Source organism: Malus domestica, chromosome 08, assembly GCF_042453785.1.
Source record: "Malus domestica chromosome 08, GDT2T_hap1".
Taxonomy (NCBI): Eukaryota; Viridiplantae; Streptophyta; class Magnoliopsida; order Rosales; family Rosaceae; genus Malus; species Malus domestica.
The window spans coordinates 10,396,183-10,540,361 of NC_091668.1; the positions used below are offsets into that span (position 1 = coordinate 10,396,183).

Genomic DNA, 144,179 nt, shown 5'->3' on the forward strand with positions numbered 1-144,179 from the left:
ACTTTGAATGTCTCACCGAGCGCGCCAAAACTATGTTGGTTGCAAAGATTTCCAGTGAGGAAGGGTCCTCGACACCTTAACACAGCTCTCCAAGGGATTGGCACTTTGGATGTATAGTTGGGTTCTTGCTTGTCGATGTGCTACAAGAAAATGACAGAGTTAGTTCTGAAAAGTGCCTTTGTAGGGCCTTAGGTGTAGGCCTTGAGACTCGCAATCAAAACTAAGTGCTAGGCGTGCCACTGCTATCTTAGTATAGCAGATGTAGAACAAGTGTGTTTTAGTTGATTACTTGCGCCCCAAGTTATTTGGACTTCTTGTTATCAAAGGATTGTCGTGAATGGGTTAAGTCCACATTAAGTTCTTTTTCTTACCTTGTGACTAAGGACTTTTAGTTCATAGTCTTGTATATTCGTATGAAGATAGTCCAAAGTGCTTTAAGCCATTTACTTGGTTCTTAATTGGTTTTAAGGATGACATATCCATTAAATTAACCAGATCTAACTACAAATGGCATTCTCGAAGTAGGAAAAGTGATGGAAATAACTTGAATACATACTGGAGAATGCATTAAGTAATAAATCTACAAATGTAAGTAGAAACACAAGGAAGTTGGGCAAGATTTCACCTTGTCTATCAAGGTTGAACCTCTTGCAGTCGCTTCTCTTTAAGTTTACAGAGGTTTGTATGCTAGAAAAGGGATGGATGGTAAACAGGTTTACATGAGGGGATCGATACTACTCCACTGAGTTGGGCAAGATTTCACCTTGTCTATCAAGGTTGAACCTCTTGCAATCACTTCTCTTTGAATTTACAAAGGTTTGTATGCTGGAAAAAGGATGGATGGTAAACAGGTTTACATGAGGTGATCGATACTACTCCACCGAGGGAGGTAGCAGAGCTTTTAAACTAGAGAACTATAGCATTTCTAAGGAGATCTAAACAAGAGATAGCTTGTTACTAAAAAAATTCTGAGATCTGAGCTGATTATAGTTTTTTTATACAAATCTGGCTTGAGAGCAGAGTTTGTATGTTTGTTTGTTTGATTGGTTGAGTGTCATTGTCTCTGAGGCCTCTTCTTCCTTTTATAAACCAATTAGCCCGACTATTGTAGCTTTGCTCTTGCCCGAAAGCATCTGAAGGGTAGTGAGTCATCAGCTTTTTACTTAGAATGCCACTGAAAAGTGTTCTTTGACTGGTAGTAGATTAGTCTCCATCAATTGTCACTTCAATGGAAAGCAAGTGGCTTATATTTGGCTGAGAAGGCTTCAATTTGCCTTTAGGCTTGGTGCTGGGCTTCGGTTAAGTCTCCTTTAATTCAGCAAACTTGGACTTTTCTTCATCTAAGTCCAATATTCAAATATTAACCCAAACATAAACTACCCGTATGCTGTCTTCTACTGCCATGCATTTCAAAGTATTAGGGCTTGTATGGTGCATTTACCAGGATCAGACGGGATCACCGTGAAAGCAGTAGCTATCTGCCCTACAGATACATCTGAATGGAACCCAAAGATCTTTCAAGATTTGAAAGTTAACCATTCCCGTTTGCCATTTTCTTCCGGATGGCGATATTGCCAGGGTTTTAAAACAGAAACGTTAGCTACCTAGCATGATTACTTGCCAGAGAGCTTTCCCTGTAAAAAGAATTCAATAAGAGCATTCTAGTTGATTCCCGCTATTTATAAAAAAATAAAAATATAAAAAAATATAAAAAAAAATAAAAATATCCCATAGTTAATATTGGAGTAAACTGTCGATTTGCCCCCTAAACTTTCACCGAACTTTCGATTTCCCCCCTGAACTTTTCGATTGGAAAATTTCCCCCCTGAACTAATTTTTTTAGCCAATTTGCCCCCTACCGTTAGTTTTTCAAATATTCCATCCAAATTTCTGTTAAGTGAGACCATGTGCACAACATATGAGGGTAGTTAAGTCATTTCACTCTTAAAAATGATTAAAAAACTGAAAATAAATTTTAAAAAAAAATTCCCTCTATTTTTTACCTCTACCGCCGATCTCCTTGTACCCACCATTACCACCTCCTCCCACCCCTGAGACCCATCAACCACCATATCCGGTCCTCCCCCTTCCCACACACAGAGACTCCTCATTCCCCTCTCTATTTGTTATTCTACGAACAATGCAAGGAACGAAGAAAGTGGGAAGAGAGAGAGAGAGAGAGAGAGATATTTGTGATGCAGGAAGAGGGTTGGGTCATTGGGGTAGCAGAGGGTGGGGCCAAATCAGGGAGTGGGGTTACGGTTGAGGGAGATGAGGTAGGGGGAGGATGTCGTAGGGGTGGGTGATGGGGGTGCGGAAAGGAAGTGGTGGTGGCTGGGGTTTTTGTATTTTTTTTTTCTTTTCTTCGATCTGTTTTTGTTTAATCATTTTTTTTAATAATGTAAAATTACTAGAATGTTCATGCCATGAAGACAATAACACCGTATGTCATTTTTTATACATAGGAATGAGTGAAAAATAAAATTGAGGATATGAATTAGAGGGAAATTTTCAGTTTTTTAATCATTTTTAAGAGTGAAATGACTTAACTACCCTCATATGTTGTGCACATGGTCTCACTTAACAGAAATTTGGATGGAATGTTTGAAAAACTAACGGTAGGGGGCAAATTGGCTAAAAAAATTAGTTCAGGGGGGAAATTTTCCAATCGAAAAGTTCAGGGGGGAAATCGAAAGTTCGGTGAAAGTTTAGGGGGCAAATCGACAGTTTACTCTTAATATTGGGATGTTATGTTCATTAAAACAACTAGCAATTTGACTATTAACTTCAGTAACCAAGTACTCATTAGCAGCAAATTAAGACGTACGCAGAAGAAAACAATAGAGTAAAAAACAAATAAAATGATCTCTATGACAACTGCAAAATTCTTGCATAGTTGAGTCCATACTCCATACTGGCCTTCAACTAGGACTTAAGGGATGAAATTGGAGTTAGTAAATAGGGCCAAAATATGTTAAAAGAGTAGCGTACTTTGATATTGTAATTAATTTTTTCAGTCCAACAAGACTCATATCACCGATATTATTATCCTCAATTAACTACATATTAAACCTTAAAGTATGGGTTTTCATCACGAAAGACCAAAAGATCAGTGACTATTAGTGAACATCCCATATGTATAAATTATTTATTGCTTTGTTTTATACATCTCCAATGTAGAACTCCTGTATCTAACAGAAGGTGTTAATTGAAATATCGCTGAACACTAGACACACTATTTTAAATATAGTCTAGATTTCACTAATTAGTTATTTTTTCATGAGAGACTTTGGATACGGTTCTATTTATCAATGTTCTTTGACTAAAACCTTGTTGGTTTTCAATTTTTAATTGAAGTTCCTAAAAGTAATATAATAATGTATTTCTATGTAGGTTATTATAATTTTTAAATTAAAAATTGAAATTTTTAGTTGTTTCTATTAATGAGATTGTAAATAAAACTCATGATTTGTGAGAATGAAAATATTAAAAGATAAATTATACACTTCAATGTATTATAATATATATATATATATATATATATATATATAAAAGCATGGGTACATTTATCAAATTAATCAAAAAAACTATTGCACCGGTACATTCTTCAAAACCAAAATAATAGACATTGGGTAGCTAGGCTTGTAAGAATCTCACATCACATGTTTATTCACCGTTAGATTTACGTTAGATCATTTCCATCTACTTTGTTAGGAAAAAGGATCCGGCGCGGATCCTTTTCCTAGGGATCTTAGGAATTCTGCAATTATGTCCGTTCATCATATATATCATGCGATCAGAAATCATATAAAATTTAAAATTTAAAATTCAATTATAAATAGTATTTAACGAAAATTGACCGCATGATGTACCACAAACAAACACGATTTCTGAATCTATAGCATCCCTAGGAAAAAGATCTGGCAAGGACCCTTTTCCCTCTGTTAGATTCTTAATTTTTTCAGTTGCTTTTTAGATTCTTATCTTCCTGCTAGTTGTCTTTTTATGCTTGGTTCGTAAATGTTTAATTTTTTTACTTTATTAAATGTACCTCACTTAATGACACATAACAAAAAATTGTGTCCATATGGTCATTTGTCTAATCAACCATACAAGGGTGTGATGTGAAATCAGATAGGCAAATGACACAATTTGGAAAGAACTGCTCATTGAATATTAGTACATTATAAAATTCATAGGGCACAAATAGCACGCCTATATAGATTGCATGTGCAATTATAGTTGCTACATTATTGCTATTGTTACATAGGCACATTGGTGCCCTTTGGCCTTGTAGGGCACAAATATCTTATTATGCACAGTGGCCATATTTTTTTGTAGTGTATTGAAAAACAAGAGTTGGTAGTCACCGTTTTCTTGATTGCATGACAATAAAGACTACATACGCATGGGTCAGTTTGTTACAGACAATCAATTTGTTAGCCGGAAAGCTTCTTCACTACATTACAAAAAATATGGTCACTGCGCATAATAAATTATTTGTGCCTTATGAGGCCAAAGGGTACCAACATTGGTGCCTATGTAACAATAGCAACAATTGAGCTATTTGATCCTGGCTTAGCTTGTATACGAAAAATTGAGGAATATATAGGTGTATTGGTGTGTATTGGTGTGTAAGTTGAGAATGCAAACCGTACGTGCTATAACTGAGACAACTAAAAATCGAATGAAACAAAAGTGATTTGCATGTCAAGAAATATTTAAGCAGCGTCGACAGAGGTGGAAAAAGGAGCGTGGAGTGAAGATGAGCATAATTTCCAGTCATCTTTGAGAAATATTCAGGTGGGCAGGGAAGAGATTCGTCAACACAAGCCAACAAACTGCGGCTCTTCAAAACTGGAACGATCTGAGGAAGCCGTAGGTTGCAGTTATAGGTCGAGATTTGATAGTTATGGCTTGACTTGAGACAGAAGGGAAGACAGTCAGCGGCAGGAGGATTGGTAGAAATGGTTGACATGGTGAGAGAGAAGCAAGATCGGGAAAGAAAAAAAACAGACGGTGTGAAAGAGGCGGAGGCAGAGAAGAAGATGAAGTGAATGGCCTCGACAACTCATCAGAGGCATAAGGTATGTATTAAATAATCATTAATCATGCTGTCCGATGAATACATTTTGAGTTAATGAGACACATCTGTACAATCGAAGACTAAAAACATCTGAATGAATGATGATTCTATCGCTATCAGCTGGCAGGCAACGAAAGCTCGATTACAAGTACGCTGTCTTATCCAGTCATGCACCAGAAAAAATAAGTGCTTATATGGTGTCTTTGTAAAGTGATGACAACATGAACGATAAAGCAGTAGCAGTCTGCCATGTGCAGACACATTGACATGGAACCCAAAGCACGTTGCCTTCCAATTTCTCAAATTTCAGCCACGAACCTTTGCCATCTTCCATTTTCTTTTCGAGGACACTATTGTCTGGTTTAAGAAATCAGGAGCTTACGATCCTTGAACCCGTCAGTTCTACATGGTCAGTTAGCAGTGCGTTTCTATTCTAGGTGGTTCTTCTGTGATCTCCAACAGTTGCACCCGCTCCCATGAAAAGAATTCCCTGAGAATGCATACTAATGTCTGAGAAGTCCTAATTGAAAAATAGAAAGTAAATAAAAAGAAAACTAACAATTAGAATAGTGACAGAAAGAGGATCTCACAAGTTCATAAACCCCAAAGACAGCTCTGCAAATTTTCTTCAAGAATTTTGAATCACATGCAGTCCAGTCCAGCATCTTTCCAAGGAAAGCATTGCTTAGCCAGAATATATAGTGAATTTCCCTGTGTATTATGTATATCATCGGAACATATTTAAAAACAACTGCAACACAATTAGAAAACATGCCATAGAACATTTCTTTTGACAGCAAGTACATAGATTCGTTGTAAAGCCATCACTCACCACCATCCAATGCATGAATGTTCTACTTTTTCAGATCAACAGCAAGAACATACCTTGGTCAATCTATTGTTCAGGCACAACAGCTTTATCTTTATATTGGTCGGCCTGAAAAGGTTGCAAGGAACCCCACGATCTTCCGACTTTCACTTTGACATCCAATGGAACTGAACAACGAATAATTAAATTAGGTGCAGCAAACAAATGTCCTCAAATTATCCACTATTGAGCAATGTTCCAGAAACTTTAGAAATATACCACGAAGCGAAACAGCATTTTCCATGCTCGTCTGAAGCAGCAAAGCAGCTTCCTTTATCACAACAGGATCAACTTCTAGTACTAATTCATCATGTACCTGGTTAGAAACCACCAACAAGCATTGTTACATGAGTTGCCTTGTAAATGAAGCAAAATTATATTTAAATAGAAAAGCTAAAAAGATGCTAAATATCTTAGCTTATTAATATCTTCCTCTACACTTCAAATTGACCAAAGAACTTAACACAAACAGAATTTCCAAAACCGACCTGTAATAAAATTCGGCAGCGGCCCTTCAGTATGTGTAACTTTGTTGCAGGATGAGAAGAAGAATCAGGCCTTTCAACACCTTCAACTATCACGGAATATATATTTATCATTGCAATCTTAATTATGTCAGCAGCAGATCCCTGTAAAAGGAAGACATCAAAGAAAAATACTACAATTTAGTGATTAACGTTAAACCCCCACACTCCTTGTCCCCACAGAAGGGAGGGAAAAAGCCGTACCTGACATATAGAATTCACAGCTTGTCTCTGAGCCTTCGACTTTTCTTCACTGTTTCCTAGTTTTATTTTTGACAAAAAGCGCTTTCTTCCCTTAAGGGTTTCGATGTATCTGGGCACAATAATGCAGATAATCAACAGTTGGATATCTTCAAAATTTATGTATACCAGAGTGTATTACATTTTCTTTTTCTGGGAAAGAAAAAGAAGACGAAAAGAATGCTAAACTTATATCAACATTGACCCCTATTCTTTACGAAGAGATGCTTCTTCCAAAAACTTTATAACCAGCACTAGGAGAAGAACCAGTGAATTTTGAAAACAAGTCAAAACACAAGAAAAAAAATGCATAAACCTTCCCTCTCATGCCAAAAAATAAATAAAAATAGACTTAATAAATAAGAAACCTCAAACTGATCATATGATAACACAACTATTTAGAAGGAAAAGGCAACGTGATGAAAGAGTTGAGTAATTGGAGGAAGAAAAAAACAGAAAAAAGCCTATTCAATTGTAAGAAATATTAACCAAAATACTACATGGTTTTCAGATATGATAGCAACCTATTCCCAAGTGAGTTCAAAGACTTCTAGCAACCAGGAAAATAGTAAGATGTCCTCACCCTTTCGTGCGGCAATATGCAACTGCTTCATTAAGCCAAGAAGCAACTCCAGGAAAAGAACTTCTAAAGTTCTTTATTTTTTCGGAAGCTTCTTCTGGACTGCAGTCCAGTTGTTCTGCAAGGCTATTAGCACCCATTCCATAAAGAATGCCATACACCAACCTTTTGGTCTGATCTCGTACATGGGAACTAACAGACTCTTCTGAAATCCCAGTCCATCTAGCTGCTATCATGGTGAAGACATCACCATGGGGATTACTAAGGAGTTCAGTGAGTGCAGAGTCTTTAGAGAAATGTGCCATCAGACGCAATTCAATCTGAGAATAATCTGCAGTTAACAGTAACCAGTTGTCCTGCGAAAGAATAGCAACAATAAATCAACTAATGTAAACCATGAAATCATAAACCCCATCCCCTTCTCCTGTCCTCTATCTAAATATATGACATTACTGTATCAACCCTCCCCCGCATCCTCATTTACTCAAGAATTTTGACTTTTATGGTATAAATGTAACAATAACACACAAACGGCCTTCAAGGACATGAACAAGTTGATCATTACCTGAGTAGGAATGAAGTAGTCACGAGCATTGATGTTGAATTGATCGACATCAGTTTTGTTTCCATTTCCATCCTCATTCATTTTAAAGTCAACCATATGTTCAACACACTGCATAAATAAATCACGGTTAAACCTTGTTAACGACTGAAGGAGAGGGAGGAGAGAAAAAATCAACTCATGGGAAACCCAAACCTGGAGATTTGGTTCCTCCATTGAAAGCCGACCAGTTGCTGTTGATGTTTGGAGCCAATGACCATGTAATGTGTACTTTTGTGTCCTCACGGATAGCCTACCCAGTGAACAAATTGATCCCAATGTACAGTTTAAGAGTTTTGCCAATGTACGATGCTCTTTAATGACGGGAATTATAGGATGCTCATCCCTGAAATGAAATCGATTATAGGTTGCTCATCCATTAAATTTAAAACAATGAGAGGCTGATGCCACAAATGACAAAACCAAAAGATTCAAGTGTGCATGCAAGAATACTCAAAAACCATCTCCAAGTGTTCACTATTCAAACAAAACAATCTAAACGGGATGGAAACCTCTATGGAATCAAATAATTAAATAGCAATCCTATTCCCTTGAGTATTAATATTTCAACAGCTAATTCACACATCAGATGGGTGAGGTTACGTAGTACGATAGAAGAAAATAAGTCACAAAGTACAATAGAAGAAAATAAGTCTCGCTTAATACCTTAATAAATCCAAGCAATGCTTGTCCGTACTTGGATGTTGCTTCCCCTTATTGCGCCCCTCTGGTATGGGCAGCTTTAAGTGTCCATACAATACATTAGCAATTTCTGCTGCCGTAGATAACGAAAATTTCATGCCAGCTAGCTTGTAAGCTTCCTTCTCAAGCTGTCCTAGCTTTTTTCCTAACACCTTGCGTGCTTGTAAGCATCCCTCCATGTTAAGACCCACTCCCCATAGCTCCATGTCAGCAAGAATATTAACCTAGCATACAAATAAGCAATAAGCTAGCGTCAAAAGTGGTAGGGTTGGGTACTGGTTCTCAAGCACCTAACTAAACAGTGGTGATGCATTTATACATGCATTTAAATCCAAAACAAACAATAGCAATAATGTAAACCTCAAATAAAATGAAGTTCCTCAGAAAATTAAGTCAGATGCTATGAAAGTAACTTACCAATGGGATTTCAATATTTAGGAGGGCTTCAGTAAGGCCTTCAGCAACAAGTAACTTCCAAAGAACAGAACATAAGGCCCGTATTTGTGCAGCCCGACGGCAGCAACCGTTGTGTGCAGCTCTTCGCATCTGATTCTTCCACCTTCCATTCCGATTAGCAGCTGCCGCAGCTTCACTGGATAACCTTTTCTTAACTTCCTATAAATCATTCTAAAATCTTCAATGCAAATTCAATAACGATGAACATGTAAACAGTGAATGAAACAATTATAGTTAAATACTTTTTCCTTTAACAAATGCTTTGATTGAAATGATGTTCTTTTTTTATTTTACCTTTTCCAGGTTAGGATTAGAGCTTCTCTCCTCATCAGGCCAAAGAACCCAGGCCACGATGCACATGTCAATTCCATCTTTTATATGAACTGGAGGCAACAATAAAAATGAGCTGTCTATGATTTCAAAACAAGCACTTTTCCCTCCGAGATTCTGACAACCAAATCTCTGAGTATGAACTGCAGGACTTTTAAGTGCCTGAATCTGAACTTTCAACTTCCAAGTAATTTTTCTAACACCTCTTTTTCCCATTATTTTACCAATCCTGTTCCATCTACATTCAGCCATCTCCAACAAATCATCAAGAGGTAAGCCATTACTTCTATTGCCGGATCCATTCAAATTCAAGCATTCATTTTTACCGCTGTCTGAGCACAGTAGATCCCTAGGAATATTGACATAGTACACAGGAGAGTTTTCCCAACAGATGGCTATGCCATGTATTTCAAAGGGCGCAACAGAATTGAATTCTGATCTTTTGTTGTAGTGAATATCAAAATAGAACTCTGAGGTGGATTGCCAGAGATCCAAGAAGGAATCAAAACCACCAAGAGTATTAACTGCATGAATTGGGCCTTTCTCACAAGCATTGCCCTTATAGCCAGAGGACAAATTATCCCTTCTGCAGCGTTCCTGTTTTTCAAGATCGTGAGACTCATCAGATGCCCTAGTTCTATCAACTAAGCTTTGTAACTGAACCCGGTCAGGCAAATCAGTATTTTTGTTTTGATCAACCACAACAGTAAGCTCATCTACGGGGGTAGCAGACCCTCGAATATGTACTTTAGAATTTTCAGGACCAGACTTAATTTGCATGACACCAGTTGACCTTACTTCTGCAACCTTTTCAGAATGGACCCTACCTTCCAAAGATGGCTTAGCAGCATACTCTGTGCTGTGCTCTACATTAGGAAAGCTACTAGTGGAGTTATCACCAGAGGAATTTCCTGCTCCTTGCATACTGGGACTTCCACCGCCAGTTAAAAATACCGGTCGAGAAAATTGTGGGACATCTAATCCAAGAGCTTTGAAAGCTGAGAAGGCAGCAACTCTTGCCTCTTCAGCTTTTTCAAGAACTATTTTGTGTGCACCATTCTTGATCTTCTTTGCTACGCCTACTTGGATGCGCCTTTGAGCTGAACCTTCTGCAGTCATATTATCAACTTACCAATATTAGGAAAGAATACAGGAAAAATACACATTAAAATAAAAACAAAACTTTAAGAAATATTAAAATAAGTTAGAAAAGATAAAGGGACAAAAACTCTATCTTCGTAAAATAAAGTACATAAACAATAGAGGTAGAACCATTTACATGAACAAATATTATCACAACCCCGCTGGCACACAAGCACATGAAACAAATGCATCTGAGCAAACTTACATGCATGTAGAAAACTAATTGTTGTACAATACTTGACTGGAAAGAGTACCATTTGTGCAGTTCATTGAAAGACCAGAAAGAGTGTCGCATTCAGAAAAAGGTCTTGACATGAGTTATCACTTATCACATAGTAAAATTTGCCTTCTTAGAAAGAAGTCTTTTCTGTAGTTACTGGTTCGTAATATTACTCAAACTCATTTCCTTTTTTAACGGTCAACGAGAATGCATTCACCTGATAAATGAATGTCTCCAAAGCAAAGAAATGCTAAGAACTAAGCTAAGATTAATTATTTCTTAATAGTCCTGGTAACCATCACAAATCAAACATAGTTTAGAAGAATGTGATCTTATCAGGACATTTAGTTGATATTAAGATATCATTTCCAAGAAACTTATCATAGGAACCAGAGAAGCCATGTACTAAAATTAAAATCTTATATGCATCACCTTGTTCATTCCATGATGAAGATTCAAAAAGAGCTTTGACAATTTCAGGGATGGACGCTTCAGCAATTGCTAAAGAAGTACGCAAGCCAGCTTTATAGAGTGCCCTTGCTCGAGAACCCTACAGATCAACACATACCATTTACATATAATTATATAAAAACCACTGTTGAACATACTTAAGGTATGAAAAGGAGATTACAAATATAATTGTAGTTCACATACCTTGACATATGGAATTGTAGTAAGCTCTACAATCTCGGCTCTCACTCCAAATGAAACACGATTTTGGAACTTGCAAACCAAGCCCTCGAAATCATGCCATCCAAGCCTCTCACAAAACATGGTTACCATAGATGCAAACCTTCCAGCATTCTCTTGTAAGGCCTGCACCATACCTCTGGCCACTTTGAAAGCTTCACAAACCTCAATGATAGCAGCTTCCTTCACCACAGATGGAAGAGTACACATTTAGCAAGACAGAAATCAACAAATATCACAAATTATATACAAGCAATTGCAATTAATATCCCATAAATAAATAAATTTAAACTGATTGGTGCTCGAAAAAAGAAAAAGAACAAAAATTTGAATGACAAGACTAAAGGAACAAAATGCATGTCACCTCCCATGTTCGTGTGTAAAACCAGAGCAAGGGAAGCCATTTAAATAAACGTGAATGCATGCCAGAAACTCAGACAATGCCTCTGAGTATGTGTGCCTATCAATAAATGAGAATCACATGAAGGAAATCCTCAGCTGTCAGGCTGAGAAAGAAGAAAGACGATACCTGAACTAGTCTTGACAGGATGAGAGCAACATAGAACCGTTTACACACTCGAAGTATTTGATCATCCTGAAGTACAGTATCGTTGTTCATTCCAGGTCCACTTTCATATTTTCCATGCAGCGGTTTCAGATTTTCTCTGAACCTGTTTGATGAACGCACAGGTGCACCATGTGCCATGCGCATCAAAAATGGTTCTGTCACTCCAACACGACTGCCAACAGACTGCATTCCATGAAAAGAGAATGAAAAAGAAAATTATAAGAACCATAAATTTTGAAATCCATGAAATCAGTTGGCATGGAGTCATAAAGTCATACAATTTTGACTTAATGCTCACTGCTCAATTCACAGGCAAATATCAATTATTGAAAATATTTCAGTTTTATGTTTGAATATGGATGATGGACTGATATAGATAGGTTTGAAATAGTACAGGAGTTCAAAACCACTCAAAGTGTTTATAAATCCAATCAGGGTGGTGACCTCTCAGCAGATGGGGTCAGCTCTAGATAATCCCATAAATTGCTAGCATAAGACAAATTCATACTTTAAACATGATGTTTTCCATAATGTCTCCAATGAACTTATTTGTTCTCCAATAACATATAAAAAATATATTACATGCACAGGCACAAAATCATTAGCAATTAATTGCTTATTTGCTAAGAGGCAAATTACCTGGTCAAGAGCAGACAATTCCATGAACCGTTCATAATACAGTTCCCAATCAGGCTGAACATCAACATTTATTGGTGTTACTAGGTAAACTAAATGCAAATCAGATGCAAGCACAAACCCTTCTCTTGCTCTTGAAAGATCATCCAGCACAATCTAGAACATCAATAGAGAAAGCATGATCAATGTCGAATGCATTACCTAAATTCAAGTAGTAGGGGTCAGCTAACAGAAAAATATAATCCATCTCACGAGTTATTGTGCTGACAAGTTTAGGCTCAATGATGTGCAGATAACAAAGATATTTGGGCAATTAATTGGACAATAACAAGAATAAGTTAGAATCTTTACAAGCGATTCTTCAGGGCAGAGGGAACTGCCAAATGCTGCACGTCCAAGAGGTGTGATACTGTATAACTTAGTATCCTCATTCCATTCTAGAAATTTCCTGTGGCACAACCACCTCAAAGATTCCTGTGCTGATTTCACCACATCTTGAAATGGTTTAGTGGAGTTTAGAAGTGTGCACCTAACATATCGATGAATGTCATTAGCAGTTTGAACCATTCCCCCAGCTACAACTTCTAAGATAGCATGGGTCATTCCATTCATATCTTCAGATAGACAAGAACGCAATGGCAGACAGCTTTCAGTAAGAACTCCCATAATTCTTTTGATCTCTTCTGGCTTGCAAATAAGTACCTGGTCAAGTAAAAATATACATATTAATATAAATGAAATCGTTATACCAACTGACAAAGCAAATAAAAAAGAATGAACTAAAAATAAAAAGGAAATTACACAAAGATCACAGCATACACATATAACAAACTGATTATTTAAGAGAATCCTTGAAGAAGAAGAATAGACACTAAAACATACACTTTCTCCTTTTGTATCTATTCCAGTTCGACCAGCCCGACCAGCCATCTGTCTGTACCTTGTCCCATCAATAAAATCACGACCAATCTTGGGCTGACGAAAAATGACCCGCCTAGCTGGTAGATTAACCCCAGCTGCTAAGGTAGATGTAGCAGTTAAGACACGTACCAGGCCTCTACGGTAGCAATTTTCGACAATCTCTCTCTCCTCAACCTAAGAATAGACAAAAGCAGACAGATTCATTCAGGAGAAAAGCTCATCTACTATCTATTTGTGGAAACTAACCATCAAAATAAATAACAAATGGAAAACAGAAAAAATTATAGGGAAAGAATAGTAAAAACTTAGAAGAAGACAACCCAAAGCAAAAGAATACCGTGAGGCCAGCATGGTGATAGGCAACACCAGCAGGAAGAGTTTCTTCTAATACTGGATCCAAACCAGCAGGGCACCTTCGTAAGGCATCAATAGCCAAAGCAACATCATGAAATTCACTGTCATCACTGCGAATGTTAGGTGAAAATTTCTTGAGGAATCTTGAAACATGCCTTGCTGTTGATTCACATCCTTTTCGACTAGAGCAAAATATTAGCACGGAAAGACCCTCTTGAACAACCTGAGATACATTCCCTCAATTCATCATTGATCAACTTTCAAATTAGTGCCTCAAAACAACTTCAGTAAAAGATGGGATGTAAAAAGTCCCTACCTCATTGCACAGCTCCACAACATGATCAGGATCTTTACCACCAAGGTCAGCTGCTTTAGGAAATGTTCTAACAATATCCATTTTCTTGTTATAAAGGGTGTTACCAACTTTAATATATTCTTCTAATGGTACTGGTCGAAATTCTGTCTGGTATAGTGCAGCCTGCATGTATATTTGTGGAAAGTTAGGTATAGAATATGGCCAGCCACACCATGAAGCTGGAAAATTATGGAAAGATGTGTGTGCTAGCTAGTAGGGTACTTTGTACTCCCTCAACACAATATGTGAACAAATTCAAAATAAATTAGTAAAATTTTCAACAGAAAATACTCTTATTCAATTCATATAATATCAAAGGCACCCTTAAGCAATCTTAATCATAGATCAACAAATTAAATTAAGATGGTACTACATGCAACTCACTTCCAACCAACCCACTCTCAACTCGCATACCCCACTTCCTGTTGTAACATCCATCATACATCTTGTGTGTGTGATGCGTTTAGTTCGTAATTTGGGGTAACATAACCAAAAATTCTAACATGAAAGACATGAATAATGAAATGCTTTCTAAAAAGCCAACATTTAACCTGTCGACTGTATAATGCTTCAGGAATAACCAGTTCGTCCAATATCAAGTTGGCCCATAAGAATCTAAAATACGAAATTTTAAAAACATGGTAGTTCTCTTCAGTCACTAAAAAGGTTAAAATTTGTAATCAAGCTAGTTGATTGCCTAATTGGGTGATTGGTCAAAAAACATTCCGCTGGAAGATTCAGAACAAGACTAAACTATTTGATTTTCTTTCCCTCAGAAGATAGAGCTTATGAGAAGGTTTACTTATCATATATAGCAAAGTACTTCAAGAATGGAATTCAATCCCTCTTAGATAAAAATCCTTTAATCCAAGTAAAGATTATATATATCTATAATCTTAAATCAATGTTGAAAGACCCACAGCTACACGTATTATGAGACCTGCAGGTGTTAATGACAACTGCCTACAATGAAACATTTGTTCAAAAAGGATATAGTGGAGGATAATAGTTTGTTTTATAGTTCCACTTACCTGAAGCCAATCAGCAACGGCTGCCACATTTGGCATAGTTGCACTCATCCCAACAATTTGCAGACCATGAGCAGTGTCAGCCTTACCACTACTCATACCTGAACTTTCTCCACTACTTGATCCAGAATTGCCTTCACCAGCTGCATAACGAAGTTTGGTCAACAGAAGTTCCAGAAGATAACCCCTACTTGGATCTCCAACCTGTTAATGATTTATAAGCATGACAGGCATTTAAATAAGTCCACCCAATAGGCATACACCAAAAGAGATAACCAAATTGAGAAACGAAGGAAGAATAAATATGCATAGAAGAACAGGATGTTGATACATAAGTTAATAACCACAAAGATATGGCTTAAAGTACCATGTGCAATTCATCAATCACAATAATCCCAATTTCTGAAAGACGACCCTCTTCCAGCAGCCTGTTTATCAAAAAGTTTGCCTTTTCTATTGTGCAAACAGCTACAGAAGTATCTTTGGGAAGTGTTCCACCACCTTGGTTTCCGTAATAACTACGAACATGCTTACCAAGTGGTTCAAGAAGTACGTCCAAATGTTCTGCCTGCACCAGAAAGGAATTTGTAATTGATATTACATTTCAAAAGAAACAATAACCCAAACTTGCAAATCTTTGAGGGAAACAACAATATCACCTTTTCTGCACAAATTGATACATAAGGCAGTACAAGTAAAGCCATTGCTCCAGTTGATAAGACCCGCCGCAACATTAGAATTTCTGCAACAAAACTTTTGCCAGCACTGTGGCAGAGGAAGCAAGACTAAGAAACATATAGATGCCTTCCAGTGAAAGGAAAAGAAAAAAAGCATAAACTTTTTCTACAAAACAACTCCATCTTTTCATTGTGATAAAGAACATAAAAGTTAAAAGAGTTAAAATAATAAAATCTTCTGATACATAAGCTGGAAGCACAAATAGAATGATAAAGTAGAGAATTAATAAATGAAAAAAACAACAGTGGCTTAAAACTCTGAAATGTTAAAGGGTTAGTAGATGTTACATACACTGTACAACCCTATCAAATCACTAAGGAAGACTCAAAAGCACAAAAATGACAGAAAAAACTAAGATAAAAATAAATGGCATAAATACCTTGTTGATGCACAATATACGAGATTCCTTCTCTGCAATACACCATCCACCTGAAGGCAATCAACCTGAAAGATGGAGAATGCATATACATTATGCTTGAAAATTAGTTTTAATACAGATTCACAACAACCCAAGGTCCCAATCATAAATACGTTGAAAGGTACTTTTACCTAAAGCCCTTAAAACAATGAAATCCTAGTCTAACAGTAAAGAGAAGCATATTGTTGGTTCAAGGCCAAACCACGACACTGGATCATTTGTTATAATGAATATATATAATTTCAAAAATAATAATAGACAAAAGCTCAACCTGATAAAAAGTAATAAAGAGAAAGTGGAAGACCAGAGCGAGTGGTTCATGCATATACGTAAAAAAATAAAACTTCGGACACCATAATAAAGTCCTTTCTTAAACAAATTGAAAACCTTAATAAAGATTAGACATTGGGAAATCACAATTTTAACCATTTACTTGTGACAACACCATCAACCATGAGCACCAATTTTCTTGTTGTCCTTTCGTAGGAAGATTATGGGTTTGTCATTGACAATGCTTCCTCAAGGCAAACTTATCCCAATTCTATTTCCAAGTTTTCATCCCCAAATCACACAACAAACCTAACTGCATAGACAGTAGTTCATTTTAAGTGCAATGTAGATTATCATTGTCATTGAAAAAGTATCCTAAATGGAAAATGCTTAAGAACTGAACATCTCCCAACCTTTTTCCCAACTTGTGTGGCACGTGATATAAGCACTACATCATTGCATTCAAGAACACAGCCACATTGTGTAACTCAATGTGATGATGTCATGTAGGTCGGATAAAATTTTGGAAGAAAGTTCAGGTAGTAGCACTGTCCATCATAGTTAAACCAAATAGAAGCATCAAACCCCAACCCAGACCTAGTTCCATTTGACAAACAAGAAAAACCAAAACACACAATAACCTAATCACGTGTCAAAACAAACTAAGTAGATGGAAGATCCACCCAAATATCAAGAGAGCAGACCACCCAATTAACCTGCCCTCCGTCTGTTATCCTCCAGAACTAATGAATTGAGGCTATTGAGCACTGGCTTAACTCAGAATTTGAAAGATACCTGCCAAGGATACAGTTTTGAAATTCCTTTCTTTCTGTATATGCTGCATATTTCTGGTGGAAGCCAACTGTTCAGATCGAGGCGATCTTTGAGAGGCATAGAGCTTGAAGGAGTACTTGCTTCGCTAGATTCATGGTTACCAGTCAACTTCACAACTTCATCAACTGGTGAATAAGATGTCATGCTATCATTATCTTTGCCTGTCAAATCCACTTTCATGTTGGTCACTGCATTAACAGTATCTGTATCTGGTTCTCGAAATATGACTTGATTTTCCTGAGATTTGCTGCAACGGGTCATGATAGTATTTCTCAGACCTCTATGGTCTGCAAGGCTGGATTCAGATTGCTCACCACCTATAAGAGCTGCGCTTTTTAAATTGTATGCATCACAATGATGTGGTACAACTTCACCCAAATTTTTGTCTTCGCAAGAAAAATCAAAATGTTTAACCGGCAGTGGGGACACTTCTTTATCTAAATCCTTTCTATACTTCCCCTTTGGCCCTGAATTAGCACTGTTATCCATGCGCTCACCTTCATTCAGCATTTCCTTTGACTTGCCATCACAGGGTGCATTTCTCAAATTGCATGAACTTTTACTATGATATTGGATGTCTGCAGCACTAATTACTTCTGCTGCTTGTGCACACAGGCCATCAGCAAGTTGAATGGCATCATTCCAAAAAGCTTCTCCAGGTGAAAATGATGAGCTTCCACGTGACTTGGGGGTTTCACTAACAATAGATTTTCTAGTCATCGAACCTGGTGTATAGCATTTAAACATGTCTAAAAATTGTTTTGGTGTATTACTGCATGTTTTCAAGGTTGACTGGAGCTCGAGCAGTTCATTAACGATGGTAACCTGGCCATAGCATTAAAACAATATCATATCAAGTGTGATCCTACAACAACAACAACAACAACAAAGCCTTTTCTCACTAAGTGGGGTCGGCATATCAAGTGTGATCCTAATATAAGAAAATTTCTGGGTATAAATTTAACCAAGGTAACACATTTTCAGAAGTCTTGAAATCATATACCCTATTTTCATCAGGACGACCAGACTGCATGGCTTCAGAACTCTTCTCACTGCAGCAACTTGATTCATGTTCCATGTGTGACTGATTGGTAATGAGATGCCTCTTTTTAAATATCTTGTCCTCCCGGTCAAGCTGAGATGGGCTAGCTTGTCTCTTATGGTCATTTACTTTCATCTCTGGCAGAGTACTTTCATTTGGTTGAACATCACTAACACAAAACGAAATAGATTTAGGAGGAAACGAAAAGTATGTTGAATGCAGAATTTGAAATATGAGAGGTTAGGGAAAACAACAGGAGCAAGCTCAGAAATAAAAAAAGTATATATCATGGTGCCCAAATGTTTACAGTCCAGTACAATACCTGCAATACAAAGACAAAAAGTCTGCTGCAAACTCTTTAAGTTCTGCACTTTCCCCACCTTCTGTGAAAGCTAAGTAATCCTTCACCGTATCTCCAACTGCACCATCACCCACCTTGGTTAATCCCTCGAATGTTTCCTTCTGATTTTCTTTGGAGGCATTATTAGCTTGAGAGTGCAGTTGATAAGACAAGGGGAGCTGTTTAAATTCATCTTTCAAGGAACTATCCATCACTGATGTCAAATTCCTTTGAACTTGATCTTGCTGGGCTAATGAATCACAAACTCTGTGCGAAGGCTTTGGGGAGATACTATTGTCCTGTGAACCCAACAAATAATTCTCCAAAGTGCCTTTGGCATCGGGCGAACCCTCTACCATAGTTTTTACATCTTTTTCATTTCTCCCAGACTTCGATGCGGGTGATGAAGGCTTCCTTTTCTTTGAAGAAAAATACTGTACATCCACACAGATGAAAAACTGAGTTATGTAGAACTGTTTATACAAATTACTTCATTTTCATGACTCAAGATATATAGATTCAACTGAGGTTTTTCAGAGAAACCCAGTAAAAGCCAACACTTTTCACCAAGAATCACACCTGATTTCTAGTTCAGTTACTGTAAGAATGTAATACAAAATCTGTCCCTGAACCCCACAAAGAATACGCCTTTCATGCACAATTGGCAACAATAACGAAAACAATGTGTTTCTAAATCCATCAATTTCTACCCAATTATACTCCAATAACATAAACCCCGAAGAAAAAAATGAAATTACAAAACAAAACGTGCGTCAATGCAAAATTCAAACAAACTAATCACCAATTCTTCAAATAAACGCGTCAAGATTCAGAAAGATTTCAAATTTGAATGTGAAATGGCTCCTGTGAGTTCCTAGGGTTTTATTATAAGAATTTATTTGGAAACCAAACCTGATTGACGCGCGACCGAGGAGGCGACGCCATGGCTGAAAGCGGAGAGTTCCACTGCAATCGGAGAAACCCTAGAAACCAGTGGCTTTGCGCTCTGATCGAAATCTTAATTCCGACGCCGGAAAACGGCCGTTTAGCTCTCAGGTGGGTGCCCAGTAGGCATGGTTCAAACTTCCAAATCCGCAGGAAGACTACAGTACAGTGGTGCTCTTAAAATAAGCGGCCTCACCCGGGAATTGAAAATATTGGCTCTTTTTGCAGCTGTGCCCCTTTACTTTGTTCCATTTTTATAAATACCACTTAACCATTCGAAAATACGATCACTCGATAGAAAAAACAAATAAATGTAAAAGGATAAGTCAATAAATTTATACGATAATGGCGTATTTTTTTAGAGTGTTGTTATTCTCATCCAGTGTCTTATCTGTCTACCCATTTTTTAATAAAAATTTAAATTACTGTTTTGCTCTTTTGTAAAATTACTAATAAAAACCTTAAAAGATAGGTTCACAAACAATTTATCTTTCCTTAGACCCTAACTCACCCGATAAAATCCCAATACGACTCAGCTTGAAATCGTTCCAGTTCCACATTATTTTCTATATTTGCTACAAATGAATTCTCATAAAAATCTTGAAAACAAAGACAAACCCAAAAACCAGGCAACCAGAGTTTGTTTCTTCTTTGCTTTCTCCGGCCACTCTCTTGTTCAAATTTAATGTTTTTGTTTTGTTTGGATGCTTCAACAATGGATATCATGAATTGATATGCAATGTGGACTTGCTGCATATGTATAGTGCTGATATTTATATACACAAGTGTGGAAGAAGAACCGGGGAAGAGTAGTCTTTTATAAAGGGTATCGTGTTTGATCAATAGAAAACAAGGTTGCAAGTTTTGTCAGTGAGCGCTATAAAAATATTTCTCCACTGGTGCAATAATTTTAGAGACAAGCTCGGAGTTAAGCGAGGATGCTAATTGGGATATTTTAGGAATAAAAGTGGGTGGAAAAATAACATTTTAATTTTTGTTTTTTTATGGTGGTTGGGATTATAATGTAGATGGAGAAATAGGACAATGTGGTAGGTTTAGTAGCTTTGTTTTTTTAATACAATTCCTCATTTCAATGAAATTGGAATTTTTTTAAAGGTGTGCGAAAGAATAAAAGTTTTATTACTTTACCCATTATATAATTTCTAAAATTTCAAAACAATATACCATTAAAAAATATCAAAAATAAATATATGGTAATAAATAAAACTATTTTTATTGGGGTTTTTTTAAAATTTATTACTTTACCCATTATACCTTCATATAGTTTCTAAAATTTAAAACAATATATCACCAAAAAATTTATCAAACGATCAAAATACTAAGAATCCCATTTCTCAGTTTGATCGTTCAACTGGAAGATGATGTACTATGTTGAGGATGACAATAACCTAGTAAGTGCCTACCTCTAACATTTTCATACTAAGAATCCCCTTTCTTTGTACTCATCATCTTCTATTCTTTCCAACCTTCTCCAGCATAGAAACTCCATCAAACACCAATTTCCACTTTCAGGGAGCCCATAGTCCCTGAGATTCCTGTGGTTTCAGAGGTGACTAACCCGCAAGCCTCTCGGGCAGCTCCTACTGATGCACCTAAAGCCTCTAAAGTGTCTGCTCCTCAACCTCAGGTTCCCCCTCAGGTACATCATAACTTAGACCTTCTGCTTTTCTTCTTCATAAGTTAATTTTTGACTTTGGTCCCCACTTCTGCTATTTGTAGGCCTCTGTTGAAGGTTTGAGCACTGTCTCTCCTCCCTTAGTAAGCTATGACAATCACCCCCAGCAATCAAAGGAAGTAACTCCCCCTCCACCTGCTTCCAAGGCTCCGAGCTTAAATCAGGTAGATTTACCTTGTCTTCTTTTGACTTGTAAATTTTCCTTTTAACACGTCTGTCTTGGTTGCAACAAGGTTTTGGAGAAGGTTTGGGCAAATCTCCACCGCGCGTAGTGCACAAGAGAGATATTCCTTGTCCCTCTCCTGATTCTGGTATCATAGGAATCTATGTCCCTGAGCTTGTGAGTAAGCAAGCCAAGACTTCTACCACAACTACTTTCATTCCTACCCCTGCAATCCTTCCTACTTCTCTAGCTGAGGCTGCCCCTACTGTTACCGTTGAAGGTGCGAGAGGTGCACTTTTCCACTTCTTCAGCATCATCCTTGCCCGACGTAGTAAAGAAATTTGGGCAAATCAAAACTAAACTGCAGTCACCCCAAGCATCTCTAAATCTTCTTCTTTTCAAAATGCTCGTTAAACTTTCAAGGATTGGATGAAATGGGGCTTCACAACTTCTTTTAGTCTTAAGATTCTCCATGACGTAGAGAATGCCCTTATTGAGCTTTACCAAGCTCAGTTGTTGTCCCAGGCTCAATATAAGTATTTTCTAAATTTTTTTAAGAATTTGCAGGCATTAAGGGATCAGCATTAGAAGGCGGAGCAGGCGTCCAATAGAGTGAAGTGCTTTCAGGAAGAGTACAGCTACGCTCCGGCAATTGGTGGAAGAAGGGTCAGTGGTGGAAGAAAAAATTGCAGTGGTTGATTCTAAAATCCAGTGCTTAGAGGAACAGTTGTCTTTACTCAAGGCCAAGAAAGTGACCCTCACCAACCATCTCTCCCAAAAAGTAGAAGAGATGGAGAAGATTTCGCAAGAGGTTGAGGATTCCAAAACCCAACTTGTGAATAGCAACATGTATTTAGGAGAACCAGGCCCAATTTTTACCATCATGTAAACTTACTTTTCTAGAATAGTTGCTCTGGCCGAAGATGTAAAGTTGTTGGACTAAGATTTTTGTAATCCCTTCATGAAATGAAATCTTCTTCTATTTCACCTTCTGGATTTTTAATAGTAGAAATCTCTCTCCACACTTATCAACTTGCTTAGACCCCTTTGATAACAATTCTTGTTAAGAAAAACTTCTAAACATCTTGGACACACCCTTTAGTTGAAAATCCCCTCCCAACCTCTAGAGGACCTTCCCTAAGGTTTCTTTTTCCAACTGTCCACAAAACACTTATGTAGGCTTCTAGTTCTTCCTTCTTTCTTCTCTTCATCATTTTCTGATTAAAGATGACTCTTGATGTTGGTACTTCTAGCTCATACTTGTATTGGCATTAACTGTATAAAACTACCCCTCTATTATGGCTGCTTTGGATTTTTCGAGCCTCTTGAGAGTTTCCTATGTGGATCTTTCATTCTGCTTTTACCTCCCAAATGGCTCTCCCTTTCTCTTTCTTGGCCCATGTTAAGTTGATCATGTTTATTGGGGGTTCCGGGAAGGGATCCGTGTCAATCATCATGTTGGCTTGAGGTTTCTCTAATAGAAACTTCCCTTTAATGATGAGATCTTGCACCCAATCTCTAAACTGGACATAGTTGGTGATAGAGTGGTTAAATGTGTAGTGCAGCTTACAATACTTTTTCCCTCTTAATTCCTCGGGCTTAGGCAACTTTTTGGTGTTATCGGGCATAATTACTCTTGCCCATACCAATTCCTCATAGATTTATGTGGCCTTGGTTAAGTCAAAGGAATAGTTCTGGTATTTTGAGGGTTTTATGGGAACAAATCCTCCGTCGTTCATCACCACCTTTTGATCTTGGACTGGTTAGACTAATCCCTTCACTATCAAGGGTTTAAAGGGAGTGGTCATCTTTGTTTCACACATTTCTATCGCTTCTCTCCCATGACCATCTCGTCTTGTCCTTCTAAACCTCATAATGAAGTCTTCGGTAGATTCATGCTCGTATTGTTTTACCTCGACTAGATCATTGATGGTCATTTCTAGCTTCATCTTGTAAAACTGCTCGTGGAAAGCCATCTCCATTTGCCCCCAGTTAGCGATGAAATTTGGGGACAACAGAGAGTAACATTGAGATGTTAAGCCCACCAACGAGTTCCCAAATAACCTCAACTTATAGTTGGGATTGTCTTCAAATGCCACACAATGGTTGGAGAACTTGAAGATGTGATCTTTGGAGGACACATTGTTATCTTATCCGCTGAATGTTGGGAATGCGGGCATCTTGAAGTTAAAAGGAAAGAGATTATACTCATCAATGAACTCTGGGTAAGGCTTTTGATAGGCGATTCTAAACAGCGGGTGAGCTTGTGGCTGGGCAGTCCTCACCACCATCCTTCTTAACTCAGCCAACTCATCTCTAAGTTGTTGGTTGGCTGTATTATTAGGCGAGGTATGATGAAGTGGTTCCCACTTCAGGCTACGATTGTTGCCCAAGTTAATCTCATTTTTTGCCTCGGGCTTCCTCCACTTGACCTCTCCTCCTTTAATGGTCATTGGTGGTGGCCTATAAGGAGAATGTTTATCTACTTTGGTAGGCTCTCATTTCCCACTGGTTTCCCCGATCAACTGAGGCATCCCATATTTTGTTCTTTCTTTTCCACTCTGCCCCCTACTGTTTAGTGAAACTAGGGGGTCAAGCAACTCTTCTTCCAGGATTTCTTCCAACACTGGCTAATTGGTTCCGGATTCTTCTTTGTTCTTTCCTTTATTCCTCTTTTCCTCAAGCAAATGAAACAAAAGAATAACTAGCTCCTCCACAGGGCTGTCTTCTCTCATCATTTCTCTAACACGGTCATTTCAGGGGTAGAATATTCCAGATCTAGCCTTCTTTGCATATTTCCTGTCAAGGTACATAGTTTGCTTATTTCTTCTTTCGTTTCTAGAGAGTTTTTCTCCATGCTTTTTAAGACAGCTATCATGGTAGCCTGCAAGTCTTTTTTTGTGACTCTCCCTCTTGATTTCTTAGAAGTAGTCGGGCTTTCCATTAAGACAGGCCCTTGCAAGTCTTCGGGGAGATTTGCCAAGCTAGATCTTGGTGTATACTAGGTGGTTTCTACTCTGTTTTCCTCCTAAAAGTTTGTTATTTCCTTCGTCTTCTTGACATACAAGACTTGTGGTCCTACTAGGCATGCCAAAACTATGTTCGAGTAAGAAACTCACAGGGAGGGGTCCATGGATATAGCACATAGCTCCCTGAGGAGTTGGCACTTTGGTTGATTGTCGAGCTTCGGCTTGCCGATATACTGCAAGAGGAAGACAAAGTTAGTTCTGAAAGGTGCCTTTGTGGGGCCTTAGGTGTAGGTCTTGAGGCTTACAATCAAAACTAACTAAGTGCGAAAACGTGTCATTGCCATCTCTGTATGGCAGATGTAGAACAAGTGTATTTAAGTCGATTACTTACGCCCCAAGTTATTCTGACTTCTTGTTATCAAATGATTGTCGTAGATGGATTAAGTCTACATTAAATTCTTTTTTATGCCTTGAGATCAATGACTTTTAGTTCATTATCTTGCATGCTTAAAGGGTGGAGGTCCAGATATGATCAAGTCATCAGCTTTAATTCACTTTTAATCTTTTTATGACAATAAAACAACTAAGCGAACCAGATTTGAGAACTAATGGAACTATGGATAATTGAAAGACTGGAAATGACTTGAATATATATTGGGGAATACATTATAACACCAGATCTATTAATTGAAAGACAAAACGAAGAGAGGCAGGCAAGATTTCACTTGTCAGGCAAGGTTAAATGTCTTGTGATCTCTTATATGTTGTAGTTACAAAGGGTTGGGTACTAAAAGAGGGATGAGTGGTAAATGAGTTTACACAAGAGAATCAATACCACAACATTTAGATAAGGTAGCAGAGCTTTTACATAGACAAAAGATGTCTTTCTAAAGGAAGTCTAAGGCTAAAAGGTTGCAAAATATGGACAAAGCATAACTTTCTGGATATTTGCTTGACTAAGAGGCAAGTTGTATGTTTGTTTGTTTGATTGGTTGAGTGTCCTTGTTTCTGAGCCATTTTCCTCCTTTTATAGGCGAATTAACCTGATTGTACTGTTTCTGCTCTTGCCCGAAAGCAACTAAAGGGTAGTGAGACATCAATCTTTTTACATGTTCTACCATTTAGAAAGTGCTTTTGGGCCAAGAGTAGGTGGATTTCCATCGGTTGTCACTTCTCTTGTAAGCACCTAGCCTTTGGATTAAATGGGAAGCCGTCATATTGTCTCGAGATGGGTATCTGGGCTTGAATATGGGCCTTAGGCAAAATCTCTTTTATTGAGCTTTTTGGGCTTTCTTCTCTTGAAATCCAAAGTTAAATATTAACCCAAACACATACAACATGAGAGAGAATCTGTTTTGTTAAATTATAACCAAGTTGTGCTCAACCTAGTTTAACAAGATGATGAGTGGAGTTTTACACGAAGAGACACAACAGCTTGTTGCAACACTATACACACCATTCTCACATATATAGATACATATAGATATGCAGTAGCACACCGTCAGTTAATTAATCAATCCCCAATACAACTGTAGAAGGCATTTTATTCTCTTTTTACTCAAATGAACTGTGTAATCTCTTTTGTTTCACATTATAACACATCTCAATAGAAGTTGGTTTTACCTAACATTTGTAGTGTTTTGGGTGAGGGATTTGGTAGTGAGGTTTAGTGTTAGTTCTTTTGTGTTACTAATGCCTAGTTCTTCCAAAATGATAACATAAAGATCCCAAAAAGGTTAACCTTGGATTTAGTTCTTACAGTTTCTCATCTTCTTTCTTGCAGGATAGAAGAACATGGTTCAAGAGATTTGTGAGTTGTTCATTTTCACTTCTATTCTTGGGTGCAATTGTTTAATTTGCTTGTGAATCTCAAATTTTTGTTTTATTGTTGAATTTGATTCTACTAGCTTGCACATGTAAGACCATCTCCAAATGAGATGTCAAATATGCCAAATATGATTAAAAGACATTTAGGTGTTTTCCAATGGATATGTCATATATGATGTGGCATGTGAGTCATTTGACTATTTACTTTCTAGCTGCCTTTTTTGACAGCAAACAAATGAGTCAAATATATTTAATTAAATTTTTTAATACATGGGTACCATTAACAACCAATAGAAGAAAAACTACAATTAATTTTTATTATGTTTAATAGTTAATGTAACTCTAGGCCCAATAAAATAATAAAATAAATATTTGACACATCCATTGGAAAAGAAGAGAATTTAGCACTTGTATTCAATTTGCCACATCAACCATAAAATAAAATTTTGACATATTATATTTGACATCTCCTTTGAAGATGCTCTAAGGCCTAGAAACTGTCTTCCACTCTATTGCCAAGGGGCAGAGAAACAGAACCAGGTGTTCTCAATTTGACCTCAACTGGTAATTACTTTCATCAAAAATTAAAAGAAAAGTGCCTTTAAATGGGCATTTAGTGGATGTTTTAATGTGGGCAGTTGTGAGGGCCATGTTGGACTGATGAATTATCTTTTATCAATGTCAGCCTTGGGAAGATAGAATGCAGACTGCACATGAGCAAGGCACTCTTGTTCTGCTCCAGAATTTGGATCCAGCATACACTTCAGCGCAAGTGGAGGTAATAATCGCATTGGAGCTTTAGTTGCATATGCTGTTGTCACTTGGTGCACAGATTTTGAACTAAATGTACCAATGTAGTGTATTCAACTCTAGGCTGCCACTTATATGTTGGTTTTTCTACTTTACAGCAACATCTAATTTGATCTTATGTATTACATTTCAGGTAATAGTATGGCATGGTATTAAGGAAAGCTGCACGGCTAAGATGATTCAGCGGACCGCAAATTCTAGTCCTCACTATGGTATAGATAACGTATTTAAATGACTTATTTTTATTCTCTTATCTATTTTCTGGGAAAAATTGACTAAATCTTGCTTTCAGATGATATCATTTATTTGTAAACACAACATGGATGAAATTACGCTTACAGTATAATTGTAAATCTTTTGTTTGTTCATGTTGTGGGACAAGCTCTTGTGATTCTCAAAACTAGGGAAGCAGCACAAAAGATTGTTAGAGAATTGGATGAGGGCTGCCTATTGTTGTCAAATGGAAGGTTTGTAGTTGGATGATATTCTAGCACAGGCTCTATAGCGTACATCATTTTGCGATTTACTCTCATATATCTTGTTTTATTTCTCCTTGTTTATCTGTTCCACTCCCCATTAAATAACTTAGAACCCACCTTTTTTTGGTCATTTAACTATCGAGAAACCTCGGCACCAAAATGCACGGGAAATGGCACACACGCACCAACAAGGCAACAAGGCTCCTTACAAGCATCGATACGTATAAGAGAAATACAGGCGCATAAAGTTGTTATTGTTTGTTTCTGTTTAAATTTTCTTCTCATCTACATATTTTTATATTTTATTTTCGTATCCAGAGCAGAAAGAAGCCATATCAACTTCACATTGTTCCCAACCCAACATTATTGAATACGATATGACCATGGAATGGTGTCTACAACAAGAAGGATCAGATCTTTTTCGGAAGAACTTGTATAAGGTCTTTGAGATATTAAATCTCATTTTCAATTTATTGTATTGTGATGGATAATGCTATTAATGTTTCTTCGTGTTGTTTCCTTCGTCTACCTATCTTAAATGATTTTGTTTTTGCTTTTCAAAACTTTGGTTTTAGCAACAAGGAAAGGAGTTGAGACAACTCAAAGCTAAACTTAAACGCAAAGATGCACTTAAGGCGAAATAAGCATTGTGGCTGGGTGAACTTGCTCCCATTGGTAAGTTTTACAACAAAAAAAAAAAAGATCTCTACTTCCTCATTGAGTTACTTAATTCCGTTGCTCCTTGAATTTTTTCGGCCATCAATGATCGTTACGTCAGCTCTATGTACTGTGATTCAAATGAAGCTCTTCTCCTCTTTTGGAGCTTTGTGAAATTGTCAAGAATGATCTAGTTTCATATTTTTTTTTTATAGACTTGTGTGGAAGTGATTCATGAAAGTTCAATGCAAAGGTTTTAAAGGCTATGGGCCAGCATATGATGTGTATCTGTTCCTCTGTACAGTGTTTTGTAAAGTGTGTGCGATCTAGCACATTTAAGTTTCAGTTAAATACTTGCATCGTTCGTAGTCCTTTCCTTGAGTAAGAGAAACTCAAATCATGTATTTGCATGTTCTGTTTAGTCTACTCTCTCTCTCTCTCTCAGTTTAGTCTATTGACACAATCCTTTTTTCTTCCCCCAGTTTTATCATGGAAGAACTTATATGGCTGGGCCGTAATTCAGGGATTGGGCAATTTCATGGTTGCGCGGGTACAAGTATTTTGTTCAGGACTGGTTTCCAGGTGTTGTGAATCTCACCCGAGTCTTTGCCAGTAGGAAATAACTGGATGGTATGCTTCATATGAGCTCCATCACCGAAGAAAAATGTAAATTCCGTAGTATCATCTTCAGACAGGTGAATGACCATTTGTACAGTTATGATTTAGATTAAACAAGTGTTTTTTCATCTTAGTCGAAATTAACAGGCCGTGTTCAGTGTGTGTACAGTTATGATTTAGGTTAAACAAGTTTTTTTCATCTCAATCGAAATTAACAGGCCAAAATTCTCGTCGGCTCTTTCTAGTACACTATTTACCATTGAAAAGTTTTTCTTGGTGGGGTAACTGGTCAAATTCACTCTTTCTATGGGAGAAGGAACTTACATTTAAGGGGATGACAAGTATTTGTACTAAATTAATCACGTTACATCATATGAGAAAGTTAAAAGACATGATCACGAGATAGGTTTATGCATTGCCATTTTGCCATGCGGTTTTGTTGTTGATTTTGGTATTTATAAAAATTAAATAGGGAATTAGAGTGAAGGAATAAATCAAGGGAGTTTTAACGAAAAATCCATGGTACTGTTCACTTTAACGAAAAATCACATTTTTACACTAAAAAGTCGAACGTGGTACCATTCACTTTACCCTTTATTTTTTTTTTATCATTAAAACTCAAAATTTTTAAACCATTTTCATTAGTTTTCCTATAAACCAAGCCTTGCCTTTTGATTTAATTTATGATACTTTTCTATTGGATTTGACATTCCTCCCAGCCAAAGCAACAAGGCGTTGAACAGTTGAAACACGCAAAAAGTTGTCTACTTTCGCTGTTCCATGGCAAAAATATATTTAAAATTTTAGATTAATAACACCTGAATTTTTTCTACTTTTGCGCAATTCAAAATTTACGATTTTACAATTTAGCACTCTGGTTAGGGCTCGTCCGATAAACGTATATTCTTTATACAAGCGATAGTGGAAGGGAGAAATCGACCCTGGATATCGAGTGCAACACGACATGTTCTTGGCCATTGTGTTGCAAAAGACTTACAACCAGTGGCGAAGCCACAGCAGGACAAGGAGGTGTGGCTGCACCTGTCGTTGTCAGAAAATCCCTATGAAGAGCGAGGAATCTACCCCTTTGGACTTGCACGTTCAGCGAAATGCTTAAATGAACGGAGACGGCGAGTATGCCGTCAGGGAGCTCGGGAAAGTCAAGCTTCTCCCCGCCGTGAACGGTGATCAAATGGGGCAAGGATTGGGTGGTTCTTGTTCAGGAGACTAAGATGAGTTGAATGGGGTGGTTGCCGAGATAGTATTTGCCATAAAATTCACCTAGAAAATCTACAGAAAACTGGGTCGGTACTCAGGTAACCAAGTCATCGGGTTGGTCTTTCTAGAAATGGTAAGTTTGCTCCAGGTTTGTTGGAGCTCCTAGCTATATACTGAACGTCCAATTTGTCCCTATCTTTGCTCACTTATTTCTCTTTCGTTACAACTTCGTTTTGCAAACGGATTTACCTACACATGTGGAGTTGAGCTCTATTCGAAAATACTAAGAGTAACCTTGAAAGGTCTACAGATTTTTAATGATTAATTACAAAAAATTGAACTTCGTAACTTGCCAACTAAAATTCTAAAATTAACGTTAATAATAGTACTTTCCTGAAAATACGAATTTTAATAATGAAATCTGGAGACAAAATTTCACATTTAGCCTTTTAGTTTCGCCACTACTTGTAACACACACGTGTTTATGAGGCTCTTTTCCCTTAAAAAGCTTAGTCATTTCTTCTATTTGCTTTCAAACTCGTGTGAGTGTGTACCATTTTCGTTAAAAAAATGATGAGGATTCCCTTTAAAAGGGACTTGTGCATTAAGTGGATAGAGGTGCCGAATTGCAAAACTGTGAAAAACTGAAAACATTTGAACACAATGTATGAGTACAAACTCATTAGGCGCATGACATGAGTACAAACTCAAAAGTTTTTGTTGGAGGAGGCCACAGTAATACCACCTTTTACCTAATTCACCGGCCAACGTTTATTCCATTCACACCAAGTAATTTTTAATTTATTTTTTACATGAAGTAAGTAATTAGGTAGGTAATAATCTGTTTACCACTTAACTCACTTATCAACAAGTACGACGTCGTATCAACTGCCTCAAAATGTGTGACCGTTAGTTTTTAAAATCATAACTACGGACACCTCGTGTAGACGTTAATGGAGATGGACTGTCTACACTCCCTTTCCCATACCTCCTTCTTATGTCTTAAATCACGTTAATATTTTATATTAATTTTTTTTATAAAAATAATAAAATAAAAATTAAATATTAACATGACTTAATCGTGACCGTATAAAATAGAAAAATATAAAAAATGTATGAAGAGGGAAGGCAGACAATCCATCTCCGACGTTAATTCCTCCGTTCCGTCTTCTCTCTCCCTCCTCTCCCTCTCTCTCTCTCTCTCTCTGCTCACTCTGTACCAGTTTTGGTAGCACTCACTCTCTTTTCATTTCATTTCGTTGCCCTCCTCGTCCATTGGAACACTTTCTCTCTCAAAAGTGAAAACCCGAAACAAGCCCGTCTTCGCCTCAAATATCTCTGATCTACCAGAGCTCCCGAAACCCAGCTCCAACAAGCTTCACTCTGCGGTATCCATGGAAGCGGCGCCGTCTTAGCCGTACCCAGAAGCTCCAAACGCAAAGCCCACATGTTGTTTCTCGTATTTTTTCCAACCTTTTGCTCTTAAATGTCAAAAAGTCCAAAACTTTGAGCATTTTTTAGTCGTATTTTTCTCAAGACACCCACAAAAGAATGGGGTGCGCCCAATCGAGAATCGACAACGAGGAATCTGTGTCGCGATGCAAGGAACGGAGAAACCTGATGAAAGAGGCGGTGGTGGCCCGGAACGCCTTCGCTTCCGGTCATTCCGGCTACGCCGTGTCCTTGAAGAACGCCGGCGCTGCGTTGAGTGATTATGGCCATGGAGAAACCCAAGTGACCCAAGAGATGGAAATTCTTCACTGCCAACACCGGCCGATTGACCCTGCATCTGAGCCGCCGCCCCATTTGGAGAATTTGAACCTTCCACCGCCTCCGCCGCCTTTGCCCACTTTTACTCCGAGTCCGATCAAGCGGGCCATCAGCATGCCGGCGATGAGCGCTGAGGCTCGAAAAATGGGGGGGCGGAGAGTTGGGCTGGCCATTGCCGAGGAGGATGAGGAAGAAGAAGAAGACCATGAACATGGTGAGGATGAGAGCCATAAAGGATTTCAGAGGAGATCGAGAAATGGGGCTTCGGAGACGACGTCGTCGCCACCGCCGAGGACGCCGGAGATGAAGGCGGTGCCGCCAATGCCGGAGTCGAAGGGCATGGCTTGGGACTATTTCTTTATGGTGGATAACATGCCGGGACCTTCTTTGAGTGAGAATGAAGAAGCTGAGGAATTTGGTGAAGATGAGAATATGGGGATTGGTGGCGGCGGCGGCGGTGATGTGGATGATGGGGTTGAACCTAAGACTCCGGAAAAAGTGGAGGATATTGAGGAGAAGCCGGAGGAGGAGACTCCGGTGAAGGTGGCAATTGAGCATTCGAAGACTGCACCACCGGAGTTCAGTAGGAGAGTAGCTAATGTGATTCCTGGTGTGACTTTGATGGACATATTGAATAAGATTGATGATCATTTCTTGAAGGCCTCCGAGAGTGCTCAGGAGGTTTCCAAGATGCTCGAGGCCACTCGGTTGCATTATCACTCGAATTTCGCAGATAATCGAGGTATACGAGTCTTTGTATTTGCTTTAAGATCAAGTTCTTTGTATGATGTGCTTTTATTGTTCTGTTTCTTAGGTGTGATGCAATGGTTATGTTGCTCTTAAAAGTTTGAAAGAGACCTTTTTTTTTTCGCTCAAAAGCTTGGGCTTTAGCATTTAAATATCAAAATAAAAAATCTTTGGTATTCAAACTACCTTTTGGTAATCTGATGTCAACCAAAGATGTTTACACTTTCTGAAAGGTTGATGTCAACCAAAAAGCTTTAGTTGTCGGCATTTGTCCTTTTTTGTTTAAAGGTTGATGCTTTGAATCTTCCTGTTCCGGTACTTGAAAATTGTTGAACTAGCTTATGAGGCCAGAATTTGAATGGCTGTTGTACCAAGAACATCTTTTGGGCTTTTCTTAAAATTCTATTTGTGAGAGAGATCTGCTGAATCATTTGTTGGATGTGGTACTAATTCTCGTGATGTTATGCAGGACACATTGATCACTCTGCAAGGGTCATGCGTGTTATTACATGGAATAGGTCGTTCAGAGGCATACCAAATGGTGACGGGAAGGATGAAAACTCAGAAGATTATGAAACTCATGCCACTGTTTTGGATAAGATGTTGGCATGGGAAAAGAAACTTTATGATGAAGTGAAGGTATACTGCATTAGTTTGTTTCATTTTAATCTTTTGCATCATGTACACTGTTCGTTGTGGCGGTCCTCTTTCTAATTGGATAATTGATAACAGAAAAATGTACGGCTTCCTATATGTTTATTCTCTTACGCTGAAACATTTTTTTATCTTACTTCATGTTGATAGCAAGGGGAGCTTATGAAGGTTGAGTATCAGAGAAAGGTTGCTCTGCTGAATAAGCAGAAGAAACGCAGCGCTAGTGCTGAAACCTTAGAAAAAACAAAAGCAGCTGTAAGTCATTTGCATACAAGATACATTGTTGACATGCAGTCCATGGATTCTACGGTTTCGGAAGTAAATCAATTACGGGATGAGCAGCTGTACCCTAAGCTTGTTTCTCTAGCTGATGGGTAAGTTTGTGCATTGAGATATCTTGTTGCTTATTTACTTCGTTCTTGTTGCCCCGAGTGTCTTCTTGACTGATCAGATTATCGTTTCTGTCTTAAAATCATTTTGGTTATGCATCAAGAGCGTTTCATCATAAATAGACTAGCAACATTTAATGTTCTACAAAAGTACCATCTCTATTGCGGAAAATTGAACTGATGGATGATTTCCGTTTCTGTAATGTTATGTGTTGAATTTTGCCATCGTCTTTTGTAAGGTTATGTGCTCGCACACAATTATTGTACGTGATTTTTCATCTAAGTTATTTGCTTCCACCTTAATTGATGTGACCATATGCTTGCTGTATTACTGAGAAAAGGTTTCCACTGGAAACATATTAATCACATCTGCAACTCAGGATGGCAAGTATGTGGGAGAACATGTGCACACATTACGACAGCCAGCTGAAGATTGTTACAGACCTAAAGTCCCTCGACATTGGCCATACTCCAATGGAAACAACCAAGCACCACCATGCCCGCACTGTCCAACTTTGGAACGTTCTCCAAGAATGGCATTCTCACTTCGAAAATCTCGTGACTCATCAAAAACAATACATCCAAGCTCTTAATAGCTGGTTGAAGCTTAATCTCATTCCCATTGAAAGCAGCTTAAAAGAGAAAATCTCATCCCCGCCAAGAGTTCAGCATCCGCCAATCCAAGCTCTCCTCCATTCATGGCATGATTTTCTTGAAAAGCTTCCTGATGAACTCGCAAAATCTGCAATATCGTCCTTTTCGGCTGTGATAAAGACCATAATACTTCATCAGGAGGAGGAGATGAAGCTAAAGGAGAAGTTTGAGGAAACAAGGAAGGAGTATCTGCGTAAAAATCAGGCATTCGAGGACTGGTATCAAAAGTACTCGCAGAGACACGCGGAAATGGATGAGGAGAGAGGTGAAGATGCAGTTCCCAAGGATCCCGTCACAGAGAAGAAATTTATTGTTGATAGCTTGAAGAAGAGACTGGAAGAGGAATGTGAAGCTCACCAGAGACACTGTATACAGGTGAGGGAGAAGTCACTCGGGAGTCTCAAAACTCGCCTGCCTGAGATCTTCCGCGCCATGACAGACTACGCTCGTGCATGTTCCGAGGCTTATGGAAAACTGAGGTCCATTAGAGAGACACAAGTATGAAGATGGTGATGTCCTAATGCGTATGGTCTGTTTTGCTAGGAAGTAGGAGGATTGTGCACGTTTTTGTATTTGGAAAAATTGTTTCAGTTGGTTGGTGATCTTTATTCCTCTGAAAAAATTGCTCTGAAACATGCAATCATGCATAGGAGACAATGAAGTTGTGATTCTACGGGAAATTTCATTTAACTTATGCATTTTTTTTGCTTGTGGAATTGGTATTAGCAGTTCAAAATAATCGAATTACTCTCTTGCCCTTTTTTTATAAAAAAAAAAAAAATGTTAATATTTTTAGAGTGTCGATATCAGCTTCATATTTTTAATTACTGCCTTTTTTTTGTTCTTTCTTCTTGTCTTGGTTAATATGAGAGTGAGCTAGAAATTGCAGATGGTTCTCACATGCAGTTGAGATTCTCCTGTGCCACCATGGCACGACGATTATTGGACGGTAATGCTATCGGGATTAAAACTCATTTTCAAAAGTTTTAATCCTACTAACGTCATCATCATTCAATTAATACTTGTCATCTGTTTTAAAAATACATTATGATTCAAGTAAATGGTCATCATATAATAAAAGGAAAACTAATGAAAATGGCTTGAAAACTTTGAGTTTTAATAATAAGGACAAAATAAAGGGTAAAATGAATAGTACGAGGATTGACTTTTTAGTGTAAAAATATAATTTTTCGTTAAAGTAAACAATACCGAATGCTTTTCGTTAAAATTCCCTATAATAAATCGGTGACACAATAAAATCTCGTTTTTGTAAGAGATGGCTAGGGCAGCCCCACACACTCGTTGCTTGGTAAAACATGGAATCTATCAAAAACAATGTTAGTGGATGACTGACTGACATTGTCAGGTCAGGTAACGTGCGTGGCACAATAGAGAGATAAAGGTTATGAGAATATATGACAAAACAATCAAACATGCTAAATTCTCTGACTGACTGAGGATCTGAGGTGCCGTGGTGTAATTAATTAACACGAGAAGTCATGTGATACTTTTGAATGAGGATTTTGAAGAATCTTTTAATAGCGCGCATTTATTGTACATTGTGTGATTAGAAATTATTTTAAATTATTTTATTTAAAATTGAACATAAATTGTACTTGATGGAAACTGATCGCATGATATATGATAAACGAACACAATTAAAAGATCATTTAGATCCTTACAAAGACGAGAAAATGAAGAAAACATATTATTCTTTGTTCGTGATTAGTTTAATAGGAACTTTAACGAAAATCTTCTGGTACTGTTCACTTTAGTGAAAAACCATATTTTTACATTAAAAAGTCAATCCTGGTACTATTCACCATACTCTTTATTTTGTCCTCATCGTTAAAACTCGAAGTTTTCAAGCTTTTTCATTAGTTTTCCTTAGTTTAATCTCAACCTATGATATTCTTGTATTTATGTTTTTGTTTTGTTACACTACCTTTTAAGCAAATGCATATTTGGCAGTCCCATTCGATCACGAACTATGAACATTGCTTTTATCACGGGTGATGCCATAAGAGATTACATCTAATTAAATTATTCTTTTAATAAAAAATATAAATAGGTCTCACCTTTATTACAGAGATAATTTATATCTGGTTTACAAAATGTGATTACCCTAACATTTTCTTTCTAACCGTACAGTTGCCATTGCAATTCAACTCTTTCTTGGAGCTTCATGGAGAGCAGAGTTGTTTGTAATTAGGTAAGTCTTTCCTTTTCCAACAATTTGGAGTCCGTTTCGACCATATTATATTGACCTCGAAATCAGTGGCGAAGCCAGGAATTGACGGGGGGAGGGGCGAAGTTAAAAGAGTGCAAGGTTCAAAACGATAGCAATAACCAAATCATTTTCTATAATAATGTCTTCCATAATTTATCAATACAAACAAATTACAATTGTTGCCGACGAGGTTTCATATCATGAAAACGTCTCATAATAGGCTCATTATCAATAAAAGTAAATACATCTCTCTCAATATAAACAAGCATGCTATCACTCAACCATTGATCTCCCATTTTGTTACGCAATGGTGTTTTCACAATTTTTATAGGATTCATATTTATACGCAAAAATCAATTATCAATAACTATATTAGTGTGTTACTCTATGATTCTATATTAATAAACTAAAATTTCGTATTAATTAATCAATTAGGGTTAGGGATAATATAAATTAGAAAGTTAAAAAATTTACCCAAAATTGAGAGAGAAGTGAAAAACCAACCAATAGGTTAGCTGCTAGAGGCTGGCGGCTGGTTGGCTCGGCTTGAAGGAGAAATAAGGGACAATGGAACGGGACGGAGGGCACTGAAACTGAAACTATTGCTGGGATTTTGGGGGGGGGGGGGGAGGGACGGTTGTTCTGATTGGTTTTTAAAAGGGAGTTTTGTTTTGAAAAAGTGTTGGCTGCTTTAAAGGCACGGGACAATGTTCCCTTTAAGTTTTTATTTTATTTTTTAACCTATCAAACGAAACGGCACGTTTTAGTAAGGAGTTTGGTTTTTTTTAAAATGAAACGATGTCGTTTCATTTAAGGGATTTGAAAACAAAAACATAAGCTGCTGCACAGCAGCAGAAACTCAAACAGAAACCCAGATAGGAACTGATATGCAGTGCAGGTGTAGCCATTAATTCCGACAAGACCAGAGGGGCGGAACCACCCTCCTGGGCTTAATTTCCGGCGAGGGGAGGGGCGGACGCCCCTCCCAGTCCCTCTGTAGCTTCGCCACTGCTCGAAATCACAAGTACTTGTCAACTAGGAAGCTTAAGTAACCTTTCTAAGATCTCTGCCGAAGCACACGAGCCAACCTCAAACAAATGAGTTTTTCATTTCTCCACCATCTTTTGCGTTGACTCAATGTCCACCCGATTTTGTACATCAAGAAATACAATAAATTTTAGAAAAGTACCAAGTGCTTCTTCAAGAAGTATTTGAAAAGCAATAAAATGCGCTTTAAGAATCCATAAAATTGTTGATAAAAAAAAAAAAAAAGCGCCAGAAGCATTTTTAGTTAATTATGCAATGCTGTCATAAGAATTTTTAATTTATGTAAAAGCTCATGAAAAAATTTCAAGGGTGCTATATGATTTTCTTTCAAACACTTCACAACTTCCATATGTTGATAGTCTAATCCGGGTGAGTTAAGCTTTGGAAATTTCAACACAATCTAATCGGAATAATTAACAAATAATCTTTTTTTAATTACTTTTCAAAGGAGGGTAGGCGTGCGGCTATAAAATGATGACTCTTTCGGCGGTCACACTTTTGAAACCTTTAAACAAAGCTGCTTGCTGACACACCTCTCTCTCTTCTAGTAACCTTTGTTATCGTATGGCCTCTTCATCCAAGCTTTTTCAGCTCATGACCATTTCCAACTTTCAAATCTTACCAACTTTACCAAAGTTTCAAGTTTACATTTTTGTTTGTATTCAGAATACAAGTTTGGTGCATTACGTGTCATAATATAAATAAGTAAAACAATATATTTTTCAGTATCTCTTCATTTATAATTTATATTAGTGTACCACCTTATGTTCTACGGGCTATTGACAAATTGTCAATAACACATGAATTCCACCCAATATTAACAGTTAACATGTAATGAGTTTTTGTTTCCACAGTTTGATTTTGAAATGTTTTTCACTAACATTATCGTGTAACGATTAGAGGAACTGCACTAGTTAAATATATCTTTCAAATGGGTAAATTATTATTAGGAATACGACTTTAATTTACAATTTTTGTTTCTTGGTGCTAGAAGCCACCTTAACGAGCAGCCGAGTTGAGCCAAGTCAAAAGCTAGAGCCATCTATTTCCAAGAAGAGCCCTTACATTTAAAATATATATACATTATATAATATGTATATATATAATGTCACACTTAGAAAAAATGTCATATCTTTACATGTCTATATATATATACACATTGCTTAAGCTAATTGATTATCTAGATTCTACAGAGATAAATTAGGTGCACAAAACTCGGTCTTTGTCTTGGCAATGGGCATCAGAGAGTGGAGAAATTCACGCAGCCAAAGCATAAGGCTGGGACACAACTACGACATGCCAAGCAACTACAACAAGTCTCAACCAGGGTGGCAAAAATTCTGGAAAAGATTCAAGATCGAGAGGAAGAAAAATTTCGGTTCAAGTACTGTCACGCCGCAGGCGCAGACGTCTTATGATCCGGAAACATATTCGAAGAATTTCGATCAAGGGACGGGATGGATGGAGCCGGATAACTTGCCGCGGTCTTTCTCAGCTCGTTTTGCTGATCCTTCTAGGGTTTCGCATGGCAATAGGAATTTACTTGATTGATGCTTTGAATGCTGAAGAAACTTTGTGTATATAGTTCTTGACCTTGGTACGTTGGAATGGTTTTTTTCTGAATTTATTTGCTCTCTCTCTTTCTCTCTCTCTCTCTCCTCTTTCACATTCATCGTTCCATATATACGATAGTTAATTACTTTAAATTTTGTAAGCATCAATATTATTGACCACATAACCTATAGGAAATGATAAAACTCTCCATATGGAAAGAAAATCCATGTAAAATGATTGAGTTTGGCCAAGGTTTAGTCTTTGTACCTTAGCTTAATTTTTTTTATCTCAAACCAAGGATAAAGATCTTTCCTACAAATAGTATATATGTCACTGTTACCGCATTCTAAACAAATCGAACATTGTTATGTATTTTAACCTTTTTACGTAATAATACATAATTAACCTGAGATATCACCGCATGACAATTTGGTGCGTTTAAGTTTCTCTTAAATAGAAGGTAAAAACACAAGCTGAAGAACAACAAAATCTTAGTGGTCTCTGGAATAAAAAGACAAGAAGGCAAAAGATAAACATTAGATTGGTCCAACAAATCATGGCCGTTGATGAGATTCCTACGACTGAAAAACTTTGCCAACAAATTAAGCACACCGAAAAAAAAACCCTAGAAAATCAACTCCCAAGTTTCAACTTTCAATCCATCAAATCAGATCAGAAAACCAAACCAAATAATACCAAATAAAAAATACAAGATAATAATTCACACCAATCCACTGCTCTCAAAAATTGAATTTTAAAGCAGATTGCTTGTGACTTGTAGATAAAGTAATGAACAATAAAAAACCCAATATAATCCCAACGCAAAATCCGGTAGCCGGTGACTGAGACGATGGTTGCCGGTGATTCTGTGTTCACCATGAGGTTGAGAATTAAAAATTAAAAGTTTATTCAGGCTGCACGATTGGTGTGAACGATCATGATTGAATGATCCGGAAAAGATTTCCCACAGTGGCGGAACCAGAATTTTACAATAGTGGGGTCATGATTTCTATATAAAAAACAGTTCATTGCACCATTCCATCAAGCATCTAGAGGGCACCTATCAAAATTTACCAACATTCGCCGAAAGCTTGTATGGCATCTATGATAGCTGCTTGTTCTTCTAGCATCTTTCTAGCATCTACATCTGCCAAAGGCTAGTAGGGTGTCAAGACCTGCCTGCCAAGACTTTCTGAGCGAGCATTACATCATCATGTGGTGCGCACAACTGGGTTGCACACAAAAAAAGGAGAAGGAAGACACGAGAAAGAAAGAAGAAACTTGGAGAAGGAAGAAGTAACGCTAGGCTGTAATTCAACGTTATTCACTTTCTTTAGTTGGGATCAAAGGTAAATATAGCAACAAATATACATGGAGATAGTAGTTGTTGGGGTCATAAGCAACGTGAAACTACTTACCGGAAAATGTTCTCAAAGAAATGCTGCCTCCATCGGATTCTGGCTAGCTGCCATGCACGGTTTATATAGTTTGAGAGAGAGAGAGAGAGAGATCACCAATAATCGCCAAAAGAACACGAGTCGTCCTCAAACTTGTGAAACCTATTTGCATCTCTCATAAAAAACACCACCTTCAAAACCTTCAACAAGCCTTTGATAAATGCATGGCAATCCCCACACACTCTCAAGTTCTTGAAAAACCGAATAGTCTTGTTCCCCTTCTCCATCTCACCATGCACCAAAGCCAGCCCAATTGCCAACTTCTCAATGTGAAATCTCAAGCTCTCCTCCTTTAATTCCTCTTCCACATCGTGTAGCGCAAACCCCACCCTTGTGAACATAACCGAGCTCAGATTTTATTCTCTTCTCAATCTCCTTCAACACTTGATGAATCTTTTCTGTAAGCAGATGTGTCTCATGTCCGTTGTAGAAGAAGTAGACCTCCTTATTGATCTCCACCCAACTGCGTCCAACCTCTTTCTTTAACCCTTTCATCTTAAATAGTTTTCTTCTCTCGCACTCTTTCCAGTACCCGGCCTTAGCGTAGATGTTTGACAACATCACATAGTTGATAGGGTTATTGCCGTCCATTCTCAAAAGTGTCTCTCCTACTTGTCTACCTATTTCCAAGTCCCCATGTACTTTACAAGCACTCAGCAGAGTTTGTTGTATTCCAACATTTGGTTTTAAAGGCATGGTGTCTATGAGATTCTTAGCTTCTTTTACGCGCTCGGCTCTTTCAAGGAGATCAACCATGCAAGCATAATGCTCTACATTCTATTTAATTTGGTTTTCGCAGCACAATCTTGAGAAGTATTCTTGTCATTCTTCGACTAGTCCAAAATGGCTATAGGCTAAGAGCACGGCTAAGTAAGTCACTCAATCGGGTTCAATGTCATCCGATAGCATCTGGTTGAAAAGATAAATAGATTTCCTTCCAAGACCATGTTTTCCGTAGCCAGTGATCATAATCATCCAAGAAATTACATTCCTCATCGGAGTTTCAGAAAACAGTCTTTCTGCCTCATCTGTCAATCCACACTTGAGATACATATCCAGAATTGAATTAGTCACTAATATGTCTAAACCAGATGGGATTTCAATGGTGAAAGCATGCATTTGCTTACCTTGTTCTATAAGAGCAAAATCAGCAAACACACTCATAAAGCTTGATAGAACAAACCCATCTACTTTATGGTCGACACTAACCCTGAGCTGCCTAAACAAGTCCATAGCTTGTAGTAGATTGCGTTCTTAAGCATAACCAAGAATCAGGGAACTCCAGGACATTAAATTTTTTTTGATCGATTTGATCGAATACTCTTTGAGCTTCTGTTAAGTGCCCGCATTTGACATACAGATCAACAAGAGCACCGGCAACAGTAGTCTAAACTAAACGCAATAATCCTTTTGTGATTAAGAAGGAATGTATTTGGCTTCCTTGCCGAATTGCTCCAAGGCCACTACAAGCCTTGAGCATGCTTGTAATCGTATACTCATCGGGCACTTCCTTGAGCCTTTGCATTTTCCTAAACAAAACCAAAGCTCTCTCCCCATTTCCTTCAAGCATGAATCTAGCTATCATCGCGTTCCAACTGATAAGATTCTTAACTGGCATCACATCAAGCATTTGTGCTGTTTCGCGAAATTTTCCATATTTCGCATACATGTCGAGGATATAATTACTCACCACTGTCACCCATTCAAAACCAGATTTGATGCACATATTGTGAATCTGCATTCCATTCTTAGCAATTCCCACAAATCCAGACGCCTTGAGATTGAGCGAAAAAGTGAACTCGTTTGGTTTAATCCCCAAAACCCCCCATTTTGCAAAAATGAGACAGTGACCTTTTGGCATTGCCGTTCTGTAAGTAGCCACACATTAAAGCCATCCATGAAACCATATTTCTCTCAGGCATTCTATCAAGCAGTTCACAGGCAATCCCCATTCTACCACATTTGCCATACATATCTATAAGATCATTGTTTAACATCAAATCAAACCCAAATCCCATTCTCATCACCATCCCATGAGCCTACATTCCCTGATGAAGTACCAAATTCCTCGAACAGTTTCGAAGGAGATTCGCCAACCTCTGCCACTCATTCATCCTTCTGAGCAACTCCGTTATGCAAAGTCCCCAACGAGAATTAGCGCCTTAATTGGAAAATTCCTTCAAACCCTAGTTACTAAATTGCAAAAGCACAAAGGGATATAGAGCATCCACGCTCAGATTGTGAAGCTCTCGTTATCACAGAGTAATTTCCTGGTTACCAAAATGGTGGACGTGTGTGACTACATTGGGAATTTGCTCTACGCTGGTTCGTTATTCAAGCAAGTAACGGAGTCGAACTTGGTTCTATTCAACAAGATTAGAGCTTATACGCATAATCACATATATGATTTAGCAATCAATTTGTATAAGTAAATGCTCCTCAGAGAAGCAGAGAACCAATTTTTCCTGACAAATTCACGTTCTCGTTTGTCATAAAATCTTGTGCCGCGATTTTATATGAAGTTTTGGGGAGGCTGGTTCATGCCCAAGTGTGAATTTTGGCTTAAGTCGCATTTGCTGATAAAGATGCGTTGATGGATTGGTAAACGAAATGATAATTTAGAAGATGCACATAAGGTGTTTGATAGAATGTCTAAACGGGATATGATGTCTTGGAATAGTATCATTTTCTGGGTATGTTAGATTGGGGCAAATGACAATGGAAATATGGTGCCTTGGACAGATGGTTTCAGGGCATACAAGAATTGGGTGCTACCTGGATGCTTTGGATATTTTCTGACGAATGCAAATACTGGGTATTGAAACCGGATGAGATCAGTATTCTTTCCGTTTTGCCGGCATGCGCGCAGCTTGGAGCTATGGAGGTTGGGAAATGGATTCACATGTACTCGGATAAGAAGTGGCCATTGCAGTTAGGGTTTGTGTTTGCAATGCCCTATTTGAAATGTATGTGAAATGCGGCTGCATTGACCAGGCTTAGCAGTTAGTTGATAGCAGGGCTGGCGAATAATGTGTTCAAGAGATGCAAAGAGCAAAGGTTGAACCTAATGCATTACATTTTAGGTCTTTTATCAGCCTGCTCACACGCTGGTTTATGGAATGAGGTAGTCAAATATTTTTATTCTATGGGAGATAATCATAATATAGAGCCAGAAATCGAGCTTTATGGTTGTTTAGTTGATCTTCTGGGACGTGCACCTTGATCAGGCTCTTGACAGAAAAAAGAAGATGCCGATGAATCTAGGCTCAAAAGTTTAGGTTCGTTGTTAAGTTCCTGCACGACTCACTGCAACCTCGAGATTGCCATTACCGCGAGAGAGCACCTTTCGGAGCTTGAACCAGAGGATGCAGGGAACTATGTGTTGCTTTCCAATATCCACGCATACCTAAGGAAGTGGGAGGATGTGTCGAGGATAAGGAAACTCATAAGAAGCAAGCGCACAAAGAGAACCCTGGGTTACAGTTCAATCGAGGTTAACAATATGGTTATGGAATTTGTAGCAGGTGACGATTTAAAACCATTCGCAAAAGACATTTTCCATGCTAGAGCTGCTCGTTTCTGAGCAGAACATACAAGATGATAAGTTAGAACCTATACAAAATGACATGATAATAAAAATATCGGAAATTCGAAAGCAAATTTGATCAATTTGACTGATATAAACTAAATTTCCAAAGAAAAACATACAAGATGATAAGTTAGAACCTATACAAAATGACATGACAATAAAAATATCGCAAATTCGAAAGCAAAGTTGATCAATTTGACTGATATAAACTAAATTTCCAAAGAAAAACATACAAATCCTAATCCTAGTTGAAATGTTATGCAAAAGAAAGGCCACATACAACAATTATTGCATACACAGCATAATCCATAAACAGAGCATCAAGTACCTTCTTCCCCTTCAAGCCTATCCCCAAAGCCACGCCTAACCGCTCAGCCCACTCATATTCGGTGCCACTAAGATTTTGACAATCACCGAATCGGGCAGGCACTCTGGAGAGTCTTTGTGGACCAATGTCGAAAATCCATGCCAGCACAAGTGTGACATTGGTCACCAAAACCAGGTACACAGGCCTAAAACCCAGAAGGGTTTTAACCATTTTACTTCCAAGTAAAGGAAAACCAAAATGGGCAAAAACCACCAAGAGTGCAACCGCCATGGAAATGTAAATTCGGGTCCCTTCTGATGCTTCAATGGCGCTACTTATTCTATTTGCAGTGAAAAGTCTAGGCTTTTCAAACGACAATGATGACGGTGGTAATTCATTATGAACCATTGATGGTGATGATTCATTCTAAACCGTTGATGATGATGATCGTATTTTCTCAATCTCAGAAGTGAAAACTGCAATCCACAACTGCCATTAGCAAACACAACAACAACAACAACAACAACAACAACAACAACAACTAAAGATAGAGACTTTTGGATATAGAGTGAAATAGGGTACTTGGGATTTAATCAGGGACGTGGGTTCTAGTTTGGGACGTCGGTGATTCATTCTGAACTGTTGATGATGATGACCGCTTTTCCTCAATCTCAGGAGTGAAAACTACAGACCGACACGCCATTAGCAACTAAAGATTAAGGCTTTTGGAGATAGAAAGAAAAAGGGTACCTAGGATATGATCAAGGACGTGGGTTTTGGGAATCTGATCAGGGGAAATCGATAGCTGGGATGGCGGGTCTGTATCTTCACTGTGAGTTGTTGGGTGTGGCGGTGTTGAACAAGAAGAAGAAAAGGGTAGGGTTTGGATCCGACCCGTGATTAGGGCAAGGCAGTCGACCCCTCGCTCCATAATCTTCCTCTGTTAGGCTTCTCTGCTTTTTGTGACCATATTTTTCAATCAATCGATAACCGCTTTGTATTTTGCTTGTGGGCAAAAGCAGTTCATACTTCTTACGAGTCTGATATCAGTTCTGGTTCTGGGTCGGTTGGTTTTGGATACCGCCTTTGATTTGGATCTGAGTTCGATAGTTGTGAAATTCCCAACTTGACCTCATATATTAACTAGCCTTTTTTATTTTTTATTTTTTTTCAAAAATATATTTCGTGAGATTTGAACTCGAGACCAGTTTCAACAAAGTGGAGACTGAGTTTTAATGAGAACGGTTACCAGCTATTAATTATATCTAGGGATGGTATTGGTACCATTACCGTACAAAAACCCATGTACCAATTACCATACCAAACTTTTGGTATGACAAAATCTATTACCATTACTGTGCCAAACTTTCGGTATATGGAATTTTAGCATGCCAAATAGTTCGGTTGGTATGATATGGTAATGATAATTACCACTTTGTTTTGGACCATTCTTTTGGGCCAAAATTTGAATTTTTTTTTCAACCCAATTCAAGGCCCAAACGTGTTTTGGCCAATCTCTTTGGGTTTCTAATACAATTTCCTTCATTTTCTCATCATGATCCACAAGGAATTGCAAGAGCTCTAAATAATTCCCCCTATTATTCGAAGTGTCACTCTCATCGTGGCCACGAAAAGGAAGGCAACAAGAACTTAGTGCAATCTATTGATGCATTCAAGCAAAGACGATATTTCATACACTCTTCTTCTGACTGTTTGATCACAACTGCTTCAATATGTGTCTTTTGGTTCATTAGATAACTAGCCACTTCTCTAGCTTTATTGTGGAAACTACCAATAGGACCAACATGTTTGTCAAAACATTCTCTTGCATTCCTCCATTTCTTAAAGCCTACCCCAGTGAAGGCATCACTTCCTAATTGTGAAAAGTTGATTTTAAAGAGATACCAATGAAGATAAAATGCCGCATCTTTAGATATATTATACTCCAACCAATCATATTCTTCAAACCACAAAACAACAAATCGTCGCTTTTTTCTTTGCATGCAAAGTGTATGGGAAGTCATACTTTGTAGGCCTATAAGGTCCCATTTGCAAATATGTTATTCGGATCTCATCTTGAATATTAGAAGGATAGTCCTTCATTCGAATTCTTTTTCCCGGGTCTCTCTCAAGATTATTAAAATCAATGTCACACTCATTTTGTCTTGAGCTCGAACTACCTGAACAAATAGATGGTGCTATTGGCTTTGGCTTGAAAAATCTTTCGATATTTCTTATTTCCAAACTACACATTTAACCAAAAACACAAAACATATACCAATCAACCAATAAAAAAAAATTCCATCTAAATTTCAATGATAAAATGAGTATACAAATATAAAACATATCAACAATCATATCAATAATAGACTAAAAATCTCCACCAATATCTAATATAATTTAATTGAGATTAGATTAGAACACCAAATAGTGGTGGCTTGGAGAATTGAAACAAGTGGAGGTATGATATTGGAGTAATGTAATTATAATATGGGATTGGGTGGGATTAGAAATTTAGGGTTTTGCGGGAATATAAGAAAGATGGGGATTAGGGGGAAAAGTAGAGGTGCGGGGAAAGGAAAGGGGACTCTCGAGAAAGATGTGGCCCATGTGGGGCTAGGCTTTAAAAGAATATGGAACATCATGGATAAATGGCAACGTTTGTCTTTTTTGTTTTTTTGTTTTGTTTTTTTAAATTAAAACAATTGGCCAAAACACTGCCGTTTTTGACCAATTGTTAAAAAGGCCCTATTTTCTTTAGTCTCCCCTGTTGTCTTCTTATCCATTGCACCTGCAACCTACAGCATATACCTCGTGTTTGAGTACAAGGGGTCCCTCGAAAAATTTCAAGCAGCAATTTAGGATCGCCAAAGGGTCCTGGGACCTCCCAAGTCCCTCTGTAAATCCGCTACTAGACATCAGTGATTCATTCTGAACCGTTGATGATGATGACCGCTTTTCCTCAATCTCAGGAGTGAAAACTGCATACCAACACGCCATTAGTGTCACATCCAGGGCTCGACTCCGTCGTAGCACGATATTGTCTGCTTTAGGCCTCGACCACGCCCACACAGTTTTGTTTCTGGGAACTCACATGAGAACTTCCCAGTGTGTCACCCATCATGGGATTGCACTCGCGCGAACTCGTTAAACTTCAGAGTTCTGATTAAACCCGAAGCCAGTGAGCTCCCAAAATGCCTCATGCTAGGAAAAAATGGGAATATACATATAAGGCTTAGATGATCCACTCCCCTGGGCGATGTGAGATGTCACAATCCATCCCTTCTTAGGGACCCGAAGTCCTTGTCGGCACACTTCCGGCCAGGGATTGACTCTGATACCAAATTGTCATATCCCGGCCCAGGCCCTCACCACATTTCGGGCTCAACTCTGTCGTAACATGATATTGTCCGCTTTGGGCCTCGACCACGCCTTCATGGTCTTGTTTCTGGGAACTCACACGAGAACTTCCCAGTGGGTCACCCATCTTGAGATTGCACTCGTGCGAACTCACTTAACTTCGAAGTTCAAATGCAACCCGAAGCCAGTGAGCTCTCAAAAGACCTCGTGCTAGGAAGAGATGGGAATATACATATAATGCTTAGAGGATCCACTTCCCTGGGCGATGTGGGATGTCACAATTAGCAATTACACCAACAGCAGTAACTAAATATTAAGGCCTTTGGAGATAGAGAGAAAAATGGCACCTAGGATATGATTAAGGACGTGGGTTTTGGGAATCTGATCAGGGGAAATCGACAGCTGGGATGGCGGGTCTGTATCTTCACTATGAGTTGCTGGGTGTGGCGGTGCTGAACAAGAAGAAGAAGAGGGTAGGTTTTGGATCCGACCCTTGATTAGGGCAAGGCGGTCGACCCCTCGCTCCATGATCTTCCTTCGTCATGTTTCTCTGCTATTTGTGACCATATTTTTCAATCAATCGATAACCTCTTCATATTTTGCTTTTGGGCAAAAGCAGTTCATACTTCTTACGAGTCTATCAGATATTAGTTCTGGTTCTGGGTTGATTGGTTTTGGATACCGCTTTTGATTCGGATCCGAGTCCGATAGTTGTGAAATTTCCAACTTGACCTCATACATTAACTAGCCTTTTTTAATATTTTTTTTTTCAAAAATATATTTCGTGAGATTTGAACTCGAAACTAGTTTCAACAAAGTGGAGACTGAGTTTCAATGAGAACGGTTACCAGCTATTAGTTATATCTAGGGGTGGTATTGGTACAATTACCGTACAAAAACTCATGTACCAATTACCATACCAAACTTTTGGTATGACAAAATCTATTACCATTATTGTGCTAAACTTTCGGTATATGGAATTTCAGCATGCCAAATAGTTCGTTTGGTATGGTATGGTAATGGTAATTACCACTTTGTTTTGGGCCAAAAATTAATTAATTTTTCAACCCAATTCAAGGCCCAAACATGTTTTGGCCACCCTCTTTGGGTTTCTAAAACTTTTTTATTTAATTATGAGAATTTTATAGAAATTCATTTAAGAAACAAGAAGTAAATAGATGGAAGAATTGCTGAAAGAACCCAACATCCCTAAAAACCATAGTACAAAGATTCCTAAATTCCATCTCTACATTCTTTAAAATTGTACAAAAATTAATTTGATAGATGAAGCCAGGGAGAAAGACATCTCAATTTGATGAAGAAGAAGATGAGATGGACTGCGAAGAGAGAGAGAGTTGCCGGAATGGGAGCAATATAGATGAAGCCAAAGGCTAGATGAGTGAAAAGATGAAGAGTCGTAGCGCAAGAAGGCTTAAATTTTTTTATTAGGAAAGCAGAGGTTAGAGGGTGAGATGATTGGATAAATGACTAGGAAAAAAAATATAAAGTGCATATATAATGATAATAATACCAAAGTATATATATAAACGAATAAATAAATGATATAATATTAATAGTAGTGGTACGGTACGGTATACCATTGGTAATGGTTTCAAATACTATTACCGTACCAAAAATGTATGGTACAATACAAATACCGTACCATTACCAATGGTACAAATTTTTTGGCACAACTTTGGTATAGTACGGTTGGTAATTTAGTTGGTATGGTAATTTGGCAAAAAATTACACCCCTTCAATTTCTATTTTGTGGTTCAATTATTTAATCAAAATCATTCATTGAAAGTGAGAAGCATGTATTTTGGCAAATTTTAAAAGACTTTTTGGCAAATTTATATGATTTTAAAAGACTTTTTAATAAGTGACAGATTTTAAAGAATTTTAATGGATTCTATAACTCTATATGGATTTTGGCAAATTTAGATGGATTTTTGTAATAGATTTCTATGGATTTGTATGAACTTCTTTTATGAATTAAGTAGGATTTTAAAGGATTTTATAACACTAGAAGAACATATAACAGTGGATATCGTACTAGTTCGGATTTCAACAACTCAACTCTCTCTAGCAAGTCTGAGATATGATGCTTCAATGTCTTGGAAAGATGGGAAATATATTAGAAATGAAATAATAGCCATGCCTGTCTTATTGTCAATAGATTCCTAGGCCTTAATGGAACAGAGCATTGATAGTTCTTCCCACGATAGAAACTAGATTGGTTAAGTAAAGCTGGTTATTATGACAAGCAAGGGAATTCACATGAAATCGAAGCTAAGGCTAGTAAAACAATTAGGAAGTTAATGTCAAAAGGCATGAACCCAAATTAGGCAGATTGGATTACACTTGGACTTGAACTTCTATAACCTATATAAAGAACAATTTGGCATGAACCCAAATTAGGGTTCCTCCTTAAGTAATTAAGCTTGGATTGACTAAACAATCATCACAAAGTCGTAAAGTCACAAAATCTGCGATTCGGCCTAAACAATTATCACAAATAAACCAGCTGTCATTACTTACACACCAACAACAATAACATCAATATGTGAAATAATAAAAATAAACCATACAAGAATTTGGAAGAGATGCAATACGTTAAGGGATGAGGGAATCAGGAATAAAAAAATCAGAGAAAATAAAACCAACAATCATTACTCTTCTATATCTAAGAGAAGAGGACTGCTCTTATTCTAGAGCATGAAAAGAAATCAGAAATCAGAGGAGGAGGGTTGGATTCTTGATGGCATTTGGTATTTATACCATCATCCTCAAATTCATCAAAATCCTTCACTTATTAAAATCCTAGAAAATCACTAGTATTTTGACTACACTTAGGAGGGTGTATTCAATTGGGATTTTAAGGGATTTTAATTCTTTAATGAATCTAGGGGTATTCAATCAGGATTTTAAGTGATTCTCTGAAATTCTAGGTGTATTCAATTAGAATTTTAAAATAGTTTATTAAAATCCTTAGAAATCCAGGTGTATTCAATTAAGATTTTAAAGAAGTTTATAACATTCCAGGTGTATTCAATTAGAAATTGATTTTAAAGAATTTGAGAAAGTTGAGGAATTAGAGGGAATTTGAGAGATTTCGTAGTGTATTTTAAGTATCCACAAATCTCACCTATTTCCATGAGATTTCGAGGGAATTGAATCAAAATTTTATATGGAATCTCTACAAATCAATTAAACTCCATAAAAATCCATGGATTTATAAATCCATTAAAATCTCTCACATTCTCAATTGAATACACCTCCCTTAGACATTTGTGAACGTTTTTAAAATCCTAATCGACTACCAGTGGATTTGGATGTATTCTTTAAATTCTTCTTAAATCCTAATTTAACTACACCATTTTAAAAATCCTCTTTAATAAGTCTTAATGGACTACACTTGGATTTTAGAATGTATTAAGATCCTATTAAATCCTAATTTGACGACACTCCTTTAAAATCATCTGAAATCCAAATTGACTACACCTCTAAAAAAAAATGTACACTGACTTTCTTTAACAACAATTATCCACTATTAATCCTGAATCAACGATAAATTTTTGGTTCAATTATTTAATCATAATCATTTATTCAAATTGTGAGAATAAGCGTGTAATACCAAACAAACTAATCATTGGTTATCAACCAGTTATTGATGACAAATGATCGATCAATAACCTATTCACCGTTTACAAAGAAGGGTGAGATATGGGCAATTTTTAGAAGTACAAGTACAACTAGTGCAATTTTCCTTGCCAATTACCAACTTTGATAAGTATTAACTATTAACTAAGAACTATGACTATAATCCGATAATACATATTAATATGGCTATACAAATGGCAAATATTGATACTGAATCATGCATGGTTATAAGCAAAATTAATAATCTCAAATATAAGTGATGGGGTGAGAAATAGCGTAACGTAAAAATCATGCATAGTTCAACAAAATTAGTAAATCAAAGATTTCAAAGACCAGATGATCTTCTCAAGAGTACTTAGAAAACTCAGCCAAAGGAAAGAATAATCCACTGCAATTTTTAAGTTAATCAACCCGTTTGTCGACTAAGATAAAACACCCGAAGTCATAGAGATGGTGCACTTCGTCTGTAAACCGCTCGGAAAGTCTGTCCTCCATTCCTGTCAACCTTCTGTCCTTCCTCGGTTGCAGAACTCAAGAGCTTCGTGACTGGATCTGCTTTGAGCTCTTTGTCTGTGAGAGCTTCAAACATGGGGTGATTCTCCAAGCAAGTCTTCATCCAGTCTCCAAGCTCCTCAACATCCGTAATTGTGTATATGATCCCACCAACTTCTAGAACGTAAGCATACTCATCCAGCAAGAATGGACTGATCACTCTACGACGATGATTTTTCTCTTTGAAGTGAGGATCCGGAAAGAGAAAAAACATCTTCGAAAGCTGTCCTTTCTCAAAGTAATTTGGAATGTATTTCATGGAATTAGTCCGAACCACTGAGATATTTTGGTATTGACCAGGATTTGTCACCCTTAAAGCCAAGATCCTTTCTTTGACATACTCTGTCACTTTGTCCCTAAGCTCCATCCCGATCATCAAAGTCTCGGGGAAAAGGGTTGACAGACTTATCAGAAGCCCCCCAAAACCACAACCGATATCTGCAAACTGGATCTTCTTACAGCTATCAACTTGATCGGACGAGGGGAAGTATTGTGGGTAATGAACAGAATAATCTACATGACGTGGGGAGACAGGCACTGGAAAGTGGGAGTCACTCAGAGGGTTGCTGTGTGCTCTTGCTCTGTAGAAACGCTTCCGAGGCAGGCCAGTTGACTTGCTAAACGTCGGGTTTGTTTCCTTTCCCGACATGACTTTTTTCAGCTAACTGCAGAATAGTAACAAGCAGGAATTTCAGGACATGATGCTAAATTATGAAGGGAATCATAAAATGCAAACTAAGTAAAAATTTCCCTCTTGTTGCTTAGGTAACTTAAACCCTCAACAAAGTGAGGTGTGCAGCGAAAGGCCCAACTCCACGACTGTCGATATACACTGCCGGTAAGGACCGAGTAAATTTCACTACGTGTCTTGTACAAAAGATATCAGGGAAAGCAAAATGCAATCACCATTGTAAATCTTAGAAAAGTATACCAATTGCAAACATTGCCTAACCCATTAACGAAATCCCTATTCATTGGATTCTAGCTAGACAAACCAAATCGTAAGAAAAGGGTTTTCCTTCGGATATTTAAATTCACACTCGTGTAACTCCCGAAAATAACTTCAAAGAGGCATTATCACAAACAGGTGGTGGGCATATCTAACATATATCAGTTTCAACAAACAGCAGTAGATGAACATTTACGACGTAAAAATTTAGCAAAGCTAAACAAATTAAATCCCATAAATTGTTCGAATGAAGCTGTAGAGCATTAATGGGCGTCGTTCAGAAGAAGCCTCAGATGGCCGTAAAACCACAAAAACAATGGAAAACCAGAGAGAGAAGGTTTAAAGAGAAGGAACACAGACCTGGGTATCTAATTGGAGGTGAAACCCAACAAAATTTTGAAGCTTTTTCGAAGATGGAGAAGCTCTACTACCAAGTCTCGGAGGCCGGTAGGGAAAGTGCCGAGCGACTGGAATTTATTTTACAGAGCCAGACGCAGTCTGAAGGGTCGGAACGAAACGAAAGAAGAGATTAAAGTTGGGCTCTCCTTCAGGTTTGGGCTCTGGTGTATTTCGAATTCACTCAAAGCCTAGCCCAATTTGTTTAGGGTTATATGATCCGGCCCATCTCGCTACAAGAAAAAAAAAAGTGCCATAAGGCCCACGGGCCACAACTTATCGACAATGACGGCGCTATTTTCAAACCACGCTCTTTTGACACACGAAATTTGCACATTTGTTGGCACATTCTATAATATATGTGAGTCTCACATATAGGTGTGTTAATTTTGCGTTTAAGAGCTCGTTTGTTATGAGAGGGCCAGAATCACTAATGGAAGAAGCACATGAGAAATGTTTTTCCATAAAATCACTAAGAAATTCGTTTCTTAATAAATCTCAAAAGTAATTTTCCAAGTGATTTTATTGTTATTTTAGTACAAGCTAATATGGGGTGTGCAGGAATCGAACACATGACAGGTGTGTGAGAATGTGAAGGTAAAAAGAATCCTACATCGGTGAAAGGAGGCACCTTGTAAAGGGCTTGTAAGTGTTTGGGCTACTTTTCATTTTGCCAATGATTTTACGGTAGAACCTCAACTTTCTTAATGGTATTAAAGCAAGTTGATCCACGTGTGAAGCTCAACAGCCACACATAATCCACATCATCCAATTTGTGTTGTCCACGTGTTTGGTTTAAAAATTCGACACACTTGAGGGGGCGCGTGAAGATGTGAAGATAAAGTGAAGCTCAATGGTCACACATGCTCCACGTCACCCAATTTGTGTTGTTCATGTGTTTAGCTTGAAAATTCGATACACTTAGGAAGCGTGTGAGGATGTGAAGGTAAAAGACTCTCACATCAGTGGAGGAAAAAATAAAAAATAAAACTTGCAAGGGCATATAAGAGGTTGAACTACTCTTCATATTGCCAATTAATTTTCTAGCATATAAGAGGTTGTGCTATTCTTGATATTGTCGACTAATTTTATGATGGAACATTAAATTTCTTCAAGGTGCAAGGGGTCAAACAAAGCATCACGGATGTAGAAGTATTGCACTTTAATCACTTAGCTGCAAACCCCACGTTAAAATTTTTTTAAAAAAAAATTAAACAAAAATTCAAGCCCCAAACTCCCAGCACTAAAACTGCCAAAATCCACCTAGTGCTCCTAAAATTGAAACTTCAAAATATGCTGTTGTGCTAAACAAACTACATATTACAATCCAATCCAATCCAATCCAAAAATAGTATAATCTAATACGTCGCGTGCTGAGACTTTAGTATATAAGTTATTACATAATGACAATACGTCTAATAATGATCAAATCATGTCTTGAACATACTCTGATCTGAGTTTTCTTTTTTCTTCTGTTCTGAATTAGACATCTACATACATAGTAGGAACCTACATGTATATATGCAGGCAGAAGCAATTAACTTCTCGTCCCTCTCACACACACATTAATGGAAAAGATGACCCAAAAATTCATGAGACGATAACAACATTCCAACGTATGTGTGCTTCTCAGAATTATATACATGTTAATATACTAGGATATATTTAAATTTAGTAAAACCTAATCTCAGTACTCAACAGAAATCCGGCAAAACGTGTCCTTTAATTGGTTTGAGTTTCTCTCCATGGTTTGCTAGTTGTGGAAGTACAAAGTGATTTGCAGGCATGCATGGCTCTAGCTTCTAATTAAGTTCTAATTAAGGTCTAATTTCTCACCTAACTTAACTAATAAGCATCCTGTGTTGATATGGTTTGGACAAGAAATTCCAATAAATCAACTACTATATATAAATTACGTACATATATACGGACATAGTCAGTTTATCAAGCACTGATTAAGTTTAGTACTAGTATTGCTCCACAAAACTATCTATTAACTCCAACAAGGACCAGATTTTTATAGACTTAATCTGCATATACAACATTGGCTAGGTGGCTTCATGAAATCTTTACATACAACTACTCTTTTGAAAATTTGCATCCCTTTTGGGAACAATATTATCTCAACCTCATGCTGCCTTCGTGATCTTTCTTGCACCCTTTCCATCCCCAACAACTTAAATATATACCTAATAGTTAATTTAAAATTTTGCTTGATTATTTTGTGTAGTGCAGGAAGGATGCAAACACATGCATGTGAGATTAACAGCAGCCTGGTATTTTATTGTGAAGTGTTTGACAAGTAGCATGTCTGACGAACATTGTGAGACTGGTTTAGGGGTTAGGGTTCTTCAATCATTCTAGAGAGTCTTCTTTGATATAAACCTATCAACTACTACTTCAAATGTTACGAAAGTCGACAAAGTCGTCCCAATTTTCAAAAGTGAATCGTTGAGCGTTAGAGAATGTGATCAAACACGTCTCCTTTCTAGTCATGTATCCTGAGTCACTCGATTTATAATTTTCTTTACGTTGTTTGTAGATGCACGCTAACTTAAATAAATTTTATAATTTTGTACATATAAAATACGATAAATTGGTTAAATAACTAGATGACTTGTTCCATGAATATATATCTATGTGAGTAACAGATTAACTCAGTCATAACAAACGCATAATCATTCATTCACATCCCAATTTATTGAATGAAACTGTGATATTAATCATGTTTGTGAAAGCTTCTCTGACAAGTAGCTTAATTAATGTAGTCAACCAAAACCCTAGCAAGCTAATATATACATAATCAATATATCTTTCAATTTTAATCTTTGAGAGGCAGATAAATTTGTTTGGATAAATATTGTTGTTACTGGAGGCTTAAATAATTAAATGTTAAACAAAATTACACACTTTAAAACATTTTTATAATCTTGAAAGGAGGATGACAGATGGTAATCGTTTCTGCTAATCAATTTGTCTCCTACTATAAATATTGATAGTTACACAGACAAACGTCTAACAACTACTTTGATCATCATCCTGGCTAATCTTCTTTGACACAGATTATGATAATTTGGTCCCAAAAATTGGACTTGGTTGAAAGTGCCCAAGTCCTTAATTGTTTTCCTTTGCAATGTGGAAAGTGTCCTAATCGTTTGAAGCATTTCACAATTGCAACTTTAACTCCTGTATTTTAGTGATGAGGTTAGTTATGATTATGGAAAGATTGAGAGGTTTAGAACAGAATTATTGAGCATTTCGGCCCACAGCTTTACGAGAATTTAATTAATTAAGCACAGTATGTATGTAGAAGTAATCCATCACAATCTCTCTCTAGATTACTTGATAGACACTTCAAATATGAAATTGGTATAGGGGTCTTGATCAAACTCACCCGTTCTTCATGACCATCCAATGCTCATAACTTGCTAATATTTCATAACGAAACTACGAGGATTATGCGCGATTGACCGAAATTTTGGGTCATTGGAAAGGGAAATCAAATAAATTTAAGTATTTGTTATATAGGATTGATTAAAAGGTGATAGTACACAGATTCATTTTCATGTATATACCACTGCAGAAGCATTTCTCTTGTTTTCTTCTCTTTCCTTTCTGCCAAAGACCTTCATCGGGCCACTCCACAAGCATATTGATTTGATGCATTAAGCACTTGAAGGACATGAAGGATATGTGTGTGTGTGTCTAGGGTTTTTTATAATGTGTGTATATATCTATATATATATATATTTATGTATGTATGTATAGCGTATAAAAGAATATCATATATACTCCTATCTTGGTGTTGAACAAATATATTAGTTGCTCTCTCTACGACTTCTCGTCTACAAGCAACCGCAAAACGGACCCTTCACTATTGTCAAACAAGAAAGTACCACCCTTGATAAATTGTCGAGCAAGAAGCCAAAACATAGAAAGAAACGGATCGAAGTTGTAATTATTACTGTTGGGTTTTCTGTAATGATAATACATATACATTCTAACGATCACTCTTGAGATCAATAATTATAGGGTAAATGTCAATTTTAGAAGAATTGTAATAGTCATCAATTCATATATTTCTGCATTGCAGAATGCATCATGGGAGTATTTACCTTGGTTCAGGCATTAACATCTGAACTACTTATGTGCAGATATGATTGTACATATTTGGTTGAGGATATTGAGCTTAATTAATATATATCATTCGGACGTATCCATTAATATATTTTGGACATAATCTATAGCTAGGCTTCTATCCCTAGGAATAAATATAAAGATTTCAGCTCGTCCAACCAATTTGCTATTAGACAAAATAAGGATGAGAACTTTTGGGGGTGGTGCCATGAAACTAGGGTTCCTGTTCTCCAAGATGACATATATATATGGATTAACACTAATTTCCTACTGAAGAATAAGCATAATGTATCAGTACTAATTATGGATATATATTAACATAAAAGAGCCAAAACACAAGGGAACCAACTACCAAGGGCAAGGGAATCCAGGGGGTTGTGTTTGGTTTGTGCCCTAAACTTTATTCCTCTCCTATTTTTCAGTACTCTTCAAGCATGTGACTCTCTCCGAGGCCTGCCAGTAGACGCCTTTGTTATTGTTTATGCTAATGGTAGGTGGACCAAAATTTTAAATTAAATTTGTAAACTAAATGATGTGTTATTAATAAAAAATAAGCATGTTATATCAACACTTAAGTAATAATTCAATCATCAACAACCACATCATTTGGTTTACAAAATTTGGTATAAAAATTTGGTCTCTCTAGCATTACCCTATGGTTTATACGTACATGTTAGCATCTTATATATGAGAAACAAATTAATGAGATAAAAGTTAATCTGAGAATTGAATAAATCATCGAATATAACATTAGTCTCAGCGTTTGATCAACAAAATTTAGCAAGTACATCTGAAGTCATATTTAGTCGTCGCTCTTGTAACATCCTACATTGTCCAGGGGAGTGGATCATGTAAGCCCTATATGTATATTCTCATCTCTACCTAGCACAAGGCATTTTGGGAGCTCACTGGATTCGGGTTCTATGGAAACTCCGAAGTTAAGCGAGTTCGCGCGAAAGCAAAACCGTGATGGCGTGGTCGGAATCTAAAGCGAACAATATCATGTTACGGTATAATCGAGTTCGGGATGTGGTGGGGGCCTGGGCCGGGATGTGATAATTTGGTATCAGAGCCAATCCTTGGCCGGAAGTGTGCCAACGAGGATTTAGGGCCCCTAAGGGGGGTTAAGGGGGGTGGATTGTAACATCCCACATCGCCCAGATGAGTGGATCATGTAAGTCTTATATGTATATTCTCATCTCTACCTAACACAAGGCATTTTGGGAGCTCACTGGATTCGGGTTCTATGGAAACTCCGAAGTTAAGCGAGTTCGCGCGAGAGCAAAACAGTGATGGCGTGGTCGGAATCTAAAGCGAACAATATCATGCTACGGTATAATCGAGTTCGGGATGTGGTGGGGGCCTGGGCCGGGATGTGACAGCACTGAATCACAGTTAGTCGTCGCGAGCCGATGTAATGACACATGTCATGCACTAATTGGTGAAACCATATTATGTCCAAGTATGACCTAGCTAGCACGCTGGCTGTTTCTATTTGACCTAGCTAGCACGTTGGCTGCTTCTATTTGAAGAAATTTTTAGTTATGACGGGAATATGGATGGTACATCACGTGTTTTTATGTAAGTGGTGAGAAATTTTATTTTTTAAGTTGTTAACTTTTTAACACACATATCTTACCATTTATATAACGACACATGATGTATCACTTCGTATGACGATTACACTAAAAAATCTCTCTTCTATCTTAATGTGAACGCGGTTTACGTGAAGCAGTGGATATATATACAGTGGTCGTCTGCACGTGATTTGTCTTATTTGAATGTAGCTAGTCTCTGTAACTAAGAATTATAATTTAATCTGTTATCATTTGCTTCTTTCAGCAGTACTTGTCTGAGCTTCCAGTCACAATTACAAAAATAACCCTTCAACCTTCACTAGCATTATAGCATATATAGTACATGTACGTACGTATTCGTGATATCACACTTTGAATTAATTTTTATTCCAAAAATATCTAAGAATATAGTTGTAAAATCAAATTCAAACTTCTCATATGTAAGTGGTCATTTACCATAGTGGTATAAAAGTATTATCATTGTATGACGGTATAGATTCAAATCTCATCTGTAACTAATCTAATATATAACTTATTAACGTTATCGTTTAAAACAAAAAAATCAAACTTCTCATATGTATATCCAAAGAGGAAGATCCCAGCTTCATTAACTGTAGGATATATCCTTGAAAACAAAATTGAATGTGTGCGTGGGCCTTATCAATTACAAAGGTCATTTCTGTCAATTCATACTTCATGAGTGCAGGTAGAAAATCATGCAATAATCCCAAAACAAGGATTTCGTCCATGATCTTTGATAATATTAAAACACTAAACCTGGCACCCTTGTATCTCAAGACCCATAGTAGGTGAGAACTTCACCATCACACACAGAGGCCCCCATTTACTTTTCTTCACACCAGCTACTAGAAAGTTTAAATTCCAAATGTTTTGTGCATGCTGAGCAAGAAAAGCCCTAGCTAGCCTCACCCTCTCTCTCTCCCTCTCTTGCACCTTCATTATTCATCCGTTGTACCGCTCGTGCATCGGATCTCTTGATATTTTATGCCCAAAACAAAAAGGTTTTGAAAAGTGTCAAGAAACCTAATCAACATGTATGTACAGATATAGCTTTCTCCATGCAAGGAAGATACCTAGTTGCTTTTTAATTTATTTTTTCCGTTTGGTTTTTAGCTACTTAATTACTAGCTCCTACAAGTCTCCAGTACCCACATAGGGTTTATGTTGTTGAGTATTTTTAGGACATGAAGAAAAATTAGATAGTTTTTTTTTTTCCACCTTAGCAAGTTTCAAAGTGAGCAATTCTCGGTAGTATTCTTGATCATCGATCTCATATAATTATCTTTGTGATATATGCAGAAGCCAAACAATCCGGCCGGAAGGGGAAAACCCTAAAAGGAAATTTGATTTATCTTCACATCATGACAGCAGAACCAAAGGAGGAATTGCCACCAGGATTCAGATTTCATCCTTCAGATGAAGAGCTTATCACCTTCTATCTCATGAACAAGATAAATGATGCCACTTTTACTGGAAGGGCGATTGCCGATGTTGATCTCAACAAATGCGAACCCTGGGAACTTCCTGGTACATATATATAGTTGTTCTAATCTAACCCTTGTTTTCAATTCATGCATCACATGCACAAATTTGATCTATTTCTATATATCCGAAGTTTTGAAGTTTTTGCTGCAGTCAGCTCTTTCTTAGTTTTGTACGTATATGTGATCTGAGGGGTCAGGAAGGGGGGATTCGGATTTGTGAAGAGAAATAGCAATAGAGCAGTAGCTAAATCTTGCTTACTTTTATCAGTTCTTTGTTGGATTTAATTTCTTTTACTTATTGATATTATTTATTAATTTTTAATTGGGACCAAATTTTTTATGAAACGTATTTAACTCGCGTGAACTTTGCATATGAACATTACATATTTCATAGTATGTACTCTTCTTCGATCAAAAGTTTACATTCTTTAAATTAGGTGTACTCACGAGATATTGTTGTGAAAACATTTCTTGTAACATTGATAATGGAAAACAATTAAACATTTTCCCATAAATATAATGGGTATTATATTTCTATCTTCTCACCAGCTTGCATAGACAAATTAGCTTCTTGTCCGATTTAGTAAAGTGATGATGAACTTGTAATTTCTTGGATCAACTATTGTAGCAAAAGCGAAAATGGGAGAAAAGGAGTGGTACTTCTTCAGCCTACGAGATCGGAAGTACCCAACAGGAGTGAGAACAAACCGAGCAACAAGTACAGGTTACTGGAAGACCACAGGGAAAGACAAAGAGATTTTCAACAGTGTCACATCTGAGCTGTTTGGGATGAAAAAGACCCTTGTTTTCTACAGAGGCCGAGCTCCTCGTGGTGAAAAATCCAACTGGGTCATGCATGAATATCGCATTCATTCTAAATCTGGCTTTAGAACATCAAAGGTACCTAATTAAATTGATTAATACCATTCAAGTATAAGTTGAATTAAGGATCTAAAACAACAAGTTTTAAGTTCCATTTTAACTAGTCTTATAATTAGTTGAAATCATCTTTGACATCAATAGAACTAGGGCTGATGAACTTGTGAAACTGAAATTCCAACCTCTCTCTAGCTCTCTCTCTCTCTCTCTCTCTCTCTCTCTCTCTCTCTCTCTCTCTATAGATGGAGCTATGGAGATAAACTTGTGAATACATGCACACATTGAGTTAAGCACAAGTTACATATTTATATATAGCATGATTCCATGCAAGATTTGTGAAACGTTGTTGATAGACGACAGTCCATATATATTCCACGTATATATAATACCTATATAATATCGGGTTTTACAACTAGCTAGTACTTGTACCTTGAACATAATAATATTCCGACCAACTTAGAAGACTAATACAGTAGGCAAGTCGACCCATTGCATGAAGTTAACGATAGAGTATAGTACATGAACCTTAAAACTATTATGTTTCAAGTTATAGTATCATGTTCATTACCGATATTTTGTTGATATTTTAAATAGATCAATCAAATTAATGTCAATAAGATATTCACAAAAACCTAAAGCATACCAAATTAACAAAATATCATACAATATAAAATTAGGGTTAGCTATCCACACATATCTTTTTATCTTTTACACACTCCTTCCAATTTTATTGTTGGATGGAATAAATTGGAGAAGATCAAAAGATAAAAATTAAAAGTTTGTGGTAACCACCACCCTAAAATTATGAATTGCTAATAAATGATATCCAAAAATATAGCGAAGAACAAAAAAAAAAAGAACAATAAATCATCTATATGAAAAGTAAAAGAACATAGATATGCATGCCCCCGTGATTTATGTCTTCCACTCCATATTATTCCTTACAACTAGATTTGATATTATGGATCAATTAATGATTAATTAACTGATCTGACTAGATTAATGTTGTATTAGCAGGATGAATGGGTGGTTTGCCGAGTCTTCCAGAAGAGCGCAGGCATAAAAAAGTACCCAACAAACCAATCAAGAGCGGCCAATCCCTACAACCTAGAAATAGGACCAAGTATGGTACCATCACCCCTAATGCAGCTAGGTGATCCAAACCACCATCAGTTCCCCTATGGCAGAAACTACATGACAAGTGCTGAGATGGCCGAGCTTTCAAGAGTCTTCAGAGGTGGCGGTGGTGGCGGTGGTGGATCATCAAGTAGCAATATCAACCTACCAATCCAACACCAATTCAATTACCCAATTGGTGGAGGAGGAGGTGGCGGTGGTGTTGGAGGAGGAGCAGGAGGGTTTACAATGTCTGGGTTGAACTTGAATCTTGGTGGGCCAGCATCACAGCCTATGTTGAGGACAATGCCACCACCACAGATGCATCATCATGGCCCTCCATCTATGAATCATCATCATCAAGTGCAAGATGTTACTATGATGAACGGTCCAGATCATCAAGCTGGATACGGAACAATAGACATGAACAACAGCAACAACGCAAACGGTGGGAGTGGAAACAGGTTTATGAACATGGATACTTGTGTTGATCTTGAGAACTACTGGCCTCCCTACTAGGGTACTTAAGAGTATCCACCAATTAATTCCCAAGGCCAATTAAGTTAGGGGTGTGCTATCCACACACCTCATTTTACTTCTCACACACCTTTTTAATTTTCAACCGTTGGATTGGATGAATTAAAGAAGATCAACGGACAGAAATTATTAAGAGGTGTGTGAGAAGTAAAATGGGGTGTGTGGATAGCACACCCCTTAAGTTAGAGACGAGCTTTCTTATTATTACTTACTGTTATGCTTTAGGTATAAAATCGATTTACTTTTCCTCCCCAGTTAGGGTAATCAAGAACTAAGAACCCAGCAACTAAGGTCAGATATATTATATATAGTCCTGTGAATTAGAGTCAAGTGACTACTCTCGTTCAGGAACGTTACATCTATGGTTATTCAATTTACTTCCATCATCTTAATGTCTTTCAACAATTATTAAGCTTATTTATAAAGTTGGTTTTGCCTTAACGCACATTTGCCATCCCTTTTGCATTTTTTGAGTTGCTTATTATTACATTTCAACATGATTCAAAATATCCAAACCGATGCTACGATTATCCACGTAGAAGGAGAAGTTGTGGCTATTGGGTCGTGGCCATGCTATACTGAAATAATGTAAAGTGGTGTAACCAGTATTTAAAATATTCACGAAATTGTAGAATATTTCCGTTGAAATATTCGAAAAATCAAGAATCAATATGGAAATGCAAACTTCACCCTATATCGGCGAGATATAGAAAAATTATTGATTCACTATAAAAAAATTTGCCAAAACTTATTGCAGATTTCAAACTTTTGATTTATTTTTTATTTTTAGAAACTTTTCTTTAATTCTCTGAAAGAGTTGATAAACTTATCCCATTGCAAATTTCTATAATTTCCTTCGAAAACAACCGATATTGAAAATACATATCGATGTTTTAAACAGTGGCTGTAACCAATCTATATATAATATTATATGGGAATACAATTAGTTTTGCTCTGGGGAATAGTTTGATGGACATGCTAGAACATACGATGTATTGTACTATGCATGTGTCCATATTACACAATATCTTGTATCTAATATATAAATCGCCTAATATGTATAGTTTAAGCACTCCACCTTTGTTACACCACCTCCAATCATTGGTCTAAAGACATGCATTGGGAAGTTTTTGTTGGCTAAAAATTCAAATTTTAAGACGAACTGCCAACTAGCGTGCGGAGGGAGGGATAACTCTTACGCTTGTACAAGGAATATCGACGGGTCAAAGAAAGAAAAATGGCAATATCGGCAAAGCGTTGAGGGCAGTTGGTCACAAACCAGCACCAGTTTCCCAAGAAATGCAGCCCAGCAAACCAAACGGGCTTAATGAGGCCTAACGATTGAAAACAGTCTTCCATTTTATGCAAAGTTCAATTCGTGCAGCAACATCACCATTTCGATTATTAGTCTCCGTCACAACCAATGCACGCATCGGCCATCCTGTAAGGCTAGCCGACCCGTGCCATTGGTGTTGAAAGGAGTACCGGTAAAGAAACCATTAACCACCATCACGTATGCTAAAAGGAGCTCACACAAATTAACCACCATCATTAACATTCCATAGCCTTGATAACCACATAAATCGGTCTTCACTAAAATATTGATTCTCCACAGTGCTTCAAAGTCCGAAAGAAAAAACGAAGCGCAATATGAAGAAAAAGAAAAGAAAAAAAGAGGAAGAACAAATGTTAGTTTAAAAAACAAGAAAGAGTAGGCACGACAATCCTTTCGGCTGTGACTTTGTAAGAATAAAGACGAAACTAAAATACACCTTTCAACAACATGAGTAAAAACTGCCCACTCTACACACCAACTCCTAGACTTAACTAAACATCAAACTTGCGTATCACAGTTTCTAAAATTTTACGCAGGCGATTCAACCTCCATGAAGAAAGGACATGTAAACAAAGCCAGTAGTCGCTTACTTCTCTGGATGGCCCCTTTTAGCCTTACGTCGTGTATGGTTGGTACCTCGAACGGGTTTTTTAGTCTTTGTGCTGCATAATGACGCACAAAGTCGTAATGAGCAAACAGAAATATGTTAGGATTACTTTTCATTAGAGAATGGGGTGTTCATGCATAAGCACGTATAAGTAACTAACCCGAAAAGTGAGGAGAAAATTCTGAACAGAATTATGATGGGCAGGGCCAACAAAGCCGAGGCCTGCAACATTTTAATTGTGATTAAATAAGGTGATCAAACCTAAATTTCAAAGAAAGAAAACAGAACAAAGAAAGAAATGCAAGAAGATTGATTTCATTATACGTACCGCAAACCACTCCAACTCCTTTGTAGCAAGAGGTCTTGTCAGTTCATGCCTCTTCAGCAAATCTTTTACTGTCCCTTGAACCTTGAAGAAATATTGATCACAAAATTAAATAACACCATAGCTGGTTCAGTGAATGGCTTAGGCTACGGGTGCATCCACCACGGCAAGAACATCCAAAGAAATAAAATAACACACAATTCATTCACAACATGCAGTCAGTCTTCAACAGAATATAACATATGAACTGAAGACCATTCAACGCGGTCACTATAAGATAGTAGACAAAACATATATGTCATCTTATGTCATGATGAAGTGATTGGTCAAAGCAGTTGATAATTATATGTTAATTATCGTCATCAAATGGAAAAGAAAAAGAAAATAGAAAAACAAGGAATAATAAATGAACTTGCAATCAGCCTTTAAATAATTTGTATCTAACTAACAGCAGCATATTGAATGGAGGTTATTTCGAATTGATGTTGATACCTGATGATGGTATGTTGTTGCAAATTTGAGAAACTTCTCGTAGGCAATAACTGCCTTCTTTGTATAAGGCTTCAATACCACTCGAACCTTATCAACATGAGGTTTTGCCACAGTGGCCACCTGATCAACATACGGCTTGCTGAACCTTTTTGCTTCCTGTCACCCAAAAATACAGCTGTAGGATGCATGTAGGCAACATGAATGGACCAAATTCCTTGTCTAAAGAAATGTATATGTGAAAATATAGATACCTGAAAATAAGGATCAACAACTTCCTGCGCTTTTAGAACATGCGGAGCTAGTGTAGTCTTTGAAACTTCATAAACTTCAATAGTTTTTGCACTTAACGATTTCACATGAGGTTCAACAGTATCCTTCACCACCACCCATTGTTCCTTGATTGCCGGGACCCATTTCTTTAATAGGACAGACATGAAAAGGGGGGAAAATAAAGTTTAGTGAGAAAGGCAAACCATTTCATATAAACAAGGCATAAACCACAACTGAATAGGAGAACATACTAGCATTCATACATGCATACAAGCATACTAACATAAATGTAAACATACTAGCATGCATATGCGTGTGTGTGTGTATCCTGTAACATTATTAACGCCATGGAACGATTTTTTAGCTAGAGTCAGTGGAAACAGCAATACCATCAATCTCAGGTTCTCATTTAGTGTTATGAATCAAAGCTCTACATTGTTACACAAAAGTGGAAATAGAAAATAAAATAAATTAGCTTACGGTTTTTAATGTTGCCACATGGGGCCCAGCCCACTTTTCAGCCTGGGCTTTTTTCTCCAGAGCCTGAACAAATTTGAAGGACCTTGTCAGTTGTTGAAGGATAATACTACTCAGTAAATTAAGCATAAACTTGTAAAAGAGAAAATTGTAGGAGTGACGTATCAGATTCTTCAAGTGACCATACAGCAATTAATTGTAATACCTTCTGAATTGCAATATCCACTGCCGGTTTTCCATGAACTTTCCAGTGTGTCTCTAGAAAGGACTGCAAGTTGATAATAATGTCAATTCCTTGAAAAAAACTTTTCTTTACTACTGTAAAATGCACTCAGTTTACCTGGCACTGCATAAAATGTACAGCAAGCCATGGTGGAATCCATGCTCCATGCACCTGATTCAAAAAAACAAAATATCCTTTAGGGCTCGCAATCAAAACCTAATCACCATATGATATATAACATAAGGGGAAAGATGTGTGAAATCATATGATATATGGAGACCAGAGAAAGAAAAAAAAGGGGGGGGGGGGGGGGGGGGGGGCATATGTGCGACTGCAAATTGAAAGAAAATAAGCAAACTAAACTTTCGTTTCACTTTCAGATTCCAACTGAGCCATTGACGGATGAGTTATATAAATTACTGAAAAAAATTGAGAAATGAACTTTAAAGAACCTTAGTTCTATGACAAGCTTAAACAAAACTTTCAAATTCTATTTCTTAAGAAACTCACTTGACTGATTTTTTCTTAATTTACAACTAGCTCAGAAAGAATATAGACAAACATTGAGAGACAGTTAAAATGACAGAGAGAATTCATGCAACTTAATACCTCATTTAACTCTTTTGCTTTTTTAGTAGCTTCAAACTTTGCCCTTAACATTTCCTCCTGAAGACAAATTTAGAAACATAGACTGAGCATTAGCACCAACCCCCACCTAGAAAAATGCACTTCCGCAGAGACTTAAAAATTACCTCAGCCACTTTAAGAGCACGCTCAGTATTACGGATTTTGGTCTTCTGCTCATCATTAGTCTTTTCAATCTGTAAAAAGATCATCAAACATCATTCTACTATCCCCACGGGATAACATTAAGCAAATCTCGAGTAGCATTACACCTAGTATAAAATGATATGAAGGAAAAAGAAAATAAGAAGTAGAATTTTTTGTTCATCATTGTATAGAAGTCAAGAAAGTAACACAAAAAACACCACAGCATCCCAAATTGTGTCTACATTGGTTCTAAAGAAGGATGTAAACTAACAATATTGTTTTGCCCACCAACAGCTTACATTCTAATATTCTATACAAAAGACATTCACATTAACAAACTCATTTCTGTGGGAATAAACAGAGGACTCATCACAAAAAGGACACAAAACGTATTGACAATATCTACAGAGTCAAAAAATTCAAACCAAAACAAAACGGTGATCAATTGACAGAGTTAGTTAAAAATAAGACAACTTTTGGTATCCTTTATGTTACTATCATTCTTTACTTAACACTAAAATCCAATGCGAAACAATATTCTTATAATCAGAATCACTAAGGATTTTCACTATGAGCACATTCAGCTACAAAATAACTTATATCCCAAATGAGAAAAAAATAACTCACCTTCCCTATTTTTAAAAGCAAAACATCGATCTTCTTCTCAGCTTCATTTGCCCGGGCTTCCAAGCCCTCTTTCTCCTTACGTTGCGATTGTAATTCCTTTTTAAGTTCATTAACCTGCATAGGAGAATGAATGAATTGGCAATTCAGTGGTATTCTCTCTTTTCGCCAACAAGAATGTAGTGGTTTCCAGAGAGTAAAACAGTCCACTTCACCATATCTAACCTTTTTCTCCAGTTCACCGGCACGTGCATGAGCCTTCCCAACCAGCTGCTCAGCATCTAATGACCCTTTTTTCTAAAAATACAGAAACATAGACAGAAATCAATATGTAGATAAACAAACTGTTACTCGAAAAACAGATTGGGTATTTGGTTTTCTGGCATTTCATGGAAAAACGCCTAACCTGGAGAGACTCGATTTCACTCTGCAACGAAGAAATGCTATCCGAGTTCTCTTGAATGACTTTCTCCTTCTCTTCTATAAGCTCATTCTTCCCTTTTAGTTCCTTAATCTTCTCACCGACCTCGAATTCTTCAACATTCAACAAACACAAACCCGTCAGCCAGGGAAACCCCAAACAGCACTCAAAGCACTTAAAAATGCTCGAAATCGAAATTCAACTAATATCAATGTTGTTTCTACTCACAACGTAACTACAAAATTAAGCATTTTTACTGCTCTGATTAAAATTATAACAGATTGAAAATCCAAAGCTGTAACTTAGATTCCAAAACACAAACACAAAATTATGAATGGAAAGAAATTAAAACACTTCCCAATTGAAAAACAAAGGATCTCTAATTTTAGTAACATTGGATGGCGAGAAAACCGTGGGAAACAATCGAAATCTGCAAACACTTGAAAACTCAAAAATTTCATCCCATAAACCCTAGAATTCGCAGAAGATGATAGAAACGAACCTAGGGAGTGGATCTTAGCCCTGAGCTGATCCAACTCGATCTTCAGAGCGGACGAATCAGGGCCATCCGATCGGAGGAGCTTCACTGGCTCGTCTTCCTCCGCCGGGACTGAAGCGTCGGCCCTAATCTGGGAGCAAATTAGGGCAAGAAAGATTGAGAGAATCGCGAGCTTGGAGGCCGCCATGGGAGCATGCAATCACAGCCAACCAAACTCTCAACAGCGACGGTTTATTCGATTTTTTGAGTTCGAGTTCGATTTCTTCCGACTACAAATAGTAAATCTCCCTTTTTCTTTTTTCTTTTTTTGGGATATACACACATTAAATCTTGTTTCGGTACGCCTTGAGGGAAAAATTGGAAACTGAAATTTACATGACACGTGTCGGTTGATAAAGGGCATGTGGACGTGTGGGGATGCGTGGATTTTTGACTCGTGGCAGTTGAGGTACTTGTCAATGAAGGTGGGCGGTTTGGTGCACGTAGCCGGGTGGGTGAGGTTGGTGATGGTATAAATTGGAAAGTCTCATATTATTTCAAACATAAGAGTATCCGTCCACAAACGCAAGTAAGGGCATTCAATCCACGAACACATGGCATTCGTGCATCCATATAAGTAAGTATATCCGTCCGCATACACAAACAAATGACATCCATCCACGAAAATAAGTAAGGGGATCCATCTACAAACACTGTGTGTGCATGCCTCCACAAACATAAGTATGTATACAATGCGGCTCGCTTAAGGTCTTCATTTTGAGAACACGCAAAGTTTTTTTTTTTTTTTTTTAATGAGCTATCAGATTAATCTTGCAATAGATTAAACTATAAACTTAATTAATCTTTGTTATACCGAAACACAATAATTCTGTAAAGTGATTAAATAAAAAATAATAGTTCTTGCTTGAAACCTTCCATTTTCTTCCCCTTCCGCCTCTCTTCCACATCCCCTTCCTCTCTCCATCTCTCTCCCAATCGCTCACCCACCTTCTCTCCTCCTAAGTTTCTTATCTTTCCCTTTTGTGTATGAAAAAGGGAGAGGGACGTGTTTCAAAATTTCATCGTCGGAAAATTTCATATGAAAAAAAAAAGTTCACACGTTTAATAAGAATAGGTTCCTAATTTTCAAATCCACACAATCCCATTTTTTTTTTTTTTTTGCTTTATAACTAACTGGGTTTGAATATTATGACAAAAGATTAGATGAAATTGGTTGTGTAAAATTATTAGGGTTTTATGCAATTGGATTTGATAGGTTTAAATATTCAATGAGAAGATTAAGTTTTGCACATGGACAGGATTCATATGACCTTAAACCTTCTTTTCATAGCGTCCAGAACGGTGGACTACCATGGCTTGGCCACCAGCTAGTACCTCTTTTTGAAGGAAAAGAAAAAGAAGGAAACTCACTTCTCTTTACTTATTTTGTTCTTGTTTCTTCTAGTTTTTGGTTTTATCAATTAGTATTTTGTTTCGGTGTAACATAGATTATTTAAGTTGCTAACTTCATCTACCGTAAGATTAAACTGAAGGATCATATGAAAATTATATTAATGAATGTAGAAAGTTAAACAACGTCATTTTTAAAAAGTAATAAGTGTGTTATAAGCAAGATCTAAAATATCGATATTATCGGCGATATTTCGCCGATAATATCTTTTTTTTTTTTTAGAGGGTGATATTTTCACACTTATCCACTTAATTATCGTCAATATATCGATATTTTTGTCGATATTATCGCGATAATATCGGAGACGATATTTTCAGCATTTTAATGCATTATTTGGGCAATATATCGTGATATTATCGATAATATCGCAAGCAGTGTTCTAAAAATCGACCTGGGCGCTGGACGATGGGCTTCCGTGGTGATTTTGGGCAAAACGTTCAATAAAACGGAGAGGGTTTAAGCGGTCGACTAGGCGGCGCTAGGCGGCATGGTAGGCGGTTCCTTGTTTCTCCGCTTTATGTTTGTGCAAATTGCAAACCCAGAACATCTAGATGTTTCTCGTCATGCTGCATCTAAGATTTGACCAGTATTGCAAACCCAAGACTTTTGTGAATGAAAACGGAGAAGTGTGGTGGTGGATAAGAGATGTGCGGTGGAGAGATGAAGGGATTGAGGGGGTTGTTTTAATTTGGAGGGATAGAGGGAGATATTTTCGATGTTTAATTTGTGGGTTTTCAGGAAAGAAGAAAATGGAAGGATAGAAACTGAGAAGAGGTAAAAGAGAAAATCTGAAAAGATGAAGAAGAAGAAGAAAAGTTTGAAAAGTCAGAAGAAGAAGAAAAGTGAAAAGATGAAGAAGAAGAAGGAAAGTTTGAAAAGTTTGAAAAGTCAGACGAAGAAGAAAAGTGAAAAGATGAAGAAGAAGATGGAGCAAAGAGATAAAAGAGAAAAGTTTGAAAAGATGAAGAAGAAGATGTAGAAGGAGAAAAGTTCGAAAAGATGTGAACGGGCAGCAGGGAACTTGGGAAAGTGAAAAAGTCTATGAAAAGAAGAAATTTACCTAAATCCGTCTAGATCCCGCCTAGGCGCTAGCCCTTTTAGAACCTTGATCGCAAGATGAAACCCAAAAATACTTGAAAAATGCTGAAAAGTCTCAATCTTGCGCATAAAGGGATTCGAACCCCTCCCTTTGTCAACCACACACCTGGGCCTTCTCCAACTCACTACAGATGTGTTTGTGATTACATATTCAACATGTAATATTTATATGGTCGTTAAGATGTCTGCAAGGCTTGCAAGCTAATATTTATTATCTAGGACAAATTTCTATATTTAAAAAAACACCAGGAATTGGTGCCATAGGGAATGACTATACTCGTAGAGAAAGAGGCAAGGGGACTTTGTCAAGTCAAGAAGATGACTCCTTATCTATAACTTCAGACTCTGTTGGAGTGGGAAGTAGTAACTATGGTTATACTCATAACCAACCATTTCCCTACCCTTCATATCCCATTCCTGTTGGGATGGAATCGAGCGACTCATGGAAAGGATCTGAGACTCAATCTTCAAATGATTTTGCTTATGGACAACGTCAACCAATCTTGGATCCATATGGATGACATGTTAACAATTACATGCAAAACTATTTTGGGGATTTATCATTTGATGACTACTCTTCAGAATACACTTACTCTACACATAGAGATGATGAAGATAGTGAAAATTTTGAACCTTATAGGAACTCTATGTGGTACTAAGTCACTCATGTATCTTACCATGCAATGTATAAAGTGTAAAATATTGTACTAATTCATTATATATAAATGATTATGGTGTGTTTAAACTTCTTACATTAATTACTACATATTTTCTATACTCACAATGTTTGCCAGCTCGCTATATAATCAACTTAAATTAGTTAAATCCATCATGCAATGCATTTCCTTCCATTTTTTTTGTAATAAACTAATAGATAATTGACTAAATAAGCATCTTGCAAAGTTTCAATAAAAATTTCCAAGTTTTTCTTACAATTTTTATGGTTTTTATTCAATTTTTATTGATATCGATAATATCCTGATATTTCTATCGAAATTTTCATGTTTTTTGACTACTGATATTTCCGATATCACTGATATTTTAGACCTTGATTATAAGAATTAAAAATATTCATTAAATAGTCAAATATATTTTTTAATAAAGCAGCTTTTTGCTTTTAAACGGGCCTCAATCTTTAATGATATGTAATTGAGACCACGAGTTTGAGTTGACGTTCTTTTGTGTTGAGGTTGTAGAAAGGAGAAGGAATCAAGCAAGAAAGGAAAGTCATAGTTTCAATTTGCAATTTGGGCTTTCGAAGTCCCAGCTAAAGATCCATACTGAAGTGCCGAAGAACAAAGACATGAGAATTTGCCCATGCGCGGTTTGAGCTGGCTATAACTTACAATTTGGACTTGCAATTTGGGCTAACTATGTCACAACTTGACGAATTCATACAATCATTCAAAGCATAGAAATACAAACTGATACATATTTCAATATGTGAGGGTACAAAATGGCTATAACTGATCTCCAATCGAAAAGACTAAATATAACATTGTCTAGAATTATAGTCCCGCAAAAAATATCGCTAAATGAACAGTGTCAGACCATATTCATATATCATCTCCGACCGAATTGGCTAAATATAGCCCCCTCAATAATTTATTAGTTTTAAGTTCATACTTTAAATTTATTGATTAATTTAATTATATTGTTGGATATTTTCAAATCTAGGCATTAAATTTAAATAAGTTATTGGACCTAGGCCGAAAAAAAAAAAAAGCTAAGAGGAGGGTTACATTTGACCAACCTGATGCTCATTTGACCGGACTCCATAGAATTATAGTCCAGTCATCGGTTATAGATGAGTTTTTGAGCAAATTAGGCAATTTTTTGGTTTTTGGACTTTTAACCCTCTTCATCGGAGATATCTTAATATCCATGAGGTAAGTGCTTCAGTTTTGGTTGGGTTTACTTATGTATGCTTTAATTCTATTTGTTATACTGGTTTTTTTAATTTTTTATTATTATGCTACTCCGTACTTGGAAGGAGGTTATGCTGGTCCTCTATGTATCTTGAGTTTGATTACAATCAAGCAAGATGTGGATAAAATTAGAACTATCTGAAATCCACTTGCAGAAATTTTATCTTATTTTACTTTTTCTTAGGTTTTCTTGTGTCGTGATATGTTCACAATCGACTGCCTTGAATTAATTCACATGCAACAATTATTAAATCAAAACTTCATGAAACAGTGAACTCATTTTATGTAACTTAAAACGCTTCAATAACATACCAAAAACGCTTTCATTTCTCCAAAGAAAACTTTCCAACCTTAGAATTTAAAATCATTTTTATATGCAGCATTGGTTTTTTGAATTTTTGTTACTTTGTTTCCGTGCCCACTGCGGGACCGCAGTGCAGTCTGCAACCTCTCCACATAAGGCTTCTTTACACTTGACTGGCTGCAACAAGTTCTGCAGTCTTTATTCGTATCTCTATCTTAATAATTTATGTCCTTTTTTGTTCCTACCAAATTATACCAGATTTTAAGTTCCTAAGTTGACATACAGATACTTTGTGATACGTGAATTCTAACATGCACTTTAGAATTGTCATTTTCTTACATTAATTTTATAGGTTTTTTTTTTTTAGCTACACCTCCGAAATTCATATCTAATCTCATTTTGCTCTCTATAACTCAAAAGTCGTCATTTTACTCTCTAAAACTCAAAGTTTGCTTAACTTTGTGCATTGAAACTCGATTTTAATTTCATTTTGCCCCATGAAACTTGAAAGTCGTCTCTATAAAACTCAAAATTCATTTCACATTGTCTTTAGATATGTTAACTTCTTATGTGGGATTGATTCAGGTGCACCAGGCTAATCAATTTCTTTTTTTATTTTTTTTGTCTCTTCAATTTTTTTTTTAAAACTTAATATTATCTGATTGTTGAATGTTAACGCATAATGAAGATTTATAATTAAATTTGTTGCACATGTAGCATAGTCTTATTGGGTATTGGGTCTCACTTATGTTTTAGGAGGCTGCCTATAAGTTTCAAGAGAAGAGAGAGTCAACAAATTAAAGTGAAACGTTTTTTGTGTTTCAGGAAGTAAAGTGATGACTTTTAAGTTACAGGGGCAAAGTAATCGAAATGAAGTTCCAAAGAGCGTAACTAAAAATAAGCCTAACTTATAATACAAATTTAGGTTGTAGTGTTAATATTTTTCATGTAATTTCTTACACTTTTGTTATCTAACATTTTCAACATTTTATGCATTGTAGACATGACATGTGCTTACAACAAAACTAGTTGCCACACTGCTTATGACTTGTAATAACCCAAGCAACTTCATGTAATTTCTTACACTTTAGTGACCAAGTAATAAATGTGTGTATAGTACACATCTGTTCATATTTGAAAATTGCACAACTTCATCACTCAAATAAACATTCATCTACTAGTAGCATTATATGATACCATTTTTACAGAAGTGTTATTGATTATATTCGGTATCGTGCTTGCAAACGTACTTTTTGTAACAAAAAAAAAAGTGAAGAAGTTGAGGTTTTACCATAAAATTAATTGGCAATATGAAGATTAACCCAACAAAGTTTTGCATTGGCTTCTCCCTCATTGATGTGGGACAAATTGTCCTCACATCATCAACTCTCAACACATCCTTGCATGTGTGACGAATTTTTAAGTCTATACGTAGACAACAAATTGGGTTATGTGTGAGCACGTGTGGCCGTTGGGCTTTAACACGACACTTGAGACAATCTGACTCTGATACCATGAAAGATTTAAGTTTCTACTATAAAATTAATTGAAAATATCGAGAGTATCCTAACATTTTATAAGTACTTACATTGACTTGCTCCTCACCCACACATTATCAACTCTCAACAAAAGAACTTGTACACACTATCTAAAAAAAAAAATTTTGCTATAAAAATTGAAGCGGGCTTTTGAAACATTTTTTGAGAGAGAAAAAAACGTGTTGCTCTCTCGCCATCTTAATTAGAGCATCTCCAATACAAACACACTAACATTCTCACAATAAGAAAGTTTAAATTTCGTATGTGATTAATTCAATTATTTGCAATTTTTTTTATGTATTCGCAGCTCTTTATGAGTTAAATTTTGTCAATGTTATTCTTTATTTATTTTAAAAAGATTTACACCTGAAACTCTTTAAATTCTGAAAAGAGGAAAAAATATGGATGAGGTCAAGACTCAAATTTAGAATGAGGAGTAAGGTAGTACTAGGGAGACTAAAATTTTAGGACCTGGCTTCTCTGCCCTCCAACTTCTCATACACTCTCATCCTCTCCTATTTGTGCGGTCACGGTTAAGCCACGTCAACATTTTATATTACTATTGCTTTTTGTCTTATTATCTCTATAAAAAAATCAATAGAAAATGTTGACGTGGCTTAACCATGACCGCACAAAATAGGAGAGGATGAGAGTGTATGGGAAGTGGGAGGGCAGAGAAGCCGGGTCCAAAATTTTAACCTAATTTGGAAACCAAATTATGTAGTTGTTGATGATTTGATTGTTGCTTAAGTGTCGATTTAAGGTGCTTATTTCCTATTGATGATATATCATTTGGTTTGCAAATTTAATTTAAAGATTTGGTCTCCCTAGCATTATTCTAAAGAGTACGTACGCGTTATTTCATAGTCGTTGCCTGCCACTTGCATGTACAGCTAACACCCTTTTTAGCACTATTTTTGCCAGGGGTCCCACTGAATTGGGTCTTTTTTTTGGATTGTATCTTTTATCGCTACCTTGAGGGGGTGATAATGCTCACCAACCTACTTATTATCATTGGATGTGATTAAATTTTGATATTTATATCTATCCACTATATATATATATATATATATATATATATATCGAATCTAAACTCATCTAACGGTGATAAATAATGTGGTAAATATCACCATCACTTGATAGTGGTGAGAAAAATATTCCCTCATGTGCATGTATGACTCTCTGAAAATTTTGATAATTCAACACACTGCAACATAATTTTTGATATGGTACCTGACATAACGACTTTTGATTGGTGGATATTGAAGTTTGGTTTATGTGTGTATTGGAGTTGGTTGGTTATTTGTATATTGAAGTTTGGTTGGTGTGTGTATATTGAAGTTGTTTGGTTGGTGTGTGTATATTGAAGTTTGGTTGGTGCATTTATTGAAATTTGGTTGGTTGGTGTGTGTATATTGAAGTTGTTTGGTTGGTGTGTGTATATTGAAGTTTGGTTGGTGCATTTATTGAAATTTGGTTGGTTGGTGTGTTTATAAAAATTTGGTTGGTTGTTTGTATATTGAAGTTTGGTTGGTGTGTTTATAAAAATTTGGTTGGTTGTTTGTATATTGAAGTTTTGGTTGGTTGTTTGTATATTGAAGTTTGGTTGCTGCTTGCATTGAAGTTTGGTTGTTGTGTTTATTGAAATTTGGTTGGTTGGTGTGTTCATAAAAATTTGGTTGGTTGTTTGTATATTGAAGTTTGGTTGGTGCGTGCATTGAAGTTTGGTTGGTGCGTTTATTGAAATTTGGTTGGTTGGTATGTTTATAAAAATTTGGTTGGTTGTTTGTATATTGAAGTTTGGTTGGTGTGTTTATAAAAATTTGGTTGGTTGTTTGTATATTGAAGTTTGATGTGTTTTATTCGGTCTTGAAAATTTTGTCAAAATTTAATTTTTAGGTCAAAATTTTGTAAAATTAAATTAATATAACCTAATTCAAAGTAAAAAAAAAAAAAAAAAAAATCCTTACTGAAAAAATTAGGGTTAAAATCACTGTACGACAATTAATACATTTAGGTCTAAAATTTAGGTTCGGATGATTGGATGATGTTCACTGTTTAAAAGACTTAAATATTTGAATTGAGTCCAAACTGATGGAGTTGGTCATAGTTGTTTGCTACCTGTCATCCAACAGATGCTTTTTAGAGAGAAAGAGATAATGCATGTGTAGGACTTTCTTGTATGCATGCATATCACTTTTGACTGTTTTCTCTAACAGGCAAAGTACCTCATCCTTTCAATTTGAACAATTATAATTAAGTTACATTAATATTTTAAATTAATTTTTTTATAAAGAAAAAAAAGATAAAAAACAAAGTCTTTCAATTTGAAATATTATAATTAAATCACGTTAATATTTTAAGTTCATTTTTCTATAAAGAAAAGAAAGATAAAAAACAAAGTATGAGAGAAGATGAGGAAAATAAAATGAGTGAGAATTCTATTTCTTTTCCGCATGCTTTTAAAATGCACTGACATTACAGTACATCAGTAAAATCTTTGACTGATAAGGCCAAAGGATTTTCTTAAGAAAGGCAACGGGCTCAATGTTCGTAGTTGAAACCATGGCAAACACTGAGGATTAATTATGATAGGGGATTAATGCGAGAGCAGGATTCCCATATAAATAGGCTTCACCTTCTTCATGTTCTCCACCCACATTCCTTCCTCCGCATTTTAGTCACCAAAGTCCGAAGGTTCTGTGCCGGTTAATGGAGGTTTTTTTTCCGCCACTAAATTTCCTCTTGATTCATCAACAACCACCCAGCCCTGTGAGTTTTGTTCCCCTCTCTTTCTTCATATTGTCTTTGAGTTTAGTTACTCTCTTTTTCTTCATATTGCACTAATTTATCTACATTTAAATTAATTTACCTATTCCTAAAAAATTAGTTTCAAGGGGTTATGACAAAGAAAGCTACTACAAAATATATTAGAAATGGTGCAAACAAAAATAGAGAATACCGATCTCATCGTCGTATGTGGTTGTACTGCTCGTCGTTGTCGTCATCCTTGTCAGTATATGGAGGGAAATATGGTGGAAGTGGTGGATGAGTCTGTGCCTATTGATGGAGCTTTTTTCCGCCACGATATTTCCTCTTGATTCATTTACAACCACCCAGCCCTTTGAGTTTTGTTCTTGCACCATATTGCTCTCCATTCTTCCACCATATGTCCCTCCATATACTGATGATGACAACGAGGAGCAGTACGGCTACGTATGGCTACGTATGACAACGAGGTCGGTGTTCTCTATTTTTGTTTGCACCATTTCTAATATATTTTGTAGTAGTTTTCATTGTCATTACCCCTTGAAGCTAATTTTTTTTGAAATAGGTAAATTAATTTAAATGTATGTAAATTAGTACAATATTTTATATCAGTAGGCTCTTGAAATTGGGGTGGGTTGAGATGAGCAACAAAACCAAACCATGCTTAACGATGGATGGACTATAGTAAAAAGTAAAAAAAAACGGATGGATGGATCGGAGCGACCAGTGATGGAAAAAAGATTAAATTACCCAATGTTGTCTCTTAATTTTTATCCAATGTCTTTTTTTGTTTTTCTCAACTTTTTATGTTCTTCTTTCCAAAAGATTATGAATTACACAATACATCTAAATTGACCTATGTATTAGTTACATGATATATATCACAAACACAAAATTAATTTATCAAGAAGAAATTACCAGTTGATGGAGGTTTTTTCCGCCACCATTTTACAGATCACCCGCAAACTTGCGCTATAAAACGCGCATTCAACCCAAAAAAATACAAGTAAGAAATTGCGCTCACACCCAAAAGCCCAACCTTAACTATCGTTCTGTCGCGCGAGCTCTCTGTCTGTCTGTCTGTCTCTCTCTCACAGACAAAGCCATGTCCAAGATCATATCCCAATCTGAAACCACAGCCTCCAGGTACGACGCAGGAGCAAGTTCCATGGAGTGGCGTCCGTTGATAGCTATCGATGCGAACGTCCAGATGCAGAACCCTAAAGGTATGATTTGTGTTTATCTAGACTTTTTCCTTTTTTATAATTGTTAGTTTACGATCTAACACCCTAATGTCGAACCCTAACTTGATTTCTATCACTCTCCTGCCTATCTCCTCTATTCTCCCTCAGACGAAGCCATGTTCGACGAAACAACCATGGTCGATGATGGTATGCTTTTATTCTCCATTTGGCTAATTTTCAATTCAGTATTATAACCTTTGGTTAGATATGTTAATGTTATAGCAACCACGCTAACAAAGCGTATGGGGTATACAGCAAGCAAGGGACGATGCGTGTGACAAAATCAGTTTTAGGGAGGGGGAGACTGATAGAGTAATACATTTGTTTTTTTTCTGTTCGATATGTTGAGCATCTCCAAGAGGTTTTTAGTTTTTTTGTTAAACTAGATAGTGAATAGCATCGAAAACCTATTTTTGTTGGTCTTTAACTTAGTATCTCCAACAATACTCTTTATTTTAAAGAACCCATAATATTTTAAATTGTTTAGCTTTGGTGAAATTCTCTCTTTATCTATAGAGTTACTATTCATTAAGTTAAACTACCAAGCATTTTATAGAGTGTATATTCATTGGAGCAAGGTTTTGTTGGGATTTTGCTAAAATAATTAGCTAATGTTCTTTTAAGGAGTCTCATGGAGATGCTTGACATTTGAAAAGAGTGATTTAAATTTCCGAAACCCAATGTCGGTTTTCTCTCGCTTATATGAATCACAATTATGCTCTACCATTCACCCACCCCAACTCTTATAAATTGCTCTCTCTCTCACACAGATGAAGTAATGGCCAAATCTAAAGCTACAGTCCAACCAAAACCAAGCTGGTTCGATGATGATGACTACATTGTCCAAATTCTCAATGGTATGCTTTTGATTTTTGTTTTGGTATTAAATCCTCAATTTCTCCCTAATGAATATGAATGCATCTATTATCCTTAATAGTCCTTCATTTAGTGTATTCCCTTTTGTAGTGCTTAAGTAGTTAATGTGTGTCTTGTTCTAGTGTATTCATTCCTAGTAATCGAGTCTAAAGTTCCTTGGCACTTTGAAAGTGGTCCCTTGTCCGAACGTAAGGTAATGAACAGTAAACAGCTAGTAGAGATGGTGCACACTTCAAGTCCTACTTGTAGTTATAGGTGGAAGGCATGATGGATGCATTTCAAACAAACATATATATATATATATATATATATATAGGGAATTATTATTGGCACTCGAAAAATCTCATTTTGCATTCCAAACTCTATAATTAAAAAGAAAAATACACTTGTAAAGAGTGTAGAATAAGATTTTTGAAGTGCTAATAACAATTATATATATATAAACTCATGGAAAAAGCAAAATCCACGAAGTGCAAGCATACCAAGAGAAAATTACAACAATGACACTTTCATTTGCAGTGAAAGTTTCGATCATTGTTGTAATTCTCTTAGCTTTGGATATGCCTACACTTCGTTGATTTTGCTTTTCAAGTTAGGTGGCATGGCTTTGCAATATCCTAACGTGTTTCTAATGGACGTTCATGTAGAAGAAGCATTTATGAGCCGAAGTGCTCTTTAGAAAAGTTGTCCCATAAGGGTCTGATGTTTTAACACTGGATTTAGTTTATACGTGTATTCATGTTTTTGTAGCAAGAAAAAGTCTTACGGGCCTTGAGATGATATTTTACTATTGTTATTAATATTTTGTATTATAATTATGAAACTTTAAACAAACAAATGAAGAGAAATTATACAAAAGGCGATTAGAGACCAATGGCTTGACTCCAACTGCGAAAAAAGAGCAATTACTGTGAAGTTTGTTGTAAGGAAGTTGAGGACCACAAGAGTCACAATTGACCGTACTTTGTTTTGGTCCCAAAGGGCGCTCGTGTTGGCGAACACTATGATATAGTTTGCACAGAATGTGGCAAACACTGTGATACATGTCTAAGCTCACCACATTCTATGCAAACTATATCACAGTGTTCGCCAACACGAGCGCCATTTGGGACCAAAATAAAGTACGGACAATTATGACTCTTGTGGTCCTCAACTTCCTCACAACAAAATTCACAGTAACTGGACTTTTTTCGTAGTTGAAGTCGAGCTATTAGGTCTCCAATCGCCTTTTGTATACCTTCCTCTTCATCTGCTTGTTTAAAGCTTCATTGTTAGAATACAAAATAAGAATATTAATAACATATTATCTCAAGGCCCGTAAGACCTTTCCTTGCTACAAAAACATGAATACATGTCTATACTAAATTGAGTTGTAAAACATTAGACCCTTATGGGGACAACTTTCTAAGGAGCACTTGAGCTCATAAGCGCTTTTCGTACAAGTATGTCCCCTAGAAACACGGTAGGAGAGCGAATTCTACCCAATTAACCAACTATTAACTACTAAAGCATACAAAAATAATGCAAATACACTAGAACAATACTACTCATTAACTAGAAAAGTAGTGCGAATACACTAAACAAAGGACTATAACCCCTTTAATTCAGTTTAGACTAAAGCAACAAACATTGGCATTGAAGAACTGAAACAATAACTTCACAGGGCCATAACCCCTTTAATTCAGTTTAGACTAAAGCAACAAACTAAGTTCATCTTAAACTTTAGCTTCAACAGCAACATAAGGAACAATATTACATGACCTTGGAGCAGAAGCGATTAATGCTCTGCTAACAATCCCTTTCACCCTAGCATCCAATTGGAAGTGGATGGTCAACATGCTCGGGTAACTTGTAGCAAGAGCTTCATTCATCGAGAACAATTAAATTTTTTTAAAAAAGTTCCCGAATATCTTGCAACATAAATCTTGTACACTTCATAGCCAATTTGCCGTGATAGATACTTGAGTCTACGCTCTTTCGAAAATCGAACACGAGTTTGTTCACTGTCGACTTCTGTCTTTTGAATTAGTTTAGTAACAGATGATTCTTCTTGGAAAACAACTCTTTGAATGTAATAATTGCCACGCAATTTGGCCAAAGGAGTCAATAACATTTGCCCAGATTATGGGACTGTAGCATTTGAAGGTCATCCTTTGGCCAAATTGCGTGACAATTATTACATTCAAAAAGTTGTTTTCCAAGAATAATCATCTGTTACTAAACTAATTCAAAAGGCAGAAGTCGACAATGAACGAACTCGTGTTCGATTTTCGAATGAGCGTAGATTCAAGTATCTATCACGGCAAATTGGCTATGAAGTGTACAAGATTTATGTTGCAAGATGTTCAGGAACTTTTTAAAAAAATTTAATTGTTCTCGATAAATGAAGCTCTTGCTACAAGTTACTCGAGCATGTTGACCGTCCACTTCCAATTGGATGCTAGGGTGAAAGGGATTGCTAGCAGAGCATTGATCGCTTCTACTCCAAGGTCATCTAATATTGTTTCTTCTGTGCTGTTGAAGTTAAAGTTTAAGATGAACTTAGTTTGTTCAATCTAAATTGAATTAAAGGGGTTATGGGACTACTAGAATTTTGGCTAAAAAACACCTTTTTCATTGGTGTCTATTGTCAATTGTGGACACTCACATTGTTAGTAAACCTTAATTGCCACCAAGCAACAACTAAATTAGAGAACATGTCCTATGTAGAGGACTCTATTGACACAAATATCCACTTTGGTTGGATCAATAATTCGAACATCCATTACATCTTCATAGTTTCCATCGTCAACCAAATTTGCAATCACTTAAAAGTTATAAATTCTTTATAAAGTATGATGGCTTACCGTAACTTCAGTGTCTTGAAAACTTTATTTGGTATGCAGACTTGCATGACCAATAACTTGAACAAAAACATTTGATTATCAGTAGTAGTGACAGATATAAGGAAGGGAAAAACAAACGATGGAAGACAGAGTTTTGGATAGCAGAAGATTAGCAAATGTGATTAACATGTGAAAAAAAAAATTATAAGCAATTGAGAGCGAGATTGAGATAGAAAGACACAGATGTTACACTTTTATCGTATGAAATACAACTTCATATGTATACTCTTAACTGGAAGATTGAAAACCATGCTATGACCAAAACTAAAGAGAACAGTAATGTCATAGCATGGGGAGAAAAAGAAGAAAAAGAACATACTTTCCAGCTTCACCAAGTATACTCTTAAGGTCTGAATGATCCTCAGGTAGGTTCTCTACCAAAACAGTGCACCATAATGCACAAATTAGATGCTTGAAGTTTCCGAAAAATAATACATAAAAAAATTAAGAACAAAAACTTAAAAAATTAAAATCAAGTTCGAAAGGATACCTTTGCTATCAACTTTTTTGTGACCGGTCGTCGTACCCAGTGCACAAGGCTCCCGCTTTACGCAGGGTCTGGGAGAGGTGAATGTCGGCTAGCCTTACCCCCATTTATGGAGAGGCTGCTCCCAAGTCTCGAACCCGAGACCTACCGCTCATGAGCGAAGGCACTTGCCATCGCACCAAGTGCGACCTCTTTTGTGACCGGTAACAACAAAATTTAATTAAGACTGCAGTTTATGTAAAAGCTCCAAATTTATTTCACAAATCAACGAAAAGAGCTTTAGAGAATGAAAGATTACCAAAACCAAAAGAGAAACTAAGAATTGGAGTTAGCTTTATGAAGAGATTACATGTAACATAAAAATGAAATAAGACCAACCAAAACACAATAAATAAAAATAAATTCCATGATAATACTACCAGACTAATTATGGAGTAGTAGCAAGTAACGATGATAAGAAATTACCAGAACTTGGCTCCAAAACAGGGCACTCTATTCTTATAGTTGTCATGATCCCTCAATCAGCTTTCTCTAACCTTGAAACATATTAAAAAAAACAGCAAATCAAAATTGAAGCATATTTCAAGCATAAAACAAACACTAAAAACAAATAGTTTTCCAGTTTCTAGACTACAAACATAGAGTACAAGAAGAGCTATCAGACATTACAGAGTAATCACATATGTTAAATAGTATTTCACAACAATGTATATATGTTAAATAGTATTTCACAACAATGTATATATGTATATTTCAATAATAATTACAGCTACTAGAACAAGTAACAAATTAAGAAGTGGAACATTAACAACTTACTTCTTCACCGGGTATTACACCCACACTCAAATTAATAAATAAACATACTTCCACAATTCAACTTTTTATCAAACTTTAATCAGATAAATAAAATTATTGCCAAAGAACTTGCTAACTCACCTTCAAACCATTCGCAATTTCCGTCTTCTCCTCCATAGTTAATTCTTTCCACCCCTTGACTGTCAATGGAGTGCTACTTGATCTTTAATTACATCAAGCAAAGAAAAATCATTAGTATTAAAATAAAAAAAACTGTTTCAATCACTTAACCCTTGCATGTAAACTCATGGTTAACCAATCCTTAACAAGTTCTCATCAAAATTTCTCCAAGTTTCAATTTTTGAACCAACAAAAGCTAAACATTAACAGAAAAGTATCAACAACCAAATAATATCAACCCAATCAAAAACCATAAAACCCAGAATTCCAATTACCATATTACGCATCAAAATCGCCCACCCAGGCTCCAATTAGTCCTTATCGACAAAGGAAAACATCCCAACGTGGTACTCAAGACCGTCGGAGGTCCAACTCCGGCAGGCTTGGCCGGAAGACCCGCGGTCACCGTTTATTAGATCTGAAATTAAGGAAATTCGGCCACGAATTTGTAGAAACTAACTTGGGGATTGGAAAGAGGACGGGAAGAGGATTATGTAGGTATAGGCCTGGCAAACGGGTCGTGTCTGTCGTGTTCGTGTCGTTTTCGTGTAACACCTGTTATCTTAACGGGTCGTGTCGTGTCACACCTGTTATCTTAACGGGTCCTAACAGGTCGGGTCACTTTACCCAACGGGTAAAGTGACCCGACCCGTTATGACCCGTTATGACCCGTTAAGAAAATATATATTTTTCTTAAATTTGCACATTCCACTCATTACCACATAAATATTACTTCAAAACATTAAAACATATTTGTCATTTAAGTACTACATCTGCACTCGAAAATAAGAGCCTAATAAAAAAAATATTCATACACTAGTATATTACAAAATATTAAATGTGCAAGGATATGCAAAATGAAAGAGTTTTTGTTTTCAAGGTTGTGAAGCCTTTCTCAAAAGTTTAAACCTTGTCAATGGAACTCAAAGTTTGCATGTTATTTCTTTTACAAAATCCTCAATTTTCATCAATCATCATGGGGAAATTGTATTGGAACTTTGGCTTGATCTATTGTCTTCAAGAGTTATGTTGATGATGTTTTCGGTAAGGTTTTCCACGTCAGAACTCTCTTCCGCATAAACTAAGTATAGAAAAACCAAACATTAAAAACCATTCAAATTATGAGAAGTTTACCAAAATAATTATGAAAAGAAATAAAACAATAGTATTATACCATATAAAAATATATTACCTCCTTTTCCAAATAGCCAATCTCGTGTGCACAACAAAGCTTGAACTGTTTCTGGTAACAATGAACTACGATACTGATCTAGTACTCTACCCCCAATACTAAATGCAGATTCTGATGCAACAGTTGAAATGGGAATTGTTAACACATCTCGTGCTAACTGAGAAAGTATCGGATAATGAAAACGCTCCTTTTGCCACCAAGAAAGGACATCTATGTCTACTTTTCTATCTATTCTTTTATCCTCCAAATACTTTTGCAACTCATTTTTTTCAATCGAACTTGAACCATCGTAATTATTATCAAAATCCTACATCATAAAAAACAAAAACGAAAAACGTAATAAGAATCATGCATCATAGTACTACTACTACAAATATATAAAGTAAATAAAAACAAACTTATGTTACCTCAAAGAGAACATCTCCATATTTTGTTTGACGATTAGGCATTGAATTCACTGGAGTATTTGAATTATCAAGATGCGAAAGTTTTTCCAAGTACACACCAAAAAGAACATTCAATTTGTCATTAACCTTTGTAAATTCGACCGAATTCACACCATGAAGCTTTGTGTAAGCCCAATCCACAAAATGCAATTTATAACGAGGGTCTAAGATGATTGCAATTGCCAAAATCAAGCTGTACTCTGACCAATACTTCTCAAACTTCATGTACATGCAAGTCCCCATCTTATTCATGAAACTTTCAGAGTCATTCATGGCTGTTTTAATTTGAAGTTGGATTACGAACACCTTAGGGAAGAACAAATTTGATGTGGGGTACTTTGTCCCAGAGAATAAGCATGTAACCTCATAAAAGTACCCCTAATACTTGGAAATCTTCACTATTTTATCCCACTCTTCAGAAGAAGGACAACTACTAAAATTGGAATCACTCAACCCTAAATGAATCAAAGCATATCGATAGAAAATTGCACTATCTAGCATAATATAGGTTGAGTTCCATCTAGTAGGGACATCTTGTCTCAAACCTCTCCTACTATCCAATATTCCCACTTGTCTAACACATTCATAAAACTTTAGTTTCCTAGCCTCAGAGCCCTTTATATACTTGATGCATTCACGAATCTTTATCACCGAAGAATCAATTTCTTTAAGTCCATCTTGGACTATCAAATTCAAAACATGAGCACAACAACGCACATGAAAGAACTCACCATTCATCACAAGAAGACTTCTAAGATTCAATTGATTCTTCAAAATGCTAACAAAAGAAATATTTGAAGAAGCATTATCCAAAGTAATAGAAAATAACTTCTTCTCAATCCCCCACCCAGTCACCAATGCATTAATTTTCTCAGATATTGCAACACCAGTATGCGGAGGAGGCATGTGACAAAAACTTAAAATTCTTTTATGCAATTTCCAATCTTTGTCTACAAAATGAGCAGTAAGAGCAAGATACCCATCAGTGCATTGTGAGGTCCATAAGTCTGATGTCAAACAAATTCTACCTTCAACTGAGCCTAACAAATTATGAAGCTTTTGTTTTTCATTTTTGAACATCCTCAACACACAAGCTTTAATTGTATTTCTACACGGTAACTTGATATCAGGAGATATATATGCAAACAAAGCCCTAATTCCCTCATATTCTGAAAAACTAAACGGAAGATTATGCTTGATGATGGCCTCTACCAATAAGCTTCGGAATACCACAGGATCAAAGTTTTGGGGACATAATTCAGACATCGACAATAATCCACCAGTCGGTCCAGGGCATGTTTTCAAATGTCTATTCATATTACCCGTCCCATGATGACTATCATCTATTACCAATTTCTTACAATCTTTACATTGAGCACGACTTTTACCATCTTCAAAAATAGTAGTCAATTTGTTGAAAGTTTTCCAAACAGGAGACCTGAGTGTTCGCTTACCTAATTTGATCACTCTAGCCTTTTTCTTTGCCGGACTTGTATTTGTATCTTCTGTATTCTCACTTTCATGATCAGGTTGTATTCCCATTGTAACTTCCACCGACCCTCCATCACTAAGGTTTGTAAAATCTTGGTCTACAACATCCATTGCTTTAAGAAAGAAAAACAAAACTAAGATTATCAATTCTAGATAAACATAACTGCAAATTACCAAACAATACTAAGCAATTTGCATGAAAATTACAATCACTAACCAACCCCTACTTAACCAACCAATAAGATAACAAATTCATCTTCAAAAAAGGGATCCCAGAACAAACACATAAAAATCAACAAACGCATACAAACACAGATCAAGGCAACAAGAAATATAAAAAAGAAACATCAGCATCTACTTCAAACTTTTGGTATATTATATATACCATCAGCATCTAAAACAGCACCAAGTTTATGGCACCCTAGGGCTTTATTTATATTTTTTATATTCACCACACTATTTGTTCAATTCAATATTAATCTTTATGACAATGACATTGACTACAACATGTATAATATTAATATCCCCTAACATACTGTTTGGACCCAAATTTATATCATCGGCCCATGTAATCAAGGCCGTTGAGTAAACGTAGTTCTCAACCGTCGGATGGAAAAGTGGAGATAATTTTTATTGTTAAAGGATAATATTATGATTTTTATCATAATATTTATCGTTTAAAAAATTATCTTGATTTTTTCTTGTACAAGATGAGGTGCAAATTATATCTTCAAATTGAGCAGTACAGTTCTATTTAATTTGGGGTTCTTGGGATTTAAACGTGAGGTAGATTAGAGCATCGGAGTATTTTATTGTTATTATCCATTTAAAAGTGGGTGATAAATGGTGGATAAATGTTGTTGAGCACGTAGCTTGGAATCGATCAAGATGGTTTGTTGAGATGCATGCATGATGCATGGATGGGATGAAATTATGAGATAAAATGAATTTAATATTCATTTAAAGGAAGCCTAGGAACGTAGGTCTTTTTGGTGATGTGATGATAAGGTAGGCTAGGTTTTTAATGCTTATTTCTTGGGTTGGTTCCGTGAAGATGGATGGAGGAAAGCAAGTGGTGAAGCCACGTCACCAAAGATCAAATCCTTTAAAGATCAAGTCACGTCAGATATGGGAATTTGAAATAAGAGTCTGATCCACGTCAAGAAATTCTCACGCAATACTCGGCAGCACATCCCTATAAATACAGAGGCAGTAGCAACGAAGAGGAGACCCCTGCAAATCAACACAAAAATTGCCCTGCGCAAACTCTCACAACTTGAGATCTTTTTCTTTTCCTTTTTCGCTGACACATCTTCCGTTGGCATCAACAGCACTGTGGAAGCAACCGGTGATATCTTAAGTCGGCATAGATAGCTCTGTCACCGTAGAGTCGGTCGGTCTCGCAGTATCTTCCGTTGGCATCAACAGCACTGCGGCGAGAACGGTCGATTGCCTATCCAAGTCTCGGTCGAGAAGGGTTTTCGAATCCTTGTTGGTCGAGGTCATCTCATTAGCCTTCTCGGCGAGGTGAGGTGTTACAGTTATTACATTCGGCACATTGTAAGCCGAATTCGGTTCGTGAACTTTGTAAGAAATAGCAGCCTTGTCTTCAGGCTCGAGAACCCAAGAGGCCGAGACGCGTTCCTTTCTCGGCCGCAATCGCAAGACGCAGAAGTCAGTAGCGCGACCCAACGCAGCATCATCAAATTTACTCCTCGGCCGAGCCTCGGTCGACGAGTTGGCACGCCCCGCAATCACCGAAGGACGTAGTTAGCTTAGAATATATTCGGCCTGCGCGCCACGTAGGCTTGTAATTTCTAGGGTCAACACATACAAAATACAATATTGGGCAGATGAGAAGTTCAGAGAAAGAACTTACACGGAAGAGGATGAAGTTCAGAGAGAGAACCAGGGGAGGGCCGAGAGAAGCAGGGGTCTGTCTGCGGCAGTGAAGAGAAAAGCAGAAGAGGATAGTCTCCAAAGTCCAACCTAAATACCTAATGCATAATGGACAGCTGAGATTAAATCTCAGCCAATCTAATGGCCACCAATTTTTTAAATTTAATTTAATATATAGATTCACTAACGCTTAATAAGATTTTGTGGTATCCACTTGTGTAAATATTTTAAATTGACGATCGAATTCATCCATTGTATTCGTATAGGGTCAACAAGTGTGGTTGTAAAAAATCATCAAAATCGAAGTTAAAATAACCGTTAAATCGTGATTTTTTGTTTTATAACCGTCGAAAAGTTTTGTCACATTACTTGATCTCTGAATGTTTTTTTTTTGTGATTTTTGGCGTATGCGATCTCGAAGCATATACAAACAAGTTTGACGGTTTGATCATTGAAATTAGTTTCATAGAATTTGTATCTCATCAAAACGATAGATTCATTAACACTTAGAGTTTATTTATACCTTCATTAAGTATAAAATAAGATTTTGTGGTATCCACTTGTGTAAATATTTTAAATTGACGATCGAATTCATCCATTGTATTCGTATAGGGTCAACAAGTGTGGTTGTAAAAAATCATCAAAATCGAAGTTAAAATAACCGTTAAATTGTGATTTTTTGTTTTATAACCGTCGAAAAGTTTTGTCACATTACTTGATCTCTGAATGTTTTTTTTTTGTGATTTTTGGCGTATGCGATCTCGAAGCATATACAAACAAGTTTGACGGTTTGATCATTGAAATTAGTTTCATAGAATTTGTATCTCATCAAAACGATAGATTCATTAACACTTAGAGTTTATTTATACCTTCATTAAGTATAAAATAAGATTTTGTGGTATCCACTTGTGTAAATATTTTAAATTGACGATCGAATTCATTCATTGTATTCGTATAGGGTCAACAAGTGTAGTTGTAAAAAATCATCAAAATCGAAGTTAAAATAACCGTTAAATCGTGATTTTTTGTTTTATAACCGTCGAAAAGTTTTGTCTCATTACTTGATCTCTGAATGTTTTTTTTTTGTGATTTTTGGCGTATGCGATCTCGAAACATATACAAACAAGTTTGACGGTTTGATCATTGAAATTAGTTTCATAGAATTTGTATCTCATCAAAACGATAGATTCATTAACACTTAGAGTTTATTTATACCTTCATTAAGTATAAAATAAGATTTTGTGGTATCCACTTGTGTAAATATTTTAAATTAACGATCGAATTCATTCATTGTATTCGTATAGGGTCAACAAGTGTAGTTGTAAAAAATTATCAAAATCGAAGTTAAAATAACCGTTAAATTGTGATTTTTTGTTTTATAACCGTCGAAAAGTTTTGTCTTGTTACTTGATCTCTGAATGTTTGTTTTTTGTGATTTTTGGCGTATGCGATCTCGAAGCATATACAAACAAGATTGACGGTTGGATCATTGAAATTAGTTTCATAGAGTTCGTATCCCATCAAAACGATAGATTCACTAACACTTAGAGTTTATTTATACTTTTCATTAAGTATAACATAAGATTTTGTGGTATCCACTTGTGTAAATATTTTAAATTGACGATCGAATTCATTCATTGTATTCGTATAGGGTCAACAAGTGTAGTTGTAAAAAATCATCAAAATCGAAGTTAAAATAACCGTTAAATCGTGATTTTTTGTTTTATAACCGTCGAAAAGTTTTGTCTCATTACTTGATCTGTGAATGTTTGTTTTTTGTGATTTTTGGCATATGCGATCTCGAAGCATATACAAACAAGTTTGACGGTTTGATCGTTGAAGTTAGTTTCGTGTATCCCATCAAGTTCAATGGTGTGTATATTATATATATATATATATATATATATATATATATTTTCTTATATATATATATATATTTATTTATTATGTAAATTTAAATCTATTTATTTTGTAAGTATAATTATTATAGTTTTTTTAGGGGTATAAAATTTAATTTAAAATTTAATATATATATATATATATATATAATTATTATAGTTTTAAACTTTTTAGGGGTATAAAATTGTTAAATTAATATATATAATTATTATAGTATTTTTTAGGGTTATAAAATTATTAAATTAATATTCTGCTTATCGTGTATCGTGTTACCCACGTGTATACCCGAACCAACCCGTTATCTTAACAGGTGCTTATCGGGTTACCCGATAATACCCGATTCGTTATCGTGTCGACTCAAACACCTGTTAATTTCCGGTCGTGTCGTGTCGGGTTATCGGGTCGTGTCAGGAATTGCCAGGCCTATGTAGGTATAATATGACGGTCATTGGCGACCGGTGGACGGCGGCGCTGTCTCGTGAGAAGAGGGGGAGAGAGGATACGGGAGGGAGGAGAGACTGAATGGGGAAGGGAGGAGAGACAGAATGATGGGGGAAGAGAGGAGAGAGAATGTAGGAGAGGAGTTTGTCGTTTGTTAAAGGGGAGAGAACATTAATAGCCTTTTATTTTCAGTTTATTTTTTTAATTTTTTTTTTAAATTTAAAATTTTAATTGTATTTTGCACGAAAGGGTTAGCTTAGCACCGATCAACGGTGGCTCTCAACTTAAAAGCCACCAACCTCAGCTTAAAAGACACCAAAAATAAACAACAGCGGTATTCTTTTTTACATCGACACGGATAGCAAATGGTGTCTTTACAATGGTGTCCTATAGCCCTTTTTCTAGTAGTGTGGCCCTGTGAAGTACTTGTTTCAGGTCTTCAATGCCACTGTTTGTTACAGATGGTAGTATTAAAAGTGGAACCTCTGTTGATTACTTGAAGTTCTTGTTACGAATTGAATTTCTTGTTTCAATTCTTCAATGCCAATGCTTGTTGCTTCCTATGTTGATTACTTGAATTTCTTGTTCCTTTCGTTACGTATGATTTGCTGTGTATCCATGTTCCTTGTACAAGACCATGAAAATGTCCGACAATCTCTTGAGTCCCATGGATGAAGAAACAACTCTCACATTGCCAGCCTTTCATATTCTCTGTTGGAGTTCATGAAAAGTTGGCAGCCAACAGTAACAGCCTTGTTTAACTAACTCTATGAGATTATGATACAGTAGTACATTAATTTGTCATAGCATCCCCCTCCATCCCAAGCATGAGATTGGCAAAACATTAGAGGAGAAAAACTAATCAAGCATTGGACTTGGCATAATCAGAGCAGCAGCAGCAGCAGCAGCAGTAGTAGATTTGCCATACAAGAATCAATCAATGTTAGAGAGAAATGATGCCAATGCCAGTCATTGTGAAACTACCTCCAAGATTAATGCTTCTGAGGGCAAACTCGGCGCCTTCGCCTTTGCCAGTCATTCGCATATGGATGCCCCGTCAAGCATGCATTCCTATGGCTTTAATTCACAACACTTTCAGTTGGATGCATGATTTCCAGGAGGCCAATGAAGAACTAGTGGAGTGAGTAAAACTAAACAATCATGATGGATGCCTCCTAATGAACACCTATAATTCTTCATTGAAATATGCAGCATTCATGGGCGATATGCAATCATCATGTTTGACGTTACCGCTAGGTCGACATACAAGAATGTCCCTACATGGCACCGTGATCTCTGCAGGTGAAATTAACGGGCAAGGCGTGCTGAAAATTACGGGCCAAGTCTCTAATTAGACGTTAAAATTGACGAATAAGTTAAATTGATGCAATTTAAAAGTCTGGTGGTATAATATGCAAAAATTGAAACTTGTGGATCGTTTTACAAATCACCCCGAAACCTTGTGCTATAAAATGCATTCAACCCAGAAAACAAAAATTGTAAGTCAGAAATTGCCGAACCCCAATATCGTTCGCTAAAGTTCTCTCTCCCTCTCCCACAGCCTCCAGTTACGACGCTGGAGCAAGATCCATGGAGTGGCGATCGATGCGAACGTCCAGATGCAGAACCCTAATGGTATCATTTGTGATTATCTAGAATTTTTCCATTTTTTATAGTTGTTAATTTACGCTCTAACACCCTAATGCAGAACCCTAACTCGATTTCTATCGCTCTCCTGTCTATCTCCTCTATTCTCTCTCAGACGAAGCCATGTTCGACGAAGCAACCATGGTCGATGATGGTATGCTTTTGATTCTTCATTTGGCTAATTTTCAATTCAGTGTTATAATCTTTGGTTAGATATGTTATTGTGTTATAGAAACCACTGGGGGTATACGACGATATGTGTGAGAAAATCAGTTTCAGATCAAGGTTTGGTTTTGTTGGGGTTATGCTAAAATAATTAGCTAATCTGTTTTTAAAGAGTCTCTTGGAGATGCTTTATATTTGAAAAGAGTTATTTAAATTTCCAAAACCCAGTGTTGGCTATCTCTCGCCTATAGCTATAAGAATCACAATTACGCTCTGCCTCTCACCACCCCACCTCTTATATATCGCTCTCTCTCTCTCTCTCACAGATGAAGTAATGGGCAAATCTAAAGCTACCCTCAAACCAAAACCAAGTTGGTTCGATGATGATGATGACTACATTGGCCAGAATTGTGGTGGTATGCTTTTGATTTTTGTTTTAGTATTAAATCCTCATTTTCTCCCTAATGAAGAATATGAATGCATCTATGTACGGGTGGGTTCAAAAAACCAAAAACCGAAAAAAATCAAAAACCAAACCGAACCGAACGAAAAAACCGAACCGAATTGAAAAAACCGAACCAAACCGAATTAATTAAATTAATTTTTTTATTTAATTATTTGTTTTGGGTATTATTTTCTAAACCCAATTTTTAAGTTAAAATGTGCTAAACCCAATGTGTTGCCAAACTTTAAGCTCAAAATATTAAAAAAAAAAAGCCTGTAAAAACTCTAAACCCTAACCTATTATTTATCCCCCATATAAGGTTTCGGAACCAAACCTCCTCCTAAAGTACCTACATCCATCTCCATAGCACTGTCTACTTTTGCCTCAGCTTTCTTTTCCAAATTTACTCTCATATAACATGTAACAAAATCCATAAACATTTATTTCGGGTAGATTACTTGGGTAATTTGTGATGGAAAAGAATCCAATACATACTAAATAAATCCACCCACGCATTACTTTTTTACTAATCAAGTTGTCAACATCCAGTTACAAGCAAACAACCTTGATCTTTGAACAACATCATACAATTTAACTTTTCTAAGTCATTTGTACGATTTTTGTGTTGTGAGGTTGTTAGTTTGGACTTTGGAAGACTTGATTGATGATTTTAGTTCAACTTTAAATGTTTATTTTCATTGTCTTTGATTCTAGTTATAATGCTTATGTTATGATTGTGTTGGATATGTTAAAATTTAAAATTTCAAGGTTAACCGAACTAAAATTTCGGTTTGGTTTCGGTTTTGGCAAAAAACCGAACCGAACCGAACTGAAATTTCGGTTTGGTTTCGGTTTTGGCAAAAAACCGAATCGATTTAAACCGAACCCACCCTTACATCTATGATCCTGAATAGTCCTTTGTTTAGTGTCTTTGTAGTGTAGTCGCACTACTTTTCTAGTGCTTGAGTAGTTAATGTGTAGTCTTGTTCTAGTGTATTTCTAGTGTATTTCTAGTGTATTCACACTATTTTTGTGTGCTTCAGTAGTTAATAGTTGGTTAATTGAGTAGAATTCGCTGCGAAAGTGTCTGTCATTCTTGTAATTTTCTCTTAGCTTTTGGTTATGCCTGCACTTCTTTAGTTTTGCTTTCAAGTTAGGTGGCATGGCTTTGCAATCTCCTAACGTGTTTCTAGGGGATGTACTTGTAGCAAAAGCGTTTATGAGCCCAAGTGCTCATTAGAAAAGTTAGCAAAAACGTGTATGAGCCCAAGTGCTCATTATAAAAGTTGTCCCCATAAGGATATGATGTTTTACAACTCAATTTAGTTTAGACATGCATTCATGTTTTTGTAGCAAAAAGTGTTACTAATTGTTATTAATATTCTTATTTTGTATTCTAAAAATGAAACTTTAAACAAGTAGATGAAGAGGAAGGTATACAAGAGGCGATTGGAGACGCAATGGCTCGACTCCAACTGCGAAAAAAGCGTAACTACTGTGAAGTTTGTTGTGAGGAAGTTGAGGACCACAAAGTCACAATTGCCCATACTTTGTTTTGGTCCCAAAGGGCGCTCATGTTGGGGAACACTGTGATATAGTTTGCACAGAATGTGGTGAGCAAGTTTCTGAGCACGAAGGTGAGCTTAATGTAGACTATGAAGGACGTGCTATTTTGAAGTACTGTGATTGGTGTGAGGATTACTGTAGCCACTAGACTGAAGAATGCGAGTCCATGCCAAAATAGTGAATTGGTCCAGACCTTTTCTTGGTGAGTAACTAGTGGTAAGTTTGTTGGGACTGAGGTGCTGCTGGATGAAGATGATTGGTTCTCATAGTAGGAGGAAGATCGAGTCCCTGTAGTTGTTATGTTTACAAGTCTTGTAAGCGCATCATTTTGGGTGTAATGAATCTAATGATACGGTGTTATTTGCAGTAGATGGTTCTGTATATATAAAGAAGGGAACCTTACCTTTTTTTAACTTGTTTCATTGCCCTTATCATTGCTTATGAATTTTTGTGCTAGTAAATTAAATGGTTGGTATGATGACATTATGATGCTCTCAAACTCAATTACTAATTAACTGATCATGACGCTTTAGTTTTTGTGGCATTTCTTGGCAATTCATGGGTAAATCGGATGTGTCATGTAAGTTTTGCCTGTTTCATTGGAGCGACGAACTTTTTTTATGAGACAATTGAGTAGGCAACATTTTACGTTAGCATTTATAGTACGATTTTGCCCACTTTAATTTTCATAATACCATTAAAGGTGCTTTGAGCCATTGCAAAATATTGGTTCTCCTATACCCGACGACTAAAGCATTGCTTGTCGAAAACAGATTGTCGAACAAATGCCCTTGCACAAACCAAGGCGTGGACTGTTTTGTCCCAACAAATGTTTGCATTCCGTTGGGTAAAGGTTATTTGCCCAACGAAATACTGTTTGTCGAACAAATGGTCATTGCTGGTAGTGCAAGAGAACATGAAACATGTCTCTTTTCTCTCATCCACTACTTCCATAGGTGTCGAACATTAGAGGGTTCCTAAGTTGGAACCTTGGAGAACACATGCAAGGAAGATCAAGGGGAAGAAACTTGGAGCATGGAGCTTGTAGGACGGAGCTTGGAGAAGTACCAACAAGGGCTTAAAGCATGCTACAAAGGTAAGCGTCGAAACAAAATATAGTTAGAAACTTAATTTTTTTTTCACTCGAGTAGTATACAGTATTCAAAAGCTTATAAAATATATGAAATTCTGAATTACGTTTCATAATTTCAGATATGCCTAAAAGTTCAAATTTGAAAATTGTGATCCAATCCAATTTTGAAATCACAACACGCATGCCTCAAAGTTCTTTTGAATCTTGAAAAAAAAAAGTGAGAAATTTAGGTTGGAATTTGGATGTTTATATATGTGTTGTAAATCGATGATAAAACCTCATGAACAAAATGAAATGAGGTGCGTTCGGCCTTGGTTGACTAAACTCCTCCCTTTGCATGCATTTCTTATGGTCCGAATGTTAATGTAGTTGTTCAGTGAATGACTCCTGAATGTATCTTATGTTGTTTGTTTGGTGGACGACGCAAACAGGTGTTTAGAATATTTAGACATGGTTCCCCGAGCACGTCGTGATAAGCTTCTTATGTGAAATTGTAATGGAAAAAACTCAATTTTTTCTCGTACCTCGCTTCAAGACTGCCAAACAACCATTTGTGACCAAAATCTTTTTTTTTTTAATCACCAATGTATCATGAAGCATGTGAACTGAAAGGATTGAATTGGAACTATATGAGCCGGCCCAAGCCGCTGCCCTAGCAGGGCAGGCCCAACGCGCATGGCAGGCCCAAGCTGCGCCACAATCCCCTCGGGCTAGATCTAACGTGCTCCCAACGCCGCACCGCACCCACGCGCCTTGCAAATGGCACGGCCCACTTTTGCAGCCCAACCCGCTTCTACGACCCATTTGGCGATCCAAACTGGTCCAAGAATAGTTCAACCGTCTCGGCTTTAGATTTCTGGACCGACAATTGAACTGGAGGTATTTTCACCCTATTTTTTTTTGCAGATTTGACATATCCCAACTCAAATCTCACATCCAAAGTCCATTACACTTCCACCACTCAAGGAGACGCATACCGTCCAAGCTCTTCCAACCCACATGGTGAACAACACTTGTCTCGACAAGTCATAGAGTTGACTAGTGCTCTTGCGTGGCAGGCGACCATGGTGAATCATCCTTTGCAGCATATCGAGATACCGCGTGCCCTGACGAGGTGTCCCGAAGTAGGAGAAAGGTAGACAACGAACCTCTCCAGCAGCGTCTTGGCAAGCAGCCCCTCGACCAGCCACAAATCAAGCGTTCCGGCAATGTACACTCCCAATTGGGTGATAGGTTAAATAGCTAAAGGGTGAATATGGGTAATGAAAGAAAAGGCTAAGTGATTGGCTTCAAAAGGGTAACTATGGATTATATAACATAAAAGGTTTGTTAGAAAGGCTCAAACGCTCTAAACATGGCCAAAATCATCTCCCTAATGTTGCATGACTTAGGATTTCGCCTTGAGAGATATTGAAGCAAGTTCTAGTGAATGATAATACTATCATGAAACTCACAAGAAAGAATATGCAAGAGACTCAAAATCTCACAAGGGTTCACTAAGTTTTCACTTAAAATCCACATATAATTCTCTAAGTTAAGAGCTAGTCATACTAACATTGGTTATTTGTATAAAATAAACTTAAGAATGATCATGTAAGAATTTGATTAACCATATAAAACAATTAAAATTTCACATATAAAGAACCAACTCAAATAAGTTTGTGACCTAGAAGAAAGCGAATTATTATCATTGACTTATAGAAGATCTAACTAAAATAAAACGACTCAAGAAAAAGAAAATCTTTTTGAAGTTTTGACATTTTTTTTTTTGCTTTTATAAAATTTTATGACATTAAATTTTAATTAAATGAGACATTAAAAACTAACAACACAAAGTAAGACCTAAAAAGTATGTAAACGACCAAATCAAAATAACTAACTTTCAGCAAAATCAACTCCTAGCACACTATAATCGGACAAACTATAATCAAACAATGCTTTTGAAAACCATAAATTTTTCGATATTTTTTTACACACCATGACCGAGATCAAGGCACGCTGGCTGTCACGTGAGGGTGACGTAGCCATGTGCACAGTGCGGAAGCGATAAAGATAGCAAATATACTAATAATTAAAGACCAGATTACTAGAGTGCACTACTAAACGAAAGTGATAGGAGTTAGTTACAACAGTGAACACTCCTAATCAAAGCATAAAGTCTAGGTGCAGTCCAGTAGGACAAGTACTAGTTACACAGTACCAGGAATGTCATACTATTATTCAAATAGGTCAGAACGGCCGACGATCCCGAGCCACCGACAATAAGCTTACTTAAAACCTGGAGGGGCGCAAAACAGAAAACGTGAGTGGGCAAAAACAAATGTTTTACAAAATCATTTCATTTATCAATATACTAACCCTTTGCTGTAAAACATGTATAATTTTCCCAGAATCAAGATATAAGTATATACAATATATATATGAAATCATATCAATTCAATTCATGCTTCACATAATCATATTCATATGTATGCCATGCCAAAATATAACAAAGTAAACAATCCATGTAAGAATGATTTCGTAGTAATATGATATGTTAGCCGGAACCCCTGAGGTAGTCTGTACGGATGAATTCATAGCTCAAAGTTACTCTAGCCGGAGTCACTACAATGACCTATACGGCAACATACTGCACATAAATTGGAACCACTAAAAAGGGGTTTGTACGACAAGATTGGGTGTAATATAGTTATGCTTAATTTTACTTTCTCATAATAGCCGGGCAATGAATCGCTAGTTACCTATGAGTCGGAACCATGAATAAGGTCTGTACGACAAGACTGTGCACTTAAGTTGGATCCAATATGAGCATATAGTGCGGGTGGTGACGTAAATAAACAGGCCTGTACCTCATATCTCTGGCTAATTCACAATCACCCTAGGTGCAGCTTTATGAGCTCAACATTACTTAATCACATATCACATCATCAATGATTCACACAACCAAACATAACTTACCTGAACTCACCTGTGCCTCCACATCACCACATTTATATATATATATATATATATATATATATATATATATGCAACCATGCAATGCATATTCAAAATATAGAAGCATTTGGCATATTATTTCAAAGCATACTTTCCTTAAAAATGCATTTCTGGGAAATATATCAAGTATATAAATATATACTGAAAACAAAAGCCCACTCACTGATATGTCGAAGGGTCGTAGCCCTCGAGTTGCCCGTGGATACGCTCGTCCTCGGGATAAGGTTCACCTATATGCGAATGAACTATAAAACGTTATTTTTAAAGCACATAGGCAAAACTAGCTAATAACTTCTCATACATTGCACAAAATAGGTATATGAATATACCACAGTGATCTACACAACCTTAGGATCATCCCCAAATTTTTAGAAATATTTTTGAACCTCCCATGCGCCGCCACACGCCGGCGGGTGCACGGCAAGACGCTCTACCACGCGCAGGGAATCCGTCAGGATTCCCTAACTGCCGTTAGGAATATTCCGTTAAAACCAACGGAAACCGTCCAACTAACTAACACCGTGAGAATATTCCGTCAAACTTGACAAAATATTCTTCCATCTCCTACCTCCAGCTCCGGCAACCGTCGCTGGCACGGAAAACTGGGCAAATTTTCCAACTTCTTATTCTAGCTCATTTCTGCACCATTTTTTATGCAATTACCATCAAAATGAAGTTTAGGAGGTAGAGAATTGCGTTATACCTCTTTCACGCCTTGATTCACGTGAAATTACGTTGGAGAAGTCCTCGAACTCTGGCGACCTCTGCAAAGCTCCGTTTTCGAGCTTCCCGTGGTCCAAATCCTACCAACGATGCACTCCGAGCATCGTGAGGACCTCATTAAGCTCACTGTGGTCCTAAAATTCACAAAAACTTAAGGGTTTAAAAGTTGATGAATAGTGCCCAAGTCGAAGATCCACTTTCCGGGGTTTTCTGATGTCCAAAATCATTCCAATTTATGCCAAAACAAGCAAGAGGACTACAAGATTACCTTTTGAGCCTTAGAACGTCTTGAAACCTCCACGAACTGGTTTGGTATATTGTACACCCACGGCTCTCTTTCAAACTAGGGTTTCTCGAAGGTTTCCTTGCTGAAAATGGGTACCACTCAACTCGTAAGGATCCTAGGAACACACTGGAGACCTCAGAACCTTCGATCCGTGCAGATTTTGGGTTTGTTTGAGTGTGTCCGTACGAGTTTGAAGAGAGAGAGAGTGAATCGAGAGGGAGAGAGAGAAGTCCACGGGATAGAGAGAGAGAGAAGGTATGTGTGTGGTCCAAAAGCCACCAATCAAAACCAACAATTCCCTTACTTCCAATTGGGTCCAAAAACTTAGGGAAAATAATAAATGGATCCAAATCCAACTTAAATCACACCATACACTTAACATCCAAGGGTAAAATTGTCATTTCATGTCATTGAAAATTAGTTATTCGGGACAGACTATGACATTTTTCTTCTGCTTTCAATGCTTATAAAACTTAAATCCAATCGCTACCCCCAAACTTAAATTAAAAATTGTCCTCAATGGTTAAAACATAGAAAACATAACAAATAACACATGTAAAGAGAGGGTTTTGAAAACTTCCCCGAATTTTTCATTGGATCATGAATGGACAATGCTAAAGTGTGATGCGAATCGTCATATAACGAATTCTCCCAAACTTAAATCTTGGATAACCCATGTTCTGCAAAACAAGAAAGAAATTAAAAACTTACTAAAAAAAAAAAACAAAATGAAAACTACAAAAATAAAGGAAAGATTTAGAAAACTTGGGTTGCCTTCCAAGAAGCGCTTTTTATAGTCATAAGCTAGACTATGCCGAAATTAAGTGGAGGATGGTGGATCATTCAAATGAGGAACCACTCCGTGACTCTTCTTTTTTTCCCTTTCTTCCACCTTTTTAGCTTTGAAATTTGGTGTCGATAAAAGGCAATGAGGCATTGCATATTTTTGCTTCTTCAATTTCAAAGCTTGAGACTTCTTTCTCTTCTTCATTTTTTTTCGTTGTCTCTTCCACCATATCTTGGCCATTCGAATGGAATTGAGTTGAGCATGCATAACTTCAATTTTGGTTCAATTCCAAACTCTCTTCCATAATTCGAGCAGTGGACTTCAAAAGGATTTTGAATTTATGTAGAATCAATGGATTCAAAGATGTAAGACTCGAATTTTTTTTGGTGGAGATGGATTTTCTTCAAACACTTTAAAATTCGGCATCCTGTCAACAATTTGAATTTCTTCAGGAATTGATTTCTTGTTGGTAGTGATTTGACTAGTCATATAATGCAGATGGCCTTCCAACATTGAATACTCTTTCTTTTCTTCATCTACAACTAGTTCACTCAATTCGTTGTTGAAGTCCTTCTCACTTCTCAATGTGGTGTAGGCATTATTTTCTTCATGGAACACATCTCGCTCAATCGGATTAGATTTGGATTCACTTGGAAATATTTCTCCGTCTCTTTCACTCAATATCGCTGCAATTTGACCAACTTGCTTCTCCAAATCTGTGATTGCTTGGGCATTTTCTTGCAGCCCATGTTGGAGAATTTGATGTCCTTGAGTGAGAACTTGCAAAAGTTGAGTTGTTGTTTGTTGATATTACATATTAGCTTGAACCATAAATGTAAAAGCTTCTTCCCATGAAGGTTTCTTGGGTTCCACGGGTATGGCTTCTGGTATAAACTCTAAGAATTGAGCACTAGAAGACCAATTTTCTGTTGGAAATTGTTGATAAGCCATCTCCTTCCTCCTACAGGAAACAAGTCAAAAAGTAAAATGACTAATAACTTAAAAAGAAAACAAAAAAATAAAAATAAAAACTGCCGTAAAAAAAAAAATATTAAAGAGGAATGGAAAGTAAACCTAATGACTAACAGGAAACTATGAAGAAAGGAATCCCACAAACGTAAGGAATTTCAAAACTAAACACTTGCGGCAATTTTTTTTTAATTTCTATTTTCTATTTTAAAATTTTTTTTTTCTTTCTGAAACTAAGAATTGAATAGGACATAAAAGAAGACTACCCGTTATTTATTTATTTATTTTTATGTAGAACAGAAAATGGAAAGAAAGAAAAATAAAATCACTGCACAAATAAAAATAGAAAACGAAAAATAAAATTTAGTAAAGTGCAATCAAAAAGCCAAATTGGGAATAAGGGGCAATCCCCGGCAACGGTGCCAAAAACTTGATGTATATTTAAACTAACCTAAATAATAGATTAATTTAAACCAAATTAAACTAGCAAGTGCACAAATCGATTGTAGTAATATATGCAAATACGAGGTCGATACCACATAGATTGCTTTAACACTAATTTAATTGATTAATCACGCTAAACTTAATTAAACAAATAAATGATAGATTGGAATGAATAATTGAGTAATTGATTAAGACTAAAATTAACAAGAAAAATAAAAGACAATTAATTAAAATAAACACACGACACAAGAAAACCTAAGTTATGAATTCACCAATAACAATCCTATTTACTTTTCCTAGAGGTATCCAATTACGATGCCAATGTTAAAGGTTGTTCTTTCTAAGGTATGAATTAATCCGTGGTCAGGCATCAACAATTGTATCTCTACATGATAATTACATCCTATTGGTTAGACATACAATTAAACACATAAAAACCCATGAAGTGTAGAAGAATCATGTCAACCAAGTAGGACTAGCTTGATATTGGTCATCCTCATAGATTTATCTAACTATCTAGAAGCAAAATTCCTAAAGGTGATCAGTCATTAGAAATCTGAATCTAGAATAAAATACCCACAAAGATTAAGAATATAACATGGCATATAATCGGATAATAATTAACAAAGTACTTTGCAAATATTCATATCATGACTTCATCATAAACCTTATAAAAAACTTAATTACACATAAAAATAAAAATAAAAGAAAGATAGAACCCGTAATCCATGGCAAAGCACGTCCCTAAGCTCTTCTTCACAAATTGCGGAGATGGTGAATGGTAGTATGATGTCGAGTGATATGGGTTATCTAGAGAGAGCTTAGGGCACCTTATTTATACTACAAAAACCATAAAAGGTCTGGGAGAAACTCACCTAAATAAAACAAACTCCTAAACAATTAATGACACAAACTAGGAAAGAATCCTTCTTGGCTTGGGAAACATGTCATTTGTATTTCATGCCAAGTTTAAGGTCAATTTCTCTTCTGGAAAAATCTTTAAAAATATAGGAAATGTAGTTTTATCTTTTATCTTTCTAAGAATATATTGCACACCACTAGGAAAAATCGGGAAAGCCTTCAAATCATCATTCTCCCACAGCTGCGCAATTCTAACACGAAAACAACTTTTGTAGGATTGATTTTGAAAACTGGAATGTTTAGCTTCATGGAAAATTATGAAATTCGGAAATAATAATCTTAAACCTCTTAGCTTCCTTCTCCAATTAGCCTTGCATCAAAACTCCTTCAGAAAGTTGAATTATCACAAAAAATGTTCTAAGTGTGTAGAATAGCTGAAACTGAGGAAAGGAAAGTAATAAGGCTCTTTTATAATCAATTCCTTAACAAAACCTAGGGATAATTAATATTAGAATATGATAAATAATGAACCTATCAATGGACCTCCGATATAGTGTATACTCTCGTCTTAGCGTGCGGAGGAGAGTGCACTCTCGGTTAGGCCTACGAACGAGCATACATTCACGGTTGGGGCCACACTCCGATTATCAACATGGACAACCTTCCAGGCAAAGTGTTCATTCGCGATTAGGCTGCAAGGAGCATCTTCCACCTCATATCAGAGCAGGTAGCACGACGGACGGAGAGAAGCAATCACTCAATCCGACACAAGTTCAATCGGTAGCTTGCAAGTAACCTGCTTGCCTGCCAGGAACGTACCACATGCACCACAACCGCGACATAGAGGAGTCGAGCATAGGGAAGAAGAACAGCCTAGACTAACATGTCAGGATCGGGGGCAGCTAAAAGCTCTGCTGCCCCAGCAGAGGCAAACTTAGGAAGAAGTTGAGAGGCTCCTGACTGAACGATTGTGCGATTTCCAATGCAATGAAGCTACTGACGAGGTGCTCCGACGAGACATGACCAACATAAGGAGGTAACTTTTCATTGATAAGATCGAGCAGACAGAACCATCCTACATACACTGGCGGATACAAAGACTACTTATGTTATGACAAATCAGCCTAAACCAGAAGGACACATTAGCCTAAACCAATGGCATGTCTTGTTCTTATCACTCTAGACGATTCAATACTAAAGCAGCACATCACCAGTAGTCGAGCATTCGGAACCTAGTGGTCCAATTCCTTATGCTGTGCACAACCTGGCCCAAACCGGCTATAGTCTTGCCTACCTGCTCCATGATTCTCGGCAGCCCTTGATCTATCACTATAGCTCATAACCGTGCCGAGCTTTCACCACGGCTTTTAGCCTTGCCGATCTTGCCATGTGGCTTCTAATTGCGCTGACCAAACCCAGACACTTTAAACTTCAAAGCATCAAATGACAGAGTGGAAGACAAGGCTTTATTAGCAGCCTTTACTAGTGAAAAACTTAGCGGTGAAGAAGCTTGCAATCTATTCAGATTCTCAACTCATCACCAACTGAGCCTTAGAAGGACACACGACGAAACATCTAACGATGTCGCAATACTTGAAAAAAGTTTAGGAGCAGCTTGCTGCGCTTTCCACTTACATCCTTATGCGTGTTCCACAAGTAGTTCAAATTTTCAAGTAAATCACCGAACAAGACCTTACAACTGAGGATTATTTCATTTGTCTAACAGTCTAGTTTTCCTCAGCTGTGGTCACAACAACAACTTCCATGCTCTCCAGTGTGAGAGGATAAATTAATTGCTCTCCAAGGCGAGATGGTAAACTAATTCCTCGACACCTATTTGTGTTTGCTCTCCAGTGCGAGAGGATAAACTAATTGCTCTCAAGTGTGAGAAGGTAAACTAATTCCCCGACACCCATTTGGGTTTGCTATCCAGTGCGAAGGGATAAACCTAATTCCCCGATACCCATATGGGTTTACTTTCCAGTGCGAGAGGATAAACTAATTGGTCTCTAGTGCAAGAAGGTAAACTAATTCCCCGACACCTATTTGGGTTTGTTCTCTAATGCGAGAAGATAAACTAATTGCTCTCCAGTGCGAGGGGGTAAACTAATTCCCCGACACCTATATGAGTCTACTCTCCAATGCGAAGGAATAAACTAATTACTCTCCAGTGTGAGAGGGTAAACTAATCCCTCGACACCCATCTGGGTCTGTTTTCTAATGTGAAAGGATAAACTAATTGCTCTCCAGTGCCAGAGGGTAAACTAATTGCCTCAAGAAATCCCTCTCTGACAAGAAGGGAAAATGGCCAAACGAACTTCCTGGATGTCTATGGGCGTATCGCATAACCAAACGACGAACAATCGATGAGACTCATTTCTCTTTGGCATTTGGTTAAAAAACAATCATTCCTCCCAATGTCATCTTGCCAAGTATTAGCACTTTGCTGCCAAGCATTGAGCAGAATGGAAAGGAAATGGCCACAAACTTAAATTTGGCAGAGGAGAAATGCGAAAAGGTCATCACCGGTATTGCAGCCTGCTAGCAGCTCCTCCTCATCAACTACAACAAAAGGGCCAAAATCCGGTAGTTCCAACCATGAGTTCTAGTCCTAAGAAAAGCCTTCATCACTGCCCACAGAGAAGGCTCCAAAAAGATGGATCCCATCTGGGAAGGTTCGTACAAGATCAGTAAAGTAGGAGGTAAGGTTAGTTACACCTTCACCACCATGAATGACAAAGAGATCGAAAAGCAGTAGACCGACTACAATCTAAGGAAGTACCATGCATGACCACCCGCTACATCAAAGCCCGAAGACTTAAGTAGCTTAACGGGTACCACTTGGCAAAGTTGAGGATTATCTAGTTATTATGCAATTTCTACCTTACAACTAAGTTTTCATTCGTTTCACTCATTTTCCGATGAGGAATTCAGAAGTAATTTATAACTTGGCTCGACTATATACTTACAACAACTAATCACTCCTGCACTTAAAAAAAAGACCGCGCATTTCTTAGGGACTTATTGTAGGAATTACGCGCCCCTAGGGACCAACCATGCTTTTCAGTGCGAGAGGGTAAACCAATTACTCGACATCCACATAGGTTTGCTCTCCAATACGGGAAGATAAACTATACACTCTGAATATCTAGACGTGGATGAGTCAGGCAACCCTGGTGTAACTAGGTGCACGATGGCTTGCGTCGGGATTCCTAAAAGTAGCCACAATGGTCTTTTTCAAGGCTTAACTAACTGAAGGATTTTGGGTCTTTTGGCCTAATCCGTAGGGAACTGGGCCTCAGAGACGGAGGAGGCAAGCTGCTACCGAGTGCATTAAGGTAGCCTACAATTTCCAGAAAACTATTTACGGCTTGCCATTCGACCAGTAAGTCGCACTAAACTTATTGTAGACATGTAAATTTTGTTGCATGAAAATGATGAATCACAAAGATCCACGTGGCATATGACTCATCACAAATAACCAAGTCATCAATGACATGTATCATAAATCAAGCAAAGAAAGCTAAAAACTTCCCCAAAATTCGGCAAAATGAGGTAATCTTTCCTTAAAATCGGCAAGGTGCCCAAATTACTCCTAAAATCGAAAAGAAAACTAAAGCATCTTCATAAAACAAGCAAGAATTGAAGATTGCTCACAAAATAGGCAAGAAAGCCCTAGAATTCGGCCAGGGTAAGGGAAAACGGCTAAAATTAAGACACAAAACATGCCTAGGTTCTCCCATGGATGAATCAAGACACAAATCAAAGCTAAATCCATCAAAATGCAAGCTTTGAGAAGTCTATAAATATAAAGTCCTCAGACAAGCATAAAGGTGGACAATTTCTACATAAAAGGGTTGAATCTTTGAAGACTAATACGCTGCCAAAGCTCCTCTTGAAGAAAGTACAACCAAAGTCGAAGCTTTCTTTTGACCAAAGTTGAAGCATTCCCTTGAAGAATCAACAAGCACTTGTGCCGATTTCTTCAAGACTTTGTTGCAAGCTTAAAACTTGACACGACATTCAATTCAAGATCAAGTTGCCAAGACCCTTGAATCAACAAAATCCCACATCAACATCACCTTTGTCGCAAGTCATACACAAACCTAGAGGTGAAGACTATCCACGTATTGTTTCAAGCAAAAAACTTGAAGCAATCGCTCAATCGTTCGTCCGAGATCAAGTCATCGTGACCCTTGGATCAACAACCTACGCATTTACATTAAATTTGAAGACTGAATCAGAGGAAAATTGTAAACATAGATTGTTACCCTACAAATTCATCAATACAAATCTACTTTGTACACGTGTTCTCGTTTCATTCGTTACAGAATTTTCCTGTTTACAAATTTGGCATGCCCGTTGGGATATCTCTGCCTCTCATCTCCGTCTTCAAATCCACAAGAAACACACATGGTAACAAGAAAGGATCAAGCTGTTCCCGTAACCAATGTGAAGAACAAGAACATCCTTACCTCAAGTGGTGACACATTGGGCATCACAACCTGAAGCAAGGCAAAAACTTTCTTTACCCTGCTTTCCACCCCTACATCAACGCTACCGAATGAGTAAGAGCACCCAAGGCACAGGCCCGTAATCACCTGGCCTCGTTAAGGGCGCCAAGGGAAAAAAGCCAGAGAAGGTACTCCGAGTCGTTAACTTCTGATGTTGACTCAAGCAGCAGCTCATATCCCATAGCCATGCAAGTCATGATTACTGGTGCGACTTTAATCGAAGAGTAGTGGTAAAAATAAGCGAAGTAATCGCAAGGATGACAATGACCGTGGGGGAAAAGAATTTACAGATTGCTACATTCGTCAACTATCTGGAGGCGCAGCACGACAAGAAAGCTGGCCCGAAGGTTGATTCACCAAATGAGGAAAATGATGAAAATGAGGAGCCCTTAATAGATAAAGCTGAGGAGAAGCTAAGGGTGGACCGAGCTTCGACCGCTCATGAGATCTCTCTATTCAACAGTTGCAATAGATGATCACAAGCATGATCAAGGCGTAATATGAATGAAGCTCGCATGATTTCGTGCTGTACTCAAAGCCATACTCTAAAAGAATTGATGCTTTAAGGATGCCAAGGGGTTATCATCTACCCAAATTCATGCAATTCGATGGTAAGGGCAATCCTAAATAACGTATTGCCTATTTCATCGAAACCTGTAACCATGCTGGGACGGAGAGAGACTACCTCATCAAGCATTTCGTGCGCTCGCTAAAAGGTAATGCCTTTGACTGGTCTACCAACCTTGAGCCCGAGTCTATCAAAAGATGGGACCAGCTTGAAAGTGAATTCCTCAAATACTTCAACAACACTCACCGCATCGTTAGCATGATAGAGCTGACGAGTACGAAACTGTGGAAGGATGAACTTGTCATTGACTACATCAATATGTGGCGTTCATTAAGTTTAGATTGCAAAGATCAGCTTTCTGAAACCTTCGCCATTGAGATGTGTGTTCAAGGCATGGACTGGGGGTTACATTACATCCTTTAAGGCATAAAATCAAGAACATTTGAAGAATTGGCAACTCGATCCCATGATATGGAGCTGAGTATTGCTAATAATAGGAAGAATGAGCCGATCATCGACTTAAAAAAGGATAAGATGTTCACCTAAAATGTAGACAAGACTGAGAAAAAGCTCACCAAGAAAGCTTTTGCCATCTATAGTACCCCTATCAAAACCTCCTCCGCGCCCATCAAGACCTCTTCCAAAAAACAAAACGAAAGAGATGAAGGGAGGTGAGCCTTCTCACACACAAGACAGGTACAAAAACACATTGAAGGAATTATAGCAGAAGACGTACCCTTTTCCTGACTCTAACATGGCTACAATGTTAGACGACTTGCTAGAAAAGAAGGTGATTGAGTTACCTGAATGCAAGCGCCCTAAAGAGATGAATCCCGTTAACGATTCTAGGTACTACAAATACCATCATATTGTAAGTAATATTGTCGGTAAATGCTTCGCCCTCAAGGAGCTCATCATGAAGCTAGCACAATAAGGGCAGATCGAGCTTGACTTTGAAGACACGGCCACAACACATACTACTATGATTGCGTTTGGATCCTTTGATCCCTTGCCTCTCCAAGTGACGCTTGACCATTCCTGTCCATGCTCAAGATACACGACACCTTGTGCACAACCATTGCTGGGGGTAAGCGATCAAAATGCACCTACTGACGATGAAAAAGGGTGGACACTGATGACCTATAAAAAGACAAGGAAGCCAAGACCACAAGCCACACGGCCAAAGGTGGAACAAGGGAGAAATCATCGCCGCTACAACAATAGGAAGCCCAAAAGGAACGTAAGAGCTGCTAAGCCAACATACGCAGGGGGAACCTATGGAGCAGGAGCCACGCATTCCCGTCTCTTTACATGAGTACTTCCTGAAGGACTTCTTCCAACAGCACGCTACCGTTGCCTATCACTTGGTTGAAGTAGAGATAGAAGAGCCCTCAAAAGGAAAAGATATCGCTGTCAAGGAAGAGAAGACCCTCATGCCCAAAAAAGGTCTGCCAACATACTTTAGCATTGAGGATGCACTACGATTGCCCAAAGAGATGCGAAAAGCACTACTAGCGGTCTTGGCAAGCCTCAACGACCATGTAGTGTAAAGAAGCAAGGATGAAGTCTTGAAGCTTCGACCATACAATATGTCGCATGTTATGCCGCCTATGATGCAATCAACTTAACTGACGAAGACTTACTACTGGGATCAAAGCCTCACAACCGTCTCCTCTTCATCTCTGGGTACATGAGAGAGCACAAAATCAACCGCATGTTTGTGGATGATGAATCGGCCATAAACATCATGCCAAAGTTAATAATGACTACAATCGACATCAAGGTGGATGAACTATCCCTAAGCCGCCTTTTAATCCAAGGTTTTAACCAATGAGGACAAAGAGAGATAGGCATGATCCGAGTAGAGATGACAATTGGCGAACTCAAGTTAAGCACGTTATTCTATGTGATTGATTCAAGAACTTCTTACAGCTTGCTCTTAGGGAAGCTTTGAATCCACGAGAATGAAGTTGTGTCGTCCACCCTTTACCAATGCTTAAAATTCTACCGAGAAGGAGTAAATATGAAACAAGGTGACACCAAGCCATTCACCAAAGCCGAATCACACTTTGCAGACGCCAAGTTCTACATGGATGAAGACATGGTGCTTGAAGCTCTTCCAAAAGAGATCAAATCCACAGGCAAAGTCGCGCCCAAAAAGTTGGAGTGGCAAGCCGTGCCCAACAATCAAGAAGGGGAAGCTGTGCCATCTTCAAACAAAGACAATGATGAGCCTGCCAAACCCACAACAACCAAAGGGAGTGTGATGCCTTCAAAAGGACCAAACACACCTGTCTTCTGATACATCCCGATGTCGAGAAGAAAGAATGGGCAATCCTCGTTCGAAACTGGAACAAGCAAAGCCGACACATAGTTGCACAAGGATGATGTAAAGCTGCTCAAGACAAACGCAATTTTACCTTTGACATAGCTAGGCGACGCTAAAGTTTCAAAACCATTGTAAGGTTTCATAAAACTCCTGCCAAAGGGGGCGAAATTGAGCACTCTTCCAACCAAAAAGACTAAAGAAGGTTTCGACCTAAACGTCTACAAACTCATGTCAAAGGCTGGGTACGATTTTGCCTCCCTTTCAAATCTTGGAAAGAAGGTTTCAAACACCGTCAACGATAAAGAACATGACCTCACCGAGACTCAAAAGAAGTTGAAAGAGCATGGTTACAAAGTTGACAACAACAAAGCTAGACTTTTCTTCACACCAAATACACGTGTGAAGATTTCAAGCAAAGCAAAAAAGGCTAATGCTTAACACATTAACATGAGCATTGAACAAGATCAAGAAGAGCCTACACCCATCCCTTGAACATCAATCTTTGATAGGCTGAATTGTTCAGAACCCAGAATTTCAGCACTTGATCACATTGGTGGTCGAGACCGAACCTCCATCTTCAAAGTGTTTAATAAGCCAACACCCAAAGCTCTGTTTTCAAAAGGTTGTCTAAACTTAAGAGGCAAAGCAACACGGCTAGCTCTCCTCCACGATGGTCAGCCTTGGAAAGACTTGAAGAAACCAAGAAACCTTCTAAAAAGAGGAAGACGACGCCAATAAAGAAAAACTCGACGGTTGAGCAAAAAAAGACGTCGTTCAAAGCTCGATTCCTTTAAGTATGAAGTGCCAAGCAATTTTGGAGGTTGACACCAAAGGACAACTGAAGGTAAAGAGGTGCACCATTGTCCACACTAGCCAATCTTCATGCCAACAAGTCCAAAAGGACGGCACTGAAGAGCAGGTCCAAGACGTCTTCCACATCACGATCAAAGAAGATGAATAAGGTGAAATCCGTAAGGAAGACGTCACTGCCGCACCACCACAGCTCAAAGATGAGGGGCAAGCCACGGTTGTTGATCTCAAGGAGCATATCATCACCGATATGATGTGCCTTGCTACATCATCACCGACAACGGGAAACAGTTTTCCATTTGAATCATGGACGAGCTATGCGAGAAATACAAGTTCAAGTAGCATAAGTCTTCCATGTATCATGCGCCGACCAACGGTCTTGCTGAAGCATTTAACAAAACGTTGTGCAGCCTCTTGAAGAAGGTAATCGGCAGAACAAAGAGAGACTGGCATGAAAGAATAAGCGAATCACTTTTGGTATATAGGATGACTCATAGAACTCCTACCTAAGCTACGCCTTATTCTCTCGTATATGACGTGGAAACTGTTCTGCCGCTTAAAAGTCAAATCTCTTCACTAAGGATGGCTATACAAGAAGACTTGACTGAAGAGGAAAATGCAAAGCTACGACTTCAAGAGTTGGAAACACTCGACGAAAGAAGGCTTGAAGCTCAACAACACTTGGAATGCTACCAAGCACGGCTATCCAAGGCATTTAACAAGAAGGTTTGCCCAAGGTCTTTCCAAACTGAAGATCTTGTCTTGGCATTACGAATGCCTATCATCACAACTCACAAGAAAAAAAGCAAGTTCACATCAAAGTGGGATGAACCTTATGTAATACAAGAGGTCTACACCAACGGTGCCTACCTAATCATGGCAGAAGACGGCTTGAAGATCGGCCTCATCAACGGCAGATTCTTGAAACACTACTACCCCTAAACCAAATAAACAAATGCTCCTCACCTGCATGAGCCTAAATTGCACACGGTACAAAGCTCTTCACCTGCATGAGCCTAAACTGTACATGGCACAATGCTTCTTGTTCATACAAGCTTAAAAGGTGACACTCAATGCTCCTTGTTTGCACGAGCTTAAAAGGCGACACTCAACACTCCTAGCCCACAAAAGCATAAATAGTGTACGGCAAAACCACTATAAAAAAAATCCATCACTCATTTGAACTATGTCATGACGTGATCCATTCTCAACCGAGGGTACGTAGGCAACTTGAAACTTCAAAATTTCAAGTACAGTCACATCATCAACAAAAACATAAACACTTTGAAGAATAAAGAGCAAATTCAAAATGTGAATACTTTATTTCTTTAAAGGAAGAATTTGGCTACAAAGCCTTATTACAAAAAGAGCAAAAACAAAGAAGGCCTAAAGTACAAAAAACTGAAAAACATTACTTGAAAGCTACGACGATCTTCAAGCAAGCCTTCCAAAGTCTTCAAAGTCTCTACATCGGTGGGAGACAAGTTGGGCACTTCCATGGCCGTACCTTTGTCTTGCTCTAGGCGTAAAATCTCCTCTTGATGTTGAGAAAGTGTAGCTTCTTGCTCCGAGAAAACACCTTGAAGTCGTGATGCTTTGATTTCCAACTGCTCTCACTCTCACTCCAATGCTTCTAGACATGCCTGGATGGAAGCCAAAGAAGTATATGTGACTTGATAACCTTATGAAGCATCTTACTAAGTAGACCGAACTTGGGCAATTGATAAGTCTATTGCCCCCAGTTACTGAACTCTAACCTTTAGATTCATCTTTTTTAAAGAAACAACATGGAAAGAAGAATACTCAGTTAAGGTAGCCATAAGTTCGACAATATTGACTCTTAAGAGTGAGAAATCAAAATTAAGGTTATCGATCGTAGAAACAAACTTCGATAAGTCTTCCTTAAGCAACGTAAGGTCTTCTAGTGTGTAATTTGAAATCCTCTTCTTAATGTGGCTCTTGATATCCATAGTCACGCAAAGGTTGATGTGATGGATGAACTGCTTAGTGCCACTAAGGTTCGGCCCTCTAAGAAAGATCTCGGAGCTAGCTGGCAAAAGTGTTGGATGTATGACAGGCTCTTGCATACCTACACCTACACACGGCAAACTTGGGCAACTTGGCTGATTTGCAGCAAGCCCTGCACTAGGTGGATCCTTAATCTCCTTGTCTATAGGTAGGTTGCCTCTAAATAACATATCCGTAAAGGAATGAATGCCCATGTTCCCCAAATCAAAAGAACAAGAAGGCCCAGCCTAAAGAAGACAAAGAAAGATATTAGAAATAAGACCTACACCAATAAAAGCAGAAGAAATCACAAGAAAGAAGGAAATACATACATTTTTCTCAAGTGACACACGACCGTCAAATTAAGGAAGTCTAAACACTTTCTTCTTTTTATGATGAAAATTGACATCGTTGTCATCTTGAGCACCTTCAAGTGGTCACTTGTTCAAAACTTGTTAACGCTGCTGCAAAACAATTTCATTTTCGTGCGAATCAACTTCATCACCCACTTCTTCAGAAGCATCTAAATGTTGAGAAGACAAGCACAGACATTGAAGAGCCAAAGCCACAGGTCCATCTTGCAAATGAGTTGCACTCGCATAATTAAATGGTGCCAAATGCTTAGGAACCGCAGAACAACCCTCTCTCGGTGCATCATTGCGTGAATAAGAAGAATTGGTGTCACTTGCCATCCCTAAATTTTCACAATGTATCTTTGACCACCAGCTTACATAGGCATGGGTCACTGGATTACTCTTGAACTTATCCTTAGCCGGCAGGGTGATAAAAGCATTTGTACATACATAGGTACAAGACTCCCAATGCATATACACGGCTTGCAAGGATTCCGACTATGCGTTTTCCTTTAGCTTGCCTGACACATGTTGGACAAAACTAAACTGCTTGCTAATATGGTGAGGACTATACGACTGAACAATACATCGGTCTCCTTGCTGCAAAGAAACATACCCTGAGCGAAAACTTATGAGATAAGACAAGTTTGAGAAACCAAGGTGTGAATCACTTGCCGTGTCGAGCCAACTCTCGCCAGATGGTCAATCCTTAAATCGTCATAGCTTCTAAACAATGATCACGCCTGCAAATCATCAAGGCTCTTTGCAGAAAGCAGGCCAAAGTACTTTGTCATCAAAGGCCCTAACTTGGCCGAAGTTAATGAAGGAGGCCTAGACTTGTCTAAATTCAATGAAAAAAAATGAGTGCCAAAGTACTCACCTAACCAACTATACACATAGGGTATAGAAGTACTGCAACACGATTTTCGAAACAACACTCAAGCCATCATAAATATTGGCTAAGACAGAAATAGCAAAGCTGAAAGATTCACCTGCAGCCATCTTGCTAGCCACTTTGAAGACTTCAGGGTAGATAAAGTTAACGTCATCTTTGGGGAAAACAAACTTACAAAGCCAACAAGCTAAGAAAACAACTAGGTAAGATTCTTCCACGTGCTCTGACGCTACACCAAGATCCTCAAACACTTTGAACTCAGCAGGGGCACAGAGCCTAGCTGAACCAATGACACCTGACGGGTCTGAGTCTCTCTTTGGCTTAGTGGTCTTGTTGCGGCCACTTTTCTTCGAAATCTTCTTGTACTTCATGGCATCCCAATACCGAATCGGATCCATGAAGATATCTTCAAGCCTGACTTACCTTGAGCCTCATGGGAAAGCTTGTGATACGCCCAAAACAAATAGCAGTAACTCGTAGTAAATCCTCAACTATTGCGATGAGAAAATTCCTCCACGCTAGGAACAACCTCGTCGTAAAACTTACCCTAGATCGGCAAGCCTTCTATCTTGTGGAGATCCTAAAGTGAAATCCACATTTCCCATTCTGCTGTGTGAAGTGTGTTGGTTGCTGAACACCAATGCTCAAAGAACGCATGAAGGACAGAGGATGACGATCATAACTAAACAAAGATGCGTACACAGCGTGATAAAGGCCCACGTTGGTAAGCACATCTTTGGATCAGCTTAAGACATCTTTAAGCTACTCCTAATAAAACTCAGCAAAGACGGCCTCTCCAGTAGTAGACAAGATGCCATTCCAAGTCATAGCTTCACTACGGATGCAATCACCAAAAACCTCAAACTAAGCCGGTGAATTGTCACGAACATGGTGCGTAGGATTCAAGATAAGAATCCTCGACGTACACGCCTTCTTCTTCGTATTGGATCGACCAAAATCTGTCACCTCCCAAGATATTTTAGAAGACCACGACTTGATATGTATCGAGTTGTCTTTTGTAAGAAGAATAAGCGTATTAGGGCCAGTCAACGGCGCACAAAATTTCAATGTCGTTACCCTATCTTGTGAATCGCCTTCCTTTGTAAGAATAATGATGGTATTACTCTTAAATCACTTGAAAAGTACCATGGCTGCAAAAAAAAAAAAAAAAAAAAAAAAACGAGAGAAGACAACATAAGCATAAGGTAGGACATCAAGAAGAAAAAAAAGATTGCTTCACTAAAGCAAAAGACATGTGAGACAAACCTCATGAGCATTGAAGAATGACGATGACAAAGTCACAACAAACAACAAGAAATCAGCCACAAAGCTTGAGCAGCACGGCAAAGAGGGCAGCTACGAGATGATCCTTCAAAGCACTCTACAGTAGCAAAGAAAACCAAAATGCTACCCAATCGCACTATGCAACCCCATAACGATTACGCAAGCAGTTTCTTGCACTGCACAACAACGTCACCCTGAAGGGAAACTGTGACCAAAGGCATTACACAACGCAACCCTGCTACAGTCTTTTGCATAGAACCACGTGGTAAAAAGTGACGCACTGCAACAAGCTCTAAACAACAACACACGACAGCACCAAGCAGTAACAAAAGGCACGACAAGCAGTAGCAAAAGGCACGACAAACAACAGTAAGCAGTGCATCACAAGGATGATTTGTGACAAAAAGACACACCCAATTGTCCTATAAATAAGGGTCAATTGCTTCCTAATGCTAGAGGGAGAATACAAGCCCAAATAGAAAAAGGAAAATCAAAACAAGGAAGCACATTCCAACCAAAAGAAGGAAGCAAATTCCACGCAAAAAAAAGGGTAAGGTGAAACCGACAACAAGGAGGGAAACATGTTGTTTTTTGCAACAAAAATTAGCAAAGAAAAGAAAAGGAAACGAAAAAAAAAATGAGGAAAAGGCTTCAAAATTTCCAAAACATCAAAGGAAAGTACCTTTCTTTGCCAAAATACAAAAGGCAATCCCTTCAAGGCAAGGACAAGTCTTCAAGTTGAAAAAAAATGCACATCCTACTTACCCAAGGACAAGCATTAAATCTTACCAAAACTTTGAAGGAAATCACCCTCATTGCCAAAATTGAAGGAGGTTCCTACCTAAGGAAGGAAAAAAAATATTTCCCACAACCACAAGGAAAAAGAAAAATCCAAGTCTCAAATACACCAAATGTATTTTGTTAAAATTATGGAAAATCAATACGAATAATAAGTATGTGCCAATTTATCAATTTCCAAAATTTCTTTCAAGATCAAGCCTCTACGGCCCTTAAAGAAACAAAATTTCATTTCTTTCAAGATCAAGCCTCTACGGCCCTTGAAGAAAAATTTCATTTTCACTCAAGATCAAACCTCTACGGCCCTTGAAGACAATTTTCATTTCATTCAAGATCAAGCCTCTATGGCCCTTGAAGAAATGTTTCATCCAAGAAATATGCCTTAACGGCTGTTGACGAAATTCATCACTTCAATTCAAGTTCAAGTCTCGACGACCCTTGAGCTAGAACATTCACATTGTAGGACTTCAAAACACGTTTCCTACATGTGACAAGCACATGCCTACAACACGCCTTGAAGTGGGGGCATTTGTGGACATGTAAATTTCGTTGCATGCAAATGCTACATCACAAAGATCCACGTGGCATATGACTCATCACAAATGGACAAGTCATCAATGACATGTAGCAAAAATCAAGCAAAGGAAGTTCAAAACTTCCCCAAAATTTGGCAAATCAGCAAATGGCCCAAATTGTTCCTAAAACCGGAAAGAAAACTAAAACATCTTCATAAAACAAGCAAGAATTGAAGATCGCTCACAAAATAGGCAAGAAAGCCCTAGAATTCGGCCAAGGTAAAGGAAAATTGCTAAAATTAAGACACAAAACATGCCTAAGTTTTCCCATGGACAAATCAAGACATAAATCAAAGCCAAATCCATCCAAAGGCAAGATTTGAGAAGTCTATAACTACAAGGTCCTTAGACAAGCATAAAGGTGGACAATTTCTACATAAAAGGGCCGAAATTCTCACAAAAGGAGAACCTCTGCCAAATCTTTGAAGACTAATACGCTGCCAAAGTTCCCCTGGAAGAACGTACAACCAAAGCCGAAGCTTTCTTTTGACCAAAGCTGAAGCATTCCCTTGAAGAATCAATAAGCACTTGTGTTGATTCCTTCAAGACTTTGTTGCAAGCTTAAAACTTGTAATGATGTTTGATTCAAGATCAAGTCGCCAAGACCATTGAATCAACAAAATCCTACATCAACATCACCTTTCTCGCAGGTCATACATAAACCTAGAGATGAAGACTATCCACGCATTGTTTCAAGCTCAAAACTTGAAACAATCGCTTAATCGTTCGTTCGAGATCAAGTTATCGCGACCCTTGGATCAATAACCTATGCATCTACATCAAATTTGAAGACTGAATAAGAGGAAAATTGTAAACAGAGATTGTAACCCTACAAATTCATCAATATAAATATACTTTGTACACGTGTTCTCGTTTCATTTGTTACAAAATTTTCACGTTTACACTTATACAACCACACATTTTTGTTCAAGGTTAAACAAGTTAGCATGTATATACGAAGCTTTAACCACTACCGACATGCTACGTGGTCGATAAGCTTCACCTCTGCCAAGCACGGAATGATCATTTAGATCTACACTAATTCCTAAAGTGTTGTGTTACTTGTTACACAACCCACATAATTGGTTACATAAAAAGTAAGGAGTTCTCTCGGACCTTTGCTTATGAAATTCCATACAACTACGTACTTTTTGATACGAAAGGTTAGTGAATTTCATGACCTAAAAATCTTTAGTATGTTGTGATATAGGCCACGTAACTCAAAGGATTGAAGAAACCCAAAGTTAACAGCCAAGTGGTCATGTGGACTTGTCTGTTTCTGTAAGTAAAGCGTTCGGCTGCCGACCATATGGCTAACAACTTTGCAAAAATTCTACACCAACACATACGGTTGCATAGGCTACGTGGGCTTGTCTGCTTAAGCGAAGATGAAGAAAAACGAAGAAAGCAAGTTTATTAAATTGTTTAGCAAAATTGATAAACAAATAACAAAGGTCGAAGGAATCCAAGCAAATCAAAAAGCAACAAGGAAAACAAAGAAAATCCTAAAGGCTACCTAGAAGACTGCTTTTTAGTAGCTTGGACATCCCATAACTACTCGATCGCCATACGTTTAGCAGTCGCGACATTCTTAGCAGCGCAATCATCCAGTGCTTCACCCCTGGCTGCCCCAGCCTGGGCACCAACTTCTCCAACTACTTCTTCAATGGAAGCCTTAAAAGTAAAGGCAAGCAAATCTTTCAGAGAAATAGAGAAGGTCTCAAAGTCTTTCCTATCAAACTCAAAGTCAGAAGGCTTACCAAAGAAATGATCTACATAACCCAGCTTGTAGAAATTGGCTTGACTCTGAAAAAGCGAAGCCTCGAGCCCTATCTTATCACCTTTCAGCTGCTCGTTCTCCTCGAGCAAACCAATATGGACACACTGCAGCTCATCCACTTCTTTCTTCAGACTTTCATTGATCTTCAATGCACCTTAGAGTTCCAACACTTGAGATTCAAGCCTATCAACGATCTTCTTGAAGTGGATCACTTGATTATAAGCAGTAATCAACTTTTCATCATTTGCATAAATAGCGGAACGAAGCTCAGAAACTACATGATCAAGATCTTGAATCTGAGGTATGTAACATCCAATCTCATCCTCTGCACTTTCATACTTAACTTGGATCACGTCAAGCCTAGTCTTCAAGTCAACGATCTCTTGGCGAGCGATCTCAAGTTGCAGAGAAGTAGGGGTAGAAATGTTAGACCCATTCAAAGCGATGAACTTAGACTCCAACCTCTTGATCTTTTCAGCAGAAGAATAATTTTCAGTTGCCATGGTCTTTACCACCTCCTTGGCAGCCTTGGTATCCCCTTGGTCAATGAGCATAGACTCGCCTGCCAAAATTACTTTTTTTTGTATCATAGCAAGCAAAGCAGTCCTTCTATATTCGGTTATATACTTCATAAATGAACTTAGCCAAACAACCCCTCTAACGCCATCGACAAGCTTGGCACACATGTTCATGTCTTCAAACAGATTTGGTTTCAAGAGCGCATAAATCTCAATAGCCTTCCCAAAAACAGGCTTGGTGGATTTCTTACAACTGCCTACGCGAGCAGTCTTCTCTTTCTGAGTAGGCGAATCAGTTTTAGCATCAAGGGGAATGGGCTTTGGTGCCACTTTAGCAGCAGAGTCTACCTTATCACTCTTTATAGTGGCAAGCATCTCCAAAGGTGAACCAGACTTAGCTCCCGATGGACGTCTTGGCACAAATTTCAGCATTGGGGGCATGACGAAATCTCTACTCTGAGCAATGCTATCAGCAATCGTACTAGCCATCTTTGGCATGGTAGGCGTCATAAGCTCAAATCTAGCAACCCCATCTTTCTTCCTATTGGAAGAAGTCAAATCAATCACAAGTTTATCGGCAACAGTTAGACCCTCATAAGCAGCGGAGGAATCTTTCCACCTTCATTCACAGCAGGCTCCATAATAATGATTAGACAAGCTAATGCCTCCGCCTTAATCTGCATTATCTCCTCTCTCGGGGGCAGCCCATCTTTCTCCCATCGAAGATGACTAAGCAGCTAATGCCATTCACAGTACTCAGAAAGGATACCTAGAGCAACATGCACCTTCTTCATATCTAGAGAAGTCTTGGGAGTTGAGTCAAATTCCAAATCTACATAAGCAGAGGAGGACAACCAATAAATCAAAGAGCAGCTCAGCAAAAGTACAAAACAGTTTACTTACCAATGATGAAAATCATTGGAACACGCAGCTGAGGGGAAGAATTAGACTCTCACTCTCCACTTATCTCCAAAGTCTCATTGGCCCAATCATGATCTCCCTTGCTCGAATGATCGAAGAGCCTATGGCGGGATTGCAGCTGCACACTCCTTCATTGTGGCCTATGTCAAAGAATCACCAAAATTCATTGACGATCAAATCTAAGTCGAAGCATTGGCTTAGATTGTGGAATCCTACCACCACATGGACTGCATTTGGAGAACATTAAGCGGGGGCCACACTTCTTGGAAGAAACGCGCCATGGAAAAAGTATATCCTAACATGAAGTAGTAAGGGTAAAACTTGATGGCTCTTTGAGCCCCACTACATGGCTCACGGCTACTACCTTTCTTGACACACTTCACATGCACCTTAGATGGAATTGAATGCCTATATGCTTCAAGAAAATCTCTGAACGAGTCATTAGAGCTAATTTTGAAGTGAGTAGCCTTGAAGTAGCCTACCTTACTCAAAAACCCGTCTTGATGATACAACAGCGGTACACCATTATCACCCATGTGGCTTAAAGAAAACATGCTTGAGAAAATTCTACAAAGACACAAGGAAAATTCGTTAGACGTTAAAAAAGAAGAAGCAATCAGCGCATCAAGCCCCATGGACAAAAGACTAAGTCATGGCCCAAACCGCAGGAGCCAAGCAGCCGCACCAGGCCCCACGACCTTGTCCATTTTCCTCGGCTCAAAAGCCTCGACACCCGGTCCAAAAGGATAGGGGTTGGTGCCTTCGCGCCTCCCTTTCTTTCATCTTACTAGCATAGGCCCAAGCCCAGCGGTCCAAAATCCAGAACCTCTTAATATCGACCCAAGTAGAAAGGTTCTGGACCGAAGCCGAGCTCTAGCTCGCCTCCACGGCCCATGCCGTTGCACCTAAACCTCGGCTCGCACCAAGATGCCGTTGCACTAAGCAACCCTACAACAATAGCCATGCTGTGGCTCCTCAACCATTTTTTTTACACATTCTCGACCCCCGTCGAGCCAAATTTCAAGCCCCAAGGCTCCCAAAAATTAAGAAGACAAGGAAAAATAAAATTTTCTTACCTTGGTGAGGCATGAAGATGAAGAAAACAACAAAAGACGGTCCCTTGCACGAGCAAGTGTAGAATATTGCTAGGGGTGGGGGAACAAATATCCTCTAGCTTTCTTTCTCTTGTAGGGTAGAATAAGTTGCTCTCTGAAGTTGATTTAATCATCTACTTAAGGTAGACTTAAATAAACTTTAGAAGTAATTTATTTCCCTTTCCTAGAAGGATCTATTTTTCAATTAATGGGGGAATCTACATCAAAATAGGAAACAATATTATGTTTCCTAAAGCAAGGGAAAATCTTTACACTTGCTGCCCTTTCCTGCCAGCAGCCCAACATGTGTGGGGGCATTTGTGGAGCCAAAAATAATCAAGAAAATTATGGAGGTGACATGGGGACTTTTGGGTAAAAAGGACAAAATTACCCTTAAGGCACATCAGGATTCCCATGCGCATGCAACAGACAATAACGGCTCAATCAAGGAAGAGTCAAATGTGATCAAAATGATATTTATTAAAATCCTTCTCATCTCTCCTTCTCAAATCCCCACTCAAAAGGTAACTCCTAATTGACCTATTTAAATTAGGATTGATTGCCAAGTTAATTGCAAGATATTATTTCACATGATATCTTGCAATTAAACTCATAATTCTACCAATAATGGCCGGTCCCTATTTCTCCAAAGAGGGCTTGCCAGACCTCTATATATAGCCTCATTCTCCCACCAAAATGCAAATTCATTTGCTCCCCAAAAATTCCTAAACACTTTCTCTCTCAAATTCTAACTTTGGCATCAGAGATTTTTCGGCCAAAGCCTCCCATTCATCATGGGTGCGTGAGGTTCTTGGCCTTAATCTTAGGTGTTAGTATTTTGCAGGTGCATTTTCGTCAAATGAGAAGTAGGCGGAAATTTGCATCCACAATCTAGCTTTAGAGTTTTAGGTTATATTAGGAATATTGATTAAGATAGTTTTGATTTTCTTTCCTTTTTAAGAGAGATATAATAGGAGAAGGCACCTATTTATGACCCCTTAAAAAAAAAAAAAAAAAAAGAAGAAGAAGAAGAAAGAAAGAGCCAGCACCCGTAAAAATAGCATAATTTATATTTTTATTTGACCGTGTGAAAGGGGGTAGTGTCTAATTATGCTAGTGAAAAGCAATGAGCCACGTCCCCCATCCGCCCCGCCAGAATCATGCATTTACCACCTTTCTGAAATTCTGCTTGGAAGGTTTGTTGCCACAATACGTGCTTCGTGGCAAGCTTATGACTTTGTGATCTTGAGAAAAAAACGCTAAAAAAAAAAAAAAACTCACAATGGCTTTCAAATTTGTAATTTGTTCAGGCGAATCAAAATACATACAAAAATGCATCCGCAGGTTGAGAGAGTGCAAGACATTGCTTCAATATCCAAGGACGAAATCCCGGAGGAGTTCATTAGGTCAGATAATGAGCAACAAGGAATCACGACTGTTCAAGGGAAAACCTTGGAGTGCCCTACTATTGATTTTAGCATCCATGACGACGTAAAGATCCTCAACCAAATCATCGAGGCGAGCCGTGATGAATATATACATAAACCAAATGTAGTTCAACGCCCTAATTAATTTTGTAATGTATCATTGTACCTTACGACATCAAAGAATAATTAGCAAACACATACTATTGTCAACCCAATTTCATATCATGCAATTCTAACTACCAAATTCACAAGACATTCTAATTCAATTATTGCAGTCTGATATTTATCATCAATATTTCCCAGAACGATCTTTTGTTATTTTGTATATATACAATCGACAACCCATCATCTAGCCCAATGATCAAATTAAATCTTTGTATTGAAATTGGGAAGATTCATGTCTCAGTTTCATCATTAGATGTAGTGATCTTCATTCTCGAAGAGGGCTAGGGTTTACGTCAAACACAACATATTCTATTTCCAATATCTAGCCACTGCTTTATGAGAATTTTCATATTCTCTAATTATTGCATAAGTAGCTTCTGTCTTTAGATTGTTGGAGCAATATTAAAAAAATATAAAAATAATAGAAGAATTTCAATGATAATAATCATAAAGAAAATCACAACATCAATAGTATGCAAGATTAATATAAACATCTAGAGAGAAAGTAAGAAAGATTGACAAACTTGGAGATTGAGGCTTGCATAAATGCAATGTCCTAAAGACGGAATTTCGCCCATACTCTTATGCTTGTAGTTCGGTGGGCGTCCGTCTCCCAAGATTTAACATTCTATAATCCAGAGTTGAAGCACTTCAATCTTCGAACTCTAGCGAACTTTATATATTCCGTACTATCAAGACACGACTCAAAATTTGACAAACGAAGAACAAGAGAAACAAGCCCTATTTCTCTTGTTCTTCGTTTGTCAAAATTTGAGTCGTGTCTTGATAGTTCGAAATATATAAAGTTTGCTAGAGTTCGAAGACTGAAGTGCTTTAACTTCGGATTATAGATTGTTGAATCCTGGGAGACGGATGTCTACCGAATTACAAGCGCAAGAGTAGGTGTGAAATTCTGTCTTTAGGACATTGCATTTATGCAAGCCTCAATCACCAAGTTTGTCAGTCTTTCTTAATTTCTCTCTAGTTGTTTATATTAATCTTGCATACTATTGATGTTGTGATTTTCTTTATGATTATTATCATTGAAATTCTTTTATTATTTTCATATTTTCTAATATTGCTCCAACATTCTAAAGATAGAAAATTATTATTTGGAACAATCAGAAATATGAATGTATGAAATTTAATAGGGTAGAGATGTAGCGTTAACCCTATAGAGTGATTCTCATAAAATTGCGGTAATGATATTTACCTCTCGCTCATGTCTGGATAGACATGAAGCAGTGCATAGGGTTTGCTTGGCTGTAATTTCTTGATGTTATTTGTTTTGTGTTTGATATGAAGAATGAGAGAAACTGAGTGGGAAAACCCCATTTCTCAATAGTAAGAATTAACTCTAATTTTCTATCATCTAATACCAATGATTTCATGATTTTATATAGAACCAAAGTGCTACTTTTTAAAAAGATATAACTTTTCATCCATAAATATACATTATTTGTCAAGAGGCTGCACCTAAACATGATCTTTCTACGAAATAGAATTAACACTATTTTTTATTCAATTATTAAAATTATATTTTTTAATATTTTATATTATAATATATAATTTCCAACAAACGTATCACTGAACGTGAGGACAAGAAACTCAACTTATTGAGTAAGGAGACGATAGCGGTGGAAATGGAGACAAACGTCTCTTCCTTTTTATGGGAATTGTGAGAGAGGGCAATTGAACTATCTAGCGCAAAAGGACAAGTTGTAAAGAAACTCAACCTATTGTGTAGAGAGATGATAGAGGTGGAAATGGAGGCAACGTCACTTCCTTGTTATGGGAATTGTGAGAGACAAGTTGAAAAGAAACTCAATATATTGTGAAGAGAGATGAGAGCGGTGGAAATGGAGACAACGTCACTTCCTTTTTATGGGAATTGTGAGAGACAAGTTGTAAAGAAACTCAACTTATTGTGTAGAGAGATGATAGCGGTGCAAATGGAGACAACATCACTTCCTTTTTATGGGAATTGTGAGAGAGGGCGGTTGAACTATCTAGCGAAAAGGAATGAGCCACGTCCTCTTCATGAATGCATCTTAACTTCTTCTGCCACATATGTAAGTATATATATACAACACTTCACGTAAAGGGAGTGTGACCATAATATCAGATACACAAAAGTCTAAAGCCCTTCAAATAGATTGTTCGCTACCTTTCTTTTTCTGTTTCTTTTTGGAGTTTCAGAAAATGGGAGTGGAGTCTGTGAAAAGAGAACGCGAAAGCAATGAGGGTACAATCCCAGCTGAGTTCATTAGGTCGGAGAACGAGCAACCGGGAATCACAACCGTTCATGGGAAAGTCTTGGAAGTACCAACAATTGATTTCAGTGACCCTGATGAGGAAAAGCTCATCGTCCAAATTACTGAGGCCAGCTCCAACTGGGGCATGTACCAGATAGTGAACCACGACATTCCCAGCGAGGTCATAAGCAAATTGCAGGCTGTTGGGAAGGAGTTTTTTGAGCTTCCACAGGAGGAAAAGGAGGCTTATGCTAAGCCTCCGGACTCCGGCTCAATTGAAGGCTATGGGACAAAGCTCTTCAAGGAAATTTCTGAAGGCGGCATTACGAAGAAAGGGTGGGTGGACAATCTGTTCAATAAGATTTGGCCTCCATCTGTTATTAATTACCAGTTCTGGCCTAAGAACCCACCTTCTTACAGGTTAGTCACACTTTGTTTTGAGTGCCAATTACTATTATTTAGACATACAGAACTGCACATTCAGTGATCCACTCTTGCTGTCGTTCCAATTTTATCAAAATTGCATAGAACGACACTCTTTAAATGTGGTTTACATATATTTTATTCTTTTAGTTTGGGTTTTGTATATTTTTTCTGTGATAATTTTTTCATTTCGTGGTCGTTTTTTGATGTTCTTTTTTCCAACGTTATTAATTATTATTTTTTGACGAATTTTCCAAGGTTATTATTTATGAAAACTTATACATATAATTAAGAATAATATTGCAAGTGGCCCACTATTAAAGTGGTGAAAAATAGTGTTTGCTCATACATTAAGGTGCTTGTTCGACTTTTTAATTTTATATTTAATCTAACTAATATATCGTTTAACAAAAAAAATTAAGAGTAAAATATTGGTGTCAAATATGTAATATTAGTGCCACTTAGTAAATGAGAGGTCTTATAATTAGCACTTTAAATTCTTATTTGGCACTTTAAACTTTTTATAATTAAAAAAAAATATACTTGTGAGAAGTATATAATAAGATTTTTTTTCTTTTTATTTTTTTGTCAAAGTAGAATTAGATTTTTGAAATACTAATAACAATTCTAAAAAAGAATATATATATAAAATATAATTTATGATTCGTTTGGAAGTATTCATAAAATAACTTAAAACTCTTTCGGTGAAATAAATTTTGGATTATAAGTGTTTTTTGATAGATTTTGGATTATATGTGCTTTTTGATAGAATCATCAATGTTTTTATCAGGAAGTATATAAAATTATTTTTTGAGGATTTACTTGAATTTTTATTAAGGATTGATTTTAAAAAATATTTTCACAAAAAATACTTTAGTCATTTCAAAACATTTTTATACGAGCCCTTATTGCTAGATTTGAATTGTGATTATATATTAAGCAACAAGAAAATTTCAATTAATCAAGAGTCATTGTTCATTGAAATACACCGTGGTCGTTAAAAAAAAATGTATGTATTTACATTATTAATTAGTAAGATAAATTATATTTTATCCTTTTAAATTTGAGATTACAATCATATACAACATATTTAAAATATTTCTATTTCATACCAAAAGAATTATTTCATTTCAATTTCATACTTCTGTCATAATTTTTATTAAATTCTCAGTTATTTGCCCATTAGGATACCACGGGCCCCATAAAATTTGTCACATGGATAAAAGTTGAGAAAAAAAAAGAAGAAAATAGTATGGTAAAAATATTTTTTTAAACTTAAAAAAACGAAAAAAAACAAAATTTCATCTTCCCGAGCAAGTTTCTGCCGTTCATCCTCACCCTTGTTCCCCACTCCGTCTGTCCCCCTCCCTTCACCTTCACCACCAAAACCACAATTGAGAACCCAACTCAAGTCCAAAAACCCCAATTGAAAAGCTTGCCTCAAGTCGCCGAAATCACACAGCCTGCAAATCCAGAGCTCCTCCAAAACCTTGAAACCCACCCCAAACAAATCAAATTCCAAATTTCCAATGTAAATTAAGAAATTAAGGGAGTGTATTCAATTGAGATTTTGAGGGATTTTAATTCTTTTAATGAATTTAGAAGTATTCAATCATGATTTTAAGTATTTTCTGAAATTTAAGATGTATTCAATTAGAATATTAAGATAATTTATTAAAATCTTTAAAAATATAGGTGTATTCAATTAGGATTTTAAAGAAGTTTATAACTTCCAGGTGTATTCAATTAGAAATTGATTTTAAAGAATTTGAGAAAGATGCGGAAATAGAAGGAATTTGAAAGATTTCGTAGTATATTTTAAGCATCTCCAAATCTCATATCTCTCCTGAGATTTATAGAGAATTTAATTAAAATTTTATATGATACCTCTACAAATTAATTAAACTCAATAAAAATTCATGAATTTATAAATTTATAAAGTCTCTCAAATTTTGAATTGAATACACCCTTAAGAAAGATATATGGTGATTCTGATTTCTGAATTTCTGATTGATGAATTTACGGCGAAGTGAAGCTGGCGATTTCTAAACCGACGAGCGAGTCAACTCAGTGAGCAAAGCGAAGATGCGAGCAAGCCAACTCTGAACCAGTTGACCATCAAAGGCTACCTGCATGTCATGATTAGCAGTAGATCCATCAGTGGTGTCTTCAATTTTTATTTTCTTCCAAGTCCTGCCTGCCCACATCCCGCTCCAGATCCGTCGATCTCCATCCCAGAAGCCAAAAACTGAAAAAATTCCCAAAATTTTCCTGCACATTTTCTCTCAGTTTTCCTCTAACCAAACACATCATGTTATCTTTTCCCAAACAATATCTAGACCCTAATCTACCCATTTCACTTCAAATACTCTAATCCCAGCAAAACCAAGAAACCAAAAACTAAAAAAATCCAAAATTTCCAATTGAGGAAAACGCTGAGGTTGGGGGCGGGGTCCTGCATTTGCAGAAGTTTGGGTGGGAATGGCGGTGAAGTGAAAGATTTCGAGCTCTCTTTTTTTTTTTTTTTTAATCCTTTTCTACTTTTTAAGTTTTAATCATAAATATTTTTTTAATTAAATATTTTTATAGTTGTTTGACCATGTAGTATAAGTTTGGTAGTCACGTCAACACAAATGTGAAATTTATATTTACCATGTTATCACTTAACGGTTAACTTAACAGTTGTATGAAATTAAAATGAAATAATAGTATATGTATGATATTGAAAAGTTTTAAAGATGTTGTATATGAAATTAAAATGAAATAATAGTATATGTATGATATTGAAAAGTTTTAAAGATGTTGTATGAGGTTGCAATTCCATCCAAATCCGAGAGTGCAAAATATAATTTACCCTAAATGGTAAGTAAGGAAGTCAGAGGAAAAAATGGAAAGAGGTAGAAAGTAAATAACTAAAATGGAAATAAAAATTAACAATGCAAAAGAGTAAAATTTAGAGTTCAATTGTCTAATGGACCACAACATACCATCACTTTCGTTTTTATGATCACAAAACAAAACCATTTTCAAACTAGCACATACATTGACGTACTGATACTGATACGAGAGGAACGCCTGGCTTGCTTTGAGGCCTGACTTATCTACATGCCCAATTTTATTTTGTACATATATTTTTCAATTTTCAATCGTCGGATTAAATATAATAAAGAGAATTAAAAGACATAAATTAATAAAAAGCACGTACAAGATTAAATTGGTGAGTAAATAGTGCAACCCTTGAAAAAATTATTAGCAAAAATATGAAGCTGTTATTTGCTTTATTACTGCAAAAATATACATCAAAGCAGTTCTAGCGTGGTGGAGGCCCCCTAGGGCTATCCACTATGCTATTCACCTAGTGAACAATAACCGCCCTTAATAAATAGTAATTGTCTTTTACATCTTCACCCCTACACTTGAATAGCCCTGACAATAGGCAATAAAATAATAGTATTTTATTTATTTATAAAATAATACAAAATATTTTACTTTCTTCATTTTCCCGGAAAATATTTTACTTTCTTTCAATTCTCCACAAAAATCCCACTTCTGGGTTTTCTTTCCCATTCACTTAATTCCCCCACCAAGCTCAGAGCTCTCAGTCCTTCATCTCCAGTCAAACCCTCTCCTTCTTGCCGTCAAGATCCCTTTCCAAGCTCTATTCCCCCACCTCCTTGCCTTCCAAGCCCCTCTCCTTCTCCCCAACCGCCGCCGCCGCAACTCACCGGGTCAAATCAGTCTGCCTCGACCGACCCAGTCCCAAACCCTCTACGAGATTATGTCCGACGACCAGAACCAAGACTCCAGGCTCCTCTCGGACCAGAAAATCCATGAGAAAATCCTTGCATCTTCACCCTGACGTCAGCGTGCATCACCTCCACCTCGGGCTCTCAGGCTGGCAACTCCTACCGGGCCTTTCCCTCGGGGCCGCTCGGGCTCTATCGCCAGCACATGCTGGACCTCCCCACTCGGGCTCTCTAGCCCTGTTCCGCAGCCTATCCCTCGAGCACGAGCTCCAGCTGGAGCTACTCTCAAAAGTGGAGAGAAAAAGAGTTAAACTATGTTTTCTTCTTTGACACACATCATTTTGAGTTCAAACCATTTTTCGTCATATCCGTCTAAATAATGCAAAATATTGCTTATAATAATATATAAATAAAGCTGAGCACTACCAAATCCCATTTTATATACATGAATACTTAAAATCTTGTTTCAACGAAGAAAATACAAACTCACTCTAGGCTGGACTAACTTTACACTACAATTGGAAGTTTCTCCTTTCTTCTTCTATTTGTGTAGTTAAGTGTTTCTCAATAACATTATTAGTAGTTAGAAGGATTGAGTTAATTATGTAGAAAAAAGGAAAAGTATTTTAAAAAAGTGTTTCTCAATAACATTAATAATTAACTATTTTAAATTTGATGGGGTGCAGGGAAGCTAATAAGGAGTATGCTAAGCATATGCACAAGGTGGTGGAAAAACTGTTTAGGCTGCTGGTGGTGATAACTTGGAGTACCTTCTCAAAATTAACTACTACCCACCATGTCCTCGCCCTGATCTTGCCCTTGGAGTGGTGGCTCACACCGACATGTCCACCGTCACCATTCTCGTCCCCAACGATGTTCAGGGCCTCCAGGCTTGCAAAGATGGCCGGTGGTATGACGTTAAGTACATCCCTAATGCCCTTGTCAATTGTCATCCACATTGGTGATCAGATGGAGGTACCTATTTATAAACTACTTACGGTAACCCACCTAAATCATAATATGCATGTTGCTCCTTAATATTAAATAAAAAATAATTAACACTTTCAGCCCGTCATTTAATACTACACTTTAGGATTATTCATTCACTTATAAGTAAAAGATCTTAAATTTAAATGTCATAAATGACGAGTTTAATACTGATTTATTCCTCCACTATTAGTGTATAAATATATCATTGTATAAAAGATACACCTTCAATCCATAATCTAAAGAAGTTTTAGGCTTCTAATTTTAAAACCCAAATAAAGTTCATATGCAGAAAAGTGAAAGATAAAATATTTAGAGTTACGCAACACCTTTTATAAATACTAGTTAGAAGACCATCATGTATTACAGTGCTCCTACATTATTGTAGTTAATGGTCCCAAAATTTGAGAAATTTTTTAGTATGCTCAAAATATGATTCGATACATCAAGTATTATAATATAAATGGTTAAATTTTTTTTTTTCAAGTATCAAAGTACTTTGTATTATGATATTTTATATATTGAGCCTTGTTTTCGGCACAATGAAACTCACCATCAGAGCAACTCCACCCATGGAGCCCTCCCCCTGGCAATCCATTATTCAATCCACCCTATTGAACAGTAATTGCCTTAAATGAATATTAATTACCATTAATGAACAGTAATTGCCATTTACATCTCCACCCTTGGAACCCTCCCCCCTGACAATAAGCAATAAAAATAATAGTTTTTTATGTTTGTTTAAATAATAAAAAATTACAAAAGCTATCTCTCTCTCTCTCTCTCTCTCTGACACAAAAAAAATAAAAATTTACAAAACCCTCGGCCCGTCGACTCCCCACCCCTCCTTCGCTCGACCTCCCACCCTCACTCGGGCCCTTCCCCGCTGGATTTGCTCCCACCGGCCCGAGGGCCCTTTCTCCTCGCCTGACGCCCGAGCAACCAGCAAGGCTGGAGTTGCTCTCAACCCTCCTTTTCTAATCACTAAGTTAATTAATTGTGCAGATAATGAGCAATGGAAAGTACAAGGGTGTCCTACACAGGACAGGACCACTGTGAACAAGGATAAGACAAGAATCTCATGGCCTGTGTTCTTGGAGCCGCCAGCAGACCACGTTGTAGGTCCTCATCCACAGCTTGTGAACCCCGTTAATCCACCAAAGTACAAGACCAAGAAGTACGGCGACTATGTTTACTGTAAGATTAACAAGCTTCCCCAATAAATAAACAATAAGCACCAAAATAAATAAAATTAAGAAGTGGGTGGTTTTGTTTATTTTTCTTTTCCTTTTTTGTTTGTTGGTGTTGTGAGTGGTGTGTACCTTATTAATATGAAATAATTGTTTGAATGTGTGTTGCGGGTTCAAACAATTTCTTGACCTTTTATGGCATGTTTACTAAACGGGAATGGAATGGAAAGAAACGGAATCGTATTCCGGAAGCATTCTGGTGTTTATTAACATGTAGGGAATGAAAAAGTAAGTGGGACCCACTTAAAATCCGGAATCGAATTCCTTAATCTTCCAGAATTCAATTACCTACATGGAGGTGGTAATTGAATTCCCGAAGGAAGCCTCCTTCTGGAATCAAACGTTTGTACCCAAAATACCCTTGTACTTTCCACCAGTAGCGCACCCTCTCCTTTGTTTCTCCTCCGCCGACTCCTTACACCTTGACCACCACCACGACACTGAACTTACATATACCAACAAGAACGCCAAAATTGATTCGACTCAACCGCCGAGTCGACCATTCAATCTCGTCCATTAGCCACCACAGTGGGTTTTTGCTTTCTGTTTGTCCACAGCCATTCTCCATTGACCCATCTTGACCCACACACCGACAACCCATTGTAGCACTTCCCAGCACAACCCACCTTATATATGACAATAAGATCTGGTAACAATTCTATCTCGTATTTTATGTATGATTTGGTGAAGACAAAGGTCAAATTTGGTGGAATAGGGATTGGGCGTCAGGACTGCAGGGTGAATTAGGAAGTACAATGCGAGTTGGTATTGGCGGATGAGGTGCTTCGGTGGAAGAGCTGGTGAGATGCAGACGAAACAGAGGGTTGGTATCGATAGAAGGAGTTTGTGTGTGGTGGCGACGGCTGCATAACGAGGGCTGGTATCGGCACAGAGAGAAACTGATGGCCCTTTTGTTCTGGTTGGCCCTATTTTGGAGTGTTTCAATCCAATATATATATATATATATTAGTTGGCACAAGGATATTTTAGTAATCACATGAATTTTCATTCCGATAATGTGCATTAGTAAACAGTTTATATCATTCATATTCCGATTCCATAAAGTTTTAGTAAACAGCTTTGATAAAAATCTAATTCTGATTCCACCTCATTCCAATTCCTCTTCAATTCAATTCCCTTCCTTTTGATTACGGATTAGTAAACGCGCCCTTACTGTTAATCAATGTAAGATTTTGCTTGTGCTAAAAAAAAAATTTCGAATCAAAAGGTGATGAGCAAAATCATACTTAGTTGTATTTGATTGTGGAAGATGAGATTCGGTTTCAACATTCTTATTCCTCTAATTCACAATATGTTTTGGATTCAGATCTCGTTTGGTGTCTAGAATTAGATTAGACTGAATAACCACTATATTGACTGAATGTTGATCGAACAATGAAAAATTTGTATCCAACTTAAAACTAGAAGACGGATTAATTCATTCAGGAAACTTATCCATTCTAATTTCCTCTCAAATGGTTAGATTAGAAGGATAAGTTCCCTTCATATCTAATCCCGTTTTAATGTACTCTAAATGAAAAATCATTTACCTCTACTTCTAGTATTCCTAGAATTTTATGAATTGTCCAATCTATTACAATTCTAGACACCAAACAATACCTAAGAAATAAAGAATATAAAAAAAAATTTAAACTTAGAACTTCGAATACAAAAATATATATTTTAATCAATTAAATTACAAGTTGTTTGTAAAAGTAGGGGCGTTTGTTGTACTGGACTGCTTCGGACTGGACTAGCTTCAAGGATTAAGCTGGACTGGCTTAGACTAGACTAAGATGGACTAACTTAGTGAAACGTTTGATGTAGTGTCGGACTAAGAAGCAAGATAATTAACAAAACTAAAAAATTATATTATTTTAAAGCATATCTAGAATATTTTATATTAATTATTCCTCTTTTTTTTTTCTTCTAGAAACCCTTTTCCTAGAATGCTCTATCTTCTCTGCCTCACCACTCCCCCTTTTGTCTCCATCTGTCTCAATCCTCTCTGCCTCTTGATTGTTTCCTTCAGCCATCTATTGCTTTCATGGAATCCAGTTTGCAAAAAAATCAACCAACGCAACACCTTTCAAAATCCCATTTCCTTTCATGCAATTCCCCAGTTCTTACTAATTGCCATTCCATTTTCTTTTGTTTTCTCTTTCAATTTTCTCGCCAACCAAACACCTTTCAAAACCCCCAATTTCAAATAATTGCTCACCTTGTTTGGCGTACCAGATTCAGATTATGGTCCGCTGAAAACAAGAGTCGAAAATTGAATTCCCGCGACGGAACACGACTGGTGGGGGAAGAATCAACCGAAGCAGGGTGGTTGGTAAGTGAAAATTAAGGGCGTTTCTGGGAGAGAGCGATGTATGTATGTGTGCGATCTGAGATACCAAAAGACCCAGATGGTGGAAGACCCCAAATCACCGAACCCAGATGAAAAAAAATCCTTATTTTCGAGGATTGAGATCTTGTAAGTTGGAACGATGCACAAGGTTTGGATGAGGAAGAAGATGAAAATGGATGTGGGAGCGAAGAAGAAGAAGCAGGGGCGAAGCAAAAGAGGCTAAGCGGAGATGGTCTTAGCGAGTCCCATGGTTTGTGGAGGGTCTCGCTAAGAACTTCTAGCGAGGCCTCTAATCCACGCAAGTCCCCTTTAGTCTCATTTAACTTAGTCCCAATACAAATTAAACATGGGACTGTAGTCCAATCTAGTCCAGTCTCAGTTAATGAGGCCAAACAAACGCTCCCTTATAGTTTAGAATGCGTAATCTATTAAAAAAAGTTATACTTACACAAGAAAAGAAAGAAAATGAGGAGATTAGTTGATTGTACAAGACAATATTGTAGTCATATCCCAGAACCACTTTTGGATGAGGTAATCACGTGGTGGTTGGTTGGGGGAAAAGACTAAATATTTCGACAACCAAACTACATTTTAAGGAAATGGTGTAATTATAGTTGACGAGTGGGGCTTTTTTTTTTTTTTTTTTTTTTTGATACAGACATTTGAATATTATTAAAAGAGTATAACTTTTTTTTACTATTTAATATTACAGTCTAGTTATATTTTTATATATTTATCATTGAGGATTTCAATCTTGTAAATGAATAGTTCAAATTAAATAATTATGGTTGTATTTCTTTTTACTTGTCAAAGAGGTCATATGTTTAAATCTCGTAAATGAATATTTTAAGGGTGACTTTGGATGAGGTCTCTATTTATTAATGTTCTTTGATTGAAACATTGTTAGTTTTAGATTTTTTATTGAAGTCCCTGAAAGTAATGCAATAATGCATTTCTATGGAGGTTATTATAATTTTTAAATTAAAATTTGATATTTGTAGTTATTTATATTAATGAGATTTTAAATAAAATCCATAATTTGTTGAAAATATTAAAAGAAATTATACTTAAATAAAACCCATTATTTGTCACTACTTATATTAATGACATTTTGCATACAAAAATTGTTAATTTTTATACGATGCATTTTACATACAAAAAATTGGTACATTTTATACAAAAAAAGGTGATACGTTTTATATAATGGGTACATTTCATATAAAAAAAAAACAATGGGTACATTTTACACAAAGAGATGGTACTTACAAAAAAAAAAAGGGTACATTTTACATATAACAAAGTGGTACCTTTTTAAAGAAAAATGAGTACATTATTAATAAATTATGGGTACAAATAAAAGGTCAAAAAAAAAAATGAGTACAAATAAAAGTTTGAAAAATAAGGACATGAAAAGAAATTAATATATGGGTATAAACTAAAAATTGAATAGAAAATTGGAACAATTTAAAAAAAAAAAAGGTTGCAAATTAAAATGGGTACAAACTAAAAATAAAAATATATTATACAAAATTTAGCCATAAATATAAATATATCAAATGTAACGTTTCAAACACTAAATGAATAATTTAGAAATAAAATTTAATTATCTTGATATGTAAAATATTTTATTATTGAAATAATTAATGATGTTTATTAAAACCAAGGGACATTGATTAAAATTTGAAAAGGAATAAGGTTTCAATCAATGGAGTTGAAAAAAGAGGGATGTGAATCTAATTTCTCCATATTTTAAACTAATTATTACCATTGATTTATTGTATGACTTAACTTTATCTTCATCCTCCTTGTTGAAAATATATCATTGTAATTTTTTCTTTGAAAAAAGTCATGTTTCTTTATTTACAAATCACAATTTGAATATAATATGGCAGCAAGTGCAATTAGTATCATAATTTATCTTTGCTTATAATGGATGAATTCTTATCTCAATTCTGTTGAAAGAATACAAAAAAATTATGAAGCTATCGAGTGAAATGTAAAATATAGTAGAGTACAATAAGAACTCGGCCGGTGTTCAAGCTAGCATTGGTCACAGCCTGGTTTGGAGATACTTCTGCGAGAGACATGAAACTGGGTGCATACCCCATCTATCTGTCTCATCGCCTAAGGGCAGAGATGGATACATGAAAAAGATTTCGTGTAAGTATCTCCTTCAAGATTCTGTACACTCAAGAAGCACAAGGGTGTCCTGTGCTTCGGTTAGATTGAAGCCAGCATGGTACTACTTGTATCCCTGAGCGTGGTACTACTCGTATCCCTTTGTCCAAATAGGTACACAATATATCAGGATCCCCAAACCAAACGAGGTGCATATCATAGCCATGGCGTAAGCGTAAGCTCTCCAAGGGTATTTGCTTTCTCTCATCGCATTAAACTCAACAATAAAGGTAGAAACAATACTCAGGAACCCAGAAATCCGAATTGTATGCCTGTTGCAACAATGTCGCAAGTCTTAGTTTTCACCAGCGCAAACAGTAAAGTTCTGCACGTTAAATTTCATTAGATTTTCTATTAAAAAACTGTGAGCATGGATCAAAACAATGCAGGACAAAGGTAACATACAAAATATTGCGTTAGAAATGATTACACTTCAAGACGCTTTTAAAACCTCGACAAGAAAAAAAAAACCCAAACTAACAAGCTTGGCAGTTTATAATGTGACAAATATATATGTAATATAAGCTTCCCGAACACGAGACCATAACACACGAAAAGTAATGGTGAGGATCAAGCCATCGAGTGGATATCGACAGAGATCATATCACAAGAGCTTACCAATCTCTTCACAGTAGACGGGGCAGCCATGACACAAGCTGCAGAAATATTGGCAATTAGAGTACCAAATGGAACCCATTTTAAGCATCCCGCCGTCACTAATCCACGTCCATTAAGCTGGGCTAAGAACCACCGGATCCACACACCAAAAGGTCCAACTATGTAACCCAACCACAGTTGCGCCTTGCTGCTGTCTCTGTTAAATTCCTCTCTCAACAATATTCCACCACACCCCATAGAGAACCAGTTGAATATCAGAGTACGCAACGAATAAAATTACAAAATAATAAGAGTATTATTAAACATACTGAGAATGTTGAAACGGCTACAAAACCCTAGGAGACTACATTGTGAATAACTTATTCTCAAACTAAATTACAATCAATATTTATAGAGAACTAAACCTAAAAAACCCTAACTCGGATGGGCTAGGCCCAAATCCTAAACTAACAAGAAAACCCCAAATACTAAAATAAACCTAAATACTAATATTTTCCAACACCCCCGTCAAACTCATGGCGGTACACGACATGAGTTTGCCACCAAGCAGATGTTGATACAAGCCTCCAAATTCCAATGCCGATACCGATGCCAACTTCCGAACAAACAAACAAAAAATCCAACCAAATTTTTTTTTCCCTTTGCCCACATGGGACTCAAACAAGCAACCAATTTTTTCTTGTTTCCTCCTTTTTTTTTTTAACTCCCCTTTTTTTCCTTCTTTTTTCATTCCATTCTACCTTTTCCTCTTTTTTCCTTTGCTGCAATACAGACTTGCGGATACTCCTGCAGGCTGCAGCGTTCAAAGGTGCAGAAGCAGAGTCACTGGACAAAAAACGAACAAACAATTTTTTTCTTCTTGCAAACAATCAATACCAACTAACAATTTGAACACGAACGACAACAGAAACAAGCAAACAGACAACAACCCGAAGCAGATTAAATCTCGAAGGATCAAACCTGCTCTGATACCAAGTTGAATATCAGAGTGCGCAACGAACAAAATTACAAAATAATAAGAGTATTATTAAACATACTGAGAATGCCGAAACGGCTACAAAACCCTAGGAGACTACATTGTGAATAACTTATTCTCAAACTAAATTACAATCAATATTTATAGAGAACTAAACCTAAAAAACCCTAACTCGGATGGCCTAGGCCCAAATCCTAAACTAACAAGAAAAACCCAAATACTAAAATAAACCTAAATACTAATATTTTCCAACAGAACCTAGCATCAGCAACAACACTATGAAAGCTACCAAGTGACGCTTGTAGCTGTCAACCCTCCAGCTTTTTCTAGAGCTAGTGATACCACATACTGAGTTCTTCTCAAGAAGCTGCCTAAAACCCTTTGTTTTCTCTACCCCGAAAATGATGGAGTAGGCCGCAAGAAACAAGCCTGATATAATCCGTCGCATAAAAGAGAAGCTCAGATTAGTTCAGCAATGAATTCAGAGTAACTCTAGAAATGATCTTGGAACAATTGCATTCATTGTCTTTGTAAGGTAGTAGATCAACCGGTGAATCTTCTGACGCTACACACTCTGATCCAATTCTGTGTATGGGGAATGGATCCTAATCTAGACAACTTTCCAAATCGCCAATAAGTTCTTCCCAATACAGCGATTCAGTGTCCTTTATTTCTCAAGATGGATTTTCTAAGATTTGCTAATGGCGATGATCCCTTGAGCTGGATTTATAAAAAAGATCACTATTTTGACTTCTTCAACATAGAAGACTCCAAGAAAGTAAAAATGACATCCTTTCACTTCGAAAGAAAGCCATTGTAGTGGTTCCACTGGGCTAATTGCATTGCAAAGTACCCCAAATTAGATGATTTCACCAAAGCTTTATGTCAAGAATTCGGACCTTTCAAGTTCGAAGACTCAACAGAAAGTTTGGTGAAACTAAGACAAACAAGTCTCTTGAGAGAGTGCATTTTGGAATTCAGAAGGCTAGCTAACAGAACCAGAGACATAAGCCCTTCTCTCTCGAAATCTTGTTTCATTGGAGGTTTAAAGTCAGAATTAAGGCATGATGTTAAGATCTTGAAGCCAAAGGATGTCTTGGAAGCCACAATCTATGCCCAGCAACTTGATGCCAAACTCTCAGATCTAAAGGTTAAAACTTTATCTCGATCTTATGGTGCTACTTTTATGCAAACACTTTTCTACAATGTTAGTAATACACATGCTGGAGATGTTAAGAACAAACCTGATAATGTGCGTAGACTAACTCCTGAAGGGGTTGAATTTTGTCCAAAAAATGGTCTTTGTTTTCATTGTAAAGAGAAATATAATAGAGGCCATTCTTGTGAGAAAAAACAATTGTTGCTTATTGATATTCAAGAACCTGAGGAAACTGCACAAATAGAAGAAGAGAATTTAGATCTTGAGATAACTGCTTGTGCATTGTTTGGTATTCCTCAACCTAAGTTAATAAAAACTATGAAAGTTTGTGGTATGATCAAGAATTGTTCAATAGTTATATGATCAAGAATTGTTCACTGGTTATACTCATTGATTCAAGGAGCTCTCACAATTTCATTGACCTATCATTGTATACAGTGGCGAAGCCACGTGAGGGCGAGGAGTGGCGTCCGCCACTCCCCTCGCCGGAAAACACAACCCCAGCGCAGGTTCAGCCCCTCCCCTCCCGGAAAACCCAACCCCTCCATGGCTGTTCTACCTCCGCCACTGTGGTGCACCATGGACCTGTCCTCGGTTCGAATTCTTGCTTGGGAGGGTCCTAGGGTGTGCGTGTGTATAAGATTGTGGGTATGGATGTTGCTCACGGGTAGAGAGGGAGAGGGTGAGGGCGACTTGAGGGAGAGAGAGCTCGGGGAGCTTCGAAGAAGAGCAGAAGAGGGAGTGAGGGGAGAAAGGAAGAGAGATGAGAGATGGAGTATGGGAGAAAGGGACAGATATCAGGGGGTGGGCCTTGGGCTCACCAATTAAGACCCCAAAACTATTTTTAATTAGGAGTGTGGTGTGACATCACATGTAGGCTTGTTTATATTAATACATTACAAACGATAACAGTTGTAACTTGTTTATATTAATACATTACAAACGACACTTAAATTTTTTACTATATAAAATGATTTTGTTGTCTACATATTTTTTGGAATTTTGTACGCTTTTAAATTTCTCCCCTCCCCTTGAAAATTTCTGGCTTCGCCACTGATTGTATAAGAGAATTAGAGGGCAGTTGGATACCACTCATTCATTTAATGTCAAGATAGCTAATGGTGGGAAAGTAACAACTATGGGCACTTTAGGGGCAATGCCACTCAAGATCCAAGACTACCAATGCATCACAAATTTATATGCTATGTCATTGGGTGGTTGTGATATAGTAGGAGTACAATGGCTGGGGACACTTGGTCCCATGTTATGGGATTTTGACAAGCTTTACATGACATTCCAACAAGCCAACAAAACTCACTGTATTTCCAGTCTAGAAGCTTATGGGGATCAAGTTCAAGATGTAACTGCATTCCAAATGGAGAGGTTATTGTTGCAGGAACCATCAGGATGGGCAATTTTGTTTCAGTTGGAACCTGAGGTATTTGAGTAGCAAGTGGACTCACTCTCTTTGGAACAACAATAGCTTCTACAACAATATGAAGTGATATTCCTTAATCCTAGTGCATTACCTCCTCACAGGTCACGTGACCACATAATCCCTCTAATTGAAGGCAGTAGACCATTGTGTATAAGGCCTTACAGGTATGGTCCTCTACAAAAGACAGAAATTGAAAAATGTGTTCAAGAATTGTTGACTACTAGTTTTATCAAAGTAAGTAATAGTCTTTATTCTTCTCTAGTCATTTTGGTTAAGAAAAAAGAAGGGACTTGGAGAATGTGCATGGATTATAGACATCACAATGGTATCACTATTAAAGATAAATTTCCAATTCCATTGATTGATGAGCTCTTAGATGAACTTTTTGGAGCTGAATTTTTCTCTAAGTTGGATCTCAGATCAGGCTACCATCATATACGGATGCATCATGATGACATTGAAAAAATTGCTTTTCGAACTCATGATGGTCACTACGAGTTTTTAGTCATGCCATTTGGGTTGACTAATGCACCTGCAACTTTTCAGTGCTTAATGAATGAGGTCTTCATGCCATACCTTCAAAAGTTTGGTTTAGTGTTTTTTGATGATATTTTGGTATATAGCAAAACTTGGGAGCTACGCTTGGAACACCTTCAAACATTTTTTTGAGTTTCTGCAACCTCATACTTTCTATGTTAAACAATCTAAATATGCATCTAGAGTGGAATATTTGGGGCATATGGTATCAAAAGAAGGAGTTGCTGCTGACCCTTCCAAATTAGATGTCATAGCCAAGTGGTCTATTCCTACTACTGTGAAAGCCTTAAGAGGATTCCATGGTTTGACAGGCTATTATAGGAAATTCATTCCTGATTTTGGAAAGATTATCAGTCATTTGACAGTTCTTACAAAAAATTATAATTTCAAATGGAGTGAAGCTGCCACAGTAGCATTCACTACACTCAAACCAGCCATGATGTCACCTCAGGTATTGACCATACCAAACTTCAATCAACCTTTTATAATTGAAAGTGATGCATCTGGTTATGGCATTGGAGATGTTTTACAACAAAATGGTAGGCCTATTGCATTTACCAGTAAAGCATTGAGTGTGAAAAATCAATCCTTATCTACTTATGAGAGGGAAATGATGACTATACTGCATGTTAAGAAATGGCAATCTTACCTTGTGGGTAGACATTTCATCATTACGACATCCCACCATAGCTTGAAGTTTTTTTGGCAAAATAAGGCCAACACTCATTTTCAACAAAAGTAGGTGTCTAAACTATTGGGTTTTGCTTATGAAATCCAATATAAACAAAGGTGTGATACTCAGGTGGCTGATGCCTTGTCCAGAAGTCCTCTAGATGCACCTCGGGATCAATCAAGTCCTACAATAGATCAAATGGAACTCTTGGCTATTTCTTATCCTTATCTTATTTGGATGGATGATTTAAGAAGACACATTGAACAAGACCCTTGAGTTTTGGCAAAGATTCATGAAGTAAAGAATGTCACAGATTCATCTCCATTGACTATTTTGAAATACAAGATTGACAATGGTTTTCTCAAATACAAAGCTCGAATTGTCTTAATCCCTAACTATTGTTGGAGACGACATGTGTCTGAAGAACATCATAGCAGCCTTTCTACAAGTCATCCTTAATTCTTGAAGACATATGAGATTTTCAAGTCTTTTTATTGGAATGGAATGAAAAAAGATATCAGGGACATGGTAGCAAATTGTCAAGTCTGTTAGCATCAAACATATGAAATTGTAGCTCATATGGGTTTAATTTAGCCACTACCAATTCCTTCCAGAATATGGTCTGGCATCTCAATGGACTTTATAGTGGGATTGCCTCCTTGTAAAGGTAAAACAGTTATTTGGGTGATTGTTGATAGACTATCAAAGTATAGTCATTTTCTAGCTTTATCTCACCCATTCATTACAGCATCAGTAGCTAATCTCTTTGTGGAACATATTTTCAAGTTACATGGGATGCCTAATTCTATAATCTATGATAGGGATCCATTATTCATGAGTGCATTTTGGAAAGCATTTTTTGCACTACAGGGATCTTCATTATGCCATAACTCAAGGTACCACCCTCAAACAGATGGCCAAACAGAAGTTGTTAATCGATGTTTAGAGACTTACTTAAGATGTTTTTATAGTCTCCAACCTAAGAAATGGTCTCTATGGTTACCATGGGCTGAATGGAGCTATAATATAGCTCATCATTCTGCGATAAAGTTGTCTCCGTATGAAATGGTGTATGGTCAACCTCCTCCACACCTCCCAGTTTATGAAGCTGGAACAACTAAGTTGGAAATGGTGGACATGAGTTTATTGGAAAGAAATACGATGATGTCCTTGTTAAAAATAAATTTGACAGCTGCTCAAAAT

General features: G+C 37.2%; 9 protein-coding genes, 2 long non-coding RNA genes and 1 pseudogene across 26 annotated transcripts; 6 read left to right on the top strand and 6 right to left on the bottom strand.

Annotated features, from left to right (window-relative positions):
• Positions 1 to 5,054: 5,054 nt before the first annotated feature.
• LOC103441318 (helicase and polymerase-containing protein TEBICHI) lies at positions 5,055 to 20,097 on the bottom strand. 3 transcript variants are annotated; one of them, XR_011583677.1, is made up of 28 exons: positions 19,857 to 20,097; positions 18,927 to 19,378; positions 18,566 to 18,773; positions 17,524 to 18,387; positions 16,420 to 16,484; positions 15,962 to 16,067; positions 15,670 to 15,870; positions 15,306 to 15,506; positions 14,236 to 14,397; positions 13,903 to 14,142; positions 13,527 to 13,739; positions 12,996 to 13,346; positions 12,648 to 12,800; positions 11,970 to 12,191; positions 11,405 to 11,623; positions 11,183 to 11,300; positions 9,352 to 10,496; positions 9,019 to 9,216; positions 8,566 to 8,825; positions 8,056 to 8,245; positions 7,864 to 7,971; positions 7,302 to 7,654; positions 6,683 to 6,791; positions 6,443 to 6,583; positions 6,174 to 6,270; positions 5,972 to 6,082; positions 5,677 to 5,797; positions 5,055 to 5,576 (listed from the first exon to the last, which is right to left on the bottom strand). XR_011583677.1 is itself a non-coding variant. In XM_070826799.1 (27 exons), the coding sequence occupies exons 1-26, from the start codon at positions 19,887 to 19,889 to the stop codon at positions 5,982 to 5,984; spliced, it is 6,510 nt and encodes a 2,169-aa protein (XP_070682900.1). In that variant the 5' UTR covers positions 19,890 to 20,097; the 3' UTR covers positions 5,695 to 5,837; positions 5,972 to 5,981. The 3 variants fall into 3 exon arrangements, 2 of the variants coding, with proteins under 2 accessions (XP_070682900.1, XP_070682901.1); XM_070826799.1 differs by lacking the exon at positions 5,055 to 5,576 and having other exon boundaries at positions 5,695 to 5,837; XM_070826800.1 differs by lacking the exons at positions 5,055 to 5,576; positions 5,677 to 5,797 and having other exon boundaries at positions 5,971 to 6,082.
• A 7,100-nt stretch (positions 20,098 to 27,197) lies between these two features.
• Positions 27,198 to 29,316, top strand: LOC103441187 (protein ANTI-SILENCING 1-like). The gene is made up of 6 exons (XM_070827223.1): positions 27,198 to 27,322; positions 27,488 to 27,566; positions 27,737 to 27,821; positions 28,152 to 28,273; positions 28,409 to 28,508; positions 28,973 to 29,316. Exons 1-4 carry the CDS (start codon positions 27,245 to 27,247, stop codon positions 28,201 to 28,203), a joined length of 294 nt encoding a protein of 97 aa, XP_070683324.1. The 5' UTR covers positions 27,198 to 27,244; the 3' UTR covers positions 28,204 to 28,273; positions 28,409 to 28,508; positions 28,973 to 29,316.
• A 2,129-nt stretch (positions 29,317 to 31,445) lies between these two features.
• On the top strand, positions 31,446 to 35,329 carry LOC103441188 (protein ALTERED PHOSPHATE STARVATION RESPONSE 1-like). The gene is made up of 4 exons (XM_008379895.4): positions 31,446 to 32,838; positions 33,313 to 33,482; positions 33,648 to 33,871; positions 34,267 to 35,329. The coding sequence occupies exons 1-4, from the start codon at positions 31,878 to 31,880 to the stop codon at positions 35,042 to 35,044; spliced, it is 2,133 nt and encodes a 710-aa protein (XP_008378117.3). The 5' UTR covers positions 31,446 to 31,877; the 3' UTR covers positions 35,045 to 35,329.
• A 4,925-nt stretch (positions 35,330 to 40,254) lies between these two features.
• On the bottom strand, positions 40,255 to 42,967 carry LOC103441320 (putative pentatricopeptide repeat-containing protein At3g15130; annotated as a pseudogene).
• Positions 42,968 to 44,673: 1,706 nt separating this feature from the next.
• Positions 44,674 to 45,132, bottom strand: LOC139198022 (uncharacterized). The gene has a single exon (XM_070826256.1). It carries the CDS (start codon positions 45,130 to 45,132, stop codon positions 44,674 to 44,676), a length of 459 nt encoding a protein of 152 aa, XP_070682357.1.
• Positions 45,133 to 51,972: 6,840 nt separating this feature from the next.
• LOC103421164 (tRNA (guanine-N(7)-)-methyltransferase-like) lies at positions 51,973 to 53,810 on the bottom strand. Its single transcript, XM_008359200.4, has 2 exons — positions 53,609 to 53,810; positions 51,973 to 52,964 (listed from the first exon to the last, which is right to left on the bottom strand). The coding sequence occupies exon 2, from the start codon at positions 52,946 to 52,948 to the stop codon at positions 52,190 to 52,192; it is 759 nt and encodes a 252-aa protein (XP_008357422.1). The 5' UTR covers positions 52,949 to 52,964; positions 53,609 to 53,810; the 3' UTR covers positions 51,973 to 52,189.
• A 6,338-nt stretch (positions 53,811 to 60,148) lies between these two features.
• Positions 60,149 to 63,836, top strand: LOC103441192 (NAC domain-containing protein 100-like). 2 transcript variants are annotated; one of them, XM_008379899.4, is made up of 4 exons: positions 60,149 to 60,413; positions 60,679 to 60,906; positions 61,492 to 61,763; positions 62,760 to 63,836. In XM_008379899.4, exons 2-4 carry the CDS (start codon positions 60,741 to 60,743, stop codon positions 63,375 to 63,377), a joined length of 1,056 nt encoding a protein of 351 aa, XP_008378121.3. In that variant the 5' UTR covers positions 60,149 to 60,413; positions 60,679 to 60,740; the 3' UTR covers positions 63,378 to 63,836. The 2 variants fall into 2 exon arrangements, with proteins under 2 accessions (XP_008378121.3, XP_008378120.3); XM_008379898.4 differs by having other exon boundaries at positions 60,180 to 60,413; positions 62,757 to 63,836.
• A 1,088-nt stretch (positions 63,837 to 64,924) lies between these two features.
• LOC103441191 (uncharacterized) lies at positions 64,925 to 70,078 on the bottom strand. Its single transcript, XM_008379897.4, has 14 exons — positions 69,444 to 70,078; positions 68,927 to 69,054; positions 68,746 to 68,817; positions 68,524 to 68,637; positions 67,878 to 67,946; positions 67,735 to 67,791; positions 67,243 to 67,296; positions 67,108 to 67,170; positions 66,906 to 66,968; positions 66,407 to 66,571; positions 66,156 to 66,311; positions 65,667 to 65,747; positions 65,499 to 65,560; positions 64,925 to 65,393 (listed from the first exon to the last, which is right to left on the bottom strand). The coding sequence occupies exons 1-14, from the start codon at positions 69,625 to 69,627 to the stop codon at positions 65,318 to 65,320; spliced, it is 1,344 nt and encodes a 447-aa protein (XP_008378119.3). The 5' UTR covers positions 69,628 to 70,078; the 3' UTR covers positions 64,925 to 65,317.
• An 8,325-nt stretch (positions 70,079 to 78,403) lies between these two features.
• Positions 78,404 to 96,598, top strand: LOC103410751 (uncharacterized). 13 transcript variants are annotated; one of them, XM_070826816.1, is made up of 9 exons: positions 78,404 to 78,530; positions 79,674 to 79,753; positions 79,880 to 79,918; positions 80,542 to 80,628; positions 93,251 to 93,503; positions 93,924 to 93,997; positions 94,125 to 94,163; positions 94,501 to 94,590; positions 96,042 to 96,598. In XM_070826816.1, exons 5-9 carry the CDS (start codon positions 93,316 to 93,318, stop codon positions 96,215 to 96,217), a joined length of 567 nt encoding a protein of 188 aa, XP_070682917.1. In that variant the 5' UTR covers positions 78,404 to 78,530; positions 79,674 to 79,753; positions 79,880 to 79,918; positions 80,542 to 80,628; positions 93,251 to 93,315; the 3' UTR covers positions 96,218 to 96,598. The 13 variants fall into 13 exon arrangements, 8 of the variants coding, with proteins under 8 accessions (XP_070682917.1, XP_070682919.1, XP_070682914.1 ...); XR_011583680.1 differs by lacking the exon at positions 93,251 to 93,503 and having other exon boundaries at positions 78,429 to 78,530; positions 79,482 to 79,753; positions 94,071 to 94,163; XR_011583681.1 differs by lacking the exon at positions 93,251 to 93,503 and having other exon boundaries at positions 78,429 to 78,530; positions 79,482 to 79,753.
• Positions 84,334 to 85,411, bottom strand: LOC139198311 (uncharacterized). The gene is made up of 3 exons (XR_011583685.1): positions 85,270 to 85,411; positions 84,956 to 85,037; positions 84,334 to 84,555 (listed from the first exon to the last, which is right to left on the bottom strand). It is a non-coding gene; the product is annotated as an uncharacterized lncRNA (long non-coding RNA).
• On the top strand, positions 85,324 to 93,127 carry LOC139198312 (uncharacterized). Its single transcript, XR_011583686.1, has 2 exons — positions 85,324 to 85,492; positions 92,353 to 93,127. It is a non-coding gene; the product is annotated as an uncharacterized lncRNA (long non-coding RNA).
• A 29,899-nt stretch (positions 96,599 to 126,497) lies between the features above and the next one.
• Positions 126,498 to 133,145, top strand: LOC103441195 (flavonol synthase/flavanone 3-hydroxylase-like). Its single transcript, XM_029106974.2, is given in 6 exon segments — positions 126,498 to 127,058; positions 131,494 to 131,549; positions 131,552 to 131,748; positions 131,750 to 131,782; positions 132,800 to 132,835; positions 132,838 to 133,145. Coding segments are annotated over 6 exon segments (975 nt in total). The 5' UTR covers positions 126,498 to 126,585; the 3' UTR covers positions 133,018 to 133,145.
• The last annotated feature ends 11,034 nt before the right edge of the window (positions 133,146 to 144,179 follow it).

Bases quoted from the DNA above. Each gene is read 5' to 3' on its own strand.
- LOC103441318 (XM_070826799.1), bottom strand. From the start codon at position 19,889: ATGGCGTCGCCTCCTCGGTCGCGCGTCAATCAG. The intron at 13,740-13,902 runs GTATTCTTTTGC...GTCTATTCTTAG, and splicing joins ATCACCATGCTGGCCTCACG to GTTGAGGAGAGAGAGATTGT. The intron at 6,271-6,442 runs GTCGGTTTTGGA...GTTTCTAACCAG, and splicing joins GCTGCCGAATTTTATTACAG to GTACATGATGAATTAGTACT.
- LOC103441187 (XM_070827223.1), top strand. From the start codon at position 27,245: ATGCAGACTGCACATGAGCAAGGCACTCTTGTTCTGCTCCAGAATTTG. The intron at 27,323-27,487 runs GTAATAATCGCA...ATTACATTTCAG, and splicing joins ACACTTCAGCGCAAGTGGAG to GTAATAGTATGGCATGGTAT. The intron at 27,822-28,151 runs GTTTGTAGTTGG...TTTCGTATCCAG, and splicing joins CTATTGTTGTCAAATGGAAG to AGCAGAAAGAAGCCATATCA.
- LOC103441188 (XM_008379895.4), top strand. From the start codon at position 31,878: ATGGGGTGCGCCCAATCGAGAATCGACAACGAGGAATCTGTGTCGCGA. The intron at 32,839-33,312 runs GTATACGAGTCT...GATGTTATGCAG, and splicing joins GAATTTCGCAGATAATCGAG to GACACATTGATCACTCTGCA. The intron at 33,872-34,266 runs GTAAGTTTGTGC...TCTGCAACTCAG, and splicing joins CTTGTTTCTCTAGCTGATGG to GATGGCAAGTATGTGGGAGA.
- LOC139198022 (XM_070826256.1), bottom strand. From the start codon at position 45,132: ATGGTTCATAATGAATTACCACCGTCATCATTGTCGTTTGAAAAGCCT.
- LOC103421164 (XM_008359200.4), bottom strand. From the start codon at position 52,948: ATGTCGGGAAAGGAAACAAACCCGACGTTTAGCAAGTCAACTGGCCTG.
- LOC103441192 (XM_008379898.4), top strand. From the start codon at position 60,741: ATGACAGCAGAACCAAAGGAGGAATTGCCACCAGGATTCAGATTTCAT. The intron at 60,907-61,491 runs GTACATATATAT...CAACTATTGTAG, and splicing joins CGAACCCTGGGAACTTCCTG to CAAAAGCGAAAATGGGAGAA. The intron at 61,764-62,756 runs GTACCTAATTAA...ATGTTGTATTAG, and splicing joins CTGGCTTTAGAACATCAAAG to CAGGATGAATGGGTGGTTTG.
- LOC103441191 (XM_008379897.4), bottom strand. From the start codon at position 69,627: ATGGCGGCCTCCAAGCTCGCGATTCTCTCAATCTTTCTTGCCCTAATT. The intron at 66,572-66,905 runs GTAAGCTAATTT...GTCCTATTAAAG, and splicing joins ATGTGGCAACATTAAAAACC to AAATGGGTCCCGGCAATCAA. The intron at 65,748-66,155 runs GTATCAACATCA...TATTTCTTCAAG, and splicing joins CAACAACATACCATCATCAG to GTTCAAGGGACAGTAAAAGA.
- LOC103410751 (XM_070826813.1), top strand. From the start codon at position 79,633: ATGTCCAAGATCATATCCCAATCTGAAACCACAGCCTCCAGGTACGAC. The intron at 80,629-93,923 runs GTATGCTTTTGA...CCTCTCCCACAG, and splicing joins CATTGTCCAAATTCTCAATG to CCTCCAGTTACGACGCTGGA. The intron at 93,998-94,070 runs GTATCATTTGTG...ACCCTAATGCAG, and splicing joins CCAGATGCAGAACCCTAATG to AACCCTAACTCGATTTCTAT.